This window comes from Halichoerus grypus, chromosome 7 (assembly GCF_964656455.1).
Source record: "Halichoerus grypus chromosome 7, mHalGry1.hap1.1, whole genome shotgun sequence".
Classification (NCBI taxonomy): Eukaryota; Metazoa; Chordata; class Mammalia; order Carnivora; family Phocidae; genus Halichoerus; species Halichoerus grypus.
The window spans coordinates 66,041,680-66,144,068 of NC_135718.1; the positions used below are offsets into that span (position 1 = coordinate 66,041,680).

The 102,389-nt window shown below is 37.8% G+C and overlaps 1 protein-coding gene and 1 pseudogene across 3 annotated transcripts; both read right to left on the bottom strand.

Annotated features, from left to right (window-relative positions):
- Positions 1-7,941: 7,941 nt before the first annotated feature.
- Positions 7,942-46,371, bottom strand: UBE2D1 (ubiquitin conjugating enzyme E2 D1). 3 transcript variants are annotated; one of them, XM_036078151.2, is made up of 7 exons: positions 46,105-46,371; positions 16,614-16,677; positions 16,489-16,520; positions 13,718-13,795; positions 12,545-12,650; positions 9,568-9,661; positions 7,942-8,819 (listed from the first exon to the last, which is right to left on the bottom strand). In XM_036078151.2, exons 1-7 carry the CDS (start codon positions 46,126-46,128, stop codon positions 8,774-8,776), a joined length of 444 nt encoding a protein of 147 aa, XP_035934044.1. In that variant the 5' UTR covers positions 46,129-46,371; the 3' UTR covers positions 7,942-8,773. The 3 variants fall into 3 exon arrangements, with proteins under 3 accessions (XP_035934044.1, XP_035934042.2, XP_077933812.1); XM_036078149.2 differs by lacking the exon at positions 46,105-46,371 and adding an exon at positions 45,941-46,034; XM_078077686.1 differs by lacking the exon at positions 46,105-46,371 and adding an exon at positions 16,813-18,623.
- Positions 46,372-49,076: 2,705 nt separating this feature from the next.
- LOC118526743 (serine/threonine-protein phosphatase PP1-gamma catalytic subunit pseudogene) lies at positions 49,077-50,233 on the bottom strand (annotated as a pseudogene).
- Positions 50,234-102,389: the final 52,156 nt, after the last annotated feature.

Here is a 102,389-nt window from a genome sequence, read left to right on the forward strand (position 1 = left end):
ATACTAATGTTATTACATTTGATGGAGTCAGAGTTCCCTTTGTCTATTCTCATGATCCATCATTCTTCTTTCTCTCTTTTGTTCAGCTTCATTATTTCCCATAATTCTATCTTCTATATCACTTATTCATTCCTCTCTGCTTCTTCCATGCTGTGGTCATTACATTCAGTCTATTTCAAATCTCAGTTATTGCATTTTTTATTTCTGCTTAGTTGTTTTTAACTCTTTTACCTCTGCTGTAAGGGTCTCCTGATGTCTTCCATGCTTTTCTCAAGCCCAGCAAGTATCCTTATGATTGTTGCTTTAAATTTTCCATCAGGCATATTACTTATATCTGTTTTGATTAGATCTCTGGCCAAGACCTTTTCTTGTTCTTTCTTTTGGGATGAATTCCTCCATTTCAGCATTTTGTATAGATCTCTGTCTTCTTCTGTCTGTTAGAAAAGCTTGTTATGTTTCCTTTTCCTGAATGTAATGGCTTTATGAAGAAAAGGTCATATAGTAACCAGAGCTTGGTGCATCAGGGAGTGTCTCTGGTGTGTGCTGTGTGTGCTCAGTTGTGTTTTGGCTGCTCTACCCATCAGGTCAGTCATCTGCAGAGGTTCTCCTTGCCTGTGGTGGGCAGTGTTTGGTTCTTGGCTAGAGTGTGGTAAGTTTTAATTGGGTGTGCTCTGGTCTGCTTATTAAATGAGACCTGATGCTACTTCCACTAGAACTGAAACCTCGCAGAACTCTATGGTTGGTAGATGAGGTTCGTGCGAGGGTTTGTGCTAGTCTTTTGGAGAAGAGGTCCAGTGCACTGCTCCTTAGACACACTTGCCTGAGAAAAGCAGTGTCAGGATAGCAGAGGGGGATGGGACTTGGTATAAGGTTAGGCAACCAGTGTTGGTGCTATGCTGTTTACTGAAGTTGGTTTATGCTGAGGAGCAGGGGAGGGAAATGGCAGCAGCCAGCTCCTTCGTCTCAGAGGAGGGACCTCGTGCTTGCTGGTCTCAGGGAAGAGCGAATAATTTCCCCTTGTGTGTCCCAAGTATTTTTCAATCACTGTTTTCACGTTGTCTCTTGGTTGCTTGTCTGCCTGGATTAGCACAGTGCACTTGGGCTCTATTCCAGCCAAGCCTGCTTTGAAAACTCCAGGCTTTAGGCACCTGGTGTGGCAGGGGAATCTGTGCTAGTCTTCTGGGGGAGGGTCTCGCTGCACTGGGACTGATGCAGGTTTGACCAATTGAGGGCAGTGGCACCAGAGTGCAGGGTCATGGTATTTGGAGCAAAGCAGGCTGAACAGCCAGTGTCTGGGTTAGCAACCCTCAGCAGGTGTCTCTGCACCTATGCTGAGGGGCAGGAGAGGGATATGGTGCCTGCTGGCTCTTTTGTCCCAGGAGAAACATTTCTGTGAACGCCACCTCATAGATGCACTCCAAAAAGAGTGAACATTCCCTGTGCACCTTAGGCAATCCTCAGATCATGCCATCTGCCCTGGAGTTGCTTGCATGCCTTCTCTTCAGAAACAGGGCAGCGCCCTCAGGGCTCTATCTCAGCCACGCCTGCTGACCTCTGAAACTTCAGTCTTTGAGCCCGGCTGGTTGCAAAAACTCACAAAAATCAGCCCCTGTCTTTTCCCCAGCCAATGGCTTTGGGGAAGTGTTCTCTGTGTGCATATCCCTGTGCACTCCACTCTCTCTCTCACCTTTCTCCTTGACCAGGGCTCTCTCCCCTCTGCAGAACCCTTCGATCCATTTCTACTCCAAACCACATCTCTGCACTTCCTACCTTCCTCCATGTGGCCTCTTCTTTTCCTCTAGTTGTGCAGTTTGTTCTGTCAGTCCTCAGGTCAATTTCTTGGGTATTCAGAATGATTTGATAGTTATCTAGTTGTGTTTGAGGATGAGTCAAGCCTAGCATCCTTCTCCTATGCCACCATCTTAGCTCTCCCTGAGAAGTTAGTGATTGTGAAAGAGGATAGTGCATCTCAAAGGGGGTTTAGTCCAGAAATGTAGAGATAATTTAACATCTGAATATCAGTTAATGTAATTCATGCTACATTAATAGAAAAAAAAGGATTATAACACAATAATAATCTTGATTGATGTAGAAAAAGTATTCAATGAAATTTAACATGTAACTCAACAGTGATAAAAATGCTCAATCAATTAGGAATAGAAGGGAACTTAATAATAAACACCATACTTAATATTGAAAAATGAAAACATTCCTTCAGAAACAAGAAAGGACGCTTGCTATCACTATTTTTATTCAACGTAATACTGGAGGTCATAGCTAATGCAACAAGGAAAGAAAAGGAAATAATAGGGATATATATTGGAAATGAGGAAGTTATCATTATTCACAGGTTACATAATTATAATTGTAGAAAACCTTCAAATTCTACAAACCATTAAAAAGTCAATTTAGTAAGGCTGCAGGATACAAAACAAATATTATAAATTGATTTCTACACAGTAAGAACAGAAAATGAGATGAAAAAAACTTTCTAATACATTTTAAAAATTAGATGCCTAGGAATAAAACAATGAAAAATATGCAAGACCTCTACACAGAACACTACAGAACAATCAGTATATATCCACTGACTATATATATATGCATACTGAATATACTGAATATATATATATATATATATATTCCTTTCTGATCCGTGTGTGTGTGTATATATATGAAATGGAGGAATTCATGAATGAATTCATAAGATGAATTTGGTGGTGACCCCAAATTTTCTCATGGAAAGGTGGGAGTCTATGTCCTCTTCCCTTTGAAAGGGCTTATGACTGCTTCAACCAGTAAACTACAGAAGTGACACTATGTAACTTAAGGTGAAATCATAAAAGGTCATGGAGCTTTCTCCTTTTCTCTTAGAACACTTGCCCCCAGATGCCCCCTCTTAGAACTGAGCTACCATGTTGCGAGAAGCTCAAGTCACATAGACTTTTAATAAGTGGCACATCTGAGCGAAGAAGCCTCCTAATGATTTAAGCTCCCAGACCCCTCACCCCCAGCTGAAGCCTCTAAGTATCATGGAATAGATAAGCCATCCCTACTGTGCCCCATCCCAATTCTGTATCCAACAGAATCTAGGAGCGTAATAAAAAAAGGTTTTTCTTTTACACTATTTAGTTTGGGGTGATTTGTCGTTCAGCAATAGATAACCAGAACGAAAGATGTCTTTACCAAAATTGCTCTATGGGTTCAATACAATCCCAATTAAAATCTCAGCAAAAAAAAATGGAAAAGCTGATCCTAAGATGCATATGGAATCACAAGGGACATGGAGAGTCAAAACACTATCACAAAATAATGAATCTGGAAGACCCATACTTCCTGATTTCAGAAGTTACAACAAAGCTACAGGGATCAATATATTATGGAATTAACATAGGCATGTAGGTCAATGAGTCCAGCAATAAGCCTCTATGTTCAGCTGATTTTCAAGGATACCATGACCATTCCAAGGGAAAGAATAGTCTTCTCAACAAATGGTGTAGGTCTAATCTTTAGAAGGGCTTGCTTACAAGGTTGGCCCTCAGCTGGCATCTAGAAACTTAGCTTTTGAAATTTTCTTTATTTGATAAGATTGTACTGGTTGTGCTAGCCTGACCAGACTGTTTTAAAAACCATGTGATTTACGGTAAACACCTGCTCTTCTTCTGGGAAATTGGAATTTTGGTGGGCAAAGGGTGCCTACATGATTTAGCACCCAATAAAAACCCTGGGCTTTTTAAACAGGCTTCCCTGGGCAGAAATACTGTGCCCATGTTAATGCATTTCACTGTTGGAGGGAGTATTCTCTGTGTAGCTCCTTCAAGAACAGCATAGGAAGCCTGCACATGGGTTCCTCTAGACTCTAGACTAATTCCTCTAGTCTTTTCCTTTCTGATCCAGCTGTGTATCTTTGCTGTGTCACTATAATAAATCTTAGCTATGAGTATGACCAAATGCTTAGTCTTATGAATCGTCTTCACACACTGAATGTGTGGGTGGTTGTAGGCTGTTAAAATGAGTGGATTGGGGGGGCACCTGGGTGGCTCAGTGGGTTGAATGTCTGACTCTTGTTTTTGGCTCAGGTCATGATCTCAGGGTCATGGGATGGAACCCCGCATTGGGCTCCATGCTCAGCAAGGTCTGCTTGAGGTTCTCTCCCTGTCCCTCTGCCCCTCCCCCCATTCACGTTCTGTCTTTCTAAAATAAAATCTTAAAAAAATGAGTGGGTCAGAAGTGCCAACACAAGTGGTGTCACAACTGGTCCCCACAATATGTATCTTAAGAGTTTACAATACTGTATTTCATACACAACCCATAGTGATCATTTGAACTAAAGAGATCTTCACACAAACAAATTATATGGGGAAAGCGCGGCTCAGATCTTATACATTAGCCAGCATAATAAAAGCAGCTTCCTCCTGAGCTAAGAAAGGCACATCCCTTCCTCTACAGTAGAACCTAATAGAGTGCTAAAATAAGCTTTTAAAGAAATGTATCTTATTATACAAAAATGCCTCCAAATTTTTAGGTGAATATTCCCTCTTTCTATTAGTTCAAATCACTTACAGTTTAAAACCACCTTCTTATATATAACAGGACAATGGCAGCAGAAATTTAAATGTAATATAATACAAATAAGTGATATAATGCTATTAAGTTGTCATGAACATACTTTTACATTACAGATTATTTCTACAACCAAAAACATCAGCTGTCTGCAAATTTTTAATTATCACTATTACTGAAAAAACTCCTGGTGAAAGCATATCAATTGTTTAAGAAGAGTTTGCCAACATCACCCAGTACAGGGAAAAAAAAAAGTAGAAATGACTAATTATCCATACATAGCAAGTTTTACAAGTGAAATTAAACTAAGAACAGATACTACACTTGATACTTTTTCAGAAAAATTAAAATAAACCTATTTTCAGTAAAAACTGTTGAATCATTTACTTGATTCCTGAACAAATCTAGACACTAAATGATACCACAGGCTATTTAATAAGGTGATTAGCATAGCACTGCGATAGGCATTGCTTGCCAATACGGGAAGATGTTTTACACATCAAATAAAATGATAAAAAGCCAAATAGTGAATAAGACACTCCTTCTATTCAGTATATAAATTTCTCAGTATACAGAAAATAAAATACTGTAATTATATCAAACAACCAGCAAGAATTATAACCACAAATGCTTTACCACAGCCTAGTTTGCCAACTCCTATACAGCACCCAGAAAACCCTGGGTCAAAAAATAAGACTGAAAACTGGTGTCTGAAATGTTAATTAGATGAATCTTCTCTTATCTGTACAACTATTAGAACAGTAAGAGAAGCACTATTAAAAAAATGAGAACTTTCACAAATGACGTGCATTACACTTTAGGGCTAATGAATTGTATTTAAGCCAGTTTTAAGGAAAACATTTCTGAAAGTCCTAGTACACAGTTGATGAGTGATAAAACTGAACTTCTAAAGTTCAGGTTTGTTATTATTTTATTATACTGATAATCACTTAAAAGATTTAAACTAAAGGGGCGCCCGGGTGGCTCAGTCATTAAGCGTCTGCCTTCGGCTCAGGTCATGATCCCAGGGTCCTGGGATCGAGCCCCATGTTGGGCTTCCTGATCCGTGGGAAGCCTGCTTCTCCCTCTCCCACTCCCCCTGCTTGTGTTCCCTCTCTCGCTGTGTCTCTCTCTGTCAAATAAATAAAATCTTTAAAAAAAAAAAAAGATTTAAACTAAAAAGATAAGCAATACTCTTGTGTAACAGACCAAATCCAACAATTTGAATACACTGAAGCTCTATTTATATGGCCATGGCTAAAGCATTGATCACATTTTCCATGGCTGGTCCTAGTAACAGGACTGATGATTCTACAGCAGAACTCAGAACATCATTGACTGAACTGGACTTTGAGTCCAATTCAAATTGACTACCAACAAATATACATGATATAAATAGTTTCACAACCAAGAATCTCTTTTAATCTGAAAGGAAAATTAATTTCCCCAATTTTTCCATCTTAAATACAGAACTGTGAGAGCAGGATCCTGCAAAACATCAATGGCTGAATCGTGTACAAAGATAAACTGATCACTGAAATAAAGTAATAAAAGAAGTGAAAAACTACATGTGGTATTTTTATCAAGTTTTTTTAAAAGTTACTCTTGAATATTAACTCTTAAGGTTGCCCTTGTGCTGTGTTTGTGTTTCTCATTTGATACCTTATGATCCTTCGCAATTGATAAGTAGTTGATCTACAAAATAAATTTTAAATTTTCCCTAAACAGTTTAAGGACAAGGGGGCAAAGGGGATGACTTAAAGCAAAAATGAATAATTATATATGGTTTACATAGGCAGGTGTAAAGCCTGTACTTCAAGAATCATATGCAAATATGGGAGATGAGGGTGAGGTTGCCTTTACAACTTGTATCTCTGACTTAACTGTATGTGACAGTTACTAGTGTCCAGGATTCAACTTGAATACGGTTTTTAACTGTCTTGAAACATCCAGGACTTCAAGAGGTATGATCCTAAATCTCCAAAAGACTACCCATTTTCCTCATTCCAAGGGTCCCTAAATTAATGGTTACTTATGGAGGAAGGCCCCTGACTTCGGACTTAACAGTTGTACAAGGTAACTGATAGATCCTTGTCAGAATTTAGCAAAAAACGACATAACTAAAATGGTGACTTGGTTAATCATTATGCCACTGTTGAACTCTTAAGGTTTTTATTTAATTATGAGAAATTGTGCTCACTCCTCTGGAGTCTGGTTGTACAATTAAGATGCAAGCAAAGGCAAACAAGAATTAGGCGAATTTCAAAACCTTTAATAAAGAAAAAAAAAAAGGACACTTCCAAAAATAAATGCCACACAAATCAAAGTTTTAAAAAAAGTGAAAGATATTCAAGAAACAAAATCCTTTACTATCAAAATATACTAAATACTTAAATCTAATGAAGTTGAGTGTAAATTCTGGGTGAATGTAGCTTATAATCATATACCTAGTAAAGCAGTGCTTTTCATGATATGTTTGTTTCAAGACATTACTTAATATAGTTACTTTTTAAACCTATATTTTCTTAAACATCCATTTCACAATTCATTTATTTATTTTTACATTCACTTATAAAAACACATTTTCTAACAACGGGTTATTTTGTGCTTTAATAGTAATGATCCATGGCAAAATACTGAAGTGATTTAAATGCTTTACTAACGACTACATCCATCACAGATTCTTGCACACTTATACAGCTACTGCAATAATCCAAAGAGCTACAACTCTTCTTAAAAATGACACTCACTCAAGTTTGGTAAGCATGCTAAATAATTAGAAATGTTTTTTTTTTCCAAGTTAGAACTTTCTAGCTTTCTTTAAAATCTGCAAAGATAACCTGCTTATTTAAATCACTTTTAACTGGAAATTTATAAAAACAGAGGAAAGCATCATTTTCGAATTTTCTTTATAACATCTATAGTAAAAAAATGGATGTCCTCTTTCAAACTGTGATGGCACTAAACTACTATTTTAAAAACTCTAGATTTTAAAATGTTAAGAAATACAATGTCCATTCCACCTAGAGGGGCATTTTAATAGTTAAACTATTTTTCAGGTCAATACTTTCTTCAGTGTGGGTGACACTGCCTTATACTCATCACAGTACTTTAGTAAATGATCCACTTAAAATGTGATCCAAGACAAACCGCGACTTACTCTAAATTCTCTTCTGTAACAAGGGTCCAATGTGTATCATCCTCTAGACTGATAATACAGTAAACAGATACAAACCTAAAGCAATAAAATTTATATAATTAATGGCAGTGAATGCCAAATACAACTCATTCTCACAATTTGGAATTAATTTTCATGCGAAATTTTATAGTTTTGATCCTTACTTATAATAATTTATTTCTTTAAGTAATCAAGACAAATAGTAGAAAAAGCATTTTATTTATATGGAAAAAGCTACATTAATATCTGTAAAAGGTGTCAATATAATATTGCCTATACAGAAAAAAAACTCAAATGTGAATAGCAACAAATAAAAGTTACACATCTTCCTACTTAGCAGTGCAATTAATTCACATTGCAATAAAGTTAAGTCAAGTATAACAAAATCAAAACAAGTGTTTCTCCATAATCAGGATACTGAGAATTACAGTGTAAAGATCCTTTCAGGTTTAAGAAATCTGCAATCAATCTACCGAATACCCTAAGACAAGGGAGACAGTTAATTCACTTAATTACCAGCTGTTGGGTTTTTTCAATACTGTTCACAGGAAAAAGGTAATGAGTTGACATACATGTAAATAGAATATATTTAGTCTATACAGTAAAAAAATACAAATTATAAAGTGAGCTAACAAAGAATGAAATCTGAATACAGATTTATAAAAATGGTGACATCTTAGACAACACACACAGTATTTCTCATGTAAAAACATCTAGTTTCAGCAAAAAATAATTTGGTTGCTTTTCAGATGCATTGCAGATCTTGTAAGCTGAAGATGCAGATGTCCAAGTATCTTAAAAACCATAATAAATGTCTTTCTCAATGCATACAAAATGACAAATGCTCTCATCACAGTCTTAAGGGTATTTTTGGAAGTTTGTTTTGTCTTGCTTCAGAAATACATGTAAAATGGGTAAAAATCAAAGGATTTCATGGTACAATGAAACAGTAAACAGTGCTCAATTTACTGCTAATGTTGAAAAAAACCTAAATTTTACAGTACTCTGGTATATATGAAATATTTTTTTATTTTACATTGCATATTTCTGAGTCCATTCTCTTGCATGTCTGTTGTATCTGTAGGCATACAAAAGAGATATAGTAAAAACATACAAATTTAATCTTTTAGAAGACCTATTTATATAAAACTGTATACTCTACCTTTTTATACTTAACTGCAATAATCATTCATATGCCAATTATTGGGTCAATGTGACTTAGGCTCATATATTAAATAAAACAGAAAACAAGTGATGTTTTAACTGATGGATTTCTCTATAACCAATATAAAAACATGCCTAAATTACAAACAACAAAATAGGAAATCAATTTCTAACAGAAATCTATAAAAGTGCCCTGAATGGGCATTATCTGTAAACTACAAATAAATCAATGGTACCAGCAAGATGAAGCAGCTTGAAAATTAGGTCAGTTTGGAGGGGGTTAGGGATAACTTCTCTTCCTGGGAGAAGATAAGGAATACAATATTCAAGGCTTCCAATTATCAAATTCTTTTACTTTAAATTTACTACTTAGAACTATATATGTAGTTCTTTCCTATCAAAAAACAGATATATTATGCAAATGCAGAACATGTACTATTAAATAGTAAAGGACTAAACACTATGTGGGAAGGAATAATATCTTTTGCAACAAAGACTAATAAAGTTTAAAAAGAAAGATTTCTTCCAGTGGAAAGATAAGCAAACTTAGTATAAGTATAATAAACACAATTAAATGTACTTAAATATTTTGATAATACATATGTTTTGGCAGACTACACAGAAATACACCCACACAGAAACTAATATAAGTAAACACTTACTTTTCTTTGTCTGATTTATAGATTTGTGCAATATCTGGTACTAAGGGGTCATCTGGATTAGGATCACAAAGTAGAGAACATATGGACAATAAAACTAGATTGAAAAGAGAACATCACATCAGATAATGATCTTTCTGCTTTATAACAATTGCATATATGAAAATGATTTTACTGAATATAGACAATGAACTTATAAAGAAAACAAAATAAAATGAGCATGTTAAATTACTTTTTAGACTAACTCTGCTTAGGAGCAAATACTTCTAATTTTTAAATTAAAAATTATAAAATTAGCATACAATGTGTAGAATACAAAATTACTATAATTTTTGAAGTTGTAAATTTAATTTGAATTTCTACTTATTTAAAAAATGTGCATTTATAAAGTAACTATTAACAACATTTAATCTGAAGATTTCTCTATAAAAATAATTTTAGGTAACACATACATATACCAAATATGGTACCTAATCAAAATATTTTTAGAACAGCATCCTAACTTTAGATATTTCTTTTTTTTTTTTTTTTAAGATTTCATTTATTCATCAGAGAGAGAGAGTGCACAAGCAGGGGGAGCGGCAGGCTCCCTGCCGAGCAAGGAGCCCAATGAGGGGAACTCGATCTCAGGACCCTGGGATCATAACCTGAGCCGAAGACAGACGCCTAACTGACTGAGCCACCCAGGCATCCCTAGATATTTCTTAAAGATACTTTTGTACTTTAATGAGGGAACTGTCCATTTTTTATTTTATTTTAATGCAGAAAATCTATGTTCTAATCAATTCAAAATAAAGCAAACAAATTGCAGTTTAACAGTCCAAACCATTTTGGACTCCTGTTTATGCACATTTTTTTACTTTGGCTTTAGTGCTACAGTTTGCCTACAAAGAAGAAAGATTTGTCAGATTTTTTTCAAAGAATCTTTTATTCCATGTCCATTATTTGTATCACACTCACTTAAAAATAATGTGAACAGTTATCAATACATAACCTGCATGTTTTAAAATATAAGTGAAAATTGAAAAAGTAGTTCTTTCTTGCCACATCAAAATACTAATTCAAATAGCTACAGTTTTAAAAACAATCTAAGTATCAAAAAGTAAGGAACAAGGACTCTGGTTCCTGATTTGTCTGTTATGACAGACAAAAGCATGCCACCACTTCTGAGGAGGTACGAGGAATCTTTGGAAGAACATTTCATCTTCACTTTCCTCTACTATGTTCCTTTATCTTTTCCTACTCTTACAAATCCACAAGTGAATTTATAAAGCAGGGTTAATTTCTTAAATGACACAGAAAGGGGGTTGCTAAGGGCTAATGAGAAAAATTAGTATTTTATTCATCTTCCCTATCTTCCATCTGCCTACTGAAATTGTAAACCTTTTATATTAAACCAATAGGGTAGATTATCTGGGCTCACATCTCCAGAGTTTCTAGACTAAACTCATGATAAAAAGCAAAATAAGACTTTTGAAATATAAAAAAGTGAAAAATGTACAAATAAGCAAAGTATAAGCTACCTTATAAAATAAGCAAGAGGGAAGTTCCTCATTTCCCACTCCTGCTTCCAAGAGCCATGTGCTCTGATTTCACTATCATGTACACAAATCAGATGTTTTAAGATAAAGAGAAAGGTAATAATGAGTTAACATTCGTTCGAGTGCCTTCTATGTGCCAGATGCATAGTGACCTTATGTGGTAATACTCTTATAATCCCCACTTCACATATGAGGACACTGAGGCTACATGACATTCTTCAAGGGCAGTTTCCGAAAGACAAGAATACTAATATTTATAAAAAGCTACCAATGTTAGAAAATTAGTGCTCAACATCTGGTAGTCTGCCATTTCTTTCATTTTGTGGTACCATTCCAGGAAAGAGTATATTAATTTGAATAACGCTGTGACACAAAAACTTTCTTGCATCTAGGGCATAATAGTTACACTATGTGATTTTTAAAAAGACACTAGAATCGACATGAACGTTTTATACAAACATTTTAGGTCAGAAAAACTGCCATTCATAATAACTAGCTGACATGAAGGGCTACTACTTATCTAATATTTGAAATAATTATCACTGTGGACCCTGCTTCTTATAAATCTAATCACTTTTAAAAATAAGTTAAACATTCAGGTAGCATTTATTAAAAAGATTTTTTTTTAATGAGCATAGATTCATTCATCCCCTGAATCATTCAAGAGAAATAATTTTCTTAAATTTTATAAAAAGGGAAAACCACCAAATTACTTCAGGGGCAGAAGCTTCTAACTCAAACAGTATTTTCCAATGGTCAGGTTCTCTTCTGCTAGAGAAACGCGACATGAATTAAGAGGGCTGGCACAGCAAATAGTATTGGCTAGTAACAAAAAGGCTTCAGAAGGTCTATGTCACATCTGATAATTTAGCAAGAAAAAGGTATGTATCTGTTAAAGCTGAGAATCCACATGGATTATGTTATCAGTCATAATAATGCTATTGGTTTTTCAAAGTTTAGACTAACATGCTAAATGTACTGCATAATTCCGAAGTGTGAAATGTGTCTTTCATTTTAAATCATTTATCAGCCTAATCTGGCATTTCTTCTTAGATGAAGTAAGAGATGTAAAGCTTTACTCATTACATCAACAATCCCATTTAATAAATGTGACAACTGGTCCTAAAATCTTATTTTTACTCTGTTTCTCTTTTAAAGCCCAAACTAAAGGGGTAAAATGTCAACAGGCTCATCCAAATTTCTAGCTCTAACGTATTTAAAGTTTGTCTCATTTTATCATTAAGATTTGCCCGTGAACTGCGCCAAGCTAACTGATAAAAGCAAAAGAGCAACAGAAGAGCTATGACAGCAAGCAAAATCAAAGCAGGAGAAAACACAGTAGAATGGTTTTTTTTTTAAACTTTGGTCCCTGGATACTTGTGCTGTATTCTTCTTGTCTCACTGTTACCAACAGTTATAAAGCTGATCAATGGAATTACCTTTTGATACAGTCAGAGCTGGGGACCATTGGGACCGCAGGATATCAAGACAAATACTTCCATTACTGTTTATGTTTGGATGGTAAATTTTTGTTGTGAAAGCAATCTAAAAACAAAACGAAAATGTGACAACCCATGAACTATGAACAAAACAGAACCAATTTGCTCTGGAGTAAAATGTCCTCAATTTTATATGACCTTAGAAGAGAAATGCATTCAACAACAAACTGAGCACCTACTTTGTGCACACATAGTTTTAGCTACTGGGAGTGTGAAAGCAAATAAAGTCAGTTTCCCCTTGCCCCTCAGTAGGAGCTGAGAAGTATTTTAGAATTAATAAATAAATCTGTAATTGCTGGTATGACTGGCTGAGTAGTACCCGAATTAACTATGGCTTTCATCATCCCTCAAAATAATCCTTTTCTTAATTTGATTATCATTGATACCTGCAAGTGACACTGGATCTAAAAACAGGGTGCCAACCCTGTTCCAGAGGAAAGTTGAGGTGCCTCAGCCTGTTACCTATCCTAAGGAATCTGCCAAGAATTCTAATCTTCCACAAGAGTTGTTGTTATATTGTTTCATATATATGTTAATCAGGTGTTTTTAAAAATCTAAAATAATTATTCTGAGTGGCAGAATTTGTTAATAAACTTTTCCCTCATTGATGTCACCATCATTTATTTCCTCTTCAGATCCAGTCTAAATTTAATGTAATAAGAACACGTTTTTATTTTTCCTACCACACTTAATAAAGGGACTGGGTCATATTTATTTTTGTATTCCCCAATGTAACAGAACACTGGAGGTGCTCAATAAATTTTTGTTGAATAACAACTTAAGAACTGAGAAATAGGGTCAACTTTCAAAGATAATCAATCCCCTGAATAGAAAAGTCTGATTCTTGACCATAAAAAATTTCCCAAACTACATATATCTAATGAGGAGAGGGGAAAAAGGTAAGGAAGCTAATATATAGTATAACAGATACTGCCTTTCGTGTTACAGATATAGTCCAATATTTGAGTAAGAAACCATATTTTAAATTCAGTGATTTTACAGAATAGTTTGAACATGCTAATCTACCCACAGTCTTTGATGTCATGTACATATCTTGGGGTAGAGAGTAAAATCCCTGACAAAGAGTCACATCAATCATAAAAATGAAAATACCTTTGGTGGCTTAAAAGGATAGTCTGTCGGAAAATGTACAGTGAGAAAGAAGACTCCACCTTGATAGGCGCTATCAGGCTGAAATTACAAATATTTTACATCAGTGATTACTGTATTTATTTAATAACCTAAGATGATTTTCCCCCAAATAGATTTGAAAAAAAAAAAAATGCCATCATTCTGTCCTAAGTTCAAATCATTTACCTTGAAAACAGGTTTCCTTTTGCAGGTATGAAGGAAGAATCTCCAACAATCATGACGACATCAAAGTTAAACACAAAAATAGGACACACACAGTGGTGTGACTTACACAAACAGATCTTTTTATGAGTCTAGAGTTTTATAGACTGGTATACACACAAGATTGCTTTGAGAAAAGAAGAATTTTCTGCAGCAGTAATCAGTATGGGAAAAAGGGTTCGGGCTAGTATTTATTTACCTTATTTATAAAACTTAAGATCTGATGGTCTTTTTTTTTTTTTAAGATTTATTTATTTATTTTAAGAGAGAGTACAAGCAGGGGTAAGGGCAGAGGGGAAAAGAGAATCCTGAGCAGACTCCCCACTGAGCGGGGAAACTGACATGGGGCTTGATCCTATGACCCTGAGATCAGGACCTGAGCTGAAATCAGGAGTCCCACGCTTAACCGACTGAGCCACCCAGGCGCCCTGATGGTCCTTATGGGGCAAGAATAGAGATGAACTAAAAAGACCAAGTTATAAAAAGGAAAGGCTATGTGACACACAATTCAGACCTCCAATCTTCACTTAAAAACAGTTTACAATATAATGTGGAAAATGCAAAAAAGTTCAAAATAAAACTAGATAAATTCAATATTCATTGAATCAAATTAGGAACAAACTTTACAAGAGGAATTTAAATTTGGCCAGGTTTCTTTTTTTTTTTTTTAAGATTTTATTTATTTGACAGAGACACAGTGAGAAAGGGAACACATGCAGGGAGAGTGGGAGAGGGAGAAGCAGGCTTCCTGCTGAGAAGGGAGCCCCATGCGGGGCTCAATCCTAGCACCCTGGGATCATGACCTGAGCTGAAAGCAGTTGCTTAACGACTGAACCACCCCAGGCGCCCTGAAATTTGGCCATGTTTCTTTATGGCAGTTAGAAAATATATTTAATGTTACAAGCAAGAAAGAATGATAAAGAAAAAAGGTAGCAAAATACCTAAAATTCTATTTTCATTCCTTTATATATATACACACATATATATTCCTATATATATGTATATATATATAATTTATTTATTTATGTATTTGAGAAAGAGAGCATGAACAGGGGGAGGGGCAGAGGGACAAGCAGACTCCCCACTTGAGTGGGGAGCCGGACATAGGGCTCAATCCCAGGACCCTGAGATCATGACCTAAGCCAAAGTTAGACACTTAACTGACTGAGCCACCAGGTGCCCCTCCTTAATATTTAATTAAATTTATCATGTTATATTACCACTTTGGTAATAATAGCAAGACTATCATTACTTCCTCAAGTTTCTGCATATACATTAGAGGACTGTACTGTATAATTATTCTTACTATATATAGTTTAATTCTAGTTCATCAAAACTCATAAGGAATATAGAAAATGTAAGTAAATTCAAATGATATTATAGAGTGGCATGTTTGCACTACTTTTTTAAAGGGGGTATGAGTAACATAATTGTAACCATTTGTTACTGTGATTCACCTAAGAAATATCTGTGAAGGGTTATAAATCAAATGGTAAGGGTGGGCCTTTAAGTAATAGTATTTTGAAGGTTCTTAGTAAGCAATGAAAAACAAATAACTACATTCTTAAAGTTGTTATTTAAATAAATATATTGCATTTTACCCTTAAAAAAACTAACTTAATATAACAGTTTAGTAATTTGAGACATTTGCCCAGGACTCCTGCTCTGAGAATTCAGTAATTGTTGTTCTTAAAAGTGAAACACAAGGCAATATGATTAAAACCTCTATATCTTACTAGATAAAATTCTTTCAGGGGAGGGAGGAGAGAATGATGTTCATGGAAGCAGGTTACTAGTATATATATTCTCACCCAGAAAGTAGTCAATGCCCATTCTTATGCAATCAGATTTTGTGCACAGAAAGAAAAGTCTGTTTCAAGTCATAACTGCCTCTTAGGTATAGAAAGAAATAATCTTAACAAGGGTAGTTAAGTGTTAAGTAAAGCCAGTCATAAAATAGCAGATAATTTTGAGTTCAGTACAATACAACAAAACTAAAAACAACAAATTCACGAGTTGGCAAATATAGATTTGTTGCAATTATCTCACCAGTTCTCTCTCACACACAGGAACAGAGAAGACAGTTTTTGCAAACTGGTGCTTGTTAACTTGCAGGTATTCCATTACTGAGTTAATTAGACTCATTTCTAACCTACTAAAATTGTTGTTTTTTTTTTCACTAAAATTGTTGATGTGAGAATAATTATGCTTAGTTCTGAACAAATGACTTTTGTGTTTAAAAGCAGATAAAGCAAATGTATAACTTACAGCCTGGCTGCAAATTGTGGGTGACCCATGACTATGTGTAATGATCAAGGAATTGGCAAAGGAAAACATCACAGTGATCCTAACAAGTATTTGCCACCAGTGCTCCAGAAAATCATCAAAAATCCTTTAATTGTATTTTGCTTCCTGAGTGATTCAGAGTACAAGGAAACTCAACCTTAGCCGCACACATCTCATCAAAGGTGAAATGGCAAAAATGAAGTATGGCTGAGGGAATTAATTTCACATATATGAATCATACTTACAGGTCCCATAATAGTTGCTTGCCAGTGGAACACTGAAACAAACAAAGGAGTTTTGGAGTCATTAAAAAATGTTCAAACCTATATTATTAATGGTAGCAAAATCCTAGCAGGAAAGCAAAGCTTACAGTCATCTCCCACGGGTCCAGCTGAACAATGAGCAGGTGGGTCACGTTGTAGATCACTTAATTCCTGAAGCAAAGCAAAAATACTTAAGGTTAATTGTTTTTCTAGTGAAACAATCATAATAATCTCTGAAGACAAAAACTATTTACTTTAAAATAATTTTAGGCAGTTCTATTCAAAATATAAAAACAGAAAATGTACTGTTACTGATTGGTAGAAGAGTATGGCAGGTACTAAATTCCTTCATGAGATATCTCCAAACCTTGAAAAAAATTAAATGGATTAAAATATTGTTTTTCTCTAATATCCCTAAGACAAAAATATTTAATCAGTATCTACTGTATGCAAGGTAATTTATATAAGTGCTAGGTATATATAAGAACTACTATAAAAATGTTATACTATACCATAAAAATAGATGAAGAACAACTTCAAAGGTTTACAATCTAATTTGGGAGAGATGGCTCACAAAGAAATGGATACTGAAAGAACAACCTACCTGAAGGTTAAATGGAAAGAGAGGAGAGAAGTCAGGCCGTATGTGGAAGCCTGGCACATTGATTCATATGCTATCTTCTGCTCTCAAGGAAGCAAAGGAAGGACCATGGAAATAAGAGTTTAGAGTTGGCCAGTCCTGGGCTGGTATTCTAGTTCTACCATAATTAGCATTGCAAGCCTTGGGGAAATCACTCAACTTCCTTATCTTCACCCCAAATATGAAAGGTATAAATTCAATACAAAAGATCATACATTAGGGCTGAAGTACCTACTTTAGTTTGGAAGATCAGAACATGTCTTTGAGGCAGTGGCAGCTAAGACGAAAAGTAAAGGATGAGTGGGAGTTCATTTGGGAGAAATGAGTGACACTGTGAGGTAGAGCGGCCCAAGATGAGGCTGAAAAAGTAAGCAGAGGCTAGGTAGACAACGGAGAACAATACACACCATATTAAGAATTGTGGGTTTTAAGAAGCTGTATGATCTGATTTAAAAGATGGTTGACTGATCTTTGTATTGAATAGATTAGAGATGAGAAAGAGTAGAAGCTATTAGTTACTATAGGTGAGAAAAATGAGGGCTTGGAGTGGAGAAGCAGCAATGAGATAAAAGTGGACAGAAATATTTTGAAGGGCCTACCTCTCACAGGATCTGAAGATGAATTACATGTACAGAGTTAAGGAGAGAGGTCACAGATATGTATCATGAAGATTAGTGGCAGCTAACATTTACTCCTTGTTTTAATCTCCTAAAATCTCTCAGAGATAGGTGTTATTATGCTCCCCATTTTACAGATGAAGAATAAAGGCAACACACATCTCCGTGTGCTCATGTAACTAGTATAGGGTGGAAGTGGGATTCACACCTTGGCAGTCAAACTGGTAGCTTTTTAGCTTCATGAATGTACAAACGTAGATTCCATTTACTGAGATTGGGGGAATACTAAAAGACAAGTTTTTTCGGAAAGTAGACATATTGAATTGGTGATCCCTGGGGTATCAAAGGAAAATTTAGTTCAACATGCAGGTCTGGAGCTTAAAAGAGGACTAGACTAGAAATTGGAAAATACTGTGTATACCTGGTATTTAAAACTGTTGGAATGACATAAACCTTTTCATGGGAACACATGTAAATATTGTATTTCATCAAATCTAAGATGCCATCGACCATAAATCACATCCTTATTTTTGTACCAATAATTGAGAAATGCTACCAACTAATTTTAAGATATCAATTATAAGATGCATCCAGATTTTAGAAATGTTAAAATGAAAAATATGTGCACCTTTGAATCATTGCAATATGGTAATTACAACAATGAGTTCAGTGTTCTAACACAGACGAATAAGGAATAGGATGTGGTAGGGAAAGGCTTTCCTAAGAAAGTGATATATAAGCTAAAAACTGAGTCAAGTGCAAACTCTGGTCTCCTTCTTCCAAGTCTTCTCCAGTATATCTTGGTCCTTTCATTTGTTTTTGTTGCTGTTATCTTCACAGCTGGTGCTGTACTCTTCTTCCTGATAAGAATTAACTAACAGAGTTAGCAGCTTCTTTGGTCCAGGTATAGTTAAACAATAAAGAGGAAGATTTCAGTCCTCGACTTAGTGATAATGGTTAAATTAAAAAGCAGACTTTGAACTTCAAATTCAGGTGCCATTACTCATTTGCCACATGATCTTGGGCAAAACTTTTTTTTTTTTTTACCTCTCCAAACCTTAGTTTAATGTAAAGTGGCACTACCACTTTTATCCATAGTTTCTGTAACAAACAAGAGAAATGATACATGTGAAATGTACAGCAATCTCTGGCATATAGTAAGCATTCAAGTAAATGTTAATATGGAATGGATAATAACCATCCAATTCTCTAGGAGCAGAATGCAATTATTTAACCAGTTTAAATGGTTGGGGGAGGAGTTCCCAAGTCACAGACCCGTTTGAGATGACTGTGCTTTATTTAATAGTTTTCTAAACTGGGCTTTTAGGAGATTGCTTCTGAAAATATTAATCATGTCGAGTTTTCTAAACATTAGTGTAAGTGGGTAAATGGGACTACTTTGCCCTTATTTTAACTAGAAAACTAGTTATTCTGAAAATAAGTTTCTGTAGTTAAAAAACTGGAAGGTATTTGCATGTACATATTTTACAGAGATACTGTATATGTGAATAAGTCATACCTATTCATAAATACACACATTTATTTTTGTATACTGACAACCCAAAATTATACTTTATTTGTAATAGCATTGAATCATGTTCAAATTTCAAATGTTAGACCGTTTTTCAAATCCCCTTTAAAATAATATAGAAAAGTCAAGGTTATCTTGTTCTTATATTTTTGTGCCCTGATTCTACCTCCTCTTTTAGGAGCAGTTAGAGCTCAGGACAAGAGAGAGAAAAATCTCACAACTGAACTGCAAAGGTCAGGTCCTTAAGTTGTCTATTTAAAGCTCACTTATTATGGGAAAGAGGCAGCTGACAGTACATCAAACATAATGACACCAATGCTTAGGTGAAGAGACTTACACATCCTAGACTCTTTAGGGGTCTAAATATCTAATATTCTATCCATTTCTCAAACCCTGCTATATTTGGAAATATGTAACTGAAACTATGGTACATGGGTGCAGAAAGACTGACCAACAGAAAACAAAAGGATCAAAATATACCCTCCCTCACCCACAAAAATACAGACCTTAAATTTGAAAAAAGAAAAATGAGGAATTCTGAGATGTGCTAAGAGGGTAAAAATATATAACAACAAAAATACAACCAAACAAACCAAAATCCCACTCTTTTATTCTTAGCCTACTCAGCAGCCAGTATACTTTTATTTTTCATTTGAATTGCATTTTATTTTATTTTATTATGTTTGCTTAGCCAACATTTAGTACATCATTAGTTTTTGACGTAGTGTTCAACGATTCATCAATTGCATATAACACCCAGTGTTCATCACCACACATGCCCTGCTTAATACCAATCACCCGGTTACCCCATCGCCGACTCCCCTCCCTTCTGCAACCCTCAGTTTTTTCACGGAGTCCAAAGTCTCTCATGGTTTGTCTCCCTCTCTGATTTCGTTCCATTCAGTTTTCCCTCCCTTCCCCTGTGGTCCTCTGTGCTATTCCTTATGTTCCACATACGAGTGAAACCAAATGATATGTTCTTCTCTGCTTGACTTATTTCACTACATGCGAAATACATCAATGCCGATGTAAATGGTGGGTATTCATCCTTTCTGATGGCTGAGTAATATTCCATTGTACATACGTACCACATCTTCTTTATCCATTCATCCGTTGAAGGACATCTTGGATCCTTCCACTATTTGGCTATGGTGGACACTGCTGCTTTGAACATTGGGTGCAGGTGCCCCTTCTTTTCACTACATCTGTATCTTTGGGGTAAATATGTAGTAGTACAATTGCTCAGTCATGGGGTAGCTCTATTTTTAACATCTTGAGGAACCTCCATATTGTTTTCCAGAGTGGCTATACTAGCTTGCATTCCCACCAACAGTGTAAGAGGGTTCCCCTTTCTCCAGATCCTTGCCAACATTTGTTGTTCCCTGTCTTGTTAATTTTGGCCGTTCTACCTGGTGTAAGGTGGTAGGTATCTCATTGTGGTTTTGATTTGTAGTTCCCTGATGGCAAGTGATGTGGAGCAGTTTTTCATGTGTCTGTTGACCACCTGGATGTCTTCTTTGGAGAAGTGTCTGTTCATGTCTTCTGCCCATTTCTTGACTGGATTATTTGTTTTTTGGGGGTTGAGTTTGAGAAGTTCTTTATAGATCTTGGATACCAGCCCTTTATCTGTAATGTCATTTGCAAATATCTTCTCCCATTCCGTGGGTTGCCTCTTTGTTTTGTTGACTGTTTGCTTTTCTGTGCAGAAGCTTTTTATCCTGATGAAGTCCCAAAAGTTCATTTTTGCTTTTGTTTCCCATGCTTTCGGAGATGTGTCTTGAAAGAAGTTGCTGTGGGGATACCTGGGTGGCTCAGTTGGCTAAGCATCTGCCTTCAGCTCAGATCATGAACCTAGGGTCCTGGAATCGAGTCTCACATCAGGCTCCTTGCTTGGCAAGGAGCCTGCTTCTCCCTCTGCCTCCTCTGCCTGCTGCTCTCCCTGCTTGTGCTCTCTCTCTCTCTGACAAATAAATAAATTAAAAAAAAAAAAAAGGAAAGAAGTCACTGTGGCCAACATCAAAGAGGTTATTGCCTACATTCTCCTCTAGGATTCTGATGGATTCCTGTCTCACATTTAAGTCTTTCATCCATTTTGAGTTTATCTTTGTGTGTGGTGTAAGAGAATGGTCTAGTTTCATTCTTCTGCATGTGGCTGTCCAATTTTCCCAACACCAGTTGTTGAAGAGGATGTCTTTTTTCCATTGGACATTCTTTCCTGCTTTGTTGAGGATTAGTTGACCATAGAGTTGAGGGTCCATTTCTGGGCTCTCTATTGTGTTCCATTGATCTATGTGCCTGTTTTTGTGCCAATAGAATGCTGCTTGATGATCACAGCTTTGTAATATAGCTTGAACTGATGCATTCTGATGCCCCCAGTTTTGGTTTTCTTTTTCAATATTCCCCTGGTGATTCGGGATCTTTTCTACTTCCATACAAATTTTAGGATTGTTTGTTCCAGCTCTGTGAAAACTGCTGATGGTATTTTGATAGGAATTGCACTGAATGTGTAGATTGCTCTGGGCAGCACAGACATTTTAACAAGGTTTATTCTTCCAATCCATGAGCATGGGATGCTTTTCCAGATCTTTGTGTCTTCCTCAATTTCTTTCGTAAGTGTTCTGTAGTTTCTAGAGTATAGATCCTTTACCTCCTTGGTTAGGTTTATTCCTCGGTATCTTATGGGTTTTGGTGCTACTGTAAATGGGATCAATTCCTTAATTTCTCTTTCTTCAGTCACATTGTTAGTGTATAGAAAAGCAACTGGTTTCTGTGCAGTGATTCTGTTTTCTGCCATGTTGCTGAATTGCTGTATGAGTTAAGCAATTATGGGAGGGGGAGTCTTTTGGTTTTCCACATAAAGTATCATGTCATCTGCGAAGAGAGAGTTTGACTTCTTCTTTGCTGATTTGAATGCCTTTTATTTCTTTTTGTTGTTTGATTGTGGAGGCTAGGACTTCTAGTACTATGTTGAACAGAAGTGGTGAGAGTGGGCATCCCTGTCATGTTCCTGATTTTAGGAGAAAAGTTCTCTGTTTTTCCCCACTGAATGATATTCGCTGTGGGCTTCTCATAGATGGCTGTTATGATATTGAGGTATGTTCCCTCTATCCCTACATTTTGAAGAGTTTTAATCAGGAAAGGATGCTGTATTTTGTCAAATGCTTTTCCTGCATCAATTGAGATCATATGGTTCTTGTCTCTTCTTTTGTTAATGTGCTGTATCTCACTGATTTGTGAATGTTGAACCACCCTTGCATCCCAGGAATAAATCCCACCTGGTCATGGTGAATAATCCTTTTAATGTACTGTTGGATCCTATTGGCTAGGCTCTTGTTGAGTATTTTGGCATCCATGTTCATCAGGGATATTGGTCTGTAATTCTACTTTTTGATGGGGTCTTTGTCTGGTTTTGGGAATCAGAGTAATGCTGGCCTCATAGAACGAGTCTGGAAGTTTTCCTTCTATTTCTATTTATTGGAACACCTTCAGGAAAATAGGGATGACTTCTTCTTTAAAATTCCCCTGGGAAGCCATCTGGCCCTGGACTCTTGTTTTTTGGCAGGTTTTTGATGACTGCTTCAATTTCCTTGCTGGTTATTGGTCTGTTCAGATTGTCTATTTCTTCCTGTTTCCGTCTTGGTAGTTTATAAGTATCCAGGAATACATCCATTTCTTCCAGACTGCCTAGTTTCTTGGCATATAGCTCCTGGAAATAAGTTCTAATAACTGTCTCTATTTCCTTGGCATTAGTCGTGATTTCTCCCCTTTACCATGATTTTATTAATTTGGGTCCTTTCTCTTTTTTTTGGATAGGTCTGACAGAGGTTTATCGATCTTATTAATTCTTTCAAAGAACCAGCTTCTAGTTTCGTTGATCTGTTCTACTTTCTTCTAGTTTCTGTTTCATTGATTTCTGCTCTAATCTTTATTATTTCTCTTCTGCTGCTTGCTTTAGGCTTTATTTGATGTTCTTTCTCTGGGTCCTTTAGGTGTAAGGCTAGCTTGTGCATTTGGGATTTTTCTAATTTTCTGAGGGCAGCTTGGACTGCTATGTACTTCCCTCTAAGGACTGCCTTTGCAGTATCCCATAGGTTTTTAACCAATGTGTTTTCATTTTCATTGGCTTGCATGAATTGTTTAAGTACTTCTTTAATTTCCTGGTTGACCCATTCATTCTTCAGTAGGATGCTCTTTAACCTCCAAGTGTTTTGAGTTCCTTCCAAATGTTTCCTGTGGTTGAGTTCCAGTTTCAAAGCATGTGGTCTGAAAATAAGATACCCAAATCTTATGTTGAGACCTTATTTGTGACCCAGTATGTGATCTATCCTGGAGAAAGTTCCATGCACACTCGAGAAGAAGGAGTATTCTGTTGTTTTAGGATGGAGTGTTCTGTATATATCTACGAAGTCCATCTGGTCCAGTGTGTCATTCAAAGCCCTTGTTTCTTTGTTGATGATCTGTCTATTGCTGTGAGTACAGTGTTTAGGTCTCCGACTGTTAATGTATTATTATCCATGTTTCTTTATTTTGGTTATTAGTTGGTTTATGTAATCTGCTCCCATGTTGGGGGCATAGATATTTACAATTGTTAGATTTTTCTCATTGGTAGACCCTTTAAATAAGATATAGTGTCCCTCTACATCTCTTACCACAGTCTTAGGTTTAAAATCTAATTTGCCTGATATGAGGATTGCTACCCCAGCTTTCTTTTCAGGTCCACTAGCATGACAAATGGTTCTCCATCCCCTCACCTTCAATCTGGAGGTGTCTTTAGGTTCAAAAGGAGTCTCTTGTAGACAGCATAGGAATGGGTAAAAGGAGTCTCTTGTAGACAGCATAGGAATGGGTCTGGCTTTTTTATCTGAAACCCTGTGTCTTTTGATGGGAGCATTTAGCCCATTTACATTGAGAGTAACTATTGAAAGATATCAATTTAGTGCCATTGTATTGCCTGTAAAGTCCCTGTTTCTATAGATTGTCTCTGTTAATTTCTAGTCTCTATTACTCTCGGGGGTCTTTCTTCATTTACAGTATCCCCCTTAATATTTCTTGCAGGGCTGGCTTGGTGGTCACATATTCTTTCAGTTTCTGTCTGTTTTAGAAGCTCCTTATCTCTCCATCCATTCTGAATGACAGCCTTGCTGGATAAAGTAGTCTTGGCTGCATGTTCTTCTCATTTTGTACTCTGAATATGTCTTGCCAGCCCGTTCTGACCTGCCAGGTTTCTGTGGATAGGTCTGATGTTATTCTGATGTTCCTCCCTTTGTACATAAAAAATCTCTTTCCCCTACCTGCTCTCAGGATAGCTTCCTTGGCTCTAAGATTTGCAAGTTTCACTATTATACGTTGGGGTGTTGATCTATTTATTTATTTTGGGAGGGGTCCTGCCTCTTGGACACGAGTGTTTGTTTCCTTTCCCAGATTAGGGAAGTTCTCAGCTATGATTTCCTATACCTTCTTGTCCTGTCTCTCTCTCCACTCCCTCCGGAATCCCAATAATTTTGACATTGCAATGTTTCAAGGCATCATTGATCTAAGTCTATTTTCATGGGCTACTAGCTGCCTATCCCTATCAGCTTCCTTCCTATCAGCTTATCTTCTAGATCACTGATTCACACTTCTGCCTCATTTACCATGGCTGTTAGAGTATACAGTTTAGACTGCATCTCATTTATAGCATTTTTAAGTTATGCCTGATTAGATCTCACTTTTGCCCTTAGAGATTCTATTTTGTCACTAATGCCTTTTTCAAGCCTAGCTATTGACTTCATGATTGCTATTCTGAATTCTATCTCTGACATCTTGCTTATATCCATATCCATTAGTTCTATGGCAGAGGACATTATCTCTGGTTCTTTTCTTTATTGAGAGTTCCTCCTCCTAGTAATTCTATTGAGGGATGGTTGAGTGAATGAACAGAGTCCAAAATATCAACCACGACCCACACAAAATGCCCCCAAGAAAAAATCCGAAGTGGCGGAAAGCTACCAGAGATATGCGACCAAAGTCAAGATGATCCAAAACAATAAAAAGGGGGGGGGGGGGAGGCGGGGGGAGAGATTATAATCTCTCTGGATGGACAAAACAGGGTGATCTTCCTGTTCCTGACTGATTTTTGGTCTCCTTGTTAGAAGACAGTATATTACAAAGAAATCAGAACTTATATATATATCAAGATAAAGTTGAATAGAGTGAAAACAGGCTAGTATGGGGCATAAATCTTATAAAACGTAGATGTGAAAAAAAAAGTTAAAAAGCGACTAAAAACAAGTTGGGAAATAAGAATCTATTTGAAATGGGAACAGGGTAAAAAAAAAAAAAAAAAAAAAAGAACAGAACAGGAAGAATAAGAAATGTAAAATTTTAGCCTGAATACACAACGAGTCGTGAGGGAACACCTGGAGCTCCCTATATTATTTTCCCCTAGCACTGGAGTTTGACAGTCCTGTGGGAAATAAGCTTATGATTCACCTGTTCTTCCAGTCTGTCTTCTGGAGGAGGGGCCTGCTGCTCGGCTTCTCAGGAGTCTCTGCCTGGGTGTAGTTGTCCCACCCCTTGTTAGGGGGATGGGCTTAATGTGAGCTGATCGGCTGTGTGGCTTTTGTTCCCTGGTGGCTTTCTGCTTCTCTTTAGAGGGTTAGAGCAAATATGGCCATGCAGAAATCTCTGGCCCAGAGCCACAAGGTCACAGTCCCCTTTCTTCAATAAATCCTCCAGGTCAAACCATCTCCACTTTTTTGTGTACCAAACTCCACAGACTTGCCCTATTCATGCCCGCTACATCTTTCCCGAGGGAGTTACAGGGAACCCCGAGCCTCTCTGTGCTTTGTGACTTTGCAACTGCTAGCGGCCACAGGCTTGCACGTGTACCCTCTTCTGCAGTTCCCAGGTCACGCTGAGTGCTGCCCCAGTGTCCCTTCGGTGGTCACTCTGAGAGCTGTTTCCCAGTCGTGGATGCAGCCTCTTTTTGGGCCAAACTGCTGAATCCCGTGGCTCCCGCCCACTGCCCCTTTCCTGGTGGAGTTATGGGTACCCACAAGCATCTCTGCGCTTTGTGATTTTGCAATTGCTAGCAGGCATGGGCTCGTATGTGCACCCTCTTGTGCAGCTCCCAGGTCATGCTAGGTGCTGCACCAGTGTCCTTTCATGGGCCACGCGGCCCTGAGATTTGTTGCCCTGTCCTGGGCACAAGCCGTTTTATATCTCCCCTAGAATGTTAAACAGCCCGCACCTTCTAGTCCTTTTCAGGGTGGTCAGGCAGACAGCGGTCTCCCTACAGGCTCGGCTCAAGGTTTATGGTGACCGGAGCTGAGAGTCCCTTCTGGGCTCACTGACCATAACCAGTCTCCCTGCTCCACTGCTTGGGTATTCTATCGGTTCAGGCTCCCCCATTCTTTCTGAGTCTCCTGGAATCCAGAGACCACAATGATCCACCTAGAATTCTGCCCCGTTCATCCCGTGTCTCTCAGAAAGGGGTGTTTCTCACTAGAGCAGATTTCCCAGGGTCCCGATTTCTTGCTCCGGTGTTATTTCACTTTCCAGTGGCCAGCTTTTGGAGGCCCCCTCCTCCCTCCGTTTATCTTCCGATATTTCCCCTGAAGATTCAAGGTTCCACACCTCCTACCTTGCAAAAAGTAGTCATTTTTCTGCTTGTAGAGATCCATATAAATCTTCTTACATCTCAGGTTGAATTCGTGTGTGTTCAGAATGGTTTGATAGATATCCAGCTACATTCGAGGGACCAGATGAAACGAGGTCCCCTACTCTGCTGCCATCTTGCCCCCCCCAGCCAGTATACATTTAGATAAGACACAAGAAACCAAGAACTACTTATACTCGTTAAATTCCAACTTAGTTTACTCCAAGTTTCTCAGAAACAGTCTTATAACCTGCTTCATGGTTTGTTTTAACTGGCATTCTTATTTACCTATTTTTATCATCATAGCCACATATGGAGTATTACAAATAATTTAGTGATTCCTATGTTATTTCAAAAGGAAATTCTAGGATTAGTAATCTCTTCCTTTGCACTTCTCTCCACTGCCTCTGTAAGAATTAACACTGAATTATACAAACTGCTCAAGTCTGTAAGATACGTAAGAGCCAAAGCTTAACTCCACATTTCTCACTGCTCATGGAAGCCCCTCTAAAGTACAGTTTACAACCTGACCCTGGCTTTCACTCCTTGAACACTTCTTCCTACTCCACCAACTCCCTTGAAATCTAGGATGCACTCTATATGTAGCCTTCCAATAACTGTTTCATTAGCTCCTCACCTAGGCCTCTTCGTGCTGATTAAAAGTAAAAAATTCCAAAGACAAAGCATTTAAAACCATTTATTTTGAATTAGGAGATATATGTGAGTGTGTGTTTGTGTTACAAAAGCAAAACAAAGCAAAGTAGTGCTTTGTAAAGAAAAAACAGAGCAATGCATAGTCAAACACCCATAAGACCATTACCGAAACCAAACCACTGTTGACCTATTAGAATACTTCAACCATAACTTTGGTGGAAAATAAACATGTCATTCACTGTTGGAGGGATTAAGTTAAGACACATCCTTTTGAAGGGTAATTTGGTAATAACTGTGAAAGTGGAAAATGCATATGATCTCTGACCAGTAATTTCATCCCATAGTAATAATGGTCCAAATACCCAAAGATACATATATCAAGATGTTCAGTGAGGCATTCTGTATAACTACGAAAAAACCAATAACCTAAAAGTCCATCAATAAGAGAATGGTTTCATGATACAGCACATTATGAAACACTGTGCAGCCATTAAAAAGAATGAGCTAGATCTGTAAATGCTACATTAAAAGATGTTATGTGCTTATAATACAGTTTTTGAGTGAAAAATACAAGTTACAGAAGGGTATGCCCATTAGATCCCATAACATATACACATACATGCATAGAAAATAAATGGAAGAATACACACCAAACTAGTAGCTGTAGCTATTTCTGGGAATGGGTTGTCACTTTTCATTTATGTCTTCTATATTGTTTCAACTTTTTTTTTTAAGATTTTATTTATTTATTTGAGGGAGAGAGAGAGAGAGCACAAGCAGGGGAAGCAGCAGAGGGAGAGGGAGAAGCAGGCTCCCCGCTCAGCAAGGAGCTCAATGCGGGACTCAATCCCAGGACCCTTGGATCATGACCTGAGCCAAAGGCAGCCACTTAACTGAGCCTTTGTTTCAACTTTTTAATAATAGTTCTGTAACTTTTTAAATAAAAGATAGTGATTTTTTTACTCAGGTTCTTAGGCATTTTTAAAAAATGAAATGACATTGGTATTTTCCACTACACTTATAATAAGCATCTTCTCTTTTCACTAAATAATTTTTATAAGACAAGGAAAGATTGAGGAAATGTCACAGATTAAAGAATACATATACTAAGGAGACGTACCAATTAAATTCAATGTAGGATCCCAGACTGGATCCTCAAACAAGAAAAAGACAGTAGAAAAACTGGTAAAATCTGAATTAGGTCTGTAGTTTAATTCATTATGTTGCCTTCTTCATTTTGGTTATGTAAGTTGTAAATACTGGGGAAATTACGTGAAGGATACAGGTGAACTTTATTATTTTTTGTAACTTTTCTATAAGATTACATTTATTTCAACACAAATAATATTGTAAAATTTTTTTTTTATTCCAAAACCTAATCTACTTTCTTTCTCAAGCTTGCTTCTTTTCCTGTGTTTCCTACACCTGTTCATAGAATAGTAGTCTCCCAGTCACCAGGCTCAAAATTTCCTCATTGTTTTGACTCTTTTCTCTCTTTTCCTTCATCTACAGTCAGAAGAAAATACAACATACTCTCAATACTTGTTATACTGCTTCCTACAGTTACCTCAAAAACCAGTTATAGTACAACTTGAATTGCTTCCCAAAACTCTATGCATTATTTGTAGAATAATCTTCTAAAAGCACAGCTCTATTTCAATCTTCCCTTAGAGAATTTCAGTGGCTCCCCACTGCTTATTAAAATCAATCAAACTCAACCAATGAAGGCTTTTCATTATCTAGTCCCAACCCTACACACTCAATTGGGTTCCCATTCACAAACTCACCCAGTAATATTCCAAAGAACTCCCTTGCGTTTTCTAAAACACTTTCAAGAGGTCTATGAGGTCAACATTAATTTCACAATAAAACTATGATGTTTTTGCCTTTTTCACTCTCAATATCTCATGAGTATACAGTGGAGTTTTCCAGTTATATGATATGTGATATTGTAACAGATTGAATTCCTCAGCAAATGTGAAAATTCAACTATTATCTATAAGCCTGAGACTATAATGAGATCTGAACATGTATAAAACAATGCCACTTTTTTGTTGTTTTGGAAAAATTATTTTTAATAAAAATGTTATTTATGTTAATATGTAATGGTTTGTTATTTCTAAATTACTATTTCTAAATTTGTTTTAGATTCTCATATGGTAAATATTAAGAGACATAACCATACAAACAAAAAAGCTCTTTGAGGCCCTCAACAGTTTGTTTGTTTGTTTGTTTTTTAGAGAGAGAACACACAAGCAGGGGGAAGGGCAGAGGGAGAGAGAGAGAATCCCAAGCAGGCTCCACTCCCAAAGCAGGGCTCCACCCCATGAACCCAAGACCACAACCTAAGCCAAAATCAAGAGTCAGATACCTAATGGACTGAGCCACCTAGGCACCCCCCTCAATATTTTTAATACAAGGAGGTCCTAAGAACCAAAAGTTTGAGAACCATACAGTCAGGTTTCGACTGATTACCTGGATTTTACATGGCTAAGTTTTCTGGCCTTCGTAACTTTCTTTCTCCTAAAATAACCTTCCTTCTAGTTCCCTATGCCCAAGTTATACCCATTCTCCTTAACAGTGGTCATCTTCTCAACAGCCACTTTAAAAACATGAGTTTTGGAGTCAGACTTGGATCAAATCTGGCCTTGCACTAACCCTTACTAGCTGTGTGACTTTGGGCAACTTAACCTCTTTGAGTCTCAAGTACCTCATCTGGGGACATCACTGGTAAGCCTGAAGAACTATACTGACCACTGAATGAAAACACAAAAGTACCGGGGCACCTGGGTGGCTCAGACAGTTAAGTGTTGGACTCAGGTCATGATCTCAGGGTCTGAGATAGAGTCCTGCTATGGAATCCATGCTCAGTGTAGAGTCTGCTTGAGATCCTCTCCCTTTGCCCCTCCCCCACTCGCTTGTTCACTCTCTCTAAAAAATAAATAAAATAAATCTTAAAAAAAAAAACAAAAAACACAGACGTACCTAGCTTAATACCTGGCATGTATAATAAGATGCTTAATAAATACTAAATTTCTTCCCTCCCTTTCCTCTTCTACCAGAATATTTTTTTAAAACCAGAACTTTAATGCATTTTATTCATGGATTCTTCCACAATACTTAGCACAATGCCTTTTATATAAGGTGTGTGATATTTGAGTTAACCAATAAAATTTAAGGAATAACATGATCAGCAGGGAATAGACATCTCAAATTTCAATCTTTTTATAAATACATATGATTAGATTTGACAACAGAATCAGAATCAATGCAGAATGCATTTAATAAAAAGAGTATCATAACAACAGATGTTAAGAGAGAATAATGCAGTTTACTTAAAAACACTGGGGTGCCTTTTTTTTTTTTTTTAAGATTTTATTTATTTGACAGAGAGAGAGCAAGCGGGGGGAGCAGCTGAGGGAGAGGGAGAAGCAGGCTCCCCGCTGAGCAGGGAGCCCAATGCGGGGCTTGATCCCAGGATCCTGGGATCACAACCCAAGCCGAAGGCAGACGCTCAGCTGAACCACCCAGGCGCCCCTAGGGTGGTCTTTTAAGTAATATATAATCTTACCTAAAAATGAATCTCAAAAGAATATTAATCATTAAAATATTAAAAACTCATGCTACTGCCACAACTATTTTCAATTTACAGAATGTATGATTTCTACCAAAGTAGCCAAAGCCACACAAAATTCTTGTTGCAAATTTTGGTTTTGGTTTTTCTGGTTTAGAAGACCTCAAAACTCTAAATATTCCACCCTTATAGCTTATTTAGGATGCTGCTGACCTACTGTCAGGATATATAGCTTTTGGTTGCTTTTCCAAGAGCTGAGTTCCAAGTGCTGAGTTGACCAGTCTCAAAGTAAAGTTGTCTTCCAACCACTGGCAATCCTTGGTAACAGAGCTGCCCAGAAACAGGGCTGCAGTTGGTGGCACGGACAATTTTTTATTTTTGTTTTTCTGTCCCATGATCAATTTAACCAGTGGACTAATTATAGCAGAAGTTTATTAAATGTTTCCATATCCTGTCTAATACGGATCATGACTCTGTTTTATTTTTTTTAAAGATTTTATTTATTTATTTGAGAGAGAGAGCATGAGCAGGGTGAGGGGTAGAGGGAGAAACAGACTCCCCACTGAGCAGGGAGCCCAAAGCAGGGCTCGATCCCAGGACCCTAAGATCATGAACTGAGCTGAAGGCAAACACTTAACCGACTGAGCCACCCAGGTGCACCATGACTCTATTTTTATACTCTCATCCCAACTCTACCCTCCCAATGTTTTAAAGACTTAACTTACTGGAATCAGATTATGATGCTTATAATCCTCCTAAATCACTGGTCCAACATATTTGTTGATGATTATACTGACGCATGAAATTCAAGAACTGGTTTGTGGAAAAAAAATAACTTCCTAAAATATAGTTTAAAAGGTATAGGAAAGAGGTCCTCTGGATTCTTAGAAACTTAAAAGTAGTTGTATCTCCAAGAAAATATATGTAAGAGTAGCTATACACTTTAAGGGTCACCTTCTGAATGTGTTTATTCAAGTTTAGAATGCTCTAAAGAGTTCTAGAAAGTTTCTCCTAAGACAGAAGTGTGATCTAGTAAGGAACTGGTATAAAATATCTTGACTGACACAAACTACCTTCTAAATTAAAAAAAAAAACAACATATGAAACATTAATAGATAAGGTTGTAAGAGCTGGTAAATTCTGAAAAACCACATTTATTGCCTCAGGGATTACTTCCTACTCCACCCCTTTAAACCTGGCACCTACAATACTGTACTTAACTATATAAACCCTTATTTGCAAAAAAAAAGTGGAGCACAGAAAAGTTAATGGTTTTGCTGCTGTTGTTGTTTCTTTTTTCTTTTGTACGTGCCAGTTATTACAAGTAGCAGTCAGGCCCGCTGCATTTTGCCACACAGGACATGAGCCAAATCCAGGGGGTGTCTTTCACACACTTCAATGGGGTGGTACCTCCTTAGGGCTCTACAAAGCTTCACTGCAGACAGTTGCACTTGAAAGAAATGGACAACATATCCTTTAAACCCAACTTAGGATATTATCACTGTTTTTGATAAACAAATAGCAATTTTGATGTAGAAGCAAAAGTGATGGTGTTTGACATCTGAGTGGGATCATGAGTACTTACTTTATCAATGCGTTGCAAATGGAAAGAAAACAATGGCAAACTTAGCATTCAAAAATTAAAAGTGAAGTCAGTGACATTCTAATGGAGGAAAAGAAAAATTTTCTCAATAGATGGTCATCTGGGTATCCATATGGGAAAAAAAATAAACCTTGGCCTCCCCTACCTCAAATCTTATTAAAAAATCAATTCTAAATAGATCATAAGTTTAAATATGAAAGATAAAATAACGCTCCTATGTATTTTTTAAAAGATTTTATTTTTAAGTAATCTCTACACCCAACATGGGGCTTGAACCCAAACCCTGAGACCAAGAGTCCCATGCTTCACTAACTGCGCCAGCCAGGTGGCCCAAGAATGTTTTTAAAAGAAAACATAAAACGTCTTCATGACTTGAAGGAGGCAGAAATTTCTTAAACAGGACAAAAAGAGCACTATCCATAAGAGAAAAAAATGAAAAATTTGGACTTGACTAAAATCAAGAACATTTGTTCATTGAAAGACACACTAAAAGTGTTAAAAGGCAAGCAAGCCATCAAATAGGGGAAAATATTTACAGTACATATATCTGACAAAAGACCCACATCCAGAATATGTAAAAACTTTATCTACAGATCAATTTTTAAAAGGCAGACTTGAATAAGCATTTTATAAAAGAGGCTATCGAAAGAAAGAAAGAAAGAAAGAAACTATCCAAATGGCCAATATACATACGAGAAGGGGCTTGGCTTCATTAGACATCAAGGAAATGCAATTAAAACCAAAATGCTATACCACTACAAACCCAACAGAATGGTTAAAATGAAAAAGCCAGAAAAAAGTATAAAGGTTTGCAAAGGTGTGAGGCAACTGAACGCTCATGCTGCTGGTGGATGAGGGAACGTTTGACATTCACTACCAAAGGTGAACACTGGAATACTCAATGACCCAGCAAGTTTACTGCCAGGAATATACCTAACAAAAATATGTAGAAATCCGATAATGTAACAGATGCCTATCAAACAATGAGACTAGGTATAAATCCATATATGGAAAGAACTCATTATAGTAAACACACTGTGTATATGTGTTTATGTGTGTATGTATAATTTCATTTCCAGTGACTTTTAAAAGCTACAATTGAAATATATAGTTGATCCAATATCCTTCTCCTCCTTTGAGACAAAGTAAGCTTAAAACAAACTAACACTATACCTAAACACAGATCAGGCAATAAATATCATCAAACTGGTAAAGTATGCCCCAGACGAAAGTAGTCTGTGTCAGTGAAACAATTTTCTATTCCAATGTGATTAACACTCAAATAAAAAAAAAAAAACTAATTAGGGTATCTAAATTTCAAAATAAAAATATAAGATATAGTAATGAAAGGCAGATTACAAGGTACTGTCCCTGTATTTTGACTGGAGCTACAGAAGCATTATAAGTCCACAAAAATGTGGACTTAATGGATTTATATAGCCTTACATGGCTAAGCACCTCTATTCTAGTTCAGATTTCTGTAACCAAATAGACACAAAGCAAAGTACTAAGAGGTCTGAAACTGAATTTTAAATTGTCACAGATGGTATGTTTATAACACCCCACAATATGCTGAGTGTTCTCCATAAAACCAACCTAGACACAGTCCCTGCCTCTAGGGAACTTAAAATCTAAAAGTAGATGAGGCAGCCTAATTCAAAGAAAGTAAACAAACAAAAGGAAACAAAGAGGGGAATGTAAGAAAAGAGAAGCCTGAATTAATCTCTCAGCTCCCAGAAGGGTAAGAGTCCAATCTGAACAGTAGAGAATGAACAAGTCAGAGTTGCCTTATTTACCATCAAACCTAATATGACACTATGCAATAAATATTCTCTAAAAAATTATGCTGACCAGACTGAAAAAGCTTTGTTGTACTCTAGCTTCAACATTCAGAAAGTCTAAATCTCTGTAACAGAATATATATCCCACTGGATGTGTGTAAAGGACATTAAATAGCCTGTGCACAGGGACTGATTTACAGTCAAAAATCTAAATTACTGAATCCAAAGCACACGAAAACATTATTTCAAAAATTCTGGCTCGGGGCGCCTGGGTGGCTCAGTCGTTGAGCGTCTGCCTTCGGCTGGGGTCGTGATCCCGGGGTCCTGGGATCAAGCCCCACATCGGGCTCCCTGCTCGGCGGGAAGCCTTGCTTCTCCCTCTCCCACTCCCCCCTGCTTGTGTTCCCTTTCTCAGTGTCTCTCTCTCCCTGTCAAATAATAAATAAAAATCTTTAAAATAAAATTTAAAAAAAAAACACAAAAACAAAAATCCTGGCTCAACAGGCAATTCATGGACACAACCATCTTTACCTCAAAACTCCTAAAACAAGACAGTGATTCTTACCAGACTGCATTTTTTATATTGTCTCTAAAAGGATATATGAGCTATATTTGGTTTAGCTGTAAATAAACATTTCATGGGCTTACAGTTCAGGCTCTGATCTCCTTATCCAGTTGACTAGAGCTATTTCAATAGAGAGATATCAAACAATTGTCAGAAAGGTCTCCAAATACAGAACCTCTTTAAGCCCCTGAATTAAAGAACAGCTTTATTTTTAACCATGTAGATTCTTCCTGGAAGACTTCATAATGCTGACACTATCCAATTAATTTAGTTATAGGAACAAAACTCACTTCAACAAACTGGTCCTAGCTGCACCTCCTTGGATCCGGTATCTCTAGGAAAGGCAATAATAATAATAATAATAATAATAATAATAATAATGCAGCCAAATTCCACACAAAAGGAAGAAGATGAAGAAAGCAATGATGCTACTGATTTTGCTGCATCAAAGTAGTATTTATTGAATCAGAGCTATAAAGAGCACAATTTAGAATAAACATTTGAGGTCAAGATTAGGGGCGTTATCTACCCAATGTCTCAGATCTGCAACCACTTTTCCCCGGTGATTTCAACAGCAGCCATAATGACTCAATTTCCCAAAATACTATCTTGCCTCTAGTTTAAAACACAGCTTCCTCTTAAAGAGAAGACTCCCGGTCACCTTTATATAATATTTCCATAATAGGAAGTACATAAATAAAAATGTATCTTAGACAATCCAAGACATCCCAGTAACAACTGTATTTCAGTCTACTTTATGAAGTATTCTGATAAAAATATACTTTTTCCAGTAATTCAAACTCTAAACCTTAGAATCACAGTCTGATTCCTTCTTCCCTTCACGTCCCATCCACCCCAACCCCTCCCACCTCCTCACATTAATCAATACCAAGTTGTTCAGACTGTCCAAATCCCTCCCACTGGAAGGATTCCAGGATATAGAAAAACTGAGGTCCAAAGGGCAAAAACGTCTGAGAGGAGCAAAAAGAGACATTTCCAGAAGCCAAAGTTTCAAACCAGGGAGACACTATTAAAGTATCTGAGAACAGACTGGGTAGTAGGAGTCTGTAGAGACTGCCTCGACACTGCGCCTTAGAGAGCTGATTTGAAAGGCCAATTAGAGGTAGGCATGGGTGGGTCAGATCCAACTCAAAAAGGCCAGGTGGTACAAACACCCTATAATATTTCTCACATAACCCTCTTCCCAAATGTCCTCTGCCACCATCTTAGCTCAGACCCTCTTTAGATCTCACTTGAACAAGTGCAATGTCTTCACTGACTTGTCCTATTTCTCTACCAAGACACTGTATTCAAAATCATCTTTTCAAAGTACCATGTCGAACGCTTTCAATATTTTTTATTAGCCTTAACATAAAATTTATAAATCCTTAAAATGGCTTACCAGGCCTTCCATCATCTGACTCCTTCTCTCTTGCCTTATACCTGCAACCATTTTCCTCCAATGTTCTCTGTAACAGTTATTACTTTAAAGTCCCCCAATGCTATCTTGTCCCTAGTTTCCTTTTAGATAGAAGACTCCTAAGCACCTCGCTCATCCCCCCCCACACACACTCATTTGCTTTATCTACTTTACTTTTACCTTTATGTCTTATCTTAAACATTTCCTTAAGGTTTTCCTTGAATCCTTCAAAGGGTTCCTGCTATATTCCCATAGTACTTTATACTCCCCTTTTCATGACACTCATCAGATTTGTAATTACAAATGGTAAACAATCTTTTATTCTGTGAGGGCAAGAATGCATACCTAAGAATATGATTAAGAATGTTACTTCCTGGGGTGCCTGGGTGGCTCAACCACTAAGCGTCTGCCTGTCTGCCTTCGGCTCAGGTCATGATCCCAGGGTGCTGGGATGGAGCCCCACATTGGACTCCCTCAGCGGGAAGCCTGCTTCTCCCTCTCACACTCCCCTTCCTTGCTTGTGTTCCCTCTCTCACTGTCAAATAAATAAAATCTTAAAAAAAAAAAAGAATGTTACTTCCTTACTCAAAAAACTTCAATGGCTTCCCCAAACTTCTGCATTAAGGACACATTCCTCATCATGGGTCTTCAAGGCCCTCCACAGTATGAACTTTCATGTCTACTATTCCCCAAATGCTTCCCAAAAGCAGGATTATCTGTTCCTTCCTGAACAGGACAAGTACTTTCTGATGCCTTCATTTCTGCAGCTTCCTTTATGAACCCTGTCTTTGAAAATGCTACCCATTCTTCCAAACCTATATCCAATTCCATCTCCTCCATAGAATTTTTCCTGATCTCCCCTAAATAAATTTGACCTCTCCTACTTTTGACTCTCTTTCTGTTCAAGTATGTTATATTTTTCTTACGGTACTTTCCTAAGTCTACCTAATCTTTAATGGTACTTTTCTTACCCTTAATAATTTTAAATTTCTTAGATAATGCTGGTTATATGTCACTTTTCCATATTTCTCCTTGTTTCATTTTCTATATGCCTTACATACAGAAGGTGCTCCATAAATGTATTAACTAGAATCCAAAAAAATCTACTACATGTAAGGTAGCTGTATAAGGCAGTTTTCTAAATATGTGGATAAAACAATCTTTAAAGTATAAAGATACCTGTGAATCAGATGGAAGCTAAATGGAATTAGAAAAGCTTGTTATGATACTGGTACAAAAACAGAAATATATCTTATTTGTATCACAAATATGCTTTTTAATCAAAGACATCTTAAAAGACTCATTAATCTTATACATTAAGACGCCAACATTTATTTCAATTCTGACTTCTCAAAGTAAATAGGATTTTAACTCAAGTTTCATACAGCAGCAGAGCACTGTGCCATACTCAATATTTGTTTGTGACCGTTTTTACTGTTAGTTGAACAAAACAAACAGCAAATAACATTATTTAGGTGTGCCTAAAATTATAAATCAGAAAGGACCATAGAAATTATCTAGTTCAATGCATAACATTCTAGATAAAGAAAATAAAAACTATGAGTTTCTTGACCAAGGTCATGAAGCCAAAGCTAGAACAAAGGCTCATACCATCTGACTTCCACTCCAGCACTCTCCTGACCCAAAACAATACTCACCTCAAGGCTGTAGTAACTAGAGCCCATTATCCTCAATCAACACTGGAGCCAACAATGCTCCAGTACTTGAATTCAGGCCATTTGCACAGTTTCAGCCGTGCTCAAGAGAAACAAAATGTGAAATGTGAGGGAATGAAAAAGGTTCTTTTTATCTTTTCCCAAGACCTTATATTTTATAAAAGGTTAGAAATAAACACTACTCCATAAGCTTTGAAGAGGAGTATTTGTGTTCAAAGACACTGAGAGATTAAGAAAAACATGATAGGAAATTACATACAACTTTTCAAAATACCTAATAGAATTTTGACACATAACGGAACATACAACACAGAGCATTTTCTAATCAAGAAAGATGATGCTTCAGGAAAAAGAAAGACAAAATGAAATGATAAAAGCTAGCAGCCTATTTCTTAAAACCTACTTAAAAGATAAACATACCTTTCAATATTTACCAAATTTTGGGGGGGGGCACCTAAAAAGCTTGGTTTGGCAAGCTTTATTTTTTTACTTTTATTTTTTTTAATTTTATTTTATTATGTTATGTTAATCACCATACATTACATCATTAGTTTTTGATGTAGTGTTCCATGATTCATTGTTTGCATATAACACCCAGTGCGCCATGCAGAATGTGCCCTCTTTAATACCCATCACCAGGCTAACCCATCCCCCACCCCCCTCCCCTCTAGAACCCTCAGTTTGTTTCTCAGAGTCCATAGTCTCTCATGGTTCGTCTCCCCCTCCAACTTCCCCCCTTCATTTTTCCCTTCCTACTATCTTTTTTTTTTTTAACATTAATGTATCATTTGTTTCAGAGGTACAGGTCTGTGATTCAACCAAATATTTGTTATTAAATATCACTTCTTACATGTCTATCCCAAATAACTGGTATATAGAAGGCACTTAATAAGTTTCTGCATAATAAATCAATTCATCTTTGTATCACCCAGCACTATTCTTGAATATTGTGGTTGTACTTCAGTGACTATAAAATGCTACAACTTTTAGCAGAAAACAATGAGCATTGAAGATTATAACAAACAGAACTGTTTCCGAGACTACAACATTTGACATTGTGTGTGAGTGTGTGTATATATGTGTATGTGTGTTTGTATGTGTATATATGTTCATTTGCTTTCTCTATATATACATACATACATGTATGTGTACACATATGAATGTGTGGCATGTATTTTTGATAATATTGATTTTATCTAAGGATCTTATGCTATGATTTTCAAACTTTCCTTACAGCAATTCGTAACAAGAAAAATATGATACATACATCACAACTAGTAACACCCACAGGCACAGGGACACAAATATATAATTAAAAGTTTCATGAAACAATTATCACCCTTACTACACCTAAAGCATTAATATTTTATATTCCATTTTTTTTAAATGCTGTTTGTGACCCACTAACCTGGTTTCATCACCCCTGTTCTGGAAACTCATAGAAGTACAAGAAGACACTGGGAAGGTGTAAGCCTTAGTTTGGCATTCATTCCTTAGAAATAACCTAGGCTTTATGGACACCAACCAGAAACTGGCAAATTGAAGGCTAGAAATTATTAAACATTTCCATTCAAAAGCTACGTTGAGCACCTGAATGGCATCATTATTATGTAAGTAAAAAATACAGACCATATTTTGGGCCATAAAACAAGTCCCCCAAATTTAAAAGGAGTCAAATTACAAGTTCTTCATTCACAATGGAATTAACTTAGAAATCAATAACAGAAAGCTATCTGTAAATCAAAATATTGGGAGAATAAATAAAATCTTCTAAATAACTCAAGGGTTGAAGAAGAATCAAAAGGGAAATTAGGAAATATTTTTAACTAAATGAAAATACAACACATCAAAATTGGGGGGAAGCATAAACACAGGGCAGAGTTTTACTGGTTTAGAGAAGAACAATGAGCCCAGGCCATCAGGTCTGTTCCCTCTAAAGAAATCCAAATTCTGCTCACATAAGAAGGGTGGTCACCTGGACTGAGAATCATCAGATACTACTAAGGAAGTCTGAGGTGAAGGAAGCAATATCGCAACCTCATCCCTGCTGGAAAGGTTTTCATAAATCTGAAAGGAGACTAGGCATCTAATAAGCAATGTGGTAACACTGAAGGAGAAGAGCCACAAAAAAAAATCCAGAATAATATGAATAGAGAGAAGTGGAGGAAACATCCAGAAAGAGGATGGGAGCACTAAACTGTAAGCTTTAGAATGGTAGCTTCCTCCCAATACTAAGAACAACTCCTGAAACATAGTAGCCTCTAATACTGTCTAATGTGTGTAATTGAACCTTCACAGATTCATCCCAGAACCAGTTAAATGCAGAAAAACCTCAGCTTTTCAGAGACCATCTTGACCAAGACAGGCTAGAAATAGAACCTGTTTTGCCTTCAGACAGATGTTCTGAGGTGATCTGAGGATCCTTCCAATCCCCTAAAAATCTAGATTATATACTACAGCATCTTTTACTCCAGCATCATAGGGTTAAGAGGAGAGAGGACAAGTATCTCAATACCTGTTTTTAATTAAACATAGTATCAGTTCATCCACTGTTAAAAAGAACTGGGGAAGGGAAGAGAGCCAATACATTACAGACAACCATTAATTCAGTTTAGTGGAGAGTATCAGGCTTATTATTTTGATTAGTGGCACTCATTAAATATGTTTTCAATGTGTATTTCAGGGAACTAAAACAAGTAAGGATGCTACCCTGCTTTACTGGGGGCAATCCCACATCCTGTTAAGTTGGTTTTTATAATATGTGTTTGGCTTCCTAAAATAGGCATAAACAGCCTTATTTAGATCTATGCTATTTATTTCCACAGAGAAGGAATCTCAGAACTGTTCTTTTTTTAACACCTCTGTTGTGATGAAGAAGGAAAAATACATGATACCCAGGGCAAAAGAAGATTGAGCTTAATTACAAAGATTTAAAAGCAGAAAAATTCATATGGTGGCTTTTTAGAAAAAAACACTTTCTTCCTTTCATCTCAAGGCAAACCACTTTATCTACCGTGAAGCATAAATACTATGTTCTTCCTTTAAAAAATTTGTTGAACCTATATCCTTTTTTACTGAAAGAATCTGGAATCTTAGATTTAATTTTGCAATCTTCAAGTCTTCCTAACGTATTTGTGCAATCTGAACAGTCGACTGCTATTCAAAGCCACTAGAGGAACTAAATAGCTAAATCAGTTCATAAATAGTTTTCTCAAATGAAAACTTCACAATGAAATGATACTTTTGACAGAACATTTATAAATTACAATTTTTCTAAATCCCTTTGGAGGAGAAAAATTTTAAGTGATGGAACAAAAATAAAGTTATATTATTCATTTACCATGTTCAATGATCTAGTGTACATTACTTCAGAGCAGAGGTTTACAAAGCACAATCAATACACTGAGTGATGCATGATTAAATATGCCAAAGTCTTAATTATAACGCCACTTTACATGTGTATAGAACAGTCCAGTTTGCAAAGCACTTACACCCATAAACTCATTTAACTCTGTCTATCAATTTAAATACAACAGATATGAGTCCATTTGGATAAGAAAAAGCCATGTACTAAAATGGTTAAGAGCATGGAATCTGAAGCCATATGTCTGGTTTCAAATCCTAGCACTGCCACTTACTAGATATGTAATTCTGGTACATTACCCAACATTTCTGTGCCTCAGTTTCATCATCTGTAAGATGGGGATAACAATCATTTCTACCTCTTGGGCCACTAAGGACTAAATCAATTAATCTATGTCAAACACTCAGAAGAGCATCTAACACAGAGTAACCATTATATATTATATTTGCTGGTTGTACTTAGTATAGTACCATTGTATGGATAGGGAAACAAGCTAGTAAATCACAGAGCCAGAAATAAAAACCAGATCTTCTTCTCTTTGATGCTCTATCCACAAAGGGCTGGGTTGTTTTTTTAAGTATCCTAAAGGTTTTCTAGACTGATGTAGAGTTTAATGTGGAATTGTACAAATCAAAAAATTCAGCAGCACAAAACATTTATAAAGTTGTAATCTGTTTATATATACATTTTAAGTTAAATTGCTTATTAAAAAAGCAAATATTCCATTTTGAGGACAGAACTGTACACTAAGGAGTAGTTATCTGTGTTGCTATATTTGTAAAACAAAACTCTTTTGTTTCATTTTTCAAAAGACCAAAAAGGCAATAAAGCCCATCATATCATGTTACTATGATGATCATTACTTCAATTTATCAAATTAAAAAAGTCTAGAAGGAAATATACTAAGATGATAATAATGACCAAATTAGGATCTTTCTTTTCTTGGTTTCAAAACATTCAGTATTATGATATAACATTCGTAATTTTAAAGTGATTTCCAAAAAAAGTTTATCAAGGGGCACCTGGGTGGCTCAGTTGGTTAAGCGACTGCCTTCGGCTCAGGTTATGATCCTGGAGTCCCGGGATCAACTCCCGCATCGGTCTCCCTGCTCAGCAGGGAGTCTGCTTCTCCCTCTGACCCTCCCCGCTCTCATGCTCTCTCTATCTCATTCTCTCTCTCAAATAAATAAATAAAATCTTAAAAAAAAAAAAAAAAAGTTTATCAAGTATTAAAAACAGCATTGATAAAAGAAACACTTAGAAATAATTCTAGAAAATAATAGATGCCCAGCTGAAAAACTATCGTTTTTTTTTCAAACATATTTTAGGTGTCTTTCCTCAGACTTTGTTCAAACTTTTTCCCTTAAGTGATTTAGGTGACTGTGATAACATCTTCCACTGTAACCAAAAAATAGGGCATGGGTGTGTAAATTTATGAGCTGAAATGCAAAACTGGCACTAGATGTCTAAATAAGAGCATGAAATCATTTAGCATACTCTAGTATAAAAATGTATTTTAAGCATTGATATCTACATGCTTTGCATATACAATTTTAATTTAACCATCTTTAATCGTTTCATATGAAGTGGAAAAAATGTGAAGTAATGAACTTTTTTTAACATTCTCAAATATGCAAGTCACTTCTTCAGAGATTAACTTGAACAAAGTACTCCTTCACTCCACGCCTCAGATTCCTTCTCTGAATAACAGACTAGAACATCAGTGGTTCTCAACCTTCTTTCCACCCCAGCCCATCTGGGGGATTCCACATCTTTCATTTACAGCAGTGGGGACGGTCTGAAAATGTCCCACAAATATTTCCGATACACTACCCTAGACGCTGGCTCCAGCCCCTGCCCTCCACTCAACTCCAAAGTGCAGTTCTCTGAGGTTCTGCACAGCTTTAAGGTTCTGCCACTTTCGGTACAGGAAAAGTACAACCCAATGACCTAGAAGGTATCTGATAGTGTTATTCCAATACACTTAAAAAGAAAGGCCAAAAGTTAATATGTATCTTCTTTTGTTGGAACATGCAAGATTCAAGTAAGAATTTATATACTGATGATATCAAAGAAGGCTTTGTAACTGTTCATAAGGCAAAAAGCACATACCTTACTTGGAACTGGCTGCTTCTTTTTTTTTTTTTTTTAAGATTTTTATTTATTTGACAGAGAGAGACACAGCGAGAGAGGAGACACAAGCAGGAGCAGAGGGAGAAGCAGGCTCCCTGCCGAGCAGGGAGCCCGATGCAGGACTCGATCCCAGAACCCCAGGATCACGACCCGAGCAGAAGGCAGACGCCCAACAACTGAGCCACTTGGAACTGGCTTCTAATCAAGGAGGCGTAAACAGTAGGAAAAGCGGAGAATCAAACAAAATAACACCCCTTAAAGTATGAGGGAATGATATGAACATGGGATATGTGATTAGTGGAAAGAAGATTTGTGCAAGTCAACTTTTCTGATAACAGGAAAGGGAAGCCAAAGACTGGCACACAGAGATGGGATGTTATGTGATCCCCAATTTATTCTCCAAAATATCAATTTGTTACAGGCCTAACATCAATTCTATGTGATTTTTTTTTTTTTAACCAAACAATTCTGCTATAAACTAATAATAACTAATAGCTAACAAAAATATGATTTGGGTGTATTCCATATTATAAATATTCGGCCTGGTGACTGACAATTGCCCAGTAAAGTATTTACAAATAAGTGTCCATTTTCTTTGAATGTTTACTTCCTGTGGATAAATTCTACATTATTTAAAATTTATTGTATATGCAAAGTCTTGTAAAGAATTCTCACAAGTAGGAAAGAAGAAAATAGAATTTTAAAACTTCCTTGGAATAAGTGTATTGTTTTGTTTTGTTTTTTTAAGATTTTATTTATTTATTTGACAGAGAGAGAGACACAGCGAGAGAGGGAATACAAGCAGGGGGAATGGGAGAGGGAGAAGCCGGCTTCCCGCTGAGCAGGGTCCCAGGACCCTGGGATCATGACCCAAGCCGAAGGCAGATGCTTAATGACTGAGCCATCTAGGTGCCCCATTGGAATAGGTGTACTGTTTAATTCAAATGTAAGCCAATATTACATATTATTAATAAGCATACAAGTCATGACAAAGATGCTGATTAGGGCTTTGAAATTAGGGTAATTTTGAACGTGTAATTGCATTACCTTCAAATCAGAAAACATGAATCAATAAATGCGGATTGTTAGCTTTATGTTTTATAGACAGAAGACCCTCAAATGGCACACACACACAAAAACAGTATTCTACGGATTCAGTGTTTGAACAGCAACAACAAAAAAGGCTGGACCTGAAAGTTGCTGTCCTCTGTACCAGAAGATGCCACCAGTTATGACTGAGAACACAATGTACATATCTCCATCACTTCATGCCTTAAAAAGTTAATAGAATTTTTCTGTAGCATTGATTTCTTCTAAAATTATTTACCAGACATGCTGTCTGTTGTTGGCTTAACTTGCTGAAACACTCCCCATTTAAAAATAAATTCTCAGTGTTCTCCATATAACTGTAAACCTTTTAAAAACCTGTGTCAGTGAACAGACCCATAACTCAACAAGAAATAAAAGTGAACAGAAAAAAAAAAAAAATGCCCCAACCCCAATTTTGTAAGATGTTCACATCTGAAAAAGTAGCAATAAATACAGTATTATGCAAGAGAAGGCAATTCCTTAGAGTTGGGATGGATAAATATGTGTTGAATGAATATATACATTTCTTCTTCATTCTATTCTCATGTGTCAAAGCATCAAACAACTTATACTGTGGCAGTTTCTGTTGTGTCTCGAACTTTACATGTAAGTTTATCATGAGGGGGGAAAAAACCTGTTTGGCTTGACTCACGATGAATCACAGCCAGGAGGTCATCTTGTTGTGTATCAGCAACTATGTTTTCACTACAGCTATGTGACCTGAAGTGGCAGCAGAAGAGGCACCAAAATAGAAGAGGCAAGAGGCTTCTCCTGGCTTCTGGGCCCCAAATGGGCTTTTCCAGCCCGTTCAGGGATCTAAGCAGGAGCCAACCACAGAGGAGAAAAAGAACAAACCCACAGCACCGAGGAGAAAGACTGCAGGCCCACCACACCTTCCTTGCCCTCTCCGGGAGCCCGGGGAAGCAAGAACATAAAAGAACGGGCGTGGAGAAAACACAGCATGACAGGAGCCAAAACTAGACCAGTGTAGGGCAAAATCCAGCCGTGACCGTAAAGCACAGATTTGGGGAAGGTCTGGAGCCCGAGAAGGATCTCCACCCAGGGACTCCCGGCGCAGCTCCGGCGCGAGCGCGCAGCGGGGCCCCCGCCTCCAAGCCACCCGGGACCTGCCCCTGCTCCCACCTCACCTGTCCAGTGCCCGCTGGCCCCGCCGGCATCTCCGGCCCCCTGATCCCCGCGCACCCTCCCATCCCGTGCCCTCCCGGCGCGTCTTTCGGGACCATCGCCGGGGTCAGTGTGGGCAGGGAGCCGAAGCGCGCCCCGTCGCCCCAGGCCTGGCCCGGGCACTCACTTTCTGAATCCTCTTCAGCGCCATGGGTCAGGGAGGGCGGCGGGGACACCGGCCGGCTGGGGGCAGCTACGGGGCGCGGGGGCGTAGGGTCGTCGCGGGCTCGACTCGCTGGCTGCTCTGCTGGCTCAGCCCGTGGGTCCCCGGCTCGCTGCTCGCTGCTCGCTGGCTCGCTCCGGGCGCCGGTGCCTGTTCCGTGTGCGCCGGAGCGCGGGTATGCGCGAGTGTGCGGGCGAGGACGCCGGCGAGACTCTTTTGTTTCCGCTTTTGCTTCTGGGAAGGAGCCTGCGCCCTCCCCGCCCGCGCCCCGCCCCGCCTGGCACACTGGGAAGTGTAGTTCCAGCCCTGTCCTCTGCCGTTGGCCCCGGGCGACGTCGGGTTACTCACTGCTGACTTCAACCCAAGCCTGGACTTAGAACTGCGCAGTCATGAGTTGGTCTCTGCAGTTTGATTTTGATCGAGTTATGAACTGAAGTTCCCAATCGGTAAAATAGGGATAACAAATTAGCTCGGAAAGCACTTACAGGAATTTCCAATAGAATTTCCAATACAGAGATCCTGTTATTTTTACTTTTGTAGAGTGATCGCTCTTCTCAAACATATAAATTGACTAAATTTCTCACACATGCACAGACATACCCATTATGACTCCTTACTTACCTCCTTAGTTCCTATTTCAAAAGGCACCTCTATCCGCTGATAATCCCTCATGTCTGCTTCTCCTTGGAACTCCAAATTCTGAGATTCACCATCACTATTGGCTCCTTCCCTTCCTTTCACAGTACCTACTCAATACAATCTACTCCCACTCCTCACTCCCTCAATTCTTATGAACTTGTGTGCTCATTAAAACTTGGCTTCTACTTTCAGTACAGGCAAAATCGGTTTTCACCAAGGTCAGTCTTGAGCTTCTAATTACCAAACCCAATTCACTCCTCATCCTTCCTGATGTTTTTGAATCATTTGATGACTGGCCATCCTTTTGCTTTTCAAAGCATTCAGGGACACTATCTTCCATAACACCATGGTAACTGGGTCTTAAATTTCTCTGACTTTCCTTTTCACTAGCTCCTCTTCTCAAGAGCTGGAGTGCCCCAGAATTCCAAGCCCTGATCTCATCATCAATATCTTCTAGAAGATAAACCTCCTGGCCTCCCATAAACTGGGAGGCTGCCCAGGGTGATTCAAGGAGCATAGGCTTTGTAGACTGATCCCTTTGACCCCTACCTACTGTTTGACCATGGTTAAGCCACTTTAAACTCTCTAAGCCTCAGTTCCTTCATCTGTCAATAGAGATAATAATCCCTGGATGTATCAAAATTAATTGGTATTAAAATATATAGTGCCACAGTACCTAATATGTTGAAAGTTTTCTATAAAAATTACTTCCCTTTGGAAGAACAAATATTGTTAAAATGTCTATACTACCCAAAGCAATCTATACATTTAATTCAATCCCTATCAAAATACCACCAGCATTTTTCAGAAAACTAGAACAAGTAATCCTAAAATTTGTATGGAACCACAAAAGACCCCAAATAAACAAAGCAATGCTGAAAAAGCAAAGTTGGAGGCATCACAATTCCACCCTCAAGTTGTATTACAAAGCTGTAGTAATCAAAACAGTATGGTACCGGCACAAAAACAGAGACACATAGATCAATAGAACAGAATAGAAAATCAGGAATAAATCCACAACTATATGGTCAATTAATCTTCGACAAAACAGGAAAGACTATCTAATGGAAAAAAGACTCTTTCTTCAAAAAATGGTGCTGTGAAAACTGGACAGCCACATGCGAAAGAATGAAACTGGACCACTTCTCTACACCATACACAAAAATAAATGCAAAATGGATTAAATTCAAAATGGATTAAACCTAAATGTGAGACAGGAAACCATCAAAATCCTAGAGGAGAACACAGGCAGCAACTTCTTCGACATCGGTTGTAGCAACTTCTTACTAGATATGTCTCCAGAGAGGGAAACAAAAGCAAAAATAAACTATTGAGACTATATCAAAGTATAAAGGTTCTGCATAGTGAAGGATACAGTCAACAAAACCAAAGGTCAACCTACTGAATGGGAGAAGATATTTGCAAATGACATATCCAATAAAGGGTTAGTATCCAAGAACCACAAAGAACTTATAAAACTCAACACCCCCAAAATAAATAATCCAGTTAAGAAATGAGCAGAAGACATGCACATTTTTCCAAAGAAGACATCCAGATGGTCAACAAACACATGAAAAGATGCTCATCACTGGGTGGTGTATGTAAATGATGAATCACTAAATTCTATTCCTGAAATCAATATTACATTATATATTAAATAATTAGGATTTCAATAAAAATTGGGGGGAAAAAAAGGAAAAGATGCTCATCATCACATTATCAGGGAAATGCAAATCAAAACTACACTGAGATATCACCTCACACCTGTCAGAATGGCTAAAATCAACAATACAAGAAACAACAGGTGTTGGTGAGGATGTGGAGAAAAAGGAACCCTCTTGCACTATTTTTTTTTTTAAATAATGGCTTTAATCATCATTTTGAGAATATGGTAGGGGAAAGTATAATTAAATATACATCATACCAGTGATGCTGGCAACGTTGAGTTAACCCTAATATTGACAGCTATAAAAACTAGTTTGTACATGACAAGACAATGGGAGAAAAAAAGCAATCCCTTTTGAAACAAAATTTTTAAAAAGTGTTCACAGTGGTTTGCATCAACGGTATGTATTTTATGACAATAACATGCACAGATGGAGCACCTAGGGCTCTCTTTATATCCTAAAGAAAATGAGCATTTCATCATTCATGGGTTGAACTGAATTTTAAAAAGATCAATTGTATACTTACCTCTTAGGATAAACTGTTCTGGGGCGTACAGCTTTAACACCATCATTACAGTTGTTTGCAAAAGGACTACAGAATTTAAAAAAACAAAACATTTTTTTCTTGGGAGTGGAGAGTCTTTCATTTGCTGTTATAATCAGCAAATGCCATTCATTAACTCAAAAAATGGAAGTGGGGCCTCACAAACACACTATTTGAGTAAGCTGACCAATACACATTACAGTTTTAAAAATGAAGGTTATATACTCTATATTACAAGTCCCAACTAGGCAGTGTCAAAATTACATCTATTTCTTTGCTTGCTTTGTGATCATACTCCTTGGAGGTGTTACAGGTCTCATGGCATTCAGCTTCTTTTTCTCTGCAGGCTTTAAAATCTGAAAAGAACACATTAGAGTTTTGCCCACACTCATGGCACCTGCATTGTCAAACTCTCCACAATAATTGGGTGCAGAAAACAGAGTGACCAACCGCCTTTTTGCAAAAAAAAAAAAAAAAATCATATCCATCTTCAACCACCCGGTGGGCTCTACATACAGGATCCAAATCATGCTTATGGAGAAATTTTGCAACCACTTCTGCACCAAATGTGAAGGACACTCCTCTGTCATTTTCACCCCCGACTAAAACATCTTTATCAGGGTCAGACCACAAAAGATCACAAAGAAGACCTTGATCTGGTACATTAGTTGGTCGCATAATTCCCCGAATCTGCTCCATAGATTGAAGATCTGGTGATAAACATCCATGACAGCAGAATATCTTCTCATCCACAATGGCTGCTATCGGTAAACAGTTTAAAGCAGTCTGCGAAAGTTTTCCATAGTTTAATGTTATATCTTCTTTTACATTCATCACAATCCATAAATTCTATTGATGCTGGCACATTCAGGGTCTCCTCTGAGAAGAAAAAAAATCTCGGGATATTTGATTTTGTAAGTCTGTAAGAGACAGAGAGTCTCCAATGACTGCTTCCCCCTGTGCACGTAGTCCCCAAGAAACAGGTAGTTGCTTTCTGGTGGGAAACCACTGTACTCAAAAGGTTGAAGCAAATCATAGTATTGCCCATGGATATCACACATATTTTGAGTGGCGCTTCAGGTTCTAGTAGGTTAGGTTGACTGAGAAAGATCTCTCGGGACTTTAAGCACAGTCCTCAGATTTCATTCTCCTGTAGCTGGACATTCGGACCAGGCTTGGACCTGCTCACGTCCAGTAATCCTTAGATGATGCTGTCCATGTTGAGTTTATCTATATCTGCCATTGTCTTCCCACCATCCCGCAGCAGCACCCAGCTCCAGCTGGGACTCACACCTTCCTTTCCCACACAGAGGAGTGGTGGCAGCCGTGGCAGAAGCCATGGGGCAGGGCTGGGGGGGGGACTCCAACCACCCCCTCCTTGCTTCCTCCTTCTCTCCCTACTGGAACCATGAGAAGCACCCTCTGGCATTATTGATGGGCATGCAAACTGGTGCAGCCACTGTGGAAAACAGTATGGAGGTCCCTTAAAAAGTTAAAAATAGAACTACCTATGGTCCAGCAATCGCACTACTGAGTATTTATCCAAAGAATACAAGAACACTAATTCAAAGGGGCACATGTGCCCCTATGTTTATAACACATTATTTACAATAGTCAAGACATGGAAGCAGCCCAAGTGTCCATTGACTGATGAATGGATAAAGAAGAGGCGGTATATATATACAGTGGAATATTATTCAGCCATAAAAGAATGAATCTTGCCATTTGCAATGACATAGATGGAGCTAGAGTGTATAAGCTAAGGGAAATAAGTCAGTCAGAGAAAAACAAATACCATATGATTTCACTCATGTGGAATTTAAGAAACAAAAACAAGCAAAGAGAAAAAAATGAGAGAGAGAGAGAAATCACGAAACAGACTCTTAATTATAGAGCACAAACTGATGGTTACCAGAGGGGAGGTGGGTAGAGGGATGGGTTAAATAGGGGTTGGGGATTAAGGAATGTCCTTGTCCTGATGAAGGCAGGGTGATGTATTGGCGTTGTATACTTGACACTAAGATAACACAGTATGTTAACTAACTGGAATTAAAATAGAAAAAAAAATTACTTCCTTGTTTTTTCTGTATGATGATGATCTCTTTCCAGTCCACACGGTCACTCCAGTTTCAGCCTTATATTTCCAAAAGCCTGTTGGATATGTCCACCTTTCTTCCCTGTGGCCAGGGATCAGGGTCTGTTTACTACAGGGTCAGGGTGGAGGAAAGCTTTTGCGGAAGCCCAAAACAATAGCTACCATAGCATTCTAAAGGCTTACAAAGAGTAAGGAACAAAAATCTACTCATTTAACTTAAAAGAAAATGTCCAAGGGAATAGGATAGTGGAAGAATGATAGAAATAATTTATGGGATCTGAAAGTTAATTTGGAAGACCCCCACCCACCCCTCCTCCCCAGGCAAAAACCCTAAGACAGTTCTGGAGCTTGACTACTCTTACTCTCCCTTTCCGGAGGTCTCCCTTCTCTCTGAACATTGGCGCATTCTCATTTTCCCAGCTCCTCCTTTGCTTCTCTTATACGTGGCTTGAGTTTGCACTTTTCGACATTCTTCCAGCAACTGCTGCTGCTGCTAAATGGCCATGTACCCTTTGGTACTCCCTCTTTCATCTCCCTAAAAGGAAGAATCTCATTGATGCAAATCATCTTCTTTTTTTTAAAGATTTTTATTTATTTATTTATTTGACAGAGAGAGATAGCAAGAGCAGGAACACAAGCAGGGGGAGTGGGAGAGGAAGAAGCAGGCTTCCCGCCGAGCAGGGAGCCCAATGCGGGGCCCGATCCCAGGACCTCAAGACCATGACCTGAGCAGAAGGCAGACACTTAACGACTGAGCCACCCAGGCACCCTGCAAATCGTCTTTTTACTCTAGGCTATAAATTGTCAGCTAGTGAACGAAGTATGGGTTGACTATTCATGGTCCAATGAGCTGTGGAAAGTTGAAGTATTTTTGGGCAAAGAGCATTCTGAAACACACCAGCAAGAGAGATGTATCTGGGCTGCAGAGAGATGTATTTGAGCTAATTTGATGCACCATTTTTGTGCTCTAGAATTATACATACAGTGTTATCAACTATCGTCACCATGAGAGCATTAAAATTTGTTGAGAGTAGAAAATGTTCTCTCCAAAAAAAGAAAAAAAGAAAAGAAAAAGATAAATATGTGTGAAATTTTATACCCTATTACTAACCTCTCTATTTCACTTACTCCCTAGTCTCTGGCAACCACTCTCATACTCTTTGTATTAGTTTGACTTTTATACTTTAGATTCCACATATAAGTGATACCATGAAGTATTTGTCTTTCTCTGTCTGGCTTATCTCACTTAGCATAATGCCCTCAATGTCCATCCTGTCACAAAAGGCAGGGTTTCCTTGTTTCCTGTGGCTCAATAATATTCCGCCGTATGCACCACATCTTGTTTATTCATTTATCCACTGATGGACACTTAGGTTTGTTCCCATATCTTGACTATTGTGAATAATACTGCAATAAATATGAGAGCGCAGGTATCTATTCGTTATCTTGTTTTCATTTCCTTGGGATATATACTCAGGAGTTGTATTGCTGGATCATATGGTAGCTCTATTTTTAATTTTTTGAGGAACCTCCATATTGTTTTCCACAGTGGCTACATCAATATACATTCCCACAAGCAGTGCACAAGGATTCCTTTTTCTCCACATTCTTGCCAACGCGTGTTATTTTCTGATTTTTTTTATAGTGGCCATCTTCATAGATGTGAGATGATATCTCATTTGGTTTTGATTTGCATTTCACTGATGATTAGTGATATTAAGCATCTTTTCATATGTTTGTTGACAATCTGTGTATCCTGTTTGGAGAAATGTTCATTCAAGTCCTTTGCCCATTTTATAATTGGGTTATTTGTTCTTTTTGTTGTTGTTGTTGAAGTGTAGGAATTCCTTATATATTCTGAATATTAACCCCTGGTCATATATATGGGCTGCAAATAGGAATTCTTGCAAAAAGGAATTCTTTACAATTCTTTACTCTGGATATTAACCCCTGATCTTATATATGGGTTGCAAATATTTTCTGCTATTCTGTAGGTTGCCTTTTCACTCTGTTGATTGTTTTCTTTGCTGCACAGAAGTTTTTAAGTTTGATTAGATACATTTGTCTATTTTTGCCTTTGTTGCCTGCACTTTTCAAGAAATCATCAACAATTCCAGTGTCATGAAGGTTTTCCCCTGTTTTCTTCCAGAAATTTTATAGTTTCAGGTCTTATATTTAGGTCTTTAATCCTTTTTGAGTTCATTTTTGTGTATGGTTTAAGGTAACGCCTAACTGCTATTTATACAGGCTTCATACAAACTTTCAACCCCCTTTTCTCAACTCCTTGCCCTTACCCTCTCCTTCCAAGAACTGGAGTTTCATTATCTGAACCTTTCTGGAACAGTCAGCTGGCTTTTGTTTGCTTCTCTTGGCTCCCACTACACAGAAGTTTCTTGGTTTTCTACCGCCAATCCTTCTTTTCCCTCTTACTCCTTTACTACAGCTATTTCCCAGAGTTCAATTTCTAGTGTCATACTCTCTTCTGTTTTCTCTCTACTCTTTTGGGGAGCAATTTATATCTTCTAGTTTCAAGTCCATCCTCTCACATGATTTCTCTCAGATCTGTATTTTCAGTCCATGTTTCAGTCTACCAGTGGGGTAATTCACCTTGGATACCTCATACATTTGATAACCTCAAATCGTATATGTCCTAAATTCAGTTTACCATCCCCTCTCCAAAAGATTGTCAATGTTAGCACCTTTTATTTCAGTCACCACTGAGTGACTGGAGAGTTCAAATTTCCTCTTCTTTTTTTTCAATTTCTTGATCTAGTAGTAATCAAGTTCCATGGCTTCTTTTTTCAAAAGTTTTTCTTTGTATTTCTGGTGCTGTCATCTTTGTATAGGCTCTCATTATCTTGGCCCTCAATACTGTAGTAGCTTTCTTTCCCCTATTTTCTCCTCATCTAGTCCATCCTATGTCCCTCTACCAGACTAATTTTGTAATTAATTTTTCACTGTCACATGTCACATCCGTGATCAAAAACCTCCTTTTGTTACACTTAGGCTCAACTTTATGTTTCTAGACCTAGCAGTCAACCTCTTTCACTCTCTGATCCCAATCACTGATACAGCTAGCTGTATTTCCTTGCTAGTCCCCAACAGGAAACCTGGCTTCCATGTGGAACATTTAATGCTCATTTCCATGTGCATTTCCTTTTGTTAGAAAGTTCTTCACCTATTCCTCTTTTAATCTAAATGCTTCACTCCATTCAGGTTGCTACTTCTACTAAGGTTTCCCTTATTCTCCAGTCCATAATAACACCCTTTGCGAACATCTTTAACCCTTGTCCTCTGTACCATACATCGCTTATCCTCTGCACCATTTATTTGGATTTCCGGAAATTTTGTTGTTGAATGAATAATGAATATTATATTGCACTGCTATTTCTTTCTTTCTTTCTTTCTTTCTTTCTTTCTTTCTTTCTTTCTTTCTTTCTTTTTTTCTTTTGACATCTTCCTCCAAGGTAGATTTTAAGTTTATGGAAGGTAGGGGCTTGTCTAATTTTTCTTTTGCATAATTCTTATCACCTAGCATAGCACAGTGTAATGCCCCAAATAGAGGTAATCCTGGGGGCAAAGATTGTTTATTGATAGTGTAGGCTGATGGCTAGATATCTGCATTTCTAGTTTCAAGTCCATCCTCTCACATCTTCATCCCTCTCTCCATCTCATAGGATTTTGATGTACTATTTGAGGCTAGAGATCTTATCTACTTTCTTCACCACGTGTCTTTAGTGCCTGGCATATAGTAGCTATTAGGTAATAATTTTAAATTGTTTATGCATTTGACTAGAAACCACACTTTGCAACCATGGCCTGGGAGGAAGAACAAGAGACTAAATTAAAACTTTGAACTACATATGAAATACATATGTTGCATATGTATTTGCATGTTGGGAAAATGCATATGAAAGGTTTTGAAAAGTTTAAAGCAATTCCAAAATATAAACTATTATTTTAAGATGCTAAAGTTTTCTTTTAAGTGTGATTTCTTTCTGTTGGGTGACAAATTTGCCCTGTAAACTTTATTTTTAAGTTTCTTATTATTTATAATGATCAGAAAAATCATCTTTTTTGAAAGGCACAAATCATAAACCCTTGAGTTGGAAGAGCACCGAAAGTTCAAGCTCCATTCACTTTAAACAAACACAACATTTATTGACTTAGTTACAGATAAGGAAATTAGGGGTTTAGGCAAATTTAAGAATCTGCCTAAGGTGGAGATTCTTTCAAAGTGTTATCTTCAGATGCCTCAGGCATTGGAACATCTTAGGAAGTTTGTTCAAAAGCATAGTCTCCAGGGGAGCCTGGGTGGCTCAGTCAGTTAAGTGGCTACCTTCAACTTGGGTCATGGTCCGGGAGTCCTGGGATGGGCTCCCGCATTGAGCCCCTGATCGATGGGAAGTCTGCTTCTCTCTCTCACTCTGTGCCAACACTCGCTCTCTCTCTCTTTCTCTCTCCGAAATAAATAAAATCTTAAAAAAAAATTAGACTCCAGAGTTCTACTCAAGACTTAGTAAATTAGGATCTTTAAAGGAATATGCATTTTTAGAGGCTTCTTATATATCAGTGGATTTTGGCATAGTGCTTCTCGCACTCTACTGTTCATCTGAATTACCTAAGGATCTTATTAAATTACAAATTTGGATGCAGCATGCCTAAGAGGGAGATTCTTCATTTGTAACAAGTTCTCAAGTGATGCTGATGTTTCCTGTCCATGGACCACATTTTGAATAGGAAATATTCAAAACAGCAGTTTTCAAGGTGTGGTCCCAGACCAGCCGCATCAGCACCATCTGGGAACTTGTTAGAAACACAACTTTTGGGCCCCACTCCAGACCTACTGAATCAGAAACTTTGAAACATAAGAAAATTTGAGAACACATTAAAATTTGAGAACTATTGATTTAAGAACTTTTATTGAAAAGCCCTTGCCAGAGCCTACCAGATAGTCTGATTTATTTACCTCTGGTTGAGGCCTGGACATTTTTTAAGTTCCCTAGTTAATTCTAATGTGCATTCAAGATTGCAAATAGTAGTTTGAGAATGTTGTCCTAAGGTGACACCTGTATTCTTTTTTTTTTTTTTAAAGATTTTATTTATTTATTTGAGAGAGAGAGAATGAGAGACAGAGAGCATGAGAGGGAGGAGGGTCAGAGGGAGAAGCAGACTCCCTGCCGAGCAGGGAGCCTGATGCGGGACTCGATCCCTGGACTCCAGGATCATGACCTGAGCCGAAGGCAGTCGCTTAACCAACTGAGCCACCCAGGCGTCCCGGTGACACCTGTATTCTTAGCAGGACCTAAATCTCTTGCTGGTGACATCCTCTTTCCACGCTTTCTGTGGTTCCTAAACACCAGCACTTCAAAATACTGACCTGTGCTGGGATGCTACCTAAGAATCTCACCACCACTCCCTCCCCCAGCCCCCAACAAGCCCCACCACACACACACACACACACACACACACACACTGATGGAGAGTGGGAAGGGAAAGAAGGAAGGAATCATTTCACTGAGGGAGATTTTTATTTTTTATTTTTTTTTAAAGATTATTTATTTATTTATTTATTTGAGAGAGAGAGAATGAGAGACAGAGAGCACGAGAGGGAAGAGGATCAGAGGGAGAAGCAGACCCCCCCCCCCCCCCCCCGCTGAGCAGGGAGCCCGATGTGGGACTCGATCCCAGGACTCCAGGATCATGACCTGAGCTGAAGGCAGTCGTTTAACCAACTGAGCCACCCAGGCGCCTACTGAGGGAGATTTTTAAAGATTCATATTCCCAGCCTGGGTTAAGGTAAAGAAATTTGGACTTTCTTTAAAGTTTACTAGTTTTCAAGCACCTTGTCCTGCATAGCCCTGTCTACCCCATACTCCTCCCTTTGCACAGGCTTGGATCATTTTCCCACCTGGGACAACTTTTCAAACAGAAAAATGCAAAGGCTTGGGTTAGTTTGAGTAAATCAATAGATTAGATAGCCTACATTCTATGATTGTTGAATAGATTTTAAATCAAGGTATGACTTTTATTTTTTTATTTTTATTTTTTATTAAATTCAATTAGACAACATATAGTACATCATTAGTTTTTGATGTAGTGTTCAATGACTTTTAGATGCTTCTTTCTGTGGGGAAGAGGCTGAGCTGAGAATAGAAAGGTATTTTTGGTGCATCAGTGGATAGAGTTCAAGTCACTCATTTACAGCTAATTGCTTCTGAGATTATGGTTTTATCTCATCTCTCATTTTTGGCAATGCCTCCTTTTTACCATCCCTGTCACTATCATGCTTCCCTCTGCAAAAAAAAAAAAAAAAAAAATTACCCTCTTTATCAAGGGATTCATAATGAATTCCTACTAATCTTATGTAGGTAGCTAATTAGTACTGTTTTGGCTAAATTTGTATAGTTTAATGGGGATCAAAGCATCAAGCTGAAATAATGAAGTCCCTATAGTAGAACTCCATTGACAAGAAAGTGGGTAGAGGGTGGAAACCTGGAAGAATGTGGGAGTTAGTCTCCATATTAATTTTCTATTGCTGTCCTGTTTAATCCTTTCACCTTGAGCACTGGTGGGACCTGTGAATATGATAGAATAGTCACCCTTTTGATTACTTTGTTATACAGTTCTCCAAGCAGACTCAGAAAGATTGAGAGAGAGAGAGAGAGAGAGAGATTCTCCTGTTGATCTTGAAGAAGCTGTCAGGTTGTGAGAGAACATGTGCCTAGAACTTGAGGGAGATTTCAAAGAGCCGAGAATAACATCTGACTGACAACCAGCAACAAAATGGGAACTCCAGTCCTACAATCCCAAGGAACTAAATTCTGCATGCAACCTGAATGAGCCTAGAAGAGGACCTCAAACTCTAGGTGGGAATGCAGCCCTGTTGACAGTTCAAGAGAAAGAAAAAAAATGACACTAGATTAAAATTCAGATCTGCATGAAGGAATAAAGAGCAAGTAAATAGTAAATAGGTGGACAAATATAAAAAAAAACTGCCCTTTTTCTGGACATTTAATGCAAAATCACAACATGTATTGTTGGATTTATAGTGTTTGTAGATAAAAAGGATTAGCTAAAAATCTAATAGAGGATTTTTCTCATTTTCTTCCTTTTCCTCTTCGACATTCTTTTCTTTCCCTTCCTAAATAATTCAGAACCAAAGCCAACAGGTAGGGCCAAGAAAAGGAGGTGTTTATGCCAGAATTGGGAGAAATACGGTGGCCCAGAGTGTGATATCAGAGCCCAGCTAGGTTGAGGAGGATGTCCACATGTGGGTGGAGTACGGAGGGTGTGGTCAGCAGAATTCCAGTATGCCTTGGTATTAGTTTCCTAGGGCAACTGTAGCAGAGTATAACAAACTGTGTGGTTTAAAATGACAGAATTTAATTTTCTTATAGTTCTGGAGGACAGAAGTCCAAAATCAAGATTGGCTGGTTTGGTTCCTTCTGCCAGCTCTGAGGGAACAACCTTTCCCTACTTCTCTCCTAGCTTCTGGTGGTTGCCAACAGTACTTGGCTTTCCTTGGCTTGAGCCAGCTTGTGGCAGTTATCTTTGATTCTGTCTTCACATGGCCATCTTCTGTTTCTGTCTCCTCTGTGTCCAAATCTCCCTCTTTTTCCTTTTATAAAGACACAAGTTATTGGAGTTAGGGCCCATCCTAAATCCAGGAGGATTTCATCTTGAAATCCTTAGTGAATTATATCTGCAAAGACTCTATTTCCAAATAAGGCCACCTCCTGAAGTTCTGGGTAGATGTGATTTTTGGGGGTAATACTATTCAACCCATAGCATCCCCCAAGACTTCTACCCTCTGGTAATTTAACAGTCCTGTGAAACCCTGAGCAGAGAATCCATCTATGCCATGCCTGGATTTCTGACTTACAGAAACAATGAGATAATAAATTGGTGTTGTTTTAAGACACTAAAATTGTGGTAATTTGTTACTCAACAATAGAAAACTAAAACAGAGGGTATCTGCAAAGTAAGGGTGCCTGATGCAAGGTATAGTGGGGTGAGGAGGAAGGCATTCTCATGGAAGGCATCCCAACTTGGGGTGTTGGAATTCAAGTGGCGGTAGGATGTGTTTATCCAGAAGGGTGGCTCAGCACAAGGTATCATAGCCAGAGGGGGTGAAAGGAGCATCAGTGTAGGAGGGTGGCACTGGCGATTTGTCAGATGGAGAGGCATCCATGTTGGAGGGAGATGGTCCAGTGCAGAGTGTTGGAATCTAAGCTGAATGAGGAGGGTATCCACGTGGGAAAGCAGACCAGTGCAGGTTGTCAGAACCTGAGCTGGTGAAGAAGATTTTTTTTTTACAGAAAAAGAAACTGAAGTTTATTGGTCAACACTTAAGTGCTATTTTTTTATTATTATGTTCACTTAGCCAGCATATAGTACATCATTAGTTTTTGACATAGTGTTAAATGATTCATTAGTTGCATATAACACCTAGTGCTCATCACAACACGTGCCCTCCTTAATACCCATCACCCTCCCCCCCAATCCCCCTCCCCCAACCCCCTCCCCTCTGACACCCTCAGTTCATTTCCCAGGGTCCAGAGTCTCTCATGGTTTGTCTCCCTTTCTGATTTCTTCCCATTCAGTTTTCCCTCCTTTCCCCTGTGGTCCTCCACGCTATTCCTTATATTCCACATATGAGTGAAGCCATATGATAATTGTCCTTCTCTGCTTGACTTATTTCACTCAGCATAACCCTCTCTACTTCCATCCATGTCAATGCAAATGGTGGGTATTCATCCTTTCTGATGGCTGAGTAATATTCCATTGTATATATGTACCACATCTTCTTTATCCATTCATCTGTTGAAGGGCATCTTGGCTCCTTCCACAGTTTGGTTATTGTGGACATTGCTTCTATGAACATTGGGGTGCATGTGCCCCTTCTTTTCACTACATCTGTATCTTTGGGGCTAATATGTAGTTGTGCAATTGCTGGGTCATAGGGTAGCTTTATTTTTAACATCTTGAGGAAACTCCATACTGTTTTCCAGAGTGGCTGTAAAGTTTATATTCCCATCAACAGTGAAAGAGGGTTCCCTTTTCTCCACATCCTCGCCAACACTTGTTGTTTCCTGCCTTGTTAATTTTGGCCATTCTAAGTAGTGTAAGGTGGTATCTCATTGTGGTTTTGATTTGTATTCCCCTGATGGTTAGTGATGTTGAACATTTTTTTATGTGTCTGTTAGCCATTTGTATGTCTTCTTTGGAGAAGTGCCTGTTCATGTGTGAAGAAGATTTCTGTGTAAGAGGTGCCTCAGTGCTAGATAAAAGAGCCCAAGATGGGTGAGGACATCCATGGAAAAGGAAAACCCAGTTGGGTTGTCAGAAAGCAAGTGGAGTGAGGAAAGTGCTCTGATGGTGATGTTACCGGGGTTGGGTATCAGAGCCAAGTGGATAGAAGCTAGTATTCACATGGACAGGCACCCCTACATGGGGGGCCAGAGCTAAGCACAGTAAGGAAAGTGACCATGCTGGGGGAGAGTAACCTGATACAACATATTGGAGCCTGAGTGGGTAAAGAGGTCTTTCATGTGGTGAGATAGACCAGAACAGAGAGTTGGAACAAGAATGGGATGAAAGGGGCATCCATATGAGGCTTGAGGGGTGCAGCAGCCCAGTGCTGTGTGTTGGAGCCCAAGTGGGATAAATAGGAAATTTGTTTAGGAGCTGGGGAGCAGTGGTCACAGTTTAATTATATCAGAGGAATTGACTAAATAAGCAAATATTTTTTAGTATAATGAGAGACAGTCTCATTGCCAGAGAAGTGAATTTAAAAATATAAAGGAAAAAATTGGAATGAACTTTATAGTGTTGGAATTGAATTAGAGATGTTGATGTAAATTCCTGACTTTTACTATACCTAGATAGTTAAAGAAATAACTGTAAATGTAAATGTATATATATGCATATACACACATGCATATATTTACCAACTTTGTCCACTGTGAGGGTCTGGGAATAACTACACCCAATAACAATGACACACCAAATGCCCAGATTTGGGTTTCTAAACAACATTACCATTAAAAGGAAATAGAATTCCTTGAGATAAATGGCTGACTCCAAAACTGAGCGATAAAAAGTAGAAGATGAGCCTGGAGCTAGTTTTTTGTGTCAAAAAGTAAGGAAAATCTCAAATAATGAGAAGACATAAAAGACAAAAAGGCAAATACATCATTTTGAAGGGGCTACAACCCACCAAATCTGGGATAATTGAAGCATCAAAATTAATGATAGTAATAGAATATAGCCCACTGAATAAACAAGGAAGTCATGAGTCCATAGTGATGTAAATACATAAATGAACAAATTAGCAGTTTGAGGAGGAAGAGCTTACCTAGTCTCAAAGTACTTCCTCATAAAATATTTATTAAACAAAACCAAAAAGGGTAACTTTTCTCTTAGAAGCCCCTAGACACCACCTTAAATCAAGTGATTAAAATGAACATCATCATTAATGGGTCAGATTAAATTTCAAACTTATTGAGAAATATTACAGCATCACTTCCTTAATATTCCTGCCAAACATGCATAACTTGGATCTAATCATGACAAGATATCAAATTGAAGAATATCCTACAAAGTAACTGGCCTGTAATCTTCAAAAGAGTCAAAGTCAATAAAGTTCCAGCTTGAAGAAGGCTGAAAGACAATTAAAGGCAACACAAGATTCTGATATGGATCCTTTTGCTATAAAGGACATTCTTGGAGCAACTGGCAAAATTTGATTGGGGTCTGAGAATTAGATGGTAGTATATGTCAATATTAGTTTGCTGATCCTGGCTCTTGTATTGTGGTTATGAAGGAAAATATCCTTCTTTGTTGAAATTACAAACTAGTCTACTCGTGGGTGATAGAGTATCATGTTGGTAACTTACTCTGATATTGTTCAAGAAAAGTACTTTATACTATACTTTCAATTTTTATTTAAGATAAGATTTTGTCTGTTTTTTTTTTTTAATTAGAAACTCTGTCCTTGGCCATAGCAACTTCTTACTAGACACATCTCCTGAGGCAAGGGAAACAAAAGCAAAAATGAACTGTTGGGACTTCATCAAGATAAAAAGCTTCTGCATAGCAAAGGAAACAATCAGCAAAACTGAAAGGCAACTTACGGAAAGGGAGAAGATATTTGCAAATGACTTATCAGATAAAGAGCTAGTATCCACAATCTATAAAGAACTTATCAAACTCAACACCCAAACAACAAATAATCCAGTCAGGAAATGGGTAGAAGAGATGAACAGACATTTCTTCAAAGAAGACATACAAATGGCCAACAGACACATGAAAAAATGCTCACCATCACCAAATCAAAACCATAATGAGATACCACCTCACAACTGTCAGAATGGCTGAAATTAACAGCTCAGGAAACACCAGATGTTGGCAAAGATGCAGAGAAAAGGGAACTTTCTTGCACTGTTGGTGGGAATGCAAGCTGGTACAGCCACCTTGGAAAACAGTGGGGAGGTTCCTCAAAAAGTTAAAAATAGAGCAACCTTAGGACCCAGCAATTGCACTACTAAGTATTTATCCATAGGATACAAACATGGTGATTAGAAGGGGCACATGCACCCCCAATGTTTATAGCAGCCATCAGATTAAACCAAGGAATGAAATCTTGCCATTTGCAATGATGTGGATGGAACTAGAGGGTATTGTGTTAAGCAAAATAAGTCAGTCAGAGAAAGACAAATGCCATATAATTTCACTCATATGTGGAACTTAAGAAACAAACCAAATGAACACAGGGGAAGAGAAGGAAAAATAAAATAAGATGGAAACAGAAAGGGACACAAACCATAAGAGACTCTTATCTCTAGGTAACTGAGGGCTGCTGGAGAGGAGGCCAGTTGGTGGGTGGAGTAATTTGGTGATGGGCATTAAGTAGGGCACTTGATGTAATGAGCACTGGGTGTTATATGCAAATGATGAATCACTAAATTCTACCCCTGAAACTAATACAGTATATGTTAATTAAGTTTAATTTAAATAAAAAATTAAAAAAGAAATTAAGATTATAAAATTTGGGAGTTCTTTTTAACCACAATTTAAAAAAACATGTTATTAAATAGACAAATAAGTGTTGGAGGGGATGTGCACAACCTGGAACCCTTATACATTGCTGGTGGGAGTGTAAAATGGTACAGCCACTTTCAAGAAATAATTTGGCAGTTTCTTAACAAAAACATAAACTTTACCATATGAGCACTGGGATGTTATACTTAGGATTTTACCCGGGAGAAATAAAATGTATGTTCACAAAAAGACATATACATGAATGTTCATAACAGCATTATTCATAATGACTAAAAATCCAAATGTCCATCAACTGGTGAATAGATAAACTGAAGTGGTATATCCATACAATGGAATATTATTAAGCAATAAAAAGGAACAAACTATTGACACATACTACAACATGTTTGAACATCAAAAACATTATGCCAAATGAGAAAAACCAGTTGCAAAAGACCTACATATTGTATGATTCCATTATATGAAATGTCCAACAAAGGTAAATGTCCACAAAAGTACAAAGACTGAAATAAAGCAGATCAAATAAAGCAACTGCCCAGGCTTGGGAATGCACATGCAGATGAACTATAAAGTACAAAGGAACTTTTTGGGGTGATGAAAAAGTTCTAAAACTGGATGGTAGTAATAGTTGTACTTGATAAATTCACTAAAAATCATTGAAATGTACATTTTAAATTGGTGAATTTTTTTCTTCTAAATTTTTATTTAAATTCTAGTTAGTTAACATTTGTGTAATATTGGTTTCAGGAGTAGAATTTAGTGATTCATCACTTACATACAACACCCAGTGCTCGTCATAACAAGTGCCCTCCTTTTTTTTTTTTTTTAAGATTTTATTTATTTATTCGACAGAGAGTAAGAGAGAGAGAGAGCACAAAGAAAGGGAGCGGCAGGCAGAGGGAGAGGGAGAAGCAGGCTCCCTGCTGAGCAAGGAGCCCACTGTGGGGCTCGATCCCAGGACTGTGGGATCATGACCTGAGCCGAAGGCAGACGTTTAACCAACTGAGCCATCCAAGTGCTCCCATAACAAGTGCTCTCCTTAATACCCATCACCCATTTAGCCCATCTCCCAGCCACTTCCATCCATCAACCCTCAATCCTCAGTTTGTTTTCTATCATTGAGTCTCTTATGGTTTATTTCTCCCCCTTCCCATATGTTCATCTGTTTTATATCTTAAATTCCACATATGAGTGAAATCATGTGGTATTTGTCTTTCTCTGACTGACTTAGGATTACTTACCATAATACACTCTACCTCCGTCCACATCATTGCAATTGGCAAGATTTCATTCTTTTTGATGGCTAAGTAATATTCCATTGTGTGTATATACACCACATCTTCTTTATCCATTCATCAATCAATGGGCACTTGGGTCCTTTCTATAGTTTGGCTCTTGTTGATAATGCTGCTGTAAACATTGGGGTGCATGTACCCCTTGGAATCTATATTTTTGTATTCTTTGGATAAATACCTAGTCGTGCAATTACTGGGTCCTAGGGTAGTCCTATTTTTAACTTTTTGTGGAACCTCCATACTGTTTTCCAGAGTGGCTGCACCAGTTTGTATCCCCACTAAACTGGTGAATTTTATATTATATAAATTATATTCAATAAGATAAATAATAAAAATAAAATTAAAAATACCACACCCCACATATGGTGAACCATCTTAGAAATAGATTCTCCAGACTGTTCACGCTGGCAGGACAAGTGCTTCTTGGAACAGAGGTCAGCTATCTCAGCTGAGCTACACCCAATATGAAGATTTGTGGGCAAAATAAATCCACATACATATAAAAACCATATCCCAAAAAATAAGAGTAAAATCTTATATTCCCACAGATTCTAACTTGCTTTCCCTACGTTCTTAAAGAGAAAATGACTACCATGGAAGAATTTCTACCAGTGAAGTGCACTTAACACACAATGACTCTTCAGCTTCCTAACAACCTTGGGCGGTAGGCATTACATAGAATATACAATAGCACAGATTGTCAGATATCCCAGTTTCATAAATGTTAAAATACAAAAAAGGCTGCTTTTCAGTTAAAGTTATACTTGTTAGCCTCATTTTGCATATATAGAAACTGAAATTTAAAGAGAAAAAATAATTTCATGAGGTCACATAGCCTGTGAGTGACCGAGCTAATGGCTATGCTGTTAGCCATGGTACTTTACCGCCTTCCTCCACGCTATAACATATTTTGTCTAAATACATATGCTCCCTCTCCAAATAATCCCTCTTTCTTGAGAATTGTTGATTCTCAGAGGGTGGGATTTGGCATCACTGCTGACCATGGTTGGCCCTGGACAGTTAGGCCAAGAAGCGTTACTTGTCTTCCTATTATAGAGAAGACAGATGGGGGTGACTCTCAACTCTGTGAGCCAGTCCCTTTTACACACCTGTCTCTCTGGCTTTTATTTGTCAAAAAACTCCATCCATTGCTGTTCTGGGGAAAAGGGCCACACCCTATCTTTAGATGACCAGAAAATAAGAAGATTAAAAATGAGGGGGGTCAATCCACTTTGTAAAACTTGGAAGTAGAAAGAGTACAGCTACCTGGGAAACAGTGAAGAGAAAGCATATTTGACCAGGAGAAAAATGTGAGACTTAAGGCAGAGACCCTTTGTTTGCTAGGAGATAACTGTGTTGTTTCGCTGCTTGCTTGTTGGGAAATAAGGAGAAGGCAATTGAATAGAAATCGAAAAGAGAGGGGTGCCTGGGTGGCTCAGTCGTCTGCCTTCGGCTCAGGTCATGGTCCCAGACTCCTGGGATCGAGCCCCGCATCCGGCTCCCTGCTCAGCAGGAAGCCTGCTTCTCCCTCTCCCACTCCCCCTGCTTGTGTTCCCTCTCTCGCTGTGTCTCTCTCTGTCAAATAAATAAAATCTTTAAAAAATAAAATAAAATGGGCGCCTGGGTGGCTCAGTTGGTTAAGAGTCTGCCTTCAGCTCAGGTCATGGTCCCAGGGTCCTGGGATCGAGCCCCACATCGAGCCCCACGTCGAGCCCCACATTGGGCTCCCTGCTCAGCAGGAAGCCTGCTTCTCCCTCTCCCACTCCCCCTGCTTGTGTTCCCTCTCTCGCTGTTTCTCTCTGTTAAATAAATAAAATCTTTTAAAAAAAAAGAAAGAAAGAAATGGAAAAGAGAGCCACAGTTAGTGAATTTTGACAAAACATCCAACAAAGGGTGCACTTCAAAAGTGACTGCTATGTTGTTAATTTCTTAAGTATCTCCAGCCCACCACCCTAGTGCGCGATGGGAAACCACTGAGTCTCATCTTAATATTAACATTCCATCCACCTCTAAACAAAGCAAATTTTGGTGTCTGGATTGAAGTTTCTCTTACTTTTGCTGGAAAAGGAGGTAGAATTAGTGTGAATGTTAGGTGTTGTAACCACACAGCAGCTGTAGCCTTAATACCTTAAAAAAGAAAAATCACTTTATTCTGTTGGTGGTGTTAAAAAGCCACAGGCAACTGACAGGTTTAAGAACGTTAAGCCTCTTGGAACAATTCTCAGATATTTCTAACACAGAATGCTGGGGTTTGGGGGGGAGGGAGAGAGGGAGAATGAGTGAGGGAGAGAGAGAGAGAGGAACTGCAAGACAGAAAATTCAGTATCAGAAACAGTAAAACTGCAAAATTCCCTGAATATGTCATTTAATGTTGGATTACACAATCCCCTGGATCACTGTGTGGTTAGCATTAGGGTGGCCAAAATAGAGCTGCCCTGAGTCTAGAGCCTAAAGGAGTAAAATTTAATAACAATTAAATTACATAGAATTATGGGCACACAAATGATCCAATGAAGTGCCAAGGGTGATGTTAACCCTGGGTACTGACTATATGGGGCTCACTGTAGAGAATTTAAGCATAATATAAAACTGCCAGCAATTCTAAACAATGTCAGTTATGACTCCTATCCCAAAAATCTTTCATTGATCTAAGTTCTAAACTATCACTGCAGTTCCTCTTGAAGTTTTTTTTTTCGAGTTGTTTTTTTTTTTTACATCTCTATTGTGTTATAATTCACCGACCATAAGATTCCCCTGTTTAAGGTTTCAATGGTTTTTAGCATATTCAGAGTTATACAGCCATCACCACATCTAAGTTCAGAACATTTTATTCACCTACTGGGTTTTAATAATACATATGTAAGCTTCTAATTAGCACATTTTTATTACTAATACTTTAATAGATCTGCATATTACATAGAAGTTAATTTGGAGAATTTCCAAATTATACTGTTGGTTTCTGACCCAGTGGAATTTCACTACATACATTTGTTTTGAAAGTAAATTCATAATGATCTAGAATTGTTTCAGGTCATTGGGCAGCTATTGCCTCTGACCTTTGTAATTTACATATTCGTACATTTAAACAAGAGATTCCAAATAAACAATGAGAGATGTAAGCACTTTTTATTGTTATGTTAATCACCATATATTACATCATTAGTTTTTGATGTAGTGTTCCATGATTCATTGCTTGTGCATAACACCCAGGTAGGCAATTTTTTTAAGTTATCTTTTTTTCTGGCAAGAAATTTTTAGATGAGGTAAATTAGATACAAAAATATTTGCAAACAGCAAGAATCAGACTTTAATAGTATCTGGTGAAACAAGCTATAAAATTGTTCTTTGAAGATATGTGCATAGAAATTAAGGAGAAGGCTATATAACAACAAAATGTAAGGAAATGGGATATTTACACTAAGAAAAAAAGGGGTGCCTGGGTGGTTCTCAGTTGGTTAAGTGTCTGACTCTTGATTTTGGCTCAGGTCATGATCTCAGGGTTGTGAGATCCAGCCTGGTGTCAGGCTCTGCACTGGGTGTGGAGCCTGCTTATGATTCTGTCTCTCCATCTCCCTAGGTCCCTCCCCCTCCCTCTAGAAAAAAAGAAAAAAGAATAAAAGTTCAAAGAAGAATGCCAGGAGAAACAATGAGAGATGCTGTTCTTACAATGCTAGAAGAAATAAAAATTCAGTGTCTCAGTTCCAAGCACTGGACACCTATTTTAAAGCAATGGATCAAAAAATGCCAATATTGGGGCACCTGGGTGGCTCAGTCGTTAGGCGTCTGCCTTCGACTCAGGTGATGATCCCAGGGTCCTGGGATCGAGCCCCGCATCAGGCTCCCTGCTCGGCGGGAGGCCTGCTTCTCCCTCTCCCACTCCCCCTGCTTGTGTTCCCTCTCTCGCTGTTTCTCTCTCTCTGTCAAATAAATAAAATATTTTTTTTTACATGCCAATATTTACTATTATTCATTTATTTTCTCAGACTTTTTTTTTTCTTTCAACAACACAAATTTATTTCTCACAGTATTCCTGGGTCAGAAGTTCAGCCATGGGTGGGCTTGGTCCTCTGCTCAGAGTTTCATTAGGATGAAACCAAGGTGATAGGTCACAATTTCATCTGAAGTTTAGGCCTTCTTTGGAGGTCACTAACTGTTGACAGACTTCACTTCCTTGATATTGTAGGACCAAGATACTCAGCTCCTAGAGTCTGCCTGCCATTCCTTGTCAGGTGGCCTTCTCTATAACATGGCAGGTGGTTTCTTCAGGGCCAGCAGCAGACTATCTCTCCCAGATTTTTTTTTATAAGATGAAAAACTTTGGAAGTTTTTACTAAATTACAGAAAATGTAATTTCTGGTAAAGATAACATTTTAATGAAAAATTTTCATTGAGGAGACATTTGAAAGCCTCTAGAATTAATCTTGAAGATAAAGACATAAAGAGTCTTTCAATTTCTGGAACTTTTTGTTAAATCTGATTTTTGAGACTGCCAAATTTATCCTCACAGTTAAGACTTTCCCTGACTCTTGTATATCTGTTGCTTTGCGTGAAAGAAACTTTTCCAAGTTAGAATTATTAAAATGTGTTGTTTGCTCTGAAGAGAGATCAACAAATCTGGCTAAGCAATCTATTGAATGTGAAGACACGAAGTCATTAACAAACTTTTCTAAGTTAACACTCAAAACTAGAAAATGTTATTCATTTCTGTCACAGAATAATAGATAGGTATTTCCCCCCTCTTTCAAAAAATACATTAATGTAATTAAAAAACATTGATGTTTTGCTTTTTAAAATTTTACTAAAATATTTAAATTTTTATTTTTACCAACATGCTTATATATATGAAGTTATATATAAGAAAATTTTCTCCATTGACATTTCTTTTCTGGCCATTAGTGTTATTCATTTCTTTTTATATTACTGAAACAAGTGTGGTCATATAGAATGGGTATATCTGGATGTCAGATATGCAAGACATTTGACTGCTACATTGATTGTCTTTGAAAATTATTTTTGTGTTTGGTTTTTTTTTAAACAGATGTTATCATAAGTAAAGATATACTAATGACTTCCTGAAAATTACATGTGAAACATGACTCACAGCTGGTACTCACATGTGTCAGATGCTAGGACAAGCAGTTCGCCTGTATTGCTTGATTCAGTCATCACAACAACCCCATGTGGTAGGTTTTATTAGTTTGATTTTACAGATGAGGTTAAGAGAGGTTTAGCAAAGTAAACAAGGTTTAGCACCGTGGTTTCTAACTTGTGAATTTGAATACAGATCTGCTTCCAATGAGTGGTATTGTTCTGCAGGTGTTTAGGGTACAACTGGGAATTTAGAACACATAAACAAAGATAAAAAGATAAAATAATATAAATAAAATATGTCAACTACCCGTAAAGACATGGCCAAGACCTTTATTGGATCAAGACAGGGGATCAACACTAGGGACTCTTACAGTTGAAAAGGCTTTGTGGGAAAAGGACAGAGCAGGGCCTCTGAGGGTGTATTTTGATACAGAACTCTAAGAGAAAAGTAATCTGTATGAGAAAATGTGCAAAGCTGGGTCTGCTCCTGGCATGTCAGGACTCTAAGTGCTGAATGTAATTGATTTAGAGGGACCTGCTTAGAAAAGAAAGTTCATGTCCTTTTGGTCTACCTACATAATTAAGATAAAATTGTACCCACTGTTTCCAGTCATCTTCAGGTTTGGGCTTGGATTTCAGAAGCTAATGCCACTGTATTCAATGTAATAAATATTTAGAACATAGTAGCTATGGATAAAGCTTTTGATTCTTCTTAAAACTTTATGATTTTTAATTACCATATATATGCATTACACACAAATATATATTTTCACACAAAATGTAGCAATGAATAAAGCGTATACATACTTTTCACAACTTGCTTTTTTATGTAACATGTTTTAGACATATATTGTGGAGAGTATTAATGGCTTCATTTTATTTCATTGTAGCCAAATGCTATAGTTTATTCAATCTGAACACTATTTTTTAACCTTCAGTTGTTCCTTTTGGTTTGCTATTACAAGCAGTGCATCATATAGTAACCTTAAAACTATATCCTTTGATTATGTGTGAGTAAATCTATAGGATAAATTCCTAGAAATGGAAATTCTGGGTCAAATGGTATACTAATTTTTAATTTTTAAAGACAGTGCCAAAATCTCCTTCATAGAGATTGACACTGATGGTTTTCAATGTAACTGGAACCAAATTATTTTCTTGCAGAAACAAAAGATTGATCCATTAATGCTTGTACTACCTTCTGATTCCAACAAAACAGCTCATCATAAAAGTACATTCACAGGGCACCTGTGTGGCTCAGTCGTTAAGCGTCTGCCTTCAGCTCAGGTCATGATCCCAGGGTCCTGGGATTGAATCCTGCATTGGGCTCCCTGTTCGGCGGGAAGCCTGCTTCTTCCTCTCCCACTCCCCCTGCTTGTGTTCCCTCTCTCGCTGTGTCTCTCTCTGTCAAATAAATAAATAAAATCTTTTTTAAAAAGTGCATTCGATTCATTGCATCCCATATTGCTGGAGCCTGTGCTATGTACAAAGCATAACTTGAAATAGTGAGCAAGAAAATGGACAGTGAGAGGGAGAATTGGAGATATACTGCAAACACTAGAGAAGAAAAAAATCCTACTGCACCAAAACACCCACTTTCACATAGGTGGAAAGTGCAGGGAAGTCTTGAAAGGAGGCCTTTTGTGTTCTTCCCTAGGCCCCTCTCAAAGCCTCGAGAAGTCTGGGACAGGAAGGTCAGAGTCTTGGCTGTCTCAGTCTTCAGACAGGCAGAAAACTCCAGTAACAGAAGTCAAGCTTGGGTAAGTTCACTGGAAAAATGAACACAACCAAGGTGATTAGCTAAGAAAAAGTTTAGGTGGCTGGAGATGGAGAGGAGAGCAAAGGCCTCGGAGGAGAACCAGGAACCAAGAAGGGCTGGGCTTCTTGGGGGATAGAGGGAAAATACCTTGGGGAAAAGGGCACTTTAGGGGCCAGGAAAAGGGCAGTAGTTTATACAGGAAAAAGCGTTTGGGGGGCGAGGAGCAGAGATGAAGTTTGTTGAAAGGGTTCATTATAGTTTCTTTCCTGTCATTATCTCTCAAGTTTTGATTGTTGAAAACCATTTTAATGGGTCCCTAACACCTAGACTCACATCATCCCTATTTCATTTCCATTGTGATGTCTGCTCTGTTCTTCTCACCTCTTTCTTTTTCTGCAGAAATGGTTAGTACAAACCTGGACAGGTAGCTACCTCATTTTTGAACCATAATTCTTATTCCTTCATCCCTTCCCCACCTCAAAAGACAGAATGTATTATGTAGGGTAAATCCATCATCCGGATGCAGACTAAGGTTTGCTTTGCTGAATAAAAACAAACACTGAGCTCTTTCTAATTCCAATTCCTTTATCATGTCCCACAAGAAAAAATTCCCCTTATATATCAAACTCAAGAAGAAAATATAGATGGGATGCCAGATGGAACCAAAAATGCAGTAGCTTTATAAAGTGATGGACTGGATGTTTGGAAAAGATGTCAGGGATCACTTTGTCTCACACTTCAACAAATACAGGAGTCCCCAAGCCACTGACCTGCGTAACAAGAAACTCCGTTAGAATCTCTATTAGAGGCTTGAACAAAACACTATGGGACGACAGAGGAGGGAGTAATGTAATTTGCTAATGTGGGACCACAATGTAGCACCCACATTCACAGTTAAATATTTGATCTGTGTTTTGAAGGATGATTATATATTTGGCAAGTGAAGAAATGGGAAGGGAATTTGAGGAGGTTTTGGTTTCAGGGATTTTGGGGGGACTTAGAGAAAGGCAAATTTGTCTGGAGGTCTAAAATTCCTTGCACTCTGTGGTGGACAGACTTATAATGGCTCCCAAAGATCCCCATCTCCTAGTACTTATGCTTCTGTGAAATCCCTTCCCCTTGATTGTGGGCAGAGCCGGTGACTTGCTTCTAATCAATAGAATACTGCAAAGGTGACAGACAGCATGTCACTTATGTAATTTATATTACATGAGGTGTAACACCCATCTTGCTGGCATTGATGAAACAAAGGTCATGTTGGCGACAGCCATGTGACAAGGAACTGAGGGTTTCCTTAGCCAACGACTAGCCAGGAACTGAAGATAGCCTCTGCTGACAGCTAGAAACTGAGGCTCTCAGTCCACAGGCCACAAGAACTGATTTCTGCTAACAACCCTCTGAGTTTGGAACAGATCCTTCCCCAGTCAAATCATGAGATGAGACCACAGCCTGGTCAAACCTTGATTTCAGCCTCATGAGACCCTGAAGTATAGCCATGTCTGGATTCCTGACCCACAGAATTGTGAGAGAATAAACATTTAAGCTGCTAAATTTCTGGTAATATTTTTAAGCAGCAACAGATAACTAATACACACCCCTTATGTCTTTTCTCTTCCTATTCGTGTTTTCCCTTTCTTTTATCTTCTTTATTTTGAGGTATCTTCTTTCCTTTCTCTTCCCTCTGTTGTAGATAGGAACTAAGCTGACTTTTCTGCCAGGCTTTGTCCAGAATGGTCTCTCTCCTGTTGAAATACAACAAGTAATAACTTTAGCATTCATCTTTGTCTGGGATTGAGTGAAAAATAGAATTGTGTGCAACCGCTTGGATTTTTAGAGTCAAAGAGACTTGGGTTTGAATCCTGACCTGTCTGATTATGTGAATGTGGACAAGGTATTCAACCTCTCTGAGCTTTGCTTCCAGTGAGTGAAATGTGTACAAAAGTAATGGACCCAAGTGGAAGCTATAAATTTCAGGAATTTGCTTGTAATTAAGCTGCTTCTTCTACAGGCAACTCTAAATACTGTGCTCTCAACTGAGTAGAGGCAGGATCAATGGCTAATCTCTCTAGCAATGACAGCTGATGTTAAATAGTGTAAATATTAAAAAGGGCCCTGATTCTAAAGGAGCCATTCACTCTATGTCATCTGGGGAAAATACCATTAGGTATTAAATTTAAATTCCTGGTTAGTTCTTTTTTTTTTTTTTAAGATTTTATTTATTTATTTGACAGAGAGAGACAGCAAGAGAGAGAACACAAGCAGGGGGAGTGGGAGAGAGAGAGAAGCAGGCCTCCCATCGAGCAGGGAGCCCGCTATGGGGCTCGATCCCAGGACCCTGAGATCATGACCTGAGCCAAAGGCAGACGCTTAACGACTGAGCCACCCAGGCACCCCTAGTTAATTTTTTTGTTTTGTTTTGTTTTTTTAATTTTTTATTGTTATGTTAATCACCATACATTACATCATTAGTTTTTGATCAGGCACCCCTAGTTCTTATAAGAAAATTTACTTAGATATTTATTTGAGGAAGGAGAAGATTTTAATTATTTCATCAACCTATTGAAATAATGGGAGATTTCAATTTTGCTTTTATTTGACCTTTATATTGCTTTAAACAGAGAATTGACCCCATTTTAGCAGGCTCTGATTGAACCACTCACTTAAAGAATATTCCTATTGTCTATTATGGACAAACACATTGAAAAAATTCACCTGTTCTAGAAATGAGAAAATATTTTGTAGAGGAAAGTATCTGAATAAGTTAGGGGAAAAACATTCCTCATACTTTTTAAAAAGAGAAGAGAAAACAGAACACAAACTGGCTGTATTCCTTCTCCCAAAAGATGCACACCAGGAGATGAAAGACCAATTTAAAAGCCAGGTGTCCCAGTGTATCCAAGTCTACACACCAGGGCCTGACAGTCCCTGTTCCTGACTAGTGGAGAGAAACCAAGGAATAAAATACCTGGTAAAGAAAATAAGTCAGAAATGAGAGGAAAGGAAATAAGGAGGTTAAGAGAAATGTATTTTTGAAGAAACTTCACCTTCCTTTCTTTACTCAATCACTCTCAAGGCCTGCATAAGCTGATCAAAGGCCACCTAGACTGGATGAAGTCTATGTGCTGGGCATTTCTCTCATGGGAGATCCCAGGGCTGGCATCAGCAGTTCCTAGCTCTTAGTCTTAGAAAGGTGATCTTGAGAAAATGGGCTTGGTGGAGGTAAGTATAGAGAAAAAAGTAAGTGTTAGCTAGACATGGGTAGTAGAAAAGGGAGGGGGTAAAAAAGGCATTTATCCAGTAGGAGATGGTGTAACAAGCTTTGTGAAAAGATGCAAAAGCTGGGTGCCTGGGTGGCTCAGTCATTAAGCCTCTGCCTTCAGCTCAGGTCATGATCCAGAGTCCTGGGATCGAGCCCCACGTCGGGCTCCCTGCTCTGCGGGAAGCCTGCTTCTCCCTCTCCCACTCCCCCTGCTTGTGTTCCCTCTCTCGTGCTGTCTCTCTCTGTCAAATAAACACATAAAATCTTTAAAAAAAAAAAGAAAAGAAAAGAAAAGATAAAAAAGCTAAAGTAGAAATAGTAGAGACCTTTTTATGGTCATTCCTTTGGACTGTAATATTGGAACAGGATTGTGGAGGCCTTTAGTTATTAGATCATAGGGGACTGGGTGGGAGAGCAGAGTTTGGAAGAAGACCCAGAAAAGCTGGGGCAGCACTTGAAGGGGTCATCTCTGGGCAGTGGGCAGTCACCGCTGGTTCAGAGGAATTTCAACAATTTAACATCTGGAATGGCCACCCTGATGTTTCCCGGGCTGAACATCAGCCCTACCAGTGTCCACCCAGGAGCCGCCTCAGGTTCTTACTACTGGGATAAGGGGGTTCATTGGGTCAAATTTCCTTCTTCAGTCTTCTCTTCTTTTTTGGGCTGCCTGGAAAGAAGTACTTAAATGTTATCACTACTTTTCCTTTCAAACAACACACACATACACACACACACACACGTTTTAAAGGAAATTGCTATGTGATGAATTTTGATCAGTGTTTCACAGTCTCCCCACCTCATATCAAAATCTCACAAGGACCATCTCAAATTTACAAACTCCAGAAGCAAAGACACACTATCTATAACAAAGGAAAAAAACAGTACTCTTTTGGGAGCATAGACTCATCATAGATAAGAGCATGGAAGTCATCCAACTCCAGATCAGAGTATCCCAAGGGCGCCTCTGTACACCTCTATTTGTAACCCTCCGTTAGTATGTGTACTGTGTGTGTCCCTGACTCCAGTGTTGTCAGTGGGCTTGGTGCCATCCTGCTGCTGCCCTCAGTGCCCACAGGAGAGTTGCTTCCACAGGGCACTTGTTATGTGCGGTGAGCCCTACTAGCTGCTTTCATCAGACTTCCCAAAAGGAAGAACCATTCATATCCTGGATCTCTATATCACTTAAGGGGCACTGTGCTCTCTTCAGCCCTGTGTCCTAATGTTACACTGTGCTTGCTGTGCTTGGTGCAAGAGACTGTGGAGTATTTCTCCCTGTCTTTTCCAAACAGCTCAGGAGGGCACGTACTGCACGGAACACTGGGTGTTATACGCAAACAATGAATCATGGAACACTACATCAAAAACTAATGATGTACTGTATGGGGATTAACATAACATAATAAAATAAAATAAAATGTAATAAATAAATAAATAATAAACAAACAATTAAGACATGGTCTTAGTTCCCAGATTTTGGGGCCTTCTGCATGACCAATCTCTCCATAATTGCCCCCAAACTTGGCTCACTCTATCTCCTTCCTTCTCTTCATCTTTTCAGTCTTTTTAAATCCCTCATTCCCAGGGCTTAAATTGTTCTTATTGCTGGGGTTATCAGATGGCCAGGGATTTTCAGATTCTGAGGGCAGGGCAAGTAATGGGGAAGAGGCCCACTCAGTACTCTGGTCTTAGGGTGGAGTACCTAAAAGAAAGTTAACGTTTTGCACTGTTAAAATTAGCCTCCTATCAAGTTATATGGTGACAAATAGTAGCTACATTTGTAGTGAGCATAGCATAAATAGCATAGTATAGAGTTGTGGAATCATTATGTTGTACACCTGAAACTAATATAACATTGTATATCAACTATGCTCAAAAAAAAAAAAAAAAAAATTAGCCTCCTGTCTATCTCCTTGGCTTTTAATTACATTACCAGGGCTTCTCTCTGTTTTCACAGCCCTAGTACATACCAGGATTCAAAAAGGAAATGTGTGAGAAAAGTTTACCCTACCATGCCTTGCACTACTATGTCTTCTAGAATTTTAAGGAAAATATACTTTCAGCTTACATTTGAAGCATTTTCCTCCCTCTCCCTCTCCTCACCTCCAGTTTTCTCGAGCAAATTTTGGGAGTGAGCACATGGGGAGAGTGGAGACTTGGCTCAATAAAGAATATGAGTAGAAAAATCATGTGTTATTTAAAATTATTCCTTCCCAGTGATGACTAAGTCTTTGGTACTAGATTAGGCTTGTCTGCTTCTCTTTCTCTCTTTAAATTATGGCATACCTTACACATATAGAAAAGGTCAAAATTATGTAAAGACCCCCAACTCCTATGCCCACCACCCAGATATAACAAATATTTATAAAAGATATCTATTAAAGATAAAGTTAGACATTTCATTCCCCTACTTCTTTCTAGAGAGGTGGCTCCTATTTTGAAGTTTTGTGTGACTCTGTTGCATGTTTTTACAACTTGGTCACACATTTATGAATATATAGCTATATATAATATTAGATATATAGCTATATAGATATTAAAATATTAGTTATGTATAATATTGATTTGTATATCATATTTGTGTCTTAAAATAGTACATGAATGGTATCACACTTTATCAATCTATAATTTTCTTTGCTCAAGAAAAATGTTTTTGAGTTTTATTCATTTTGATGCATATACAGTTTAAATAATTTTAACTACTATATATTATGTATAAATATACCACAACTTATCCATTAGCACATGTCAGTGGACATTTAGATTGTTTCAATTTTTTGCTATTACTAATAATGCGTCCCTAATAGCTATTGCTTTTTGGATCTTACAATTAAGCAGTTTTTCTAGGTTAAATTCTAGAAGTGAAATTGTTGGGTCACAGAGTAGACACATCTTTAACTTCACTCAATATTGCCAAATTGCTTTCTAAACTCTTATGCCAACTTTCACTCCCTCATTCTCTCCCAACATTTAGTATTGCCAGTCTTTTTTGATAATCAGATGAATGTCAAGTTATTATTATTTTAAAATCTGAATTTCTCTGATTACTGTAGAGATTGAGCATCTTCTACCTGATTACTGACCATTTGGGTGTCCTTGTCTATAAATTGCCTTCTTACATCTTTTGTCAATTTTTCTCTTTTCTTTCTTTATGAGTTTTTAGAAGCTCTTTATATATTCTGGATACCAGATGGGTTGTTTTTTTTTGTCAAATGGAAGTTTTAAATATCTGTGTCATCAAATATCTATGTGGTCTATATAATCAGATCTTTCCCTTCAGAGTCCATGCTTTGGGGGTCTTGTGTAAGAAATCTCTCCTATTTCAGTGTCATTAAAATGGTCTGCCACATTTTTTTCTAAACATTTAAAATTTGCACTTTATATTTAGTTCTTCAATTAATCTGGAGTAGAAGGATACAGGAATCTAATTTTATCTTTCTCCACTGGTTAGACAATTGCTCTGCTACTGTTCATACCTAAGTAGATCTGGTATGGGCTTTCTGTTCTTTTTCACTGGTATTTTTGTCTCATACCAAACCACATTATTTCAATTACTAGCTTTATAATGAGTTTTGCTTTCCTGTAGGACAAGCGCCCTTTTCTTATTTGCCTTGAAAACTAAGTTGCTTATTCTTTACCTTTTCATATGAATTTTAGGATCAGCCCATCAAAGTCCATGGAAAACCATGTAGGGATTTCAACTGTAATTGCATTAAATGTAAAGATTAATCGGTCTCATTGTGATGGCAATCCTTAACTTTCTTGATCATGCTATGGTCTTCATTTACTTAGGTCTTCTTAAGTGTTTCTTTACTGAATTTGGTATACTTTTTTCCATAAAGATCTTTGCGTTTTTTGTTAAATTAATTTCTTGGCATTTTTGTAATTATTTGTTGCTAGTTTATAAGAATATGATTGATTTTGGTATCATGATCTTAAAGGTTCTAATTGTTCCAAGATTTTCATGTTGACTATCTTTAGGGTATCAAAGTCAAAGTATACATCAAAGTATATCCCAAAGTCAAGACTAATTACAAAGTCATAGTTAAGACTCTAAAAATTACCAAAGAACAAATAGACCACTTAGAATTGTGTTTGTTCTTTTCAAACCCTTTGTCTCTTATTTAAGTATCTTATTCTCCCTCTTTTCCCCATCACCTCTTAAACTGACTAGGACTTTCATCTGAACATAGTTTTAATAGCCACGTAGTACAACAAGGCCTTGAAGAGAAAACAGCTGTCCTTTCCTATCTATCCAGTTTTGATAAAATCAAAACTAATGGTTTAATTATCATAACCAGCTAAATATTATTCACAGCACAGCCACACAAGACCTTTTCTTTTCTTGTATCACATTTACTTGTCTTGGAGTTTATAATGCACCTATTAATTCCCAAATTCTATGTTGTTTATTTGCTTCTGTTTTTCATGTTAGAGGTTTACCTCGCAGGCCTGGTGATCATTGTCTATCAGTTCACTTTTAAGAGGAGGCACTTAAAAACCTGGCTTCAGTCTCTGCAGGAATAATGACTATCTGCTGGCTATCTATTTAAGTTACAAATGTCAATATTTTCCCTTGGCTATTCTCTTGGGCTGGGGTGGTGCTATGGACCGAATATTTGTGTCTCTCCCTAAATTCCTATGTTGAAGCCCTAATGTGATGGCCCTTGAAAGTGGGGCCTTTGGGAGGTAATTCATTCATGAAGATGGAAGATGGAGACCACACGATGGGATTAATGTCCTTATAAGTAGAGTAAGAGAGTCAGCCCTCTGCCATGTAAGGAAAGCATGTGGAGATGTCCATCTGCAAACCAGGAAGCGGGCTCTTACAAGACACAGGATCTGTTGAGCAACTTGATCTTGGACTTCTCAGCCTCCAGGAGTGTGAAAAATAAATGTTTGTTATTTAAGCCACCCAGCTAATGGTTGTTCTTGTTACAGTAGCCTGAACTAAACAAGGTGGGGAGGAGATGTAGAGAAGAGTTATAAGCAACCCATTAGGAAAAGGGGCTGCAGGTCTTGCTATACAGATTTTTAACTTAGCCCTCCTGTTTTTAATCCAGCCCCTTACTAATTCTAGAGTCCTGAAGTCCAGTGCCACCCATGACAGCCTTTCCCCAGAGTAAGGTCAAGTCATCTTTCAGAGAGTGGAGCAAAGGGGCAGTTAACTGCCTATGTGGGCCTGACAGGGAATTTGGTGTGTGTGGGGCGGTGTTTACAGCCCCTAGTCAGATATTTAATATATCCTCTGGTTTTCAGTGCCATACCCCTTTCCCATGTTCACAGTTAGCCCAATTCCTGAATCTCTGTAGAATTCTGTTTTTCTTCTTAATATTTTTAATATGAGATTTTAAAAACAAAACTTTTTTATTAATATAGAAATTTGACAAATAACAGCATATATGTCTATGATTCTTGCAAATATAGCTCCCTTCCACCAGTTTCTTGTTTCTTTTGATTTTATTTATTGGGTATTTGTCATGCAGAATATTTTATTTTTGTTTTTAAAAATGAACTCAGAAGTTATGCCTTCTGTGTTTTGTGTTATACTTACAAAAGTTTTTCTACTTCAAGAGTTAAAAAATATTGTTCTTTCTTTCAGAACCTTATAGTCTCTCCAAGTCTTTACATTTTGGGGGGACAATTATCAATTATTGTAAGATACCAGGTAGTAGCAAGTATCTAACATTATTCTTTCTTCCAGTTGGCTATTAATTGTTTCAGCACAATCCTTTGAATTATTTATCCTTTTTTTAATGATTAGAAATGTCACTTTTATTTTAAATCCTAATTTGAATTAAGGTCCTTCCTAAACTTCTATTCTTTTTCATAGTTTTTTTTAATGTAAATTCATGCTCCATTATCACACCATTTCAATTATTATTGTAGTTTAATAATAGATTGGACAATCTAAGATTGCTAACTTGGGGTTTAATAGTAGTTTTTGCTACCCCACTGCTAGCACTCTGGAAAACATCTCAGTAATACTTAGGTTAAGTCCTCACCATGACCCTTCCTCTTTCTCTCACATTCTATACCCAATCCATCAGCTAATCTGATCCAGTCTACCTTCAAAACATATCCTGAACCTGACCCCTTCTCTACTGCTCCATCCTATCGAAAACTGCCTTCATTTCTCTCATCTGGATTATTGCAGTAGCCTCCCAAATGCTTTCCTTGCCTCTGGGCCTGTAGTCCCTACAGTTCATCTCCATACAAAAGTGTGGATTACATGTAAATCAATGTCAGCTTCCTGCTCAAAAACCCTCTGGTAGCATTTGAGTTTACTCAGAGTAAAAGACAAATACCCACAGAGCCCTAGTGACTTTTTTTTTTTTAAAGATTTTATTTATTTATTTGAGAGAGAGAATGAGACAGAGAGAGCATGAGAGGGTCAGAGGGGGAAGCAGACTCCCTGCCGAGCAGGGAGCCTGATGTGGGACTCGATCCCAGGACTCCAGGATCATGACCTGAGCTGAAGGCAGTCGCTTAACCAACTGAGCCACCCAGGCGCCCGCCCTAGTGACTTCTTTGACTTCCTCACCTCCCACTCTCTCCAGTGCCAGGGCCCTCCCTGCTATTCTTCAAATACATAAACAAAAACACTTAGCATAATTTACCCAGGCCTTTACACTTGCTCATCTGCTACCTGGAACTTACTTCCTTTAGATATCTATTTCGGTTGGTGGCGAAGAGGGAAGAGAGAAAGAAATTCAGATATTCTGTTATAATTTCTGAATAGGGCAGCTAGACACTAAACAAACAGAAGATAGAGTATATTTCATAATAAAGCTAACAGCAAAAGCAAAATACAAACTTCCCAAATTGTCAGAATACACATACCAACACAAAACAAACACAGAACATACAGTGAAAATTATATTTAAAAGGCTAAAAATAAGAAAGAAGTCATAAAAAATGGTAGAACTAAAACCCACCTATTATATCCATAGATATAAATATGCTAAAACATACCTATTAAAAAAAGACCGGTTGAATTATAAAACAAAGAACATTCTATATTGTACATTCTGTACATAGAGAAAACACTAAATTAAAATTACTCAGAAAATTTGAAAATAAAAGGATGAATATCTTTATAGTCTATGAAAATATATATATAAGAAAGAGGGGTTGCAATATTAATATCAGATGAGATTAAATTCTGGAAAATAATTACAAAATGACACTTTATAAAGAGTGCAATATACAATGAAGGTTTTATGATATGCCCAACTTATATGTACAATTTGACCCAAATTGTTGGAAGTTGCAGGTAAGGCTGGGAGTGGGCAGTGGTAGAAAATCTGGCAGGTCTTCTGTGGCCTTGAACCATCATTTAAGTGTCAACTCTGCTTTTTAGGTCACATCCAAGTATTACCTGTCTAGTTATTTACCATAATTTTCTTTAAAATGGCACATTTCCTTTTTTTTTCAAGTTTTTACTTAAGTTCCAGTTAGTTAACATACCGTGTAATATTAGTTTCAGGTGGAGAATTTAGTGATTTAACACTTCCATACATCACCTGGTGCTCATCACAACAAATGCACTCCTTAATACCAATCACCTAGGGGTGCCTGGATGGCTGTCGGTTAAGCATCTGTCTTTGGCTCAGGTCATGATCCCAGGGTCCTGAGATTGAGCCCAGCATCGGCATTGAGCCTGCTTCTCCCCCTCCTTTTCCCTCTCCCTCTGCCTGGCATGCTTGTGCTCTCTCTGTCAAATAAATAAATAAAATCCTAAAAAAAAATACCAATCACCTGTTTCACCCATCCTGCCACCTACCTACCCTCCAGTAACCCTCAGTTTGTTCTCCATCATTAAGAGTCTGTTTCCTGGTTTGCCTCTCTTTTTTCCCTCTTATGTTCATCTGTTTCGTTTCTTAAATTACACATATGAGTGAAATCATATGGTATGTAACTTTTTCTGACTGATTTATCTCGCTTAGCATAATACCCTCTACTTCCATCCATGTCATTGAAAATGGCAAGATTTTATTCATTGTATGTATATATACCATCTCTTCTTTATCCATTCATCACATTAGGGCTCCTTCCCTAATCTGGCTATTGTTTGTTGATAATACTGCTATAAACATTGGGTGCATGTATCCCTTCAAATCTGTATTTTTGTATCCTTTAGGTAAATACCTAAATAGTAGTGCAATTGCTGGATTATAGGGTGGTTCTATTTTTAACTTTCTGAGGAATCTCCATACTGTTTTCCAGAGTGGCTGCACCAGTTTTCATTCCCACCAACAGTGTAAGGGGGTTTCCCTTTCCCCACATACTCACCAACATCTGTTGTTTCTTGTGTTGTTAATTTTAGCCATTCTGACAGGTGTGAGGTGATATCTCATTGTAGTTTTGACTTGTATTTCCTCAATGAGTGATGTTGAGCATCTTTTCATGTGTCTGTTGGCCATCTGTATGTCTTCTTTGGAAAAATGTCTATTCATGGCTTCTGCCCATTTCTTGATTGGATTATTTGTTCTTTGGGTGTTGAGTTTGATAAGTTCTTTATAGATTTTGGATACTAACCCTTTATCAGATATGTCATTTGCAAATATCTTCTCCCATTCTGAAGGTTGCCTTTTAGTTTTGTTGTTTCCTTCACTGTGCAGAAGCTGTTTATCTTGATGAAGTTCCAATAGTTTATTTTTGCTTTGTTTCCCTTGCCACAAGAGACATATGTAGCAAGAAGTTGCTATGGCCAGTGTCAGAGAGGTTACTGCCTGTGTTCTCTTCCAGGATTTTGATGGATTCCTGTCTCACATTTAGGTCTTTCATCCATTTTGAATTTATTTTTGTGTATGGCGTAAGAAAGTAGTCCAGTTTCATTCTTTTGCTTATTGCTGTCCAGTTTTCCCAACACCATTTGTTTAAGAGACTTTTTTCAATTGGATATCTATTACTTCTTTGTCAAAGATTATAGTTGTGGGTACATTTCTGGGTTTTCTCCTCTGTCCTGTTGGTCTATGTGTCTGCTTTTGTGCCAGTGGCTATTCTGGGTCTTTTGTGGTTCCATACAAATTTTAGGATTGTTTGTTCTAGCTCTGTGAAAAATGCTGTTGGTATTTTGGTAGGGATTGCATTAAATGTGTAGATTGCTTTGGGTAGTATAGACATTTTAACTATATTTTTTCTTTTTTTTTTTAAGATTTTATTTATTTATCTGACAGAGAGAGACACAGCGAGAGCAGGATCACAAGCAGGGGGAGTGGGAGAGGGAGAAGCAGGCTTCCCACTGAGCAAGGAGCCTGACGCAGGGCTTGATCCCAGGATCCTGGGACCATGACCTGAGCCGAAGGCAGACACTTAACGACTGAGCCACCCAGGTGCCCCTTAACTATATTTTTTTTTCTTCCCATCTATGAGCATGGAATGTCTTTCCATTTCTTTGTGTCATTTTCAATTTCTTTCTTCAGTGTTTTATAGTTTTCAGAGTACAGATCTTCTACCTCTTTGGTTAGGTTTATTCCTAGGTATCTTATGGTTTTTGATGCAATTGTAAATGGAATTGAGTTCTTGATTTCTCTTTCTGCGGTTTCATTATTGGTGTATAGAAATGCAACAGATGTCTGGACATTGATTTTATATCCTGCCACTTTGCTGAATTTCTGTATCAGTTCTAGCAATATTTTGGTAGAGTCTTTTGGGTTTTCTATACAGAGTATCATGTCATCTGCAAATAGTGAAAGTTTTACCTCTTCCTTACTGATTTGGATGCCTTTTATTTCTTTTTGTTGTCTGATTGCTGAGGTTAGGACTTCCAGTACTATAACAGTGGTAAGAGTAGACATCTCTGTCTTGTTCCTGACCATGGAGGAAAAGCTCTTAATTTTTCCCCATTGAGGCTGTTATTAGCTGTAGGTTTCTTGTTTATGGCCTTTATTATGTTGAGGTATGTTCCTTCTAAATCTTCTTTGTTAGGGTTTTGTTTTTGTTTTTTTTTTTAATCATGAATGGAAGTTGTACTTTGTCAAATGCTTTTTCTGCATCCATTGAGAGGATCATATAGTTCTTATCTTTATTTTAATAATGTGGTGTATCATGTTGATTGATTTGTGAATATTGAACCACACTTGCAGCCCAGGAATGAATCCCACTTGGTCATGGTGGATGATTCTTTTAATGTACTATTGAATTCGATTTGCTAGTATTTTGTTGAGAACTTTTGTATCCATGTTCCTCAAGGATATTGGCCTGTAGTTCTCTCTTTTAGTGGAGTCTTTGGTTTCGGAATCAGGGTAATGCTGGACTCATAGAATGAGTCTGGAAGTTTTCCTTCCATTTCTATTTTTTGGAATAGTTTGAGAAAATAGGTATTAACTCTTCTTTAAATGTTTGGTAGAGGGGTGCCTTGGTTGTACAATGGGCTAAGTGGCCGACTCTTGGTTTTGGCTCAGGTGGTGATCTCAGGGTTCTAAGATTGAGCCCCTCGTCGAGCTCCACACTCAGTGGGGATTCTGCTTAAAAGATTCTCTCTCCCTCTCCGTCTGCAACTCCCCCCACCCCGCACTTGCACACATGCAGGTGTGCTCTCTCACTCTCTCTCTCTCAAATAAATAAATCCTTAAGAAAAAAACAATAAATGTTTGGTAGAATTCCCCTGTGAAGTTGTCTGGCCCTGTACTTTCGTTTTTTGGGAGATTTTTTGATTACTCATTCAATTTCTTTGTTGGTTATCAGACTGTTCAAGGTTTCTATTTCTTCCTGTTTCTGTTTTGGTAGTTTATATGTTTCTAGGAATTTATCCATTTCTTCTAGATTGCCCAATTTGTTAGCATATAATTTTTCATAGTATTCTCTTATTATTTTTCTGTTTCTAAGTGTTGTTATTTCTCTTCTCTCGTTTGTGATTTTATTTATTTGGGTCCTTTCTCTTTTCTTTTTGATAAGTCTAGCTAGGGGTTTATAAATTTTATTAATTTTTTCAAAGAACCAGCTCCTGGTTTCATTGATCTGTTCTACTGTTTTGTTTTGTTTTTAGTTTCTATATCATTTATTTCTGCTCTAATCTTTATTTCCCTTCTTCTGCTGGCTTTTGGCTTCATTTGTTGTTTTTTTTCCAGCTCCTAGGTGTAAGGTTAGGTTGTGTATTTGAGATTTTTATTGCTTCTTGAGGTAGACTTGTATTGCTATATACTTCCCTCTTATGACCACTTTTGCTGCATCCCAAAGGTTTTGGACAATCTTGTTTTCATTTTCATTGGTGTCCATGTATTTTTTTATTTCTTCATTGAGTTCCTGGATGACCCATTATTCTTTAGTAGCATGTTGTTTAACCTCCATGTATTTGTGGTCTTTCCAAATTTTTTCTTGTGGTTGACTTCAAGTTTCATAGCATTGTGGTCTGAAAATATGCATGGTATGATCTCAACTTTTTTGTACTTGTTGAGGCATGATTTGTGACCTGGTATGTGGTCTATTCTGGAGAATGTCCCATGTGCACTTGAAAAGAATGTGTATTCTGTTGCTTTAGGATGACATATTCTGAATATAACTGTTAAGTCCATCTGATCCAGTGTGTCATTCAAAACCATTGTTTCCTTATTGATTTTCTGCTTGGATGATCTGTCCATTGTTGTACATGGCATGTTGAAGTCCCCTACTATTATTGTATTATTATCAATGAGTTCCTTTATGTTTGTTATTAATTGTTTTATATATCTGGGTAATCCCATGTTGGGGGCATAAATATTTATAATTGTTAGATCTTCTTGTTGGATAGTCCCTTTTATTATAATACAGGGCCATTCTTCATCTCTTATTAGAGCCTTTGGTTTAAAATCTAGTTTGTTGATATACAGTAACAGTCACCTTACAGGCAACACGTTGGTACTAAATTCGTATCTTTCAATTGTTACCCTGAATGTAAATGGGCTAAATGCCCCAATCAAAAGACACAGGGTATCAGATTGGATAAAAAAACAAGACCTATCAATATGCTGTCTGCAAGAGACTCATTTTAGATGCAAAGACATCTCCAGATTTAAAGTGAGGGGGTGGAAAACCATTTACCATGCTAATGGACATCAAAAGAAAGCTGGGGTGGCAATCCTTATATCAGACAAATTAGATTTTAAACCAAAGACTGTAATAAGAGATGAGGAAGGACACTATATCCTACTTAAAGGGTCTATCCAACAAGAAGATCTTACAATTTTAAATATCTATGCCCCTAACATGAGAGCAGCCAATTATATAAGCCAATTAATAACAAAATCAAAGAAACACATAGACAATAAATCAATAATAGTAGGGGACTTTAACACCCCCCTCACTGAAATGGACAGATCATCTAAGCAGAAGATCAACAAGGAAATAAAGACTTTAAATGACACACTGGACCAGATGGACTTCACAGATATATTCAGAACATTCCATACCAAAGCAACAGAATACACATTCTTCTCTAGTGCCCATGGAACATTCTCCAGAATAGATCACATCCTAGGTCACAAATCAGGTCTCAACCAGTACCAAAAGTCTGGGATCATTCCCTGCATATTTTCGGACCACAGTGCTTTGAAACCAGAACTCAATCACAAGAGGAAAGTCGGAAAGAACCCAAATACATGGAGGCTAAAGAGCATCCTACTAAAGAATGAATGGGTCAACCAGGAAATTAAAGAAGAATTGAAAAAAATTCATGGAAACAAATGAAAATGAAAACACAACTTTCAAAATCTTTGGGATACAGCAAAGGCAGTCCTAAGAGGAGAGTATATAGCAGTACAAGCCTTTCTCAAGAAACAAGAAAGGTCTCAAATACACAACCTAACCCTACACCTAAAGGAGCTGGAGAAAGAACAGCAAATAAAGCCTAAACCCAGCAGGAGAAGAGAAATAATAAAGATCAGAGCAGAAATCAATGAAATAGAAACCAAAAGAACAGTAGAACAGATCAACAAAACTAGGAGCTGGTTCTTTGAAAGAATTAACAAGATTGATAAATCCCTGGCCAGACTTATCAAAAAGTGAATGAAAGAGGAGAGATCACAACCAACACCAAAGAAATACAAACAATTATAAGAACATATTATGAGCAACTATATGCCAGCAAATTAAACAATGTGGAAGAAATGGATGCATTCCTAGAGACGTATAAACTACCAAAACTGAACCAGGAAGAAATAGAAAACCTGAACAGACCCATAACCAGAAAGAAATTGAAACAGTAATCAAAAATCAAGAGCCCAGGGCCAGATGGCTTCCCAGGGGAATTCTACCAAAATTTAAAGAAGAATTAATACCTATTCTTCTGAAACGGTTCCAAAAAACAGAATGGAAGGAAAACTTCCAAACTCATTTTATGAGGCCAGCATTATCTTGATCCCAAAACCAGACAAAGACCCCATCAAAAAGGAGAATTACAGACCAATATCCCTGATGAACAAGGATGTTAAAATCTCACGAAGATACTAGCCAATAGGATGCAACAGTACATTGGAAGGATATTCACCACGACCAAGTGGGATTTATTTCCGGGCTGCAAGCATGGTTCAACATCTGCAAATCAATCAATGTAATACACCCCATTAATAAAGAAAGGATAAGAATCATATGATCCTCTCAATGGATGCGGAAAAAGGATTTGACAAAGTACAGCATCCTTTCTTGATCAAAACTCTCCACCATGTAGGGATGGAGGGAACATACTTCAATATCTCAAAAACTGAGAGCTTTTCCCCTAAGGTCAGGAACACGACAGGGATGTCCACTTTCACCACTTTTGTTCAACATAGTACTAGAAGTCCTAGCCTCAGCAATCAGACAACAAAAAGAAATAAAAGGCATCCTAATCAGCAGAGAAGAAGTCTTGAAAAAGAAAAGCAAAGCCGGTGGCACCACAATTCCGGACTTCAAGCTCTATTACAAAGCTGTAATCATGAGGATAGCATGGTACTGGCACAAAAACAGACACATAGATCAATGGAACAGAATAGAGAGTCCAGAAATGGACCCTCCGCTCTATGGTCAACTAATCTTTGACAAAGCAGGAAAGAATGTCATATACAGAAAGCCCACAGTGAATATCATTCTCAACAGGAAAAAACTGAGAGCTTTTCCCCTAAGGTCAGGAACATGACAGGGATGTCCACTTTCACCACTTTTGTTCAACATAGTACTAGAAGTCCTAGCCACAGCAATCAGACAACAAAAAGAAATAAAAGGCATCTGAATCAGCAAAGAAGAAGTCAAACTCTCACTCTTTGCAGATGATATGATACTTTATGTGGAAAACCCAAAAGACTCCACCCAAAACTGCTAGAACTCATACAGGAATTCAGTAAAGTGGCAGGATATAAAATCAATGCACAGAAATCAGTGGCATTCCTATACACCAACAACAAGACAGAAGAAAGAGAAATTAAGGAGTCAATCCCATTTATAATTGCACCCAAAACCATAATATACCTAGGAATAAATCTAACCAAATAAGGAAAGAATCTGTACTCAGAAAACTATAGAATACTCTTGAAAGAAATTGAGGAAAACACAAAGAAATGGAAAAACATTCCATGCTCATGGATTGGAAGAACAAATATTGTGAAAATGTCTATCCTATCTAGAGCTATCTACACATTTAATGCAATCCCTATCAAAATACCATCAACTTTTTTCAAAGAAATAGAACAAATAATCCTAAAATTTGTATGGAACCAGAAAAGACCCCAAATAGCTGGAGGAATGTTGAAAAAGAAAAGCAAAGCTGGTGGCATCACAATTCCGGACTTCAAGTTCTATTACAAAGCTGTAATCATGAGGATAGCATGGTACTGGCACAAAAACAGACACATAGATCAATGGAACACAATAGAGAGCCCAGAAATGGACCCTCAACTCTATGGTCAACTAATCAACAAAGCAGGAAAGAATGTCCAATGGAAAAAAGACAGTCTCTTCAACAAATGGTGTTGGGACAATTGGACAGCCACATGCAGAAGAATGAAACTGGACCATTTCCTTACACCACACACAAAAATAAACTGAAAATGGATGAAAGACCTAAATGTGAGACAAGAATCCAACAAAATCCTTGAGAACACAGGCAGCAGCCTCTTTGACCTCAGCCGCAGCAACTTCTTCCTAGAAACATCACCAAAGGCAAGGGAAGCAAGGGTAAAAATGAACTATTGGGACTTCATCAAGATTAAAAGCTTTTGCATATATATACATATATATATGTGATATATATATATATATATATATATATATATATATATATATATATATGGAAACAGTCAACAAAACCAAAAGACAACCAACAGAATGGGAGAAGATATTTGCAAATGACATATCAGATAAAGGGCTAGAATCCCAAATGCATAAAGAACTTATCAAACTCAACACCCAAAGAACAAATAATCCAATCAAGAAATGGGCAGAAGACATGAACAGACATTTCTGCAAAGAAGACATCCAAATGGCCAACAGACACATGAAAAAGTGCTCAACATCACTCAGTGTCAGCGAAATACAAATCAAAACCTCAATGAGATACCACCTCACACCAATTAGAGTGGCTAAAATTAACAAGTCAGGAAACGACAGATGTTGGCAAGGATGTGGAGAAAGGGGAACCCTCCTACACTGCTGGTGGGAATGCAAGCTGGTGCATCCACTCTGGAAAACAGTATGGAGGTTCCTCAAAAAGTTGAAAATAGAGCTACCCTATGACCCAACAATTGCACTACTGGACATTTACCCCAAAGATACAAATGTAGTGATCTGAAGGGGCACCCCAATGTTTATAGCAGCAATGTCCACAATAGCCAAACTATGAAAAGAGCCTAGATATCTATCAACAGATGAATGGATAAAGAAGATGTGGAATGGAATATTATGCAACTATCAAAAAATGAAATCTTGCCATTTACAACGATGTGGATGGAAGTAGAGGGTATTAGGCTAAGCGAAATAAGTCAATCATAGAAAGACAATTATCATATGATCTCACAGATATGAGGACTTTGAGAAACAAGATAGAGGATCATAGGGGAAGGGAGGGGAAAAATGAAACAATACAAAACCAGAGAGAGAGACAAACCATAAGAGACTCTTAATCTCAGGAAACAAACAGGGTTGTTGGAGTGGAGGTGGTGGGGGGAGGGATGGGTGATGGTCATTGGGGAGGTTATGTACTATGATGAGGGCTGTGAATTGTGTAAGACTGATGAATCACAGGCCTGTACCCCTGAAACAAATAATACATTATATGTTAATAAAAAATTTTTTTAAAATAATAGGATCTAGTTTGTCAGATATACCTATTGCTACTCTGGCTTTCTTTTGACGTCCATTTGCTTCATAAATGATTCGCCATACCTTACTTTCAATCTGTAGGGTCTGAGTCTGAATCTGAGTCTGAATCTGAGTCTCTTGTAGGCAGACTACAGATGGGTTTTGTTTTTAATCCAATCTGACACCCTGTGTCTTTTGATTTGAGCATTTAGTCCATTCACATTCACAGTAATTATTGATAGGTATGTATTTAGTGCCATTTTATTAATTGTTAAGTCATTGTTTCTGGAGATTTTCTCTGTTCCTTTCTAGTCTTTGTCACTTTGTCACCATCTACATTTGAATAATTATTGATAGATATGTATTTAATGTCATTTTATTACTGTTAAATCATTGTTTCTGGAGATTTCCTTGTTCCTTTGTAGTCTTTGTCTCTTTTGGTCTTTTTTTCCCACTCAAGGAGTCCCCTTTAATTTTTCTTGCAGGGCTGGTTTAGTGGTCGTGAACTCTTTTAGCTTTTGTTTGTCTGGGAAATTCTTTATCTCTCCTCATATTCTGAATGATTAGCCTTGCTGGATAGAATATTCTTGGCTGCAGATTTTCCCCATTCAGCACATTGAATATATCATGCCACTTTTTTCCAGCTTGCCTAGTTTCTGTGGAGAGATCTGCAGCTTGCCTTATGGTCTTCTCTTATAAGTAGGGACTTTTGTCTTGCTGCTTTTAGGATTTTTTCTTTATCACTATATTTTGCAAATTTAACTACTATATGTCTTGGTGTTGGTCTGCTTTATTGATTTTTGTGGAAGTTCTCTGCACCTCCTGGATTTATATGCCTGTTTTCTTCCCCAGATTAGAGAAGTTTTCAGCTATTATTTCTGAAATAAACCTTCTGCTCCCTTCTCTCTTCTTCTTCTGGGACTCCTATGATATGAATGTTATTATGTTTGATGGAGTCACTGAGTCCCCTATGTTTACTCTCATGATCCATAATTCTTTCTCTCCTTTGTTCAGCCTCATTATTTTCCATAATTCTATCTTCTACATCACTTATTCGTTCCTCTGCTTCTTCCATGCTTGTGGTCATTGCATCCAGTCTGTTTTGAATCTCAGTTATTACATTTTTCATTTGGGCCTGATTGTTTTTTTAACTCTTTTGTCTCCAAAGTAAGGGTCTCCCTGATACTTCCATGCTTTTCTCAAGCCTAGTGAGTATCCTTACAATGGTTGCTTTAAATTCTCCATCAGGCATATTAATTATATCTGTTTTGATTAGATCTCTGGCTGTGATCTTTTCTTGCTCTTTTTGGATGAATTCCTCTGTCTTTGCATTTTGTCTAGGTCTCTGTCTTCTTCTGTGTGTTGGAGAAGCTTGTTATGTTTCCTACTCCGGAAAGTAATGGCTTTGTGAAGAAGAGGTCATATAATGTCCAGGGCCTGGCATTTCAGGGAATGTCTCTGGTGTGTGCTGTGTTTTGGCTGCTATATCCCTCATATCAGTCATCTGCAGAGGTTCTCCTTGCCTGCAGAAGGCAGTGTTTGGACCTTGGCTAGAGTGTGGTGAGTTTTAAATAAGTGTGCTCTGTTTTGCTTGTTAAATGAGACCTGATGCTACTTCCACTAGAACCGAAGCTCTATGGTTGGTAGACATGATGTATGTAGGGGTTTGTGCTGGTCTCCTGGGGAATGATCCTGCTATGCTGGTCCTTAGACACACTTGCCTGAGAAAAGCAGTATTAGGAGAGCACAGGGGCAGTTGGGACTTGGTGTAAGCAGGTTAGGCAGCCAGTATTGGTGCTGTGCTGTTTATTGAAGTTGGTTTATGCTGAGGGGTGGGGAGGGAAATGGTACCAGCCAGCTCCTTTTTCCCCAGAAAGGGGACCTTGTGCTTGCTGCTTTCAGGGAAGCACTCCCAAAGGAACAAATAATTTCCCCTTGTGTGTCCCAAGTACTTTTTTGATCACTGTTTTCATGCTGTCTGTCTCTGGGTTGCTTGTCTGCCTGGAGCAGCACAGTGCACTTTGGGCTCCATCCCAGCCAAGCCTGCTGACTTTCATAACCCCAGGCTTTAGGGATGTGGTGTAGTCAAGGTCTTGTGCTGGTCTTGCCACACTGGAACTGATGCAGGTTTGACCAAGAAGGGGAGTGGCACCAGGATGTAGGAGTGTGTGATATGGAGCAAAGCAGGCTAAACAACCAGTGTCCAGGTTAGCTGCCCTTAGCAGGTGTTTTTGTGCCCATGCTGAGGAACAGGGGAGGGATATGGCACCCTCTGGCTCTTTTGTTCCAGGAGAGTGTACTTTGTGACTGGCACATCTCAGAGATGTGCTCCAAGAAGAGCTAATAGTCTCTCCCCTCATGTCTTAGGCTATTTTCAGATAGTGCCATCTGCCCCAGGGTTGCTTGTGTGCCTTCTCTCCAGGAGCAGGACAGTACCCTCAGGGCTCTATCCCAGCCAAACCCCTGACCTCTAAATCTCGTCTTTGAACCCAGGTGGTTGCAAAAACTCACAAAAACCAGCCCCTCTTGATTTCCCAGCTAGTGGCTTTGGGGGAGTGTTCTCTTTGTGCATATCCCTGTGCATTCTACTCTCTTACCTTTCTCTGTGACCAGGACTCCATCCCTTCCACAGCACCCGAGATCTGTTTCTCCCCCAAACCGTGTCTCCACAATTCCTACCTTCTTTGATGTGGCCTCTTTTCTCCCTCTACTTGTGCAGTATGTTTTGTCAGTCCTCAGGTCAATTTCTTGGATATTCAGAATGATTTGATAGTTATTCTAGCTGTGTTCGAGGGAGAAGGCAAGTCTAGAGTCCTCCTACTATGCCAACATCTTAGCTACCCCCTGCCAATCACACATTTCTTAACTGAAATAAGTTTATTTAATATAAAAATGTTAAATGAGAGAGTTAATGCCCTACCAAAAAAAAAAAAAAGGCAGCTGTTCCTTGCATCTGAAAATGTGGTTCCCTGTTACCAAATTATTCAAATGAAGCAGAAATCCATCTTATTATATAAAATCTTCTGATTTTTCAGTGTTAGCTTGAAGAAACAAACAAAAACTACCTGTTGTTCTTTTGGCCGTGGGTCTACCAGCATTCAGTCTTTGTGTTAGTAGGTATTGGGGACAACCAAGATATTTCCCTTATTGTCTCCTCCCTCCAGCATCAACCAATGATTCCTACAGTTCAGTTCCCCCTACTCTTTTCCCTTCATCCTCAGCCACTGATAATGCCACTTATGACTTACCTGAACTGTGAACTCCTTAAGAGCATCCCTTCTTATTACATCCCTCTCCACTTCCCCCTGTCTACCATAGTTTCTGGTACTTAATGGTGTCATGCATTTATTTGTTGATTCATATACTCAGTCAACAAATGTTAGATAGCAGAGAAACAGAAAAGACTTTATAGCCTAAATGAAAAGGTTTATAATAAGTGTAAGGACTTGGACAAAAAATAAGCATAGTCCTGTGGGCTGCAAAGAAGGGGCATCTAATCCTAAATGAAGGGGTAGAGATTTACAACCTCCCCCCCCCCAACCCCGGCCAGGGAGGCAATATCTAAAATAATTCTTTGATTCTTGAAGAAAATCCAGAAAAAAGAAAAAAGGGTGGGGAGGCATTCCAAGAAGAGAAAGCAGTTTGGTATGGGAGCTGAATGAGACTGGAATAGCTGATTCCAGAGCATTGGTGGGAATTATGAATGATGGTGCCAGAGTGTAGTCAGAGTTGGTCAAGAAGAACTACATTGAATAAGTTCATGTGAGACCAGCACACAATGCAAACTAATGCCTCTTTTTTTCCAAATAAATTTTCTCCCCTGGTCTGTAATTTCTTTCTTCTAATTCTCTGATTGGGAAAATCTCACCCTTCATGTATCAGTTCAAATATCAGTTTTTCTGGAAAGATGGTCTCAACCTCCTTCTAACCCTTATGAACAGAATTTGAATTGATTGAACCATTGTACTTTGCACAGACTTATATTTTAGCTCTAATTATTTTGTTTTACATTTATTCTTAGTTTTTCAGCTAGGCTGGAATCATTTTATGTTTTTAAAGTTACTGTTTTTAAGTTCATCTTGGTATCCAAAGCATCCGTAAGATATTTTATATTTGTTCCTTGAATGAATAGATTGTCATCAGCTTCTCAGAGGAAATAGCATTTTAGGTGGATGTTGAGAATAAGTAACATTAGACACACACACACACACACGAGTGAGGGAGGGCATATCATGCAAATGGAATAGGAGCAAAGACATTTCTTTTTTCTTTTTAAAGATTTTATTTATTTATTTTAGAGAGAGAGAGAGAGCATGAGTTGGGGGAGGAGCAGAGGGAGAGGGACAAGCAGACTCTGAGCTGAGCGGCAAGCCTGACCCAGGGCTTGATACCATGACCCTGAAATCATGACCTGAGCTGAAATCAAGAGTTGGATGCTTAACCAACTGAGCCACCCAGGTGCCCCAGGAGCAGATATTTCTTATTAAATCATTTGGGTTGAAATGACTGCCCAAGTGATTAGTGAGGATAAAGAAATTTTGATGGCATTTGCCTAAAAGGAAGGCTGTCATGAAATTCCATTTCACACTGAATTCTTCCACTGCTTTGACCTATGTTCATATATATCTGAAGAGGTGAAGGTATTTATTTATGCTAGTGCAGTTGAACAGACAACTATGACAGGTCTTTCTTTCCTTACTGTGTGTATTTTAATACCCAGGTTATGTTTGACTTTCTCCATGCAGTCTTTTCCAATTATTGAAACCCTAGGGGTTCCTTTATCTTTTCCAAATCCCTCTGGACTTTCTGCTGCTACATTTTCCAATACAAATTATAATGCCTGAAGGCGATTACTTCTTTTGTAATTGCATACTTTATACTTTGATTTATATCTATAAAATGACTTTTTTTGGCATGTGGTTGATATTGTAAGACATCATATTTACCACATATATGAGTATAGATAGATATACTTCGGTAGTTGACTCTTCATTTTACCCTCTCACAGTATTATGAATATATGGAATCCTTACCAAGAAGGAAAAAAAAAATCTCAAACTCTTCAGAAAAATTAGATTAAGGTTAGAGAAATGTTCACTCAAGAAATATATTATTATAAACGTTTCCTATTGTTTAAAATATATTTGAAGGCAATGGGAGATTAGAAATTTTATTTGATATTACACATGAAGTTTCTTAGAGCTCTTTTTTCTGTGCCTGCTAGGATAAAGAACAGTCTGAGATCACCTGCTTGCTTTGATCTGCTTACTATCTGCAGTTTGATTCTGCCCTCAGGGTTTACATTCTCCTCTTTTTTCTTAGGACACTAATAAAAATTCAGCTGGTTGGAATGGCTTCTTTGAAATCAAGTGGTATACTCCCTCTAGTCAACAGTACTGCAGTTTTCCTAATCTTGATTGTTAATGAGAAACTTTTATAATAAAAGAGACTTTTCTCCACCCTATTATCTTGTGATAGAAAGGTGTGCCCAGGGGGTGCCTGGGTGGCTATGTCCTTAAGCATCTGCCTTCTGCTCAGGTCATGATCCCAGGGTCCTGGGATCGAGCCCCGCATCAGGCTTCCTGCTCAGCGGGAAGCCTGCTTCTCCCTCTCCGGCTCCCCCGCTTGTGTTCCTGTTCTCATTGTCTCTCGCTGTCAAATAAATAAATAAAATCTTTAAAAAAAAAAAGAAAGAAAGAAAGAAAGGCGTGCCCAGGACTCCCCCTGGTGGTCATGATAACCAGGGACGTACATGGGAATCTAGAATTTTGCATTTCTCACTAGGCTTTCGTTCTATGGAGTGGATACTAATAGAAGAGGCCAAAGGAAGAAAGGGGAAGGATAACATTTAGGAATGTTTGGATTACTTCTCTCAGTTTAAATTTCCAATCTCATCAACTTTGTGTGGTGTGTTTATCGCTTTTGTTCTTTTTTAGTTTCTTGTTCTTGGTCTTTAGACCGTATCTATCAAAGGGTATATTAATCAAACCAACCTTATACTCAAACTATAGTTTTTGATCAAGAAAAAGGTTTCTTTGAATTAAAATGGTCATGGTAATGTAGTAGTAATGACTCATACAACATCTGATATGCTGTTAAACAGCTGAACAACAATTGACAGTAGTGAACAATTGAGCATATTTACCAGGTGTTGGGAACTATATAAAAGACTTCATATGCATTTTATATGCATTCATCTTCTTGCCTTTCATATGCATTCATCTTCATGACAGTGCTGTGATAGTCCTATTATCCCTGTTTTACAGGGGCTCAAATAGGTTAATTGATCAGACTAAAGTCACACAGTGGAAAAGGTAGAGTCTTTAGCTCTTGGCTTTGTTAGGAACCTTCCAGGGTACTCACTGATGGTTAGTGAATACTAAGAATGGTTTTGATATAAACTCCCACCTAATTTTCCTCTTCAAAATTACATTATGGTATAGCTTAATTTAAAACATCACTATTGGTACTGAGATTATGAAACCTTTCTATTCAGATCAGGTATTTCTTCATTATACAATGAAGAACAATATAGAACAACATTGATTTAACTTCTTGGTCTCTCTGGTGACATGATCAATGTTGAACACATGACCTTTTAAGTTTTAGCTAAAGCAATAAGGGCCAGCCTCTTCTACCTGGGTTTAATGCTTTGTCTGCTTTCATCTGGTTAGTCAGGGATGACAACTGGATTTTATCTTGCACATTAAAAATTAGGAAAAAAATACCATTAATATAATCATTCCACAGGAAGTTGCACTGCTGACATAAGTGGTAGAACCAATCAGGGCCATGTTGGGTGAGAGGGTAACGTGGTCTCTGGTCTTCCAGACTTGAAACTTGCTTGCCCGTCTTCCCCTTCAAACATTCATTCTTCAGCCCTTACTGCCCTAACCTGGTTCTGTATTTTTGCCCCTTGTACTCCTGCAGTGTTTGTACTTATCTCCTTCACCTCATCTCTCTAATCATATTAATAACAGCCTGTTGTAATACCACCCTTCACCCCTCCTAAGAGTTGGGGGCTGATAAACTGTAAGGGCAGGGATTGTTTGAATCTTGTTACCTACAGCTGGCAAACAGTAAAGTGCTGAGTAATAATTTGTAGAAATTGCTATAGAAAGACCTTATAATTAACAACTGCTTTTTCCCCCTCATGCAGAAAAACCGGGGACCATTGTAGAAAAATGTCCTGGGAATGTTAACAAAAGTATGCCAATATTCAATCATTTCTCGGTATTATTTGTGTAGAAAACAGCTCTGAATCTTTTTGTACTACTTTTAGCAGGGGACATGATTTTATGGTAAGGAAGCCAATACAGTTTGTATTATGTGATTAGAAGGAATTGGCTCATCAGATTGTGAAGGCTGCTGACAAGTCCCAAGATCTGCAGGGTGAGTCAGCAAGCTGGAGACCTCGGAGATCCAATGGTGTAATTTCAGTCCAAAGACTGACAGGCTTTGGAGACTCAGGAAGAGCAGATGTTTCAGTTCAAAGGCAGTCAGGCAGGAAGAATTCTTCCTCTGGGGAGGGTCAGCTTTTTTGTTCTATTCAAGCCTTCAGCTGGTTGGATGAGGCCCACTCACATTAGGGAGGACAATCTGCTTTAGTTTATCGAATTAAATGTTGATCTCATCCAAAAACACCCTCATGGAAACAATTAGATAACATTTGACCCAGTATCTGGGCAGTCTGTGGTCTAGTCAAGTTGACATATAAAACTAACCATCACAGAGGCCCACAGAAAATTATTTCTTCAAGTGGCAGAGCAGGGATTTAAATATGTCTGATTTAGAGGGCTATAATTGTTGCACCAGTGCAAAGAGGTACTACCTCCAAAGAGGTAATAAATGCAATTAGAAAGCCTTCCAGGTTGACAAACTCCAAAACTTTTGGTCTTTTTCATAGCAGCTTTGTCAAAAAAGCATATTCCCAAAGCAATGTCCACAGATTTTAAGTATTCCAAGTACCATAATTTTCCCCCAATTATAATGCATCATGTGCATACTGTCCTAAAACAAGCTGATTTGGGTAATAGTATTTGTTGGTTTTTATACTAGGAGTTTAGGCACAGAAGTATTGATTAGACTAAATTATAGCCAATCTTGTCAGGGTAAGATATCTACTTAGTAAATTTTCCTAATAAGCATGTTCAAATGTTTATAATACTGGATATAAAGGAGCAAATTTGAAAAAAAGAAAGATAACCAGGACTTGGGGGTAGAACAAGACACAAATACCGACTTTTGGGGGATTACCATTGTATCCTTTAAAAATTACATTCAAATCTCTTACTAATGAAAACAAGTTTTTATTGAGTACCTGCTATGTGCTTGTAATTGTTTTGGGTACTGGGTATATTGTAATGATAAAATCTGAGATTTCCCTTTCTCAGGGGTTCAAAAAAAAGTGAGTATGTAGCATGACCAAGGACTTTGGGAAACAAGATGCCAAAAGCATAAAGGTGTAACAAAGCCATAAACTGCAAACTGCTACAAGTGACCAGACTTTTGGGGGTACAAAGGTACTAGAGGAACAGGGACTTAACTCAAGTTCATACGCTGGATGGCAATGTTAAATTAAATGTAATTTATGGTTTAATATTTTTACTTCAGAGTCTACACTAGGTGGCATCCAGGGTCATAATAGAAGCAGTAACCAGCAATGGAAAGCCAATGTATTTAAGCTTCTGTGCTAGAAGCAGCTTCCCAGTGGATCCTAAAAGAAATAGTATTAAAAGTGAATTGGTTGCTTTAAGTGATGATCAAAATGCTCTCCATTGGAAGGGAGGTAGAGGTGAAGAGATCAGGAAAAGGTTCATGTGATGGCTATAGGGTAGACTACAAGTTGGAAAGATGAAGGCTGAGGAATTTTTAAAAAATAAAATAATGGTATTAAAGTGAATACACAGCCTTCTTGTCTAGAATGAAGGAAGCCTATATCAAGAAAGTTTAGGATAAAGAAAAAGGATTTCTGTGCAGATGGAATACATAAACGGAACTCTACCTTTTCATGGTTGGGAGATTTTGAAACATAACAGATTTAGTTAAGTGTAATGGATGATAGGGCTGTAAGAGACATAATCTCTCATGTCTATCTTGAATATGGAGTTAGATCAGCCACTCATTGCCTAACCCAATAATGAAAATGTTAGTAGGCAGTATTATCAGCAGAAGAAATAATTTATCCCACAGTAATAAGCATGTAGGCAGGTGGGCAATATCCACAATTATTTTAAACATAAGGCTGGGAATCTATAAGACTCTGTGTACTTACAAATGAAAACAACTTTTGAACTAGCACTCGGGAGAACCAGGTTTTGTTTTGTTTTGTTTTGTTTTGTTTTGTTTTTAATTCATGTGACAGAGAGAGAAAGATAGAGAGAGAGAGGGAATATGAGCAGGGGGGAGAGGCAGAGGGAGAGGGAGAAGCAGATTCCTCGCTGAGCCAGGAGCCTGATATGGGGCTTGATCCCAGGACCCTGAGATCATGCCCTGAGCTGAGCTGAAGGCAGACGCTTAACCATCTGAACCACCCAGGCACCCCAGGAGAACCAGGTCTTAACAGAAATTGACTTCCGCTGATCTGTAAGAGAAAGGCTGAAAGAACTAAAGAGTCTATTCTCACAAATAATAGGTGCGACTGAAAGAGAAGAACATCTAGTTTATACAATGTCTAGCTGACATTCTCAGCTTGGCATTCTACTGTTCATGTTTGAGGTTATACTGCTTGTTATTCAGATTTTGGGGGTAATACCATATCGATACCCCTAATCTATAATCCTAACTATATTCACCAATTTGATAAAATCTTATTCCCATTCTTTCCCCTTTGTCCTAATTCTTGGCAACTTTAGTTAACTTATGCAATTCTTTTGTTTATGAAATACTTAAGTCCACAAAAATATAGACTTTTCTCAGGAAAGGCATATACCTAATTAACAATGATCCTTTCTAAATCTGTGTGTTGTGTATTTTATTTAATGCTTTAAATAAAGGATTAGGTTGGATAGCCATTACTCTTAGTTTGGATCCATTCCATGACGGTACATTTGAATGGAAATAAAAATGACTTCTTATACATTAATAACTTTGCATGAAACCTCAATACATGGTAATCATATGTGAAAAATTTCATATGTACAAACTAAGTATCAAAATGAATAAAACTGTATTGTTTTAATATCTTAATAAAATAGTAAGTCCCAGAACTTTACATAGGACCTTGGCTTAGTGGTTCCCAGGCTTTTAGATTTCATGGAGTAGTTAAAAAAAAAAAAAAAAAGTGGGGACCAATACAGAGCTGTCAACTTTTTATTTTGCCAAGTAAGGATACTTAAAGCAACTGATACTACTATCAACATTTCATAAAAGGATACTTCAATACCACAAAAGTTGGAATAATCTTATAATAAAAATTAAATTCAAGCTGATTACCTATCAGTCTTTTACTTTTTTCCCTTTTGGGATGCTGAAAATTTAGGGTTGGCCTAGAATTTGCAAATAAATTGCCTAAAATGCCATTTTCTCCAACCATTTTATTTTATTTTTATTTTTTTTAAAGATTTTATTTATTTATTTGAGAGAGAGAGAATGAGAGACAGAGAGCATGAGAGGGAGGAGGGTCAGAGGGAGAAGCAGACTCCCTGCCGAGCAGGGAGCCCGATGCGGGACTCGATCCCAGGACTCCAGGATCATGACCTGAGCCAAAGGCAGTCGCTTAACCAACTGAGCCACCCAGGCGCCCTCCAACCATTTTAAATAGAGGCTGAGAGGTGAGTGGCTTTGCCTGAAATCAACTTGTGTTAAACTCAGAAAGAAAGCATAGCTTCTGACAACTAGTAGATAATACACACTCACAGAAACACAATCACTAAATATGTTGCTAATTAGGAACCTTAATCAATGTTTATCTTAAAACCAAACCAAACCCAAATCCTTCATAACTAATGAAAAATCAAATAAATCCACTTACTTTGTTGTATACACAACTGTATCTATTATAATTTAAGGAAAACCCCAAATCATAAATTATCATAATTATGTAACCTACATCATAAATGATATAATCTTATCTGTGAGCTTTTAATTCTCCAAAATGTTTCGGTCTCAATTACATGGTCTGTGGAAAATGCTTAATAAATGTCTGTTGTACTAACAGAGGAATGTCACTTTCAATCACTGTAAAACAAGTTTCTTCCTGACATTAGGAACTCTCAACCTAGCATAAAATCCTATTTTGGAAATCACTGGAACATTAATGTATAAAGAAAAAAAGATAGTGGTGGTGTGGGGGAACCCAATTTGCCTGATTTCTCAAATGAAAAAGCAATCAGATGCTTCGGGGTGCTTAAATGAGAACAGTATTTGCACACAATGATTTTTGTGTAAAAACATCACATTAATTTAACCACACCCACTTAACTTTTTTAGGTAAGTAACATGAAAGGTTTAATATCCTAAAGGGATTCTAGTTGAAGAGCATGTAACAAAATTTTAACATGACCCTGAGGATATATTTATCTAATTATTTTGGACTAACAAAATGCTACAGTAGATCTGCATTTCAATTAGGCAATCACTTCTAAT

Excerpts from the sequence above, each read along its gene's own strand:
- UBE2D1 (XM_036078149.2), bottom strand. The coding sequence starts at position 46,003 with ATGGGAGGGTGCGCGGGGATCAGGGGGCCGGAGATGCCGGCGGGGCCA. Across the intron at positions 13,796-16,488 it reads AAGCAACTATTATGGGACCT|CCTGATAGCGCCTATCAAGG; the intron begins GTAAGTATGATT and ends TTGTAATTTCAG. Across the intron at positions 12,651-13,717 it reads ATCCTTTTAAGCCACCAAAG|ATTGCTTTCACAACAAAAAT; the intron begins GTATTTTCATTT and ends TTTTGTTTTTAG.